The sequence below is a fragment of the Tenrec ecaudatus genome, chromosome 7, assembly GCF_050624435.1.
Source record: "Tenrec ecaudatus isolate mTenEca1 chromosome 7, mTenEca1.hap1, whole genome shotgun sequence".
In the NCBI taxonomy this organism is placed as follows: domain Eukaryota; kingdom Metazoa; phylum Chordata; class Mammalia; order Afrosoricida; family Tenrecidae; genus Tenrec; species Tenrec ecaudatus.
The window spans coordinates 160,805,712-160,938,501 of NC_134536.1; the positions used below are offsets into that span (position 1 = coordinate 160,805,712).

The window sequence follows — 132,790 nt, forward strand, 5'->3', positions numbered from 1 at the left end:
CAGCTGAGCTGTAATGGAGAGCATCGGACAGTTGGGGGGGGCAGGTGGGGGAAGGCTTCCTGGAGGCGGTAGCATCTAAGTTGGGTTCTGAAGGCTGAGAAAGAGTCGGGCCGAGACTTGGGAAGGGAGAGTTAAGGCAGGAGGAGCAGAGGCAGGACCAGGACACAGCACGTAGAGCCGGGCACTGCATGTTCTTCATGTCTAAAATTTGGATTTGGAGGTGCAGTGGGAGAGAGAGGTCTTGTGAGGGCTTTGGAATCCACAAGTACCCCATCATTCCATTGTATTCCATGTAATTTGAGAAGTGCTCTTCCCCAGTGTTTGGGGGCTCCCTGGGGCCGGTGCTCACTCAGTTGCCTGCCAGATCTCTCGCCTGGTCACCATGGTGGGGGGCGGGGGTGGGTGGTGGAAACTTGTTGACCAGCCACCATCGTGGCAAGACTCAGCCTGGGCCTACAGTTAACTAACCGTGAGGAAGGAGGTAACTCTTATTGCTCAATCCCAGGCAAGCCCACTCATACACAGGCCTGGATCCCAGGCTGCGCCCGAGCCTCTGCCCCAGGAGCCCAGCTGGCAGGAGCCCACTCGGACTCCCTGGCCACTCTGCCCGGCCGTGCCTGCCTGGGGTAAGGCTCACACTGAGATTTCATGCGCCCCCTGGTCAGTGTACACAACTAGGGATGAGGAGTTGGGTCTGGGGTGGCTACATTGTTACCCGAGGCCAGGTCCCCTCCAAACCTTCCTTCCCACAGCTCTCATCCAGAGCTGCTCCCACTATTTGTCACGGTCTCTGCTCAAAACTTTGTCGAAGCTGAACTGCCCCCTCACCCACAGTCGGGCCACCTCCTTGTCACGTGTCCGGTGGGGCACCCTGCTCATAGCTACAACTTCCAGACGTGGTGGGGCCCAGGGCGCTTTGGAAGGGATGCGTCCTGCCTCCACCTAACACTATGCCTGAGGCTAAAGACTGGACTTCCCTGTGACCTTGGGGCTCGAAAAACAGTCCTGCGTGGGATGGGGAAGGGGCAGAAGGCGTGGGACTGTAGAGAAGGGTGGCGGAAAGGTGTTGACCAGCCGCCATCGTGGCCAGACACCTGGGTCTGAGGCTAACCACGAGGGAGCACTGAGCCAAGGCACTGCCCTGTGCCCCGGGGATCTTCAGCCTCCATGTCAGACAGCCTCTCCCCCTGCTCTTCAATGGCGTATGCAGTTCTTGCTTCGGACGCAAGCCACCTCCAGAGGGTCTCTCTTGCTGGCAACTGAAGAGAGGTGGTCCTAACAGTTCAGGGTCCAGACTGCAGCCAGACTGCCAACGCCAGCTGCTGGCCCGGCCACGCTGACGCGGCATGCTTGTGGGCAAGACTCTCAGGACAGTCCTGAGCCCAGAGTGTCACTGCGGAGCAGCAGAGAACGAGCAGAGCGTCACACAAGCAGAGAATGACCTCTGGGATGGGGTACGTGCTCCATAACGGAGCCCATCCAGGTTCTCAATCCCCCCCTCCCCCCCGGACTCAGCAGAGAGCGGAAGGGGAGCTGTTATAGAATTACACCAGATGTGTGTGTGTGTGGGGGGGGTTCCCAAACAAATCAGCGTGCATGGCTGCCCTATTTGTTTTTTAAACACACACACACACACACACACACAGTTGTCTCACTGCAATCCTGAAGGGCCTGTCAGAAAGGCCAACGGTCTCTGAGTCCTGAAGGGCCTGTCAGAAAGGCCAACGGTCTCTGAGGCAGATTTCGGAACCGTAAGCGGGTCCAAGGTTGGTCCTGGGAGGACATGGCCCAGGCCGGAGGTGGGCCGCGTTGATCTTTGCGGTTGATGTAGAGCCAGCAAGTTAATATTCCTGGTGCAGGGCCAAGGTCAGGATTGACTTCTCTCTTCCTTCTTTCTGATGAGGGTGACATCTTTGAAATAGGACTCCCCAAGGCCAATGGGAATGGGTGTCATTTTAGGACGGTGTCACTCAGAGGTCCCTATATAGCAGGCTGACCCGCAGGGGCCCCAGAGCTGAGAGAGGCTGCCCTCGGGCCTCCAGCCATGCTGTTCTTCGGGCTGCTGCTGCTGCTGCTGGCCCTGCTGGCCGCTGCCCACCTGCTGTGGCGCCTGTGGGCCCTCCGGACTCTCCACCTCCCGCCTCTGGTTCCGGGCTTCCTGCACCTCCTGAAGCCCAACCTCCCCATCTACCTTTTTGGCCTGTCTCAGAAACTAGGGCCTGTCTACAGGCTCCGCCTGGGGCTACAAGGTCAGTACCCCCTCTTGCCCATGGTTTGAGCCGCTGAGGTCCTCTAGACCTCGTTGACCCCTTGCTCTGACTCTTCTCCAGAGGTGGTGGTACTGAACTCCAAGAGGGCCATCGAGGAGGCCATGGTCAAGAAGTGGGTGGACTTTGCCGGCAGACCTCAGACCATGTCCTGTAAGGGGCACTGCTTGACAGAAGGGATGGGGCTGGAGGAGGCTAAGCTGGAGGGTGAGGCCAGCCCCCTGGCTTCCTTGGTCAGTAGTTCCCTCTTCCCCACCCCCCACAGTTAAGCTGGTGTCCCTTGACAACCAGGACCTGTCCGTAGGGGACTACTCCCCACTCTGGAAGGCCCACAAGAAGCTCGCCCGCTCAGCCCTACTGCTGGGTATCCGAAGCTCCATGGAGGGGCTTGTGCAGGAGGTCACCCAGGAGTTCTGTGACGTGAGTCTGGCCTCTCGCAGCGCCCCCTCCAGCCCAAGTCAGCCTCACCAACCCCAACCCCTGCCCTCCTAGCAGCCGCTCAGCTCCTGTACTTTCTCCATAGCGCATGAGAGCCCAGGCTGGCGTCCCCGTGGCTGTCCATAAGGAATTCTCCCTGCTCACCTGCACCATCATCTGCCATCTCACCTTTGGTGACAAGGTCCAGGCACACCTCCAGCCCTTCCCTGCCTGCCCTCCCCCAACTCCCACCCCCACGGTTCCTCCCTGGGCTGGATCCCCGAGAGGTCTCCCCTCTCTTCTGGCAGGAGGACTCCCTGGTGCGTGCCTTTCATGACTGCATCCAGGACTTGCTAAGCGCCTGGGACCACTGGTCCATTCACATCTTGGACGTTGTTCCCTTTCTCAGGGTGAGCAGGGGCCCCAGATCCTGGTGTGGGGCTGACGTGCTGGGAGGCAAGGAGGGAGGGTGGCGAGGGAGCAGGCTTCCTTCCTAGGAGCCGCCGATTTGCTCCTCCCCCAGTTCTTTCCCAACCCGGTGCTGCGGAGGCTGAAGCGGGCCTTGGAGAGGAGGGACAGGATGGTGAGAGAGCAACTGAGACGACACAAGGTGGGCATTCACGCTGGGCCCTCTTGGGGGGGGGGGCTCTGCCCAGGGCTAGAGGGCAGTCCTGGGTCTGCTGCCGCTGTCAGCCCCTCCATGGGCTTTGGGCACCCAACCCCACTACCCGTCTCTCCCCAGGACAGCCTGGAGGCCAGCCAGTGCAGGGACATGACAGACTACATGCTACAAGGAATGAGGCGGCAGGTCTCAGGGGAGGGCAGCGAGGGGCAGCTCCTCGAAGGCCACGTGCACATGGCCATGGTGGACCTGTTCATCGGGGGCACGGAGACCACAGCGACCTCTCTCTCCTGGGCAGTGGTGTATTTGCTTCACCACCCTGAGGTGCGCCCTGGACCCAGCCCCAAGGCCCCAGACGGCCTGGCTCCGAGCAGTGTGCGCCCTCTGCTAGCCTCGAGGGGCCAGAGCTGGTGGCTTCTCCCCACCAGCATGTGGGCTCAGCTGGGGGTGCGGGTGCATGCCCAGGGCTTCCAGCAGGATTCGGACACCAGATGCCCTGCTCCGCTCACATTCCAGATGCAACAGCGACTGCAGGAGGAGCTGGATCGAGAGCTGGGCTCCAGCGCCTCCAACTCCCGAATGCAGTACAAGGACCGTGCACGGCTGCCCTTGCTCAACGCCACCATCGCCGAGGTGCTGCGCCTGCGCTGCTCGGTGCCCCTGGCCTTGCCCCACCGCACCACACGGCGCAGCAGGTGGTACCGAGGGGCGTGGCTCTGCGGGGAAGGCCCAGTGCCCCGCTCTGCACGGCCTCTAACTCCGCGTTTTCCCCAGCATCTTGGGCTATGACATCCCCAAGGACATGGTCGTCATCCCGAACCTCCTGGGAGCCCACCTCGACGAGACCGTCTGGGCGCGGCCGCAAGACTTCTGGCCCGGTGGGTAGCGGAGGCCCCGTGGGTGGCAGTGGGCTGGGCGACCCTGACACTCCCCACCCACCCACCCACCCACCCTGCTTGTCACCTGCCCGGCAGAACGCTTCCTGGAGCCGGGCGCGTGCCCCAGAGAGCTGGCCTTTGGCTGCGGCGCGCGCGTGTGTTTGGGGGAGCCCCTGGCGCGCCTCGAACTCTTCGTGGTGCTGACGCAGCTGCTCCGCGCCTTCACGCTGCTGCCGGCCCCGGGCGCCCTGCCCTCGCTGCAGCCCTGGCCCCCCGGCGGCGTCACCCTCGGGGTGCCGCCCTTCCACGTGCGGCTGCTGCGCAGGCGCCCAGCGCCCGAAGTGAGCCCGTGACCACCAGACTCGAGGCTCCGTTTCCCTTTTTATTGCTCCCGCACCCCGTCTCCCCTGCCCCCCACCCCCCTGTAAACAGTGCTGTGAGATCGCTGGCGGAGAAGGCGTCCTGGGGGAGTGGGCGCAGCTCCTCTCTCGGGGCGACCCCTCCGTGCTCGGCAGTCGTGCTGGGGCCGAGGTGGACGGGGGCTCAGCCGCCCCGCGTGGGGCGCTGGTAGCTTCTGGGTCGCAGCTTCATTTCCGTGAAGGGCACGGAGAAGTCGAAGCCCTTCCAGTGGTACCAGCTCATTCCCTGAGAAAGGGGTCATGGGGGAGGGTCCAAGTTTGGTCTCTCATTTGGTGGGGGGAGGGGGTGTCTGTCTGATCAAGTAACCAAGCACCCACTCCCCCAACGTCCCCCTTCATCCAACCCAGCCCGGCGGGCAATAAACCTCCTCCCTCGGATCGCCCAAGCTGTGATTCTCTGGCCTCCAGCCCCACACCTGGTGGTCCACCGTGCTGCCGTAGAGCCCGTTGAGGTTGGCGTAATGGCAATTCCTGTACCACCATGCCCCGCGGTAGGAGACGGCACAGGAGATGAGCAGGTTGTTGGGGTCTCGGTCTCGTGCCGAGAAGACACTGCCACTGTGGTAGCTCATGGAGTCCCCTGGGCAGGGATGGGAGGGCACATCAGTGAGGGCCTCCCCTCGCGGACCACCCCGCCCCCATCCCGGCCCTGGCCCTCGGAGGTGACCCCCACCTGCGGTGCCGTGGTAGCCGTCCAGGTGCAGGCGGTAGTGCTGAGCCGCGGAGTCCACGCGGAAGGAGTCGTACTGGGCGAACACGGCCTCGTCCCCGGCCCTCAGGTCCACGCGCAAGGAGTAGTCCCCGGCCTGGGTCAGGCTGTGTAACGCCTCATTGCCTAGGGCGGGAGCGGGCGGGTCTCATCAGGGTCTGGGTGCCCACAGGGTCCCCACTCTCGCCCAGGTTCTTCAGTCTCTGCCAGGTGCTCACCCAGCCAGAACTCCCCAGAGATGTTCCCAAAGCCGTGGGCATAGTCCTCCCAGTCCCTCCAGAAGTCAGTCTGTCCGTCCACACGCCTCTGGAACACCTGGAGGAAGGCGGGTGGGGTGGGGATGGGAGCACCATCAGCCTCCGTCTCCTCAGACAGCAGTCCCTGTCCTGGGTGGGAACCCCTCCCCCCAGGCTTGCCCCTAACACCCACCAGCCAGCCGCCCCCCTCGGTCTCCATGTCGCAAAACACATCCAGGGGCCGCTCGCGGTTGCCATTGAGGAAGATGGTGGTGGCCCTCGAAGTGCTGATCCCGTTCTTCATCTCCTCCCCGCAGTCCCGGGGGAAGGGGATCTTCAGCCCCCCTGGGGGAGGAGAGAGAGGAATTGGCCCTCTTTCCAAGCTCCCCTGCTAGCCCCCGCCCCCCACTCCCACCCCACCCCGTACCAGTGGTGAAGGTGGTGGACACGGGCGGCGAGAAGCTCCGGTCCCACACGGCCCGGAGCCGGGCGCTGTAGGGGGTGGAGGGGAAGAGGCCTCGTAGCTGGTGAGATGTGACACTACCAGGGAGCGGTATCTCCTGTGGGCAATGAGGGCAAGTCAGGGAGGGAGGCTCCCCTCCCGGGAGAGGCGGGGGCAGGGCAAGGAGGCAGCACCTCCTGGACTGGAGGCTCGGAGTCTGAGGGGCAGAGCAGGGCAGGGGCGGGCCACCTGAGTCTGTCCACCGGGGGTGTCAAAGCTGAGAAGGTAGCCTGTGGGCAGGTCCCGGGGCTCAGTCCAAGTGAGCAGGGCTGTCCGGGGGGTCACCTTCTTGGCTTCCAAGACCTGGGGGGCCTCCAGCCCTGAGCAGGGAAGAAGGGAAGAGAAGATGGGGAACGGGCCCATCCTACTACCCTCACACCCCTCTCTCCAGCCCTGCCTGCCCCTGGGCCGTACCCGTGGTGAAGGTGATGTTGGCTGGGGAGGTGAAGTTGGGGCCCCGCACCCCGCGCACGATAGCCGTGTAGTTGGTGTGGAGCTTAAGGTCCTGCAGCGGGTAGTCCTCAGCGCTGCCGGGCGCAGAGCCCTGTAGAGACGGGGCTGGGAGGAGGTAGGTGTCAGCAGTTGGTGGCTCTCCAGGCCTTGCCTGCCCAGCCTGCTGCCCTCACCCAGAAAGAGCCCTCAGCCATCGCTTACCCCCTGGGGCGGTGACCTTGACCTCATATTCGTTCACTGGTTTCTGGGGGGGCGTCCAGTGCAGCAGCGCGGATGTCTCCGTCAAGTTCAGGGCATGAAGATCGGTGGGGCCGTCAGGAACTAGCAGAAGGGGCGGGACCTCAGCTGTGCCCATGGGCTCCCACTCGGCTGGGCCGCTTACACACAGACGGAGCTTCCAGTGCCTCCTAACCGCCCCCCTACCCCCCCCCCCGTGCGTGTTCACCACCCCCGGCCCTCCGTTTCGCGGCCTCCGCCCCGGCCACATCCCTGTCCCCCTCACCCGTGGTCAAGAAGCCGGTGAGGGGCTCGCTTTCCTCAAATCCTCGGACGGAAACCACCGTGACCTCGTAGCGGGTGCTAGGGGTCAGCCCCCGCAGGGTCTGAGTCTGGGTCCGGCCATCCACCTGTACGCTCTGAGGCTCCCCTGCAAGCATACTGTGGGTCAGAGGCTGCCCTGGCCACCCGAGGGGAGCGCAGGGCAGGGTCACGAGAAAGGGATGGGCAAAAGGCTTGTCACCTCCATCCGCCAGCTGGTAGGAGACTTTGAAACTGTCCACCCTGGATGGCGGGGGCAGCCAGCTGACCTTGGCTGAAGTCTCCTCAATGTCACTGAATTGGAGGTCACGGGGGCTCTCCAGCACTGGGGGTGGGGTAGGAAGATGATGGTGAATGCACAGAGCAGGGGAGTCCTGGATTCTCTTTCTAATTTTCCTCCTGGACACACCTACCTCCCCCGCCCAAATGCACTGCCATTGGTGTAGACACAACCCCCCCACCCCCACCCCACCCCACACACACGTGGGCTTCAGAGACTAACTGGAGGAAACCCAGTCTTTCTCCCTCAGAGAAGCTTCCGGTTTCTAACTATGGAGCTTGTGGCTCCCAGCCCAACACATACCCAAGACCCCCCCCCCCAGGGCTCCTCCTAGCTCATAGGTTCTCAGAATCGTTTGATCTAGCACCCCTTTTTCTGGGAAAGAAAAAAATTACTCGGCCCACCCCTGGCAATTAGAAATTTTTGCGCTACAGCCCATAATCCAGAATAAAGTGTAGGTATCTGCTTGTAACTCCCCCAGGAAGGGAACACCCACCTAGACTCTAGAAATGTAAGGTGCTGCTTATCTTTCCAAAGGCCCCCAGTTCCCACCCACCACCCCTGGGCTGAGGCACCAGGTTCCACTTCCCACTGAGGGACCTGAGTGTGCAGAACAGACCCCCGGACCTGCCTTACAGCCTTTCTGTAGGCTGCTGGCCCGCTTCCAGAGTCCAGTGCTTAACCAGTGCGCCAGTGAGGCTGGCCACTGAGTCAGTTCTGACCGACAGTGACCCCACAGGGCAGGGGAGAGCTGCCCCTGGGGGCTTCTGGGACTGCGACTCCTATGGGAGCAGCCTCCTTGTTTTCTCCTGGAGCAGTTGGTGGTTTTGAACTGCCGTCAGCGCTCCAGGTCCCACCACCCACTTCAGGAGGAGTATGTGTGGCTGACAGGGGGCCTTGCCTGGGTTCAGGGTGCGGGCGGTGCCCTGGGCACTGTCGGCCTTGTGGGGCCCACGCAGCCCGTACAGCGTGAGGCTGTACAGAGTCCCGGGCTGCAGGTCCCGGAGAACGGCAGAGCGCAGTGTGCCTGGCACCGTCAGCTCCCGCTGCAGCAGAGGGAGTGGGTGCAGCTCCAAGGTGCTGGGGGGTGGAACCCCAAAGCGGAGCAGGAAGGAGTCAAAGCCCCCCGTGGGGGCCTCCCAATTCAGCCGCAGGGAACTGGTGGTCACATCCGTCACTGACAGCTGGGACAAGCGGGGGCTGGGCTCCCCTGGGGGCTGGGCGGGAGGAGCCTGCCCTACAGAGAGGGAGGAAAAAAGAATCTAGGGTCACCCCCCCAACTCCCTCTGACCCAGCCCTTACCCCTAGCTCCTCATCTGCCAATCAGACCCCTGGAGGGGCTCCTCCCATTGGAAGGGCAGCCCACCCTTCCACCCTCCTGGGTGCCTTCTTTCCTACCGTCACCCACCACTTCCGGGCTCCCCTCATCCTTACCAGGCTCCGCAGTACCTGTGGTGCCCTCCACTGAGACGGGCCCCAGGCGGGTCCCTTCACGGAGGCCGTAGAGGAAGAACCTGTAGGAGGTGCCGGGCTGCAGGCCCGAGACCAGGACCTGGTACTGGTTGTTGCCCACGAGCAAGGCCTGGGGCTGCCCGTCTGTGTCCTGATACTGGATCACGAAGGAGTCAAAGGGGCCCCGGGCCACCGTCCATGAGAGGCTCAGGGAGTCTGGGGTCACGTCGGACACCTCCAGGGTCCCCAGGCGGGGCTCTTCAGGAGGCTGGGGGGCCTCTGTGGTCCGGTGCAAGGGGGCTGGCGTCGCCTCTTCTGGGGCTAAAGGGGAGAAGCAGCTGAGTAAGGTCCCATGGGGTCCCCTTCTCTCCATCTCTTCCCCCAAAGAGGGGGGTGGGTGCAGGGTAGGACTTTACAAATCCTGGTCCTGCCGGATCGAGGGAGGGGAGGGAAGAGACTCAGGCTCTTCCAGGACCTTTCTTCTCTTGAGCGCCCAGACCCCTGCTTGGACACGGACTCCTGACACCTCTAGGGCCTCCTGCAGCCCCAAGGTCACACACAACTGGGCTCCTGTCCTGGAGGCTGTGGTGGCTCCTTGGTGGGATTTCTTCACAGCATCTGCTGTCCCAATGTCCTATCAGCTCAACCGGTTGATGTTTGCACAGTCCCCACCACCCCCACCCCCAATTTCCAGGCTCATCATTCAGACCGGGGATGGCGGCCACGCTCTGCGCTCAGGTCCTGTGCACCTGAATGGGCCCACAAGGAACCTGCCCCCATAAATACAGTCGTAGCTGTAGATTCCCATTATCCCTACCCCTCCTCTCTGCTACAGGGTCACGGGCTCCCTCACAAGCTGTGTGTGTGTGTGTTTCCATTGGACAAAATGCTCTGGACATGTCCAGGGGGAGGGATGCCCTGGACATATCCAGGGAGAGGGATTTGCTGGTCTCTGGACAAGGCTTCTCTACTACCACCGGGTAACAGCCACCCCCACCTAGGAGTGGGAGCAGCAGCCTGCAGAGGGATGGCCACCCACTCACCAGTCACTCCCAAGGCCGAGATGGGGCCCAGGCGTCTCCCTCCGAGGTGCCCATAGAGCAGGAACTTGTACTTGCTGCCGGGCTGCAGACCCTCCACGGTGACCTCACGCTGGTCTCCGGCCACGGTCACCCCCTGGGGCTGCCCGTCTGTGTCCCTGTACTGGACCACAAAGGAGTCGAAGGGGCCCTGGGCCACCGTCCACAACAGACGCAGCGAGTCTGGGGTCGCATCGGTCACTGTCAGCTCCTTGAGGCGTGGTGGGGGCTGCTTCTCCTGTAAGGGAGCTGCAAGGAGGCCAGGAGGGGAGGTTCTCTTAGTCAAGGACACCCCCAGGCCCCATGTCACCCTTCAGGTCTGAAACAGAAATCACTCCGCAGAAGAATCAACCATTTCAGACCCGAAGGGCAGCCTTCCCAAGGACGCAGCTTGGAGAGCCGGGAAGGAGAAGCGGGACCCGGGAACCAGGGAGGAGGGGTAGACAGCAAGACCTCGGCTGTCCAGCTCAGCTCCTCCCAAAGTCCTGTCGACTCCGACGAGGTCCAGAACTGAGCATCGTTTTCCCAGAATAAATCATGGAAAACCAAATAGCTGGTTCTGAGGGCCCCAACTGACCACCAACTCATTTTGCCAGGACTTGAACACACAGTTAATGGCCATTGATTATGGAAGTAAGCCCCCAAACCCAACAGAGGCAGCGCATTCAATGTCAAAGCCCAATACCGTACACAAAACGAAGTAAGCTGAGGCTACTTTATGCAAACACAGAGTAACAAAGTCCAGCACACGGTTTCCAACCCACAGGCGTTTTCAAGCTAGATTTTCGGTTCCCTATTGAACCAAGTGACAAGCAGATTGCTTTTGGACTTGGCTGTTGGAGTGGTGGGAAGCTGGAGCTCGGAGCCATGGACAGCTGAGGTACCTCTGTAAATGACAATGGCCCATTGAGGAACTGCAGTGAATGAGCTGAAAGGTGAGTGTGAAGTGTTGGGTGTTAGACCGATGATCCTCTGCTCTGTAAACCTGCCCCTCGTTCACAGTCCAGAGTTTATTTACAAAGCACAGATCCAGCTTCTCCTGCCCTGGGAGGCCTGAGGGTCTGGGGAGAGGTTCCAGAAGCAAGTTGGGATTCTGAAGGCTGCACATACTCCCACATAGACCATCCCATGAGGAGGGGCTACCCTTACCCCAGAGCTCAGCTAGAGCAGAGGAAGCCTCTAGAGGGTATGTGGGTCCTGCGGAAGCAGCCCCGACAGTAAGGCAGCCGTTCTGGTCCACAAGCTCCCTCCCCAGGGACTGGCCTCCCTTTCCATGGACTCCCCAGCCCTGCATGACTGAGCAGAGAAGTCAGGGCAGAGACTTCCCACAGGGGGTGTGTGCTGACTGACAGGGGCCCCGAACATGAAACCCTCTCACTGCCATCCACTCAATTCTGACTCAGAGCCAGAAGGGTAGCAAGGCCCCTGCGGGTTTCCAAGCCGGAAACTCTTTAAGGGAATAGAAAGTCTCCTCTCTCTCCTGAGCAGCAGCTGCTGGTTTTGAACTGCTGCCTGTGACCACTACACCACCAGGGCCCCATTCTGGGGAGGATACCCTGATGTCCAAGGACCACGAGCTCCATCGCTGTCTGGCCAGTGTTAATTCATGGTGCCCCGAGCGGGGTAAAGGTCAGGGCCCGGGAGGGGTGGGGTGCTGAGTCATGGCCCATCAACACTGGACTTTTCCATGGCATTTCCCGCAGCCAAGCCCGCCCTGCCTCGGAGCTGGGGGTGGGCTGGAGGTGGAGGCTGAGGTGTGGTCTGTCTGTGGACACATAGCTGGCAAGCATTGGAACTACATTTGAACACGGGTCTGCTTGGCACCCAAGCCTGTACCTGTTGGGTGTAGGAAACAATGCACATCACATGCTCAGGTGGGGCCCAGCACCCAGTGACCAGAGGAATCCGAATAAACCCAAATGGGTTGCCACTGAGGGTGACCCTGGCCATCCCGTGCCACAGGTTCCCAATGGCCATGACCTCCCAGAACTCAAGTGTCAGGCCTTTCTTTCCAATGCCTCTGGGTGGATTCAAACCACGTAACTTTTAGGGAATAGTCAAGCGACTGAGCTTTGCAGTCCCCAGACAGGGCCTCAGGGAAGGTTTGTCTTTGTGGCACGCGGTTTATATGCCAAGGTACATCACTTCAGATGGGAGAGCCCCGGCCCGCTCTGGGGTGCAGGGCTGAGCTGGGTTTGGGAAGGCTGGAGGCAGGGGGGTGCTCACCAGTGGTGCCCTCAGCAGACACAGGCCCCAGCCGCTTCCTGCCTGCCAGCCCATAGAGCAGGAACTTGTATTTCCGGTTGGGGTGCAGCCCGGGGATGGTGACCTCTCTCTGATCTGAAGCCGCAGACACTGCCTGGGGTTGCCCGTCCTTGTCCTTGTACTGCACCACGAAGGAGTCGAACACGCCCTCGGGGACCGTCCACGAGAGGCCCACGGAGTCAGGAGTGGCCTCCGTCACGGTGAGCTCCCCCAGGCGGGGCTGGGGTTTCGTGTCTGAGACTGGGAAAAGAGCAGAGGTCAGGCGAGCTGCAGAAAAGGTGGGGGGCAACCATCTGACCTCCGAGCTCCCCCTGGGTTCTGGGGCCCCGGGGGTCAGGAACGGGGGTTCCTGAGAGCTAGGAGGAACCGGGGCATCAGAGGCAAAGGGTAAAAGAGGAATCCGGATCAAGCAAGTGGCCAAGGGCACTTACAAGACTGGGGAAATAAACCACCACCGGGGTCCTGGGGTTGGCTGCTGGGGGCACAGGAACACGAAATGCCACCTGCCGCCACAAGGGGGCGGAGGACGGCCGCCACGCCCCCGCGAAGGCAGCCTCCAGCCCTGACTGCCCCACTCACGGGTCTTGGCCTCCACGGAGACGGGACCCCGACGCTTCCCGTCCTGGAGTCCAAAGAGGAGAAACTTGTACTTTCGGGCCGGTTCCAGGTCTGAGACGGTGACCTCTCGGAGCTCCGCGCCTGCGGGCAAAGTCTGGAGCTGCCCCTGCACGTCCCGGTACTGGACCAGGAAGGAGTCGAAGGAACCCTGGTCCACCGTCCACACGAGGCTCGCTGTGTTCAAGGTCACGGCTGACACCACCAGCTGCCCCAGGCGGGGCTCCACGGGGGGCTCGGTGGGCAGCGGGGCTGCAAGAAAAGAAAGAGGCTAAGAGGTTGACAGACAAGCCCTGCCCAGGCTGAGACCCCATCGACAGCGCAGAGGTGTGGGCAGCGGCTTTGGGAGTCACCCACCATCTGCCAGACTGGGAGGCCGGTGGGGGCGGAGACACCCACCAGCAGGTCTGCAGGAGGCTTCAGACCCAGGCCCTTGACGCCAGAGCCAGGCACTTCCTGTTTTTAAATCATAGGACTGGGCTGGGGGCCTTACACATATTATCACAACCCATCATTCAGTGGTACGAAGCACACTAGTACATATGTTGCCGTCAACTTTTCCAAAAAATTTCTTTCTACTTGAGCCCTGGGTATCAGCTCCTCTTCCCCCACCCTCCACCACCCTGCCACCCTCATGAATCCCTGATCAATTACATATGATTGATATTGCACATCTTACACTGTCCATTGTCTTGCTTCACCCACATTTCTGTTATTCATCCCCGGGGGGGCTGTATATTCAACCTTATGATGGGCTCCCCCTTTGGCCCCCAGCCCCCTACCCTCACGATATCGCTACTCCCACTACTGTTTCTGAGGGGTTTATCTGTCCGGAATCCCATGTGTCAAGCGCTCTTATCTGTACCAATGTCTGTCCTCCGGTCTAGCCGGATTTGTAAGGTAGAACTGGGTCAGGGTAGTGGGAGGAGGAAGCATTCAGGAACTAGAGGAATGATGTGTGTGTTTTATCATGCTAAACTGCACCCTGGTCAGAGCCATGTTCTGAGGCACGGCATGACCCGGTCTTTCTGAGGCACATGTCCACCATGGAGGCCTCAGGTGGCAAGCAAAGAATGAACAGGTACTCAACAAGACATCCGTGTCTCTGAATCGTCACTCCATCCCGGGAGGGCGAACACCATTTGGAAAATGGTGGAAAACCCAAGTCGACTGGAGACCAGGGCACACGTGGGAAAGGAACAGAGACAGACAAGAAGACCTAGAGAAAGAAGGAGGGAAGCTGGCCCTGGCCACTCACCGGTCAGCCCCAGCGCAGACACGGGGCCCACGCGCCGGCCCTGGTGGAGCCCGTACAGGTGCATCTTGTACTTGCGTCCTGGCTCCAGGCCCTGCACCGTCACCTCTCGCTCCTCGCCCCCGACACGCACTGCCTGGGGCCGCCCGTCCCTGTCCTTGTACTGCACGGTGAAGGAGTCAAAGTGGCCCTGGGGCACCGTCCAGGACAGGCCCAGCGAGTCCGAGGTCGAGCCTGTCACCGTCAGCTCCCCCAGGAGAGGCTCCTCGGGGGTCTCTGGGGCCTCCGTGGTGGGCTCCGTGGGGGCGGGGGTCTCTTCCTCTGGAGCTGAGCAGGGAGACACAGAGGGGAGGGGGCCCTGTGACGTGTGCTCAGGGCCTCAGAGGGAAGCACAGAGAAGCTAGCCAGGGCCATGACTGGGTCCCGAGGTTGTTTCAGACAAGCCTGCTCTTGGGCTGGGTGGCCCTGCTGGGTTAACCCCTTACCACCATGCCCCGAGTCCCAGGTCAGGTGGGAGGAGGTGGCAGCCACCAGCCCTGCTGCTCACAGCTGCCTTTCCCTGCCCAGAAGGACCAGTCAGGCCCCAGGGAGCAGCAGGAACAAGGCACACAGACACCACAGCCAGCATCACCTAGGAAGGTGGCCTCCCGCCCAGGGCCTGCACCCCACTCACCAGTCACCCCGATGGCCGAGACGGGGCCCACACGCTGGCCATCCTGGAAGCCGTACAGGTTCATCTTGTACTTGTGGTCCGGCTCCAGGCCCGAGATGGTCACCTGGTCTTCGTGCCCCGGCACCCGCACCACCTTGGGCTGCCCATCCCCGTTCCTGTACTGCACCAGGAAGTGGTCAAAGCGGCCCTCGGGGACCGTCCAGGACAGGCTCAGGGAGTCGGGGGTGGCGTCAGTCACAGTCAGCTCCCCCAGGCGTGGCTTGAAGGGAGGCTCCGGGGTGACCATGGGTGGGGCTGAGGTCACGCTCACTTCTTCCTCTGGAGATGACAGAGACGGGGGACCAGTGAGGCCACCTCATCCCTGGTCTCAGCACGTGGAGAGGGAAGGACAGAGGAAACACAGCAGGAAAGATGCTTTCCCCGTCGGTGGGACCCATTTACTCCCTTGTGGAACCTTCCCTGCAGTGAGCTCTCCCCTGGCCCTCAGGCCTCCGTGCTGCCCCACTGTCCACTGACATCCTGGTAGACCTCTCCTCCATCCCCCACTGACCTCTCTTCTGATCAGCCCTGGTGGCCGCTGTACTTGAGGTTTTCCTTCACTGCGGTCTGGTTTGGTTGGCACCTCGTTACCCATTTCCTTTTTTTTTTGCACCCCCGTCTAAGCCCCCTCATCCAGCCAGAAACCAGGCATGTCCCACTCCCCGCCCCCACCCCACCCCTGGCCAGTTCCCATGGGTCAGCGGGCGACCTGTTTCCATCCTTGGTTTCTGCGAGGTCTGCCCCCTGCCTCCCACCTCTCTCTCCCACTTTCTTGTCTCGCCCTCTCAATCCTGGGTGACATTTTTCTCCAGGGGTCTCCCTATGCCCAGCCTGTCCCATTTCCACCCATTCTCACCAAACAGCCGATTGAGGTGGTGGTGTCTGTCTTCAGCTGGGGTTAGTGCAGCCACCCCCACCCCAATTCCTGAAAGGAATCCCTCATTCAATGAGTGCCCCCTACCTCTGCACATTGGAGGCCCGAGTACCAGGCCTTTGCTCCGGCGATAGCAGGAGCTAACACCTCTCCCTCCTTCACTAAGGCTGTCTGTCGTCAAGCTGTCTCTGATATTCAGTGGGTACATGGAAAGCCTTCGGGACCCTGCCTTACTCTGCCCAGGCCTCCGGGGGTCCCCATAACAGGCTCCTCCATGCTTGGTCACGGCCTGCCCCCCACTGTGTGCCCGTGGGTCTGCTGTGTCATCCGCTGCCTGAGGACCTCCTACAGGGGCAGGGCTCACCCACAGAATCCGCACATGGGTGCAAAGGGCAGCAGACCGCTGAGCAGGGGCCATGTCCGGGCTCCAAACAGCCTGGCCCATCAGAGGACAGTCAGGCATGGGTTAAATCATCTCCCACAATCCCGGGATTGCCTCTGCCTCCCATTGTGGTGGGAAATTTGTGCCCCAAGGAAATTTGTGAGCAGAAAATCAGCAACCTGGGGAACTGCATGGGGCTCTGCCTCCAGCAAGACACCAGGGGCTGTGCTTGCCAGTGAGATCAGAAGGGAAGCTTCCATGAAGAACAAGAGCTGGCTGCTGCTTTGAGGGGCGCTCTCCCAGGCCCGTGCTCCACACCCTGACCCGGGTCTGGTCCCACTCACCGGTCAGCCCCAGCACAGACACAGGGCCCACGCGCCGGCCCTGGTGGAGCCCGTACAGATGCATCTTGTACTTGCGCCCTGGCTCCAGGCCCTGCACCGTCACCTCTCGCTCCTCGCCCCCGACACGCACTGCCTGGGGCTGCCCGTCCCTGTCCTTGTACTGCACGGTGAAGGAGTCAAAGTGGCCCTGTGGCACCGTCCAGGACAGGTCCAGTGAGTCGGAGGTCGAACCTGTCACCGTCAGCTCGCCCAGGAGAGGCTCCTCGGGGGTCTCCGGAACCTCCGTGGTGGGCTCCGTGGGGGCGAGGGTCTCCTCCTCTGGAGCTGAGCAGGGAGACACAGAGGGGAGGGGGCCCTGTGACATGTGCTCAGGGCCTCAGGGGGAAGCACAGAGAAGCCAGCCAGGGTCACAACTGGGTCCCAAGGTTGCTTCAGACAAGCCTGCTCTTGGGCTGGGCGATCCTGCTTGGTCAGCCCCTCACCACCATGCCCCGAGTCCCAGGTCAGGTGGGGGAAGGTGGCAGCCACCAGCCCTGCTGCTCACAGCTGCCCTTCCCAGCCCAGAAGGACCAGTCAGGCCCCAGGGAGCAGCAGGGACAAGGCACACAGACACCACAGCCAGCGTCACCAGGGAAGATGGCCTTCAGCCCAGGGCCTGCACCCCACTCACCAGTCACCCCGACGGCTGAAATGGGGCCCACACGCTGGCCATCCTGGAAGCCGTACAGGTTCATCTTATACTTGTGGTCCGGCTCCAGGCCTGAGATGGTCACCTGGTCTTCGTGCCCCGACACTCGCACGGCCTTGGGTTGCCCGTCCCCGTTCCTGTACTGCACCAGGAAGTGGTCAAAGTGGCCCTCGGGGACCGTCCAGGACAGGCTCAGGGAGTCGGGGGTGGCGTCGGTCACAGTCAGCTCCCCCAGGCGAGGCTTGAAGGGAGGCTCTGGGGCAGCCGTGGGTGGGGCTGAGGTCACCCTCACTTCTTCCTCTGGAGATGACAGAGACGGGGGACCAGTAAGGCCACCTCATCCCTGGTCTCAGCACGTGGAGAGGGAGGGACAGAGGAAGCACAGGAGGAGCAATCTCTGATCTCTGATTCTCCCCTTGGCTGTATAATTGGGGTGGCAACTTCAAAGCTTCCCCCCAGAGAAGGAAGGGAGAAGCTTGGCATTTGAGAGCCCCTTGGTGCCCTATGCTTGGCCTGGGGCTGCTGGGAGCCTGGCGGGCACCAGGCGGTCTAGTAGACCCCAACCACTTCTGGGCATGTCAACATCAGAGCAGGCCGCCTGTGACCATGGCCAGTTGGGGCTGTACTCAGTCTGAGAACAGGCACAGCTTGACCTGGCACAGCCACGCAATGTGCCGGTGTGTCCTCCTCCTGGCTGAGGGGAGTGACCACTGCTCCCGTATCAGCTCAGCTGGAGAGCGGCAGAGCTCAAGAGGGGGCGTGGGTGGAGGTGAAGTAAATGTCAACAAATGCTGAGACACCACCACCCCTTCATTGGAGCCTAGAACTCTGCACCCTGGAGGTTCCTGCTGGCAAGACATCCTGAGACTCAGCTCAGACCCAAGGAATCAGGTTTGCCTTCTAATGAGTTGCCAGGATATTTGGCTGTGCACAGAAGTCTGAAAGGAGGCCCCGTGACCGAAGCATTTCTGTGTCCAGGAAGCTGGGAGAAAAGGGGCGCTCTCCCAGGCCCGTGCTCCACACCCTGACCAGGGTCTGGTCCCACTCACCGGTCAGCCCCAGCGCAGACACGGGGCCCACGCGCCGGCCCTGGTGGAGCCCGTACAGGTGCATCTTGTACTTGCGCCCCGGCTCCAGGCCCTGCACCGTCACCTCTCGCTCCTCGCCCCCAACACGCACTGCCTGGGGCCGTCCGTCCCTGTCCTTGTACTGCACGGTGAAGGAGTCAAAGTGGCCCTGGGGCACCGTCCAGGACAGGTCCAGCGAGTCCGAGGTCGAGCCTGTCACCGTCAACTCCCCCAGGAGAGGCTCCTCGGGGGTCTCTGGGGCCTCCGTGGTGGGCTCCGTGGGGGCGGGGGTCTCCTCTATGACCTCCTGAGGGCCTAAGAGGTGAGAGATGAAGAAACCAGACTTACTGGACCATTCTCTCTACTGGTGACGTCAATCAAACACACCCCACAGATTTCCTTCAAGCAGGGGTGCAGAAGGTGCTGGGCCCCTTGGTAAGCCATCAGGGTTGACCCAGAGTCCATGCCAGGCCTCATTGGTCACACACTGCTGGCGAACCCGCCCTGCTCCAAACCTACAGTGAGTCATGTGGCTGCCCGGGTCAGAAGCCAAAAGCACACTCCTCTTTTGACCCCATCACCCTATTCCTGGGCAGCTCTCCGAAAAACCATTATTAATAAGAAGGAAAAAGTTAGAGCATGGAAGAATTCATGAAGGGATTACTCAGAGAAGTACAATGTGTCAAGGCCCCCAAGGGCCCGTGGAAGATGATTAATGCGGGCCAAGCACATTGAAGCATGAGTGATCTGGAGGCCAGTGACTGATGCAGGCTGCCGGTCCCTGGGGCCATGCTCAGGATGTAATGTGTGCCCACGGCAGGATCGCCCACGAGCTCCTGGACATGCTGGAAGGCAACTCCGGCACGGGGAAAGGCAGGGATGTGAATTCTGCATGTCCTCATGGACAGTGAACCCCTGGACGGGGCATCAGGGTTGCTCTCAACTACTAGCCTCAAGCTGGGCGGGTTGGACCCACCGGGAGGTGCCACGGAAGAAAGACATGCCAACCTGCTTCAATAAAGACTGAGCCCCCAGAGCCAAACCCCCTGCCTTCCTGTCGATTTGGACTCTGGGCGGCCGACAAGACAGGGTAGAAGTACCTTCCTCCCCCAGCGCCCCATTCCCTTTCAGAGACTGTAACTCTTCCCCGCTACTCTAACTCCGCCGCAGAGCAGAGGGAAGGAGTTGAGCATTTCCCAGTTTTGTCAGTTTCCATAATGTTGCTAGTTCTGGTTACAAGTAGCCAGCTGTGGGTTTGATCTTTGAAATCCTGAAGAGGAAATAACATGGGAGCCGTAGGGCAGGGAGTGGGGGGCTTGGGGACGGCGCTGGGCTGGGACCACTGGTCAGTGATTCTGCTCCGTATTCTGAATGACCGCCCCTCTGGGCAGCGGACAGTTCACACCGGACTCCGGACCTCAAGGGGGCCAGCTGGAACCTGGAACACACCAAGAGGCCAGCTGCCCCCACAGCCACCGCGCTGCCTTTGCTTCCACACAACTGAGGACAAGCCCCGGTGCCCGGGCGCTGCTCCATAGGGCTTCCTGGGCTGTGCTCTACGGAGGAGGCCTGGGGAGGGGGTCGGGGGTGGGGGTCAGGGGGTTCTGGATTAGCACTGCTAACCGCAAGATCTGCAGTTTGAGGCACCAGCTGCCCTAAGAGAGAAACGCTCGCAGGGGCAGTTCCCCCTGCCCTGCAGGGCCCTAATGGGCCGGCATGGACGCCTTGGTAGCGACCTGTTTCCTGGCCACTCTGCATGGAAGCCGACCGTTGGCCTGTCTTTCCTGGCACCGCGAGTTCAAACTGCTCATCTTCAGGTTGGTCGTGAAGGGCAAACCCGTTGCTCTGCCAGGGGCCTCCGTGAGGATTATGGCGAGGAACCGCCCAATACAGCACGGTCGTACTGGGTGCCCGTGGCGTCTAGGGCGCCGTGGGTTTGGAATCGATTCGGTGTTTGTAAAAAGCTGCTGCTTCCTTTACCAGGCAAAATATGAGCGGGATGGTGGAGAATAAACAGGCTATTCCCGGCTGTGCTTTTGGTTCTTAACGCCCATTTGCTAATGACCTCCCCCTCTGCCCCGTGTCCTCCACACAGAGTCCTGTCTGGACACACACGGAGAAGTGAAGCTTCCTGGAGCCGTCGGGGCCACGGAGTGTGTGTCAGCGTGGGGCCCGGACCCCTGATGGCTCCCCGTGGCTGACACTCACTCACACTCAGCGCTGCTGGGTGGACGGACGTGAACTGCCAACCTGGAAGCCGGGGGTCAAGAGAAAATCACTGGCCCCACCCACGGACCCTCTGTTGGTATCTCAGGGGCAACTACTTGTCCTCTGAAGTATCGGTTGTGGGAGGGAATGGGTTAACTGACACCCACAGAAACGCACACAAGGTGCCCCAAACAAGCAGGCTGAGCGTGGCCAGGGAAGGCAGGCTTGACTTGACCGTGCTGTTGGCCTCTGAATTGCTTTCTTTCTTATGGACTAGAAACCTGAACTTGATTCCCATCTGAGAATAATGAACTGTAGGGGTGGCAAGAAGCAGGGGGCAGGGGCGACGTGAGAGCAAGCATTGATTTGCCATCTCCCCGGTTAAAAAAGCAACGCTTGCCTTTTCAAGAAAGTCGGGGCAACACAGACAGGACACAATGGGAAATACAATGTGCTGGAATGTCCCTTTGTGTCCCACTAACCACATCTCCCCAGGACTGTTTCCTTCCCGCCTTCTGGCCAGCCCTGCGGTGCTTCCCCCAGATGCACCATTGTCAAGGGCGGCCTGGGCCTGGCACCTTCCACCCCTGTGGGTGGCCAGCGGCTGACCACCAGAGAGCAGTCACCAGGAGGGATGACCAGGCTGCAGAGAACAAAGGCCAGAGCTCCCCGAATGAGCAGAGAGGCCCCAGAGCAGGGCGAGAGGGGAGCCTGGGGCCGCATCCTCAGGCCAAGGAGCAAGATGCTCAGGCTGTTATCCACCAGGACAAAGTTCTGCACAGACCCAGCCCGGCCCCACTCACCCGTCAGCCCCAGCGCAGACACGGGGCCCACGCGCCGGCCCTGATGGAGCCCGTACAGGTGCATCTTGTACTTGCGCCCCGGCTCCAGGCCCTGCACCGTCACCTCTCGCTCCTTGCCCCCAACACGCACCACCTGGGGCCCCCCGTCCCTGTCCTTGTACTGCACGGTGAAGGAGTCAAAGTGGCCCTGGGGCACCGTCCAGGACAGGTCCAGCGAGTCCGAGGTCGAGCCTGTCACCGTCAACTCCCCCAGGAGAGGCTCCTCGGGGGTCTCCGGGGCCTCCGTGGTGGGCTCCGTGGGGGCGAGGGTCTCCTCCTCTGGAGCTGAGCAGGGAGACACAGAGGGGAGGGGGCCCTGTAACATGTGCTCAGGGCCTCAGGGGGAAGCACAGAGAAGCCAGCCAGGGCCATGACTGGGTCCCGAGGTTGCTTCAGAGAAGCCTGCTCTTGGGCTGGGCAACCCTCCTGGGGCAACCCCTCACCACCATGCCCCGAGTCCCAGGTCAGGTGGGGGGAGGTGGCAGCCACCAGCCCTGCTGCTCACAGGTGCCCTTCCCTGCCCAGAAGGACCAGTCAGGCCCCAGGGAGCAGCAGGGACAAGGCACACAGACACCACAGCCAGCATCACCTAGGAAGGTGGCCTCCCGCCCAGGGCCTACACCCCACTCACCAGTCACCCCGACGGCTGAGACGGGACCCACACGCTGGCCATCCTGGAAGCCGTACAGGTTCATCTTGTACTTGTGGTCCGGCTCCAAGCCCGAGATGGTCACCTGGTCTTCGTGCCCCGGCACCCGCACGGCCTTGGGCTGCCCGTCCCCGTTCCTGTACTGCACCAGGAAGTGGTCAAACCGGCCCTCGGGGACCGTCCAGGACAGGCTCAGGGAGTCGGGGGTGGCGTCAGTCACAGTCAGCAACCCCAGGCGAGGCTTCAAAGGAGGCTCAGGGTGCTCGGTGGAAGGGACCGTTGGTGCCAGGGTAACTGCTTCTTCTTGTTGTGGGGCTGGATGGTGGGGCACAGAGAAGAAACAGCTGTGCTCAGGGGGGGACCTCTGGCCAGGGGCCCTGGTACTTCTCCCAGACACCCCGTGACCCTAGATGTCATGCCTCAGAATGAAGCATCATTCCCCAGTTTGAGTGTGCAGAGCAGACACCTGTGGGGGTGTCAAAACCGGCAGGGCCAGGACCCCATGACACCGGGACAGTCAACTCCCGGAGAACCATTCAGTGGGTCCGATGGCCTATGATCACAGCACCACACACAGCAGGCAGATTCAGCCAGGAGACTCACCCACCTGGCGGGTCGGGAGCTGTGCAGGCCTAGTGGTGACGTGGCTGTGATCTGCGTGGCCGGCAGCTCTACTCCCCTCCACAGTTACAGTCTCAGCAACCCATAGGGGGGAAGCCACGAGGCTGCACTGTCTCGGCTGCGAGGGGTGGGGGTTGGGGGGTCAAGAAGCGCACCCCACAGCTTTTCCTTTAGCAGCAGTTTGGTTTCTAAACTTGTAGGGCTTGAATTGTACCCCCTCACCCCAAATATGTTTTAAGTCTTAATCTCAGTGCCTGAAGCTAGAAGCCCTGGTGGGGTAGTGGTTATGTGCCGGACGCCTCTCATAAGGATCTCCCGTCTTGGAAACCCACAGGGGCAGGATTACCCCGTCCTATGGGGTCACTCTGAGTTGGAATCCACTGGATGGCGATGGGTTTGGAATGATTTGGGTGGACCGTGGTCCACTGTCATCTCCCTGGTGGGTCGGGAGTCCTTGGGTCTGTTAGTGAGACCGTCACAGCGTGTGTTATGTCTTGTGCCAGTGGCCTAGGAGGCATAAAAGAGCAGACTCCAAGATCAAAGTCACTGCCATCGAGTCAATGCCGACTCAGAGAGACCGTGTAGGACAGGGTCAGAACTACCCCCTGGGAGTTTCTGAGACTGCCCGTCTTGATGAGCAGACCAGGCACCAACAAAGGAGACGGGGGGATGACCCACGCTCTCTGAAAATGACAGGGATAGACCGGTCCACCGGCCCAAGTAGGAGATGAGACTCGGATTACCCACCACCCTGCCCCCTTCCCAGAGATAGCAGAGTGAGAGCCGGGCCCTGAATTCTGACTTCTGAGCTGTGAGGAAAGATGCTTCTATAATTGAAAGCCACCGATAGGATTTGCTAGGCGTGCAGAAAACTAGGTAAAAGATGACTTCTCAGGGCATTTACAGAAATTAGTTTGGCTCGCACATCCGAGGGCAGAGACAGGAACTGGCGAGAAGGCCACCTTAGTGGCTGGTCTGTCCAGCCTTGTACTTCTTTCTCTTGCTGGGAGCAGAGTGGTCCTGCCCTGGCGCCCCAGACCCCTATGCCCCCAACCCCGAGTCCTGCCCTGTGGGGGATCATCTGCTCTGTTGGCATGGGCTCTTCTTGTCCTCCCTTCTGGGCAGGGTTTGCCAGCCAAATAGCTGAGTGGCCCAACCATCAAGTTTCAGACATCTATTTTAGCTGGTTCATAAGCATTGGGGGGGGGGCGGGGGGATAGCTAGAGGAGAGCTTAGAGACAGAGGAAAATGGTGTGTTAATTAACGGGAAGCAATGAGTGTGGATAACTGGTGCTGACCCATGCAGGGAGTTGCGGTGTGCGCCCTAACGGCATCCGATGCTGTTTTTACATAAATAGGTATCCATTTGGGGGCTCTCGGGACAGACGCAATTTTCTGCACTGAAATCAGAGATTATAAGAGTTGGCCCTGGGAGGTCTTCCGGGGTGGACGACCTCCCTCCCAAGACTGGCTGGTAAAATGTGCGTTGGGTCGATAAAAACTGGGCCGGCAGTTCAAAACCACCAGCCGCTCGGTGGGAGCAAGATGAGGCTTCTGTTCATTTCAAGAGTCACCGCCTGAGAAACACACGAGAATAGTTCTACTCTGTCCAGTACGGTCTCTAGGAACCCGAATTGGCTTGATGGCAGTGAGTGTTTGTTGCTTTGGGTTTTTAAATGAGCTCCCTCCGGAGGGGAAGTCGGCTGTCACCACTGACTGTGCGTGAGCTGAGCAGACCTGTAAGGCGGGTGGGACCATCTATCTTCACCGACGAAGAGAAAAGGCAAGCCCAGAGAGGCTGAATGACTGCTGAGCTCACACAGCCAGAACAGGTTGCGGGTAGATCTGCCTGCGCCTCTTATTTCCCCATCTTGGAGGAAGCGAAGCCGCCTGGAGGCCTCTGTCCCCAACGTCCTTCCCCAGGAGGGCTTGGGGCTTCTCCACGATTCTTTCTCCCCACGCCCTTGCCCGTGCCTGACTGAGGCTTGGCAGCCCTGCCTCTTCATAGAACCCACAAGCTTCTGCATGGAAGATGACGGGTCGGGGTGACACCGATGGTGTGGAGAGGAGACTGGAGCAGACGCACTCCCGGGAGTTCTGGAGTTCTGGAGGCTGAGTCTCAGAGCCCATGACACCCCCACTGACAGTAGGGGCCCCAGTGCAGTTCCAGGAGGCCAGCGCCCTACTTCACACTCACCAGTCACCCCGACGGCCGAGACGGGGCCCACACGCTGGCCATCCTGGAAGCCGTACAGGTTCATCTTATACTTGTGGTCCGGCTCCAGGCCCGAGATGGTCACCTGGTCTTCATGTCCCGGCACCCGCACCACCTTGGGCTGCCCATCCCCGTTCCTGTACTGCACCAGGAAGTGGTCAAAGCGGCCCTCGGGGACCGTCCAGGACAGGCTCAGGGAGTCGGGGGTGGCGTCCGTCACAGTCAGCTCCCCCAGGCGTGGCTTTTGAAGGTCGTGGACAGTGGTGGGAGATGGGGCTGCAGGAACCGGGGGTTCCTCTTCGGGGGCTGGAGAGAGATGCAAACAGAACCCATCCCTTTGTTGGAAGAGCCAGCTTTCCTTAAGGCCTATCCTGACCATAAAGCCTATCCTGCCAAGTCTCGCTGTGGCAACCACACAGATCTCCTTGCCACCTCTCCGATGTCCAAAGAAGCCTCCTACCCCAGGGCCTTGGCACGGACCATTCCCACCGAACCTGCATGATCTCTCCCAGGCACTCCTAGCTCCTGCTCACACATCCTTTCAGTCTCTGCCCGAAGGTCACCCCCGATGCTGTCCTTACTTAAACGCCCACCTCCCCGACTTCCCAGGCCTCCTCCTTAGCTGAACCTGATTCCATCCATAAACTGCCAATCAACCATGATGAGACCGTGCCTAGCCACTGGCTGCTCTCGGGAATGAGGGTTCATTTGTACAGGTAATTGTACCGGGGTTATTCCCAAAGTCGAGCCCCCCTCGGGTTTCCCTTTTTCTGATGGACACACAGGGCGTGGGGATTCGCTTTTAACTATACCAGTGGTAGAGCCATACAATGGAGCATGACGTGGCCATACAAAGGGGCCAAACGCTGATCAATGCTACAACCTGGGCAGACCTCAGGCACATGCTCTGCGAAAGAAAATCCGAGCCAGAGACCGCCCACCCCGTGACTCCACCAATACCACGGGCTGCCATGTCCAGCACAGGCTGAGCCACAGAGGCAGGAAGTACATCCATGGTTGCCTCGGGCTCAGGGGAAGGTCTGATGGTGCCAATACCTAGGTGGAGCACTGGACTGTGAACCATAAGGTGGTCGGTTCAAATCTATCAGCTGCTCCTCAGAAGGGAGATTATAGACTTCCTGCTTCTGTGAAGATGTACAACCAAGAAGTCCTAACTAGACTGCCCTATGACAGTCGAAGGGGGCCTGGGTGTGTAGGGAGGCCGCTCATCTAACAAAAGCCAGGATTCACATGAAGTGATGCTCTTTGGGAGAAAGAGGGGGCTGCCTGCTCCCAGGACAATTCAGCCTTAGAGACTCACCCTACAGATTAACAGCCTTAGAAGCCCACAGGGGCGGCGGCTCTGCTCTGTCCTTAGGTCCCCAGTGAGTAAGAACTGACTCAGGACAGCGGAGTTTGATTAGCGAGCTGGAGGAGACTCGGGGCAGGGGTGTAGTCGGAGGGTTGTGTGGGAGTGGGATGGACACAGGGGTTCTTTCTGAAGTGGATCATTCTAAAACTGGTGCGTGGTGATGGGCACACATTTCTATAAACACCACAACGCAGTGGAGTGCATCCTTAACAGTGGACGCTGATACCTCAGCCTGCTGTCCACCAGACAGTGTAACCTGGTGCGGAGGGTGAGCAGTGGGTGGGGGACAGAGTAGCCACAGGGGCCAGATGTTGGCAAGGGGTCCAAGCGGGATGGGATCCCCATGGGCTTCCCTCCACCTTGCGCCTCTGTTTATAGTTGACATTTTCTGGACAGCATGGGGAAGGAGCTCATGTTCCTGGGATAGGTCCCAACAGCTCTAAAGGAGGTCCTGAAATTCCCAGGTGGACATAAGAGCCACGGACAAGTCTGTGAATGACTGCGTGAGGGGCCTCTCCCAGCAGGGTCTGGGTTTCTCAAGCCTTCCATACAGACTCAAAACTGCCCTGCAGTGGGAGTGGATGCGGGGAGGGAGGGGCAGGTTGTAAAGGCTTCAGAGTCCCAAGTCCCCATGAAAGAGTGTGGAGGGCCCGAGAGAGAGGCTTTCCAGAGACCCTATACACCAGGGGCCCTGTGCACCTGACTCACCGGTCAGTCCCAGCGCAGACACGGGGCCCACGCGCCGGCCCTGGTGGAGCCCGTACAGGTGCATCTTGTACTTGCGCCCCGGCTCCAGGCCCTGCACCGTCACCTCTCGCTCCTCGCCCCCGACACGCACTGCCTGGGGCCGTCCGTCCCTGTCCTTGTACTGCACGGTGAAGGAGTCAAAGTGGCCCTGGGACACAGTCCAGGACAGGTCCAGCGAGTCCGAGGTCGAGCCTGTCACCGTCAGCTCCCCCAGGAGAGGCTCCTCAGGGGTCTCCGAGGCCTCTGTGGTGGGCTCCGTGGGGGCGAGGGTCTCCTCCTCTGGAGCTGAGCAGGGAGACACAGAGGGGAAGGGACCCTGTAACATGTGCTCAGGGCCTCAGGGGGAAGCACAGAGAAGCTAGCCAGGGCCAGGACTGCATCCCAAGGTTGCTTCAGACAAGCCTGCTCTTGGGCTGAGTGACCCTGCTGGGTCAACCCCTCACCACCATGCCCCGAGTCCCAGGTCAGGTGGGAGGAGGTGGCAGCCACCAGCCCTGCTGCTCACAGCTGCCTTTCCCTGCCCAGGAGGACCAGTCAGGCCCCAGGGAGCAGCAGGGACAAGGCACACAGACCCCACAGCCAGCATCATCTAGGAAGGTGGCCTCCCGCCCAGGGCCTGCACCCCACTCACCAGTCTCCCCAATGGCCGAAATGGGGCCCACACGCTGGCCATCCTGGAAGCCATACAGGTTCATCTTGTACTTGTGGTCCGGCTCCAGGCCCGAGATGGTCACCTGGTCTTCGTGCCCCGGCACCCGCACGGCCTTGGGCTGCCCGTCCCCGTTCCTGTACTGCACCAGGAAGTGGTCAAAGCGGCCCTCGGGGACCGTCCAGGACAGGCTCAGGGAGTCGGGGGTGGCGTCGGTCACAGTCAGCTCCCCCAGGCGAGGCTTCAAAGGAGGCTCTGGAGCATCTGTGGGTGGGGTTGAGGTCACCCTCACTTCTTCCTCTAGAGATGACAGAGACAGGGGTCCAGTGAGGTCACCTCATCCTTGGTCTCAGCATGTGGAGAAGGAGGGACAGAGGAAGCACAGCAGGAAGATGCCTTCCACGTCGGTGGGACCCCTTCCCTCCCCTGTGGAACCTTCCCTGCAGTGAGCTCTCCCCTGGCCCTCAGGCCCCCATGCCTTCATCAACGTCCGGTCACTTCCTGCGACCTTGCCTGTGGCCTCACTTCCACACAGCCACTGGCCATGGGTCCCCTGCCAGTGGACTCTGTCTGGTGTCTGTTTTCCATTTGATCAAGCCTTTGCTGGAAAACATGCTCCTTTGCTGGACCCGTGCCTTGCAGAAAACCCTGAGCACCTACTGGTCAACCAGCAGCCTGCCTCTGTCGTGCCCTCCTCCCTGGCCCACAGCTGCCAGAGGGACAGAGTGTGCCAGCCTCCTGCCTAAGTGCCTCCTGAGGCCTTCCATCCCCCACCTCCACCCCGCTCCTCTGGTGAGGAACCCTTTCTGCCCACTGCAGGCTTCCCCCCTCCTCCCCACCCACCCATTCTTCACCAAACAGCCAGAATGCGTGTTTAACACCTCAGAACAGAAGATGAATTGGGTCTTCAGGGAGAAGCACACAGCCAGCCTCCTTGTCCTGGAAGGAGTTCCTTACGCCAGGAGCAGGTGTCCCCTTCCCTCCTTGCCTGCAGCCCCTCCCCGCCCCTGCGACCCCCCCTCCGAAGCCACACACCCCTCACATCTCAACATTATCTCCCCACCTCCAAAGCTCTCAGGGACATCTCAGCAAGCCCCAGACCCATGCTGGCCCCTGCCTGGGGGCCTCTCCATCTGCAGGGTGAATGATCCAACCCTCTTCCTTCCTTCAACACTGGTACCTACATCTAGGGGGAGTCTTCAAGGGCAGGTGGGGGTGGGGGGCAGGAGGCAGGCCTGCCTTTCCCTGGGAGCCCTTGCTAGAGAGCCTAGCAATCTCTGTGCTCTGATTCTCCCCTTGACTGTATAATTTGGGTGGCAACCTCAAAGCTTCCCCCCAGAGAAGGACGGGAGAAGCTTGGCATTTGAGAGCCCCTTGGTGCCCTCTGCTTGGCCTAGGGCTGCTGGGAGCCTGGCGGGCACCGGGTGGTCTAGTGGACCCCAACCACTTCTGGGCATGTCAACATCAGAGCACGCCGCCTGTGACCATGGCCAGTTGGGGCTGTACTCAGTCTGAGAACAGGCACAACTTGACCTGGCACTGTCATGCAATGTGCCAGTGTGTCCTTCTCCTGGCTGAGGGGAGTGACCGCTGTTCCCGTATCAGCTCAGCTGGAGAGCGGCAGAGCTCAAGAGGGGGCATGGGTGGAGGTGAAGTAAATGTCAACAAATGCTGAGACACCACCACCCCTTCATTGGAGCCTAGAACTCTGCACCCTGGAGGTTCCTGCTGGCAAGACATCCTGAGACCCAGCTCAGACCCAAGGAATCAGGTTTGCCTTCTAATGAGTTGCCAGGATATTTGGCTGTGCACAGAAGTCTGAAAGGAGGCCCCATGACCGAAGCATTTCTGTGCCCAGGAAGCTGGGAGAAAAGGGGCGCTCTCCCAGGCCCGTGCTCCACACCCTGACCAGGGTCTGGTCCCACTCACCAGTCAGCCCCAGTGCAGAAACGGGGCCCACGCGCCGGCCCTGGTGGAGCCCGTACAGGTGCATCTTGTACTTGCGCCCCGGCTCCAGGCCCTGCACCGTCACCTCTCGCTCCTTGCCCCCGACACGCACTGCCTGGGGCCGTCCGTCCCTGTCCTTGTACTGCACGGTGAAGGAGTCAAAGTGGCCCTGGGACACAGTCCAGGACAGGTCCAGCGAGTCCGAGGTCGAGCCTGTCACCGTCAGCTCCCCCAGGAGAGGCTCCTCAGGGGTCTCCGAGGCCTCTGTGGTGGGCTCCGTGGGGGCGAGGGTCTCCTCCTCTGGAGCTGAGCAGGGAGACACAGAGGGGAGGGGGCCCTGTGACATGTGCTCAGGGCCTCAGGGGGAAGCACAGAGAAGCCAGCCAGGGCCACGACTGCATCCCAAGGTTGCTTCAGACAAGCCTGCTCTTGGGCTGAGTGACCCTGCTGGGTCAACCCCTCACCACCATGCCCCGAGTCCCAGGTCAGGTGGGAGGAGGTGGCAGCCACCAGCCCTGCTGCTCACAGCTGCCTTTCCCTGCCCAGAAGGACCAGTCAGGCCCCAGGGAGCAGCAGGAACAAGGCACACAGACACCACAGCCAGCATCACCAGGGAAGGTGGCTTCCCGCCCAGGGCTGCACCCCACTCACCAGTCTCCCCGACGGCTGAAATGGGGCCCACACGCTGGCCATCCTGGAAGCCGTACAGGTTCATCTTATACTTGTGGTCCGGCTCCAGGCCCGAGATGGTCACCTGGTCTTCGTGCCCCGGCACCCGCACGGCCTTGGGCTGCCCGTCCCCGTTCCTGTACTGCACCAGGAAGTGGTCAAAGCGGCCCTCGGGGACCGTCCAGGACAGGCTCAGGGAGTCGGGGGTGGCGTCGGTCACAGTCAGCTCCCCCAGGCGAGACTTGAAGGGAGGCTCCGGGGCTGCCGTGGGTGGGGCTAAGGTCACCTTCACTTCTTCCTCTGGAGATGACAGAGACAGGGGACCAGTGAGGCCACCTCATCCCGGGTCTCAGCACATGGAGAGAGAGGGACAGAGGAAACACAGCAGGAAAGATGCTTTCCCCGTCGGTGGGACCCCTTTCCTCCCTTGTGGAACCTTCCCTGCAGTGAGCTCTCCCCTGGCCCTCAGGCCACTGTGCTGTCCCACTGTCCACTGACATCCCATGAGACCTCTCCTCAACCCCCACTGACCTCTCTTGGGTCCAGATCTGCCTAAGGCACATCCCTTCCCTACGATTTCACTGAGGATTTCAGGATGTCATTTTCCCCAAAGAGGCGCAGAACACTTAGTGCCCAACCAGAACTTGGGGAGTGTGCCCTGACTCCTCCCTCTCCCCACCTGGGATGGAACCCCAAAGGACACTGTGTCATTCCTATTTCCTCTAGGACCACTTCCCTCCTCCCCACTTCACTCCATTCTCCTGGTTGGGCTGCCATCTCCTCCCCCACAGTTACAACCTCTCTCCTCATCTCCCTACTCCTATTTGCTCTTTCACCAGCCCCCCACCCCCAGCCATTCCATCGATTTCCCCCCCAAGGAACTGAGTTTTTATCAAGGACAACATGTGTGGAGGTCATCCTGCTTGAGACAAGTCACTCCCAAAGGGGAAACATTGTTGAGACCGGTGTTACAGAAAGCAGATACATGGGCAGCACTCCCAAAGGGGAAACATTGTAGACACCGGTGTTACAGAAAACAGATACATCGGCAGCTAGGTGGGCTAACTAGTGCGGGAGGTCCTACTGGCCTATATCCAGGTGACCCTGTGGGCACAGCTGCCTGCATACATATTGGTTACATTCTGCATGTACGTTCATATCTGTACTGCAGCGCACGGCTATGGAAACTTCTTCCATGTAGCCAAAACCGCACACGACTGAGCCATTGACTTTGACGGCCAGGGGCTTCCGTCTCGGTGTAACACAGCACATGGGAACCATGTTTTACAACCTCCTTTGGTGAGTGGTGACTGGGCATGTGGACGTTTGCAAGTGTCATCTGAGGTGCCCTTGTAGAATGGAGACAAGCAAAGACTCCAGGAGAGAGCGATGATCGCGTCTCAGCCCTTTGCGTAAGATCGAGTAAAGAATGCAAAGAGGCCCGGAGTCAGAGGTCCACAGGAACCACAGTGTCCTCCCACCTGAGGCCCAGAAGAGCCTGCCTGAGGGCACAGCAGGAGGCCCCAGTGAGAATGTGAGAAAAACATCCCACCAAGTTCAAGTTCACATGGAAGACCAGACCTGCTGGTCTAACGTAGCCCCGAGGAGCCTCCGGGTCCGGTCCTAAGTCACCCTTCGAAGTGGAACTGAATCTGTTCTTGAAGGGCCACCTCTCAACCCAGCAACAGACGGGCCTTTAAAGCCAACAGTCACGCTCACAAGCAACGTGGCCTCCGGCGGGCGCACCTGCGCAATACCGCATGATGTGATTCAACTCCGGGACCCTGTGATAGCTGCATTAGCTCCCAAGAAAGTGGTTTGGGGGAGACAGAAAAGAATGAAGGAAATGTTCTGAAATAGCTTGTGGTGATGATTACACAATTCTTCTTGATGGGAACTGAACTGTGTCACACTTAGATTATGTCCCAATAAAACGGAGATAACAAACAGACCACCCAATCCATTCTAAGTATCTTTTTAAAACGACTCTGGGGGGGGGGGGCGGGAATATCAATTGTGAAGGACCAGAAATGTAACCCACCCTAACCACCGCAACGCCATGAAGCTGACGCTGACCCCATGTGACTCCACAGGGTTTCTGAGGTGGTGAGTCTTCACGGGGACATGATAAGTGTTATGTTTCCCCCTCGGAGCAGCTCGTGGCCTTGAACCACTGACCTTGCGGTGAGCAGCCCAAGACCTAATCGGCAGCACCTCCGGGGCTCCTTAAAGGACAGCATTTGCCCAGACACAAAGATGAGAAGGCAGGAAGGGGCAGGGAACCCAGACAAACGGACGGGAGGAGCCCCGAGTGCACACAGGGAGCAGGCTGACGCACTGTGGGGAGGACAAGCAACGCCGCGGACCCACCCGGGTCCGAACTCCTGACTGGGAAACTAACGTGTGTCACCCAAGCAGAGTCAACTCTTACCAAGAATGACCAATGAGACAGGTCAGGCTGCCGCGGAACACTGTACAGCCACCTCCTGTCCTCTGGAAGGAATCCCACGCTCCATGGCTGCCCCCTCCCCTCTGGGAGCCCATCAAGGCGACCGCCTCACCTCAAAGGATACCCGGACAAAATCCCCCCAGCCCTTGCTGTGCCAGGCTGCTTCCTGCCTCTGGGCCTCTGCTCTACACGGACCTGAAGATCTTGGAACCTGCAGATCTTAGCGCTTAGGGGGTCCCCATGGCAGGCAAAGAGCTCCAAGGACCTTGACCAGTGCTAGCCTGGGCCTGGAGACCCTGCCCCCCTGATTCTCCAATGCAGTTGTGCTTGTGGCTTCAGCACCTGTGCCCAGGACTGTGTGCCCAGAAATGTGGGTGTCTGTGGTACCCCAGGACCTCCCACAGTGCCCCGCTCCGGCCCACCCATTGAATTAATATGCAAACCAGAAGGCTCTGGGTGATACTATCAGGTCACACTGCCACCGGGGCTCTGTCATTGCCCACCCTCGACAGCGAGCGCACCCGGGCCTTGGGGAGGAGGCTCTGATGGAGGGTGAGGTGCGGGCCCAGGGTTCCTGCTCAGAGTCAGGCCCCCGGACCCGCAGCGTGAGCGTCATGAGGATCTGTGTGACATGCAGCACACTGGGCCGCCATCCACACGTGCTGTTGAAGGCGCCTCCGCGTTGCAGTATGCATTCAAGTCTCCCTGCTATGGAGACCATTCCTGCGCCCAGGAAGCTGGGAGAAAAGGGGCGCTCTCCCAGGCCCGTGCTCCACACCCTGACCCAGCCCAGCCCCACTCACCGGTCAGTCCCAGCGCAGACACGGGGCCCACGCGCTGGCCCTGGTGGAGCCCGTACAGGTGCATCTTGTACTTGCGCCCCGGCTCCAGGCCCTGCACGGTCACCTCTCGCTCCTCGCCCCCCACACGCACTGCCTGGGGCCGCCCGTCCCTGTCCTTGTACTGCACAGTGAAGGAGTCAAAGTGGCCCTGGGGCACCGTCCAGGACAGGTCCAGCGAGTCCGAGGTCGAGCCTGTCACCGTCAGCTGGCCCAGGAGAGGCTCCTCGGGGGTCTCTAGGGCCTCCGTGGTGGGCTCTGTGGGGGCGAGGGTCTCCTCCTCTGGAGCTGAGCAGGGAAACAGAGAAGAGGGGGCCCTGTGACATGTGCTCAGGGCCTCAGGGGGAAGCACAGAGAAGCCAGCCAGGGCCATGACTGCATCCCAAGGTTGCTTCAGACAAGCCTGCTCTTGGGCTGGGCAGCCCTCCTGGGTCAACCCCTCACCACCATGCCCCGAGTCCCAGGTCAGGTGGGAGGAGGTGGCAGCCACCAGCCCTGCTGCTCACAGCTGCCCTTCCCTGCCAAGGAGGACCAGTCAGGCCCCAGGGAGCAGCAGGGACAAGGCACACAGACACCACAGCCAGCATCACCAGGGAAGGTGGCTTCCCGCCCAGGGCCTGCACCCCACTCACCAGTCACTCCAACGGCTGAAATGGGGCCCACACGCTGGCCATCCTGGAAGCCGTACAGGTTCATCTTATACTTGTGGTCCGGCTCCAGGCCCGAGATGGTCACCTGGTCTTCGTGCCCCTGCACCCGCACGGCCTTGGGCTGCCCGTCCCCGTTCCTGTACTGCACCAGGAAGTGGTCAAAGCGGCCCTCGGGGACCGTCCAGGACAGGCTCAGGGAGTCGGGGGTGGTGTCAGTCACAGTCAGCTCCCCCAGGCGAGGCTTGGAGGGAGGCTCCGGGGTGACCGTGGGTGGTTCCGAAGGTTCCTCCTCTTCTGCTGGATGGAGACACAGAGAGGGTGTGCATGGGCTCTGCCCTTCTCTGTGCCCAGCTGTGGAGGGAGGTCGTGGACTGCCACGGCGGGGGGTGGTGTGGGGGCGGGGGGCGGCCAGGGCTCTACCCACTCACCAGTCAGGGCCTCGATACGGGCAGGACCCACCCGCCGTCCACCGTGGAAACCATACAGGTCCACCAGGTATCTGTGATAGGATCTCAGGCCAGAGATGGTGACGTCGTGGCGGTCACCCTCCAAGCTGACCATCCGGAGTCGTCCGTGGTCGTCTGTGTACTGCACCAGGAAGGAGTCAAACTGGCCCTCCTCCACCACCCAGGACAGATGCAGGCTGTCCGTGGTTGACTTCTCCACGGTGAGCGGCCCCAGGCGGGGCTCGGGCTCTGATGGGGCCGGGGCCTCAGTCGCGTCTCCGCCTTCTTCCTTGGCGGCTGGATCAGGGACAGAAGACATGGGTGAGGGTCTGTCGCTGCACCGAAAGCCTCTCGGGGAGATGGAGGCGGGAAGGGGGTGGGGGTCAGTAATCCACGTGGATGGGCTTCCCGAGCCGGATGCAAAGTGCAAGAAAACTCAAAGCCGGGGTCCTGGGGGAGCCCAACTCTGGCGACGGCGGGTTCTGGGGCAGAACTAGCTGCATGGCATGTGCTCAGCTGTCGCCTCTACAGAGGGGCTCGGCCCAGTGTGCCCTCCGCCGTGCTGTCACGGAGTTTGAGCTACCAGCCTTTGGGCACAAGCCGTGCGCACCGCCAGAGCAAAGTCACTGGCACCGGGTCAAGGCCAGCACCGACGCACAGCGACCCTGCAGCACAGGGTAGAACTGCCCCTGCGGGTTCCAAGACTAACTCTTCACACAGTGGACAGCATCAGCTTTCTCCCTCCAAGCGGCTAGTGGTTTCAAACCGCTGACCTGGCAGTCAGCTGGCCCAGCGCCTAACCATGCGCCAAATGCAAAACGCCTGATGCAAAAGCCTCCATCTCATAGGCTTCGACAGCTGGCAGTCTTAGAAAGGCCGTCGAGCGTGGCAGAAAGCGGGTGGGTGGTTGCCAGAGCTCGAGGCTACAGGGATGGGCGGGGAAAAGGATCAGTGGCCATGTCTCCCGTCTCAATTGTGGCAGCGGCTGCATCTGCCCAAAGCTCGAGCAACTCCCGACTCGTCCCACTGTGTGTAAAGGGTCCCCAAGTCAGAGGCGCACGGCGTGTGTGCTGCCCGTGATGCACAATCTGACAGTGGAGATGCATGGTGGTTATAATGTGCGCCACTGAATCACGCACGACCGGGAAGAGCGTGGAGGGCGCCCCCGACCCCATTCTCACGGACACGCGAGTCCCGGGAACCGAAAGGCAGAGCGGTCTAAACGGGCATCAGGAGCTGCCTAGGGAAGCACAGGGAGGCCCTGATGGATGCCACCACACGATGAAATAAATGCCACCACCCCCGGGCCGGGCAAAGTCGGTCCGATGCGAGAGGCCAACCCCTGCCTCGGCTCACTTTATGAAATAAGCAAAGACGGATGCCAGGGACCACCAGCAGCTATGAGGGACCGGAGGGGGTGAGGGAGAAGGAGGGAGTTTGGGTTCAAGGGACAGTGAGCTTATGGTAGGAGGAGCCTGGTGCTGCAGAGGGTAAACAGCAGCACCTCCGAGGGTGAAAGACGGACAATCTCACAACCCCCCGGGGGTGATGGGTCAGCGCTGACTCGATGACAGTGAATGTGGGGCTTTTCGGAGTTTAAGGCACCAGTGGTGGGGTCATTTGGGAAAGGCCCAAAAGCTCAGGGCTGGGCTTGAGGAATGCCACGGTGGCCCTGGCTGAAGGGCCCGCGCAGGCACTGCGGGTGGGCAGTGTTTGGGTGCACTGTCCCACAACCCTCTTTGAACGTGGAAATGGTCAATGGGCTGTGTTGTACACTTCAACCATGATCAAAACATAAAAGTCTATTGGATCCCTTTCCCGGGAGAAGGGAGAGGGGTGGGGTAGCTCAGCAGGAGCAGGGGAGGGGCGTGGCTGTCCTGGCTGGCCCACTCACCAGTCACTGCGATGACGGAGAGGGGTCCGACTCGCCGGTCACCGTGCAGCCCGTACAGCAGCAGCTTGTACCTGCGGGCGGGGTCCAGGCCCTGCACGGTGACCTCTCTGAGGCTGCCCTCCACAGGCACCACCTGGGGCTGCCCATCCCTGTCCTTGTACTGCACCACGAAGGAGTCGAACTCGCCCTCGGGGACTGTCCACGAGAGGCCCACGGAGTCTGGGGTCACGCCGGTCACCTGCAGCTCCTCCCCCAGGCGGGGCTTGGCAGGACGCTGGGTCCCAGGCTTGCCCGCTACTCTCTGGGGCTCTGCAGTACAGACACAGGGAGGGGCGGGCTGGGTGAACTCCCAGGCCAGAATGCAGGGCTCTGCTGGCCGGCTCAGCTCCCAAAGGGCTGGTGCAAGGACCGGGAGGGGGCTGGGTCTGAGCCAGGGAAACTGGCATCCTAGGGCCAGTGGCCTGGCAGGGGCTTGCAGGGGACCCCTGCTCACCAGTCACTCCATCGGCAGAGAGGGGCCCGTGCCGCCGCTTGTCCAGGAGGCCGTAGAGGAGGAATCGGTACTTCCGGCCAGGCTCCAGAGGGGTGATGGTGACGGAGCGTTCAGGGCCCTCCACAGACACCACCCTGGGCCCATCCTTGTCCTTGAACTGGACCGCAAATGAGTCAAAGTGGCCCTCGGGGACTGTCCAGGAGAGGCGCAGCGAGTCCGGGGTGGGGTCCGTCACCCACAGCTCCCCGAGGCGGGGTGGAGCTCCTGAGCTGTCAGCACCTTGGGGAGCTGACAGAGACAAAAGGTCCATGTGCTTATTTTTTCCAAAATGACTCCCTCTGCCTCCCACTGGGGTCAGAAAACCCAGCACTGCCCCAATGGTCAGTACCTCCCATGTTTCCTTCGCCTCCTGTGCCTGCCACCAGCCCTCGCTGGCCCAGGCCTCTCTCTACTTGACCAGTGTGGGGAGAGGTCTTTGTCCTGGAAAACTCTGGGAAAAGCTCCTCCCTCTCTGTGCGGTCGCTTCCTGCCTGCTGGGGACCCTTTGTCCATCACAGAACCTGGTCTCTTTCTTTGTACCCAGACGGCTACCCTTCTGGACTTGCCTGGCCCTCGGGTCTCTGATAGGGACAGACCCTGGGGGTGGGGCGTGGGAGGGCAGGCATTCCAATGGAGGAGGTCTCTTTTTCCATGAGGCACCAGTGAAACCTGGAGAATTGAAACTCCCCCGGTCTGGGCAGGGCTTGAGGGGAGGGGGCAGCAAGAGAAGTGGGGGCTTCATGAAAAAGGATCTGGTGTCTGCCCAAGGAGCCGTCCAGGGCCTGGGAACAAGCCGGCCCGCTGCCTTCCTGGACGGCGAAGAGTCTGACGGCATTGTTTTTGTGAGAGTTTCTGGCTCAGGGGAGCCCCCAGGGGCCAGGGCGGGCCTGGCCCGAACCCCAGGAAGGGGCATAGCTAGGTTGGGCCAGGCAGGCCGGGGTGAGCAGCCAGTCCAGAGCTCCTCTAGTTCTAGTTTCTGAGACTGATGGGAAGGGGGCTTTGAGGAGGCAGATACGAGACTGGAAGGGACCAAGCCAGGAGGGGAAGCAGTAAAACCTTTAGAAGCAACAGCAACACAGGGCTGCGACCCTGGGAGAACCCTGGGAGCAAGGAGGGGCTCCTGTCCCCGGGTTTCCAAAGCTGAAGATCCTGACAGGTGCAGACAGCCTCATCTTCCCCCCATGGAAGTAGCTGGTGGGTTTGAACCACCAACCTTGCAATTAGCAGTCGAACACCTAACCCACAGCACCACCAAGGGCTCCTTCGGCCCAGACAGACTAAAGCTAAACTCACTGAGGTGATGACCCTCGAAGGCAGTGTGTAGAACATCCCTGTGAGTGCCCAGTCGAACTGCTGGCCTTGTAGTTCTCAGCCCAACGTGTAACCACTGAGCCATCAGGCCCCTTCAGCTCTCTATGGAAAGCAGTATCTAGACACGTCATTTGTGACCTCTCAGAGCTGGGGATCAGCCTAGAGAACCTGTCCTCAGTGGCCGCCTCAGGTGGCCTCCAGGCACCAGCTGCACCTAAATATGGCTCTTCCCCGGCCTTCCCTTTCCACCCTCCAGGAGGGAGGCTGAAGGGCTTCCCCGCCCAGCAGAGGTAGACATTATGAGGCAAGCGGAAAAGTCGCAGGATGGAGCCCCTCGCCCAGGCAGGAGCTGGCCTTGTCTGCCGGGGACCAGGGCAGGCAGTGCGGCTGTCCAAGTAGAAGAGGGAGTCGGCAGTGTGGAGAAGGGCGAGGAGAGCACCTGGGGGCTCTTACCCGTCTTGGCCTCCGCGGAGAGTGGGCCTCGTCGCTTCCCGTCCTGGATCCCAAAGAGCAGGAACTTGTACTTTCGAGAGGGCTCCAGGCCCTGGACGGTGGTCTCCCGCCGGTGCGCAGTCACAGGCTCCACCTGGGGCTTCCCGTCCCTGTCCTTGTACTGCACCACGAAGGAGTCGAACTCGCCCTCAGGGACCGTCCACGAGAGGGCCACCGAACTGGGGGTCACGTGGGTCACAACCAGCTCCCCCAGGTGAGGCTCCTGGGCGCGTTCAGGAGCCTCTGTGGCAGGGGCTGGTGGGAGGGGAGCTGGAATCAGGAAGGACAAACGAAGAAGGCGCTGAGATTTCTGATGGAAGAGCTCCCGCCCCAGGGCCCCGGGCTCCCTGGACCTGCGGGGCACACGGGCCGAGACCAGGAAGCAGTTCTGTCTTGATTCTTATGAGCCACTACGCGAAACGCAAAGAGCCCTGGCGGTGTAGTGGTGACATGTCAGGCTGCGATCTGCAAGGTCAGCAGTTCAAAACCATCAGCGGCTCCTGGGGTAAGACGGGACTTTCTACAGGATGAGTTCTTCCCCGTCCTATAGGCTTTCTATGGGTCAACATCGGTGTGATGGCAGTGAGTTTTCGTGCGGCTGAGACTTAGGGAGTTCTGGGGGGTGGGTAGTGGGTTATGAACTGAGCTGCTAATCAGAAGGTCAGCAGTTCGAACACACCACTGCCTCCTCTGGAGAGACACGAGGCTGGTCTTACCACACCCATGCAGACTGCAGCTAGAAACTCAGAAACCCGCCGCGGGGCGCTTGTGCTCTGTCACGAAGGGTCGCTCTGAGTAGGGACCACTCGGTGGCGCCGTGTTTGCTTTTTGTTTAGTGAAACGCACCACTTCCTTGCACAGGATCGGAAGAAGCCAGCCAGGCGTCTAACAGTGCCTGCGCCTCTGTCGCCGGAAGACATCGCAGGTGCCACAACACCATCTCAGAGTAACTGCAGCGACTTCGAGGTATCAATGACACGGGTCGCTACGTTTAAAGGAGACCCGCTCGTTACATGCACTGCTCAGTCGTGCTATGCAGGGACTCACAAAACCTCAAACCCAAACCCACGGCCGCCCGAGTGTTCAAGCAGAACTGCCCCCCGAGTTCTCTTGGCTTTGAGCTTTATGGAAGCCGATCGCCAGGCCTCACTTCTGCAGTGCGGCTGGCGAGCCTAGAACCGTCAACCTTGTGGTTGGTAGTTGGGAGCCAACGGCGTGCACTGCCAGGAACCACCGAGTCACCCACCGGAGGCTTACAAAGCGTGCTGGTCATAGCGTGTCCATTTTCCCTGGTTGGCTTGGTCACTGATTTACAATCACTGTCCTGAGATGCGGGAGCCCTGGCGGGGTAGTGGGTGATGGCGTTGGGACTGCTAGCTACAAGGTCAGCAGTCGGAAACCACCTGCCGCTCCAAGTGAGACAGACGAGGCTGTCTGCTCCCGTGGAGAGTGACCGACTTGGAGACCCACAGAGGCAGCTCTGTCTGCCCTGTCCCACTGGGTGGCAGTGGGGTTTGCGTTCGAGACGGGTCTGTGGCCATCAGATGGCCTGTGCCAGGGAGCAGGAGAAGCAGGAAGGAGGATGGGGTGTGGGCATCCCCAGGGGGCTGCAGGCTTTGGCACTGAGGAGAGAAAGGGAATGGAGACCAGGCAACTGAAGACCACCGAGAAAAGTCGCTGAGCTGCATGGGGTTAAACTTCTGTTTAAAAAAGGCAGCTGGGCGAGGTGGCAGGCCACCTCTGGGTTGTGAAGAAAAGGGGAGGAAACAGCTGTAAACAATCAGAGAGTCTGCAGGCTGCATGTGGGTCAGACTGAAGGGAGGCATTCCACCCAAGGAGGAGGTGGCAGGGGGCGGGGGCAGCTGGAGGGCAGGATGGTTCCCGCCTGGAGGAGAAGTCAAGGGGCTGAGGACACCGACTAAGGTGTCTGGGATCCCATAAGGGATCTGTGGGACCAGAATCCCTTTTCAAAGGCCCCACTTGGAATACGCCGCCATCAGATTCCCTTGGCTTAGACCACTGACCAGGGATGCGAGCAGCCTTGCCCGAGTACAGGAGGGAGTGGGGTACAGGAGGGAGTGGGGTACTAAACACACGAAGGACCTGTGGGGGCCCAGCCCCTCTGTGAGGGGACTCAGGGGTCCCGGGCTGGCACAGCCTCACCCCCTCACTCACCGGTCATGGCCACCACAGAGAGGGGGCCCGTGCGCTTCCCATCCTGTATCCCGTAGAGGTGGAACTTGTACTTGTGGGAGGGCTCCAGGCTGGGGACGGTGGTCTCACGCTGGTCTGAGGCCACAGGCACCACTTGGGGCTGCCCGTCCCTGTCCTTGTACTGGACCATGAAGGAGTCGAACTCGCCCTCGGGGACTGTCCAGGAGAGGCCCACGGAGTTGGGGGTCACCTCTGTCACAGTCAGCTCCCCCAGGCGCGGCTCCTGAGGGGGCTCGTTGGTGGTAGGAGCCTCTTCTTCCTGTTGTGGGGCTGCGACAGCCATGGGGAGGTCTTAGTAAAGACCCTCTTTTCCCTTGGCAGTAAGTAGGCAGTTGTGGTGGTTCTGCCCACCCGGTGACGGTGATGTGATAAAATACAGGGATGGGCTCATCTGGCTGAGCAAGAGCCCCTCCCCCAGCAGCTGGGGCTGTGCTGGGTAGGGTGTTAGATGTCACAGACACCCTGGGAAAGTGGCTGACACTCCAGCCCTATGCGGATCTTCCAAATTCATGTCCCTCGGGCAGACCTCTTGCTGGGCACCCACTGGGCACCCCGACTCCAGAGGTGCATCCAAGCCAGCTTTGGCAGGCACGAGCCGTCGGCATCCCCCTGGCCAGCTCTGAGAATTCATTCCACAATTCCACATGAGTGGCCTGGCCTTACCAGGACATTCACACGGCTCAAACTTGGCCAAGTGCCAAACGGCCTCCCGAGCTCCCTGACTTGCTCCCTGAAGCCTGCCCACCGCAGTCAGGCAACACTCCATCTGCCAGCATGCCCGCTCTCTCCAGCCCTGACCCCTTCTCCAGCCACCCCTGTTTCTTAATGGGTGACCCCCAGTGTGCAGTCTTCTCCTCCGAAACGCCCCCCCCCCACCGCCCCGCCGCCACAACCCACAGTGTCCAACAGGTCTGAACTGGTTCCATCTCCCTCGGGGTAAACGCCTTGTGTGGACAAGGCCCTGTGAGGTCCCACACGTCAGCCCGCGTCCTCTCCGCCCTCTCTGTTGTGCAGCAGACACCCACCGGCCACCCTCCCTCTGCATCTGCTCTGTCTGCTGCCTGTCTCCCAGGGACCTGCCTGGGGGCTGTCCTCAGCCCACTCGCCCGCTTGATGGCCCACTATGGCAGCACCTACTGGGTGCTGTTTGCCCCCACAGCACTCCCAGCTGTCACCCAACACCCTGTGGGCACAGGGACGGGAGCGCCAGGCAAAGGTTCCCTCTCCAGTGTGTGAACCTAGCGAGCTGTCTTAGGGGCCAGCTAAGGGGCCTGAAGGAGGGGAGGTGCTCGTTGGCAAAGGCGGGGAATGGGGGTGTGGGGGTTTCAGCACATGGAAAGCATGTACATGTACACGCAGGAGGTGCTGAATGGGCGTGCATTCTGCCGTCTATATTCTCCATAACAGCAACCAATACAAGGTCACGTTGGTTTAGAAATTCGCGAGCTAGCGAAAGGCAGGTTGGGGCTGGGGAAAAACGGTCTGTCATTGACAAGCCTCCCTGTGAGTGGCGAGCCAGCTTCCCCATCTGATCCCCTGGCGGCAGCTCACCAGGTGCCAGGCAGGACCCTCGGTCGGCTCCACAGATTCAGGGAGTGAACGTGGAAGCTGAGTCTTTCCTAACAGCCCCTCCCTAACTTACACTCGCCCCAGGACGCCCCACACAGGTGCCTTAAATCCAGCCTTCTCCCCCGCGATTTCCCCAGGGGCTGCGTGGAGCCCAAATGAAAATGAACTCACTGGACACATGGCATCGCCACTCCTAACCTTCACAGGGGGGCGCTGGTCTGCTTTAGCCTGAAGACAAGGAAATGGAGATTCCCAGGGGTGGGATGGGGGGGGGGTACTTTTCACAATTAAGAGCAACTCAGACTGCCAACCTCACAACTCAATGGTCCTCGGCTACACGGTCTCAGTCAGACTTGTCTTGGCCTCAGGGGCCAGGGTCTCACAGAGCCCAGTGTGGCCGCCTGGACAGAGAGGGGAGCCAAGGGCCGCCCAGGAGAAACCATGCAGCACGTCCTGAGCCTGGCACGGGCATCCACTCTGCTACCTCAAGCCCTGAGGACAGTACCCCTGCGTGGCTTTCCCCTTTCTCTCCTCTCAGGGTTGGCTGAGGCAAAAAAAAAAAAAAGAAATTGGGGGTGGGGGTTGGAGGCGGGGTGGAAGGTTCTGGAAACTCTGCCAAGCAACTCACTCTGAGGCTGGAGTTGAGGAAGAACAAGACCTGTACTCTGGAAACTTATCAATGTCTCCGGTTTTGATCTTGCTTCTTATAGGAAGAATGGAAGTCCCAACCTTCTCAAGGTCACACAGCTGCTGGGACCCCAGTGACTGGCTCTTTCCATCTTCCCCAAGCCTTTGAAGCCCCCTGGTTCCAGGAGAGCGGGGGACTAGCCATTGGCCATCCCCTGAACCCCGGGAGCCATGGAGAGGGGGAGACGCACTGAACCAGGGCCAGGCACCTCTTCACTCACCTGTGGTGCCCAGCGCAGACTCGGGGCCCACGCGCTGGCCCTGGTGGAGCCCGTACAGGTGCATCTTGTACTTGCGCCCCGGCTCCAGGCCCTTCACGGTCACCTCTCGCTCCTCGCCCCCGACACGCACCGCCTGGGGCCGTCCGTCCCTGTCCTTGTACTGCACAGTGAAGGAGTCAAAGTGGCCCTGGGGCACCGTCCAGGACAGGCTCAGCGAGTCCGAGGTGGAGCCTGTCACCGTCAGCTCGCCCAGGAGAGGCTCCTCGGGGGTCTCCGGGGCCTCCGTGGTGGGCTCCGTGGGGACGGGGGTCTCCTCCATCTCGGAAGGGGTGGGAGTCTCTTCAACTGCATCTGACAAGGGAGCTGAGATGGGAAGAGAAAAAAAACATGTGAAGAAATCTTCTACACTGTGTTCATGGTGAGGAGCACCAATGGGGTACTGGATCAAGTGCTGGGGCCCGTGGTTCAAACCCACCAGTCACTGCTCAGGAGGAAAACGAGGCTGGCTGCTCCTGTGCAGACTTTAAATCTCTGAAACCCTAGCGGGCAATTCTCTTGTCTTCGAGGGTTGCTATGCGTTAGGATTGTCTCGATGGCAGTGGGTTTGGATCTAATTTGGGGTGCTCACAGCCAGTAGAGGTGAAGGGTACGAGGCGGGGTGAGAAGGCAGAGTTGGCTTCCCCACCCTATGCTCCTCCCTTTCCCAGGGCTTTCAGCAGCTACCCCTACCAGGTCAAGAGAGCGGAATGTCTTCCCGCTAAGGCCTTCCCCTGTGGATCAAGTGTTAGCCCTAAGGAGTGAAGGGCAAAGAACAGGGCTTCCGGGAGGATTTAGGGGGAGGTGGGGGCTGAGTCTTGCTCTTCCTCATGGGACCCTCCCCCATCCCCTACCATGGGTTGCTGGGGAAACTATGGTGTAAGAGAGAGAGCCTGCACCTGACTCCGCAGAGGAGGGGGATGGAGGCAGGGCGGGGAGGGCACTGGGAAGGGGTTGGGTTGGTCAGGGCCCCGGAGCGGCGCACACTCAGAGCAGTTTCTGTGGGCCTGGCGCTCTTCACCGATCAGCCCATTTTACTCTGAGGGACTTTCTCACTGATCACCGCTGTCCCCATTTGACAGGTGAGGACGTGGAGCCTCAGCGCGCCAGAGAACCTGCATGAGGTCCCGTAGCCGCCCAGGGGCACACCTGGGGTTAAACTCCAGGCTGCTAACTCCAGACAGTCCTCAACCACAGCACTGCCCACGCCGCCAGAAGGCACAGACCCCGAGGGCCCCGGACACGGCACAGGGAACGAGATGGAGACTGGGAGAGGTGGGGACACGGAAGCATGGGCCAGGTGCTCGGCTGGAAGTGAGTGGGCAGTCAGGGGCTGGCAGGCCCTTTGGCAGGCTCCATGCAAGCTGAGAGGAAGGCAGCAGGGCAGAGGAGGAGCCTGGTGAGCCCGGAGGGAGGTGGAGGGAACAGGTCTCTCGTGTGAACAGAGCAGCGATGGAGACAAGGTGTAAGGAACAGGTCGGGGCTTCCCGTGGGGGCGGTGGGGGGGAAGGAGCCATGGGGAAAGAAGACAGCTGCTGAGTCCTGAGGACGTCTGGGGGGAGGACAGAACGCCTGCTGTGGAGGGAGGACTCACTGAGAGTCGGGAGCAGGCCCGGGAAGGGAATTAGGAGACTGGAGCTGACTGGAGGTGGGCCCAGGAGGCGTTATGCGGAAAGCAACAGTGCAGCGGAGTGGAGCGGAGCCTGCGGGAGCCCAGGTCTGAGCCAGGCAGCCTGTGGACCAGCAGAGGAGGCCCCAGCGGCTCTCACTCACCTGTTGTGGCCACCACGGACACAGGTCCCACACGCTGTCTGCCTCGCAGCCCGTACAGGTTCATCTTATACTTCCGCTCAGACTGCAGGCCAGAGACAGTGACCTCGTTCTCGTCCCCCCCGACGGGTACCGCCTGGGGCTGCCCCTGTGCGTCCTTGTACTGGACCACAAAGGAGTCAAAGGGGCCCTGCGCCACCGTCCAGGACAGCCGCAGAGAGTCCGGGGTCATGCCAGTCACCGTCAGCTCTCCCAGGAGGGGCTGTTTGGGGGGCTCTGGGCGGGGGGGCTCCTCTTTCTTTTCTGGAGCTGTAAAAAGAGGATCCAGCCTGGGCTGAAGTGGCCTGGAGGGCAGCTAGGGCTTCGGACTCTATGGCACGCACCCCTCAGGCCCGTCTGCCTGCTATGAGTGCTACGCCCCTGGGCATTCTGGGTGGGCAAGAGTGTGAGCTGCCTTCTGGGCCTGGGGAGCAACTGGAGGGCATGGAAGGGGCCAGCAGGTGGGGAGCCTGGCAGCCACTCCATGGGAGTAGGGCCAGGACACCAGAGTCAGCAGTCTCTCTGGGAGGCCCCGCTGGTTCCTGGCTGAGGGCCAGGAGGGGGACACACGGCGCCTGGGTCGCTGCCACTCACTTGTGGTGCCATCAGCCACGAGGGGACCGTGGCGCTTCTTGTTGGCAACTCCAAACAGAGTGAATCTGTACTTGTGGTCAGGGGCCAGGGCGGAGACCACCACTGAGCGGTCAGGCCCTTCCACGGGTACCACCCGGGGTCGGCCGTCCCTGTCCCTGTACTGGACCACGAAGGAGTCGAATTGGCCTGTGGGGACAGTCCAGGAGAGGCGCAGCGAATCTGGAGTGGGGTCTGTCACCCACAGCTCTCCCAGGCGGGGCGGGGACCCTGGGCTGGGGTCACTCCAGGGCACTAGGAGGAGAGGTAAAGAGAAGGGAGAGACACAGGTCATAGGAGGGAGAAAGCACCTGCCCTTCAGGGACGCTGGGCGAGGTATGCTGAATGTTCACTGCACAAAGGTGTGTGGCCTGGTAAACGCTGGACTGCAGTCACCGTTCACTGAGAGGAGGTGCCTTCTCCAAATGGGCCACAAACACTGTATGGACCAGTGCAGACGTAACTATGCACGGCCCGGGGAGGGAGGGAGGCAGGGAGGGAGGGAGAGAAGGAGGGAGGGAGGGAAGGAAGGAGACCAGGCTGGTCTTCCCACGTCTTCCCAGCCCTGGAAACCTTCCCGTCCAACTACTAGCTGGTTTCTCCTCCAAGAAACAGAAGCATGCTCCTTGGTAGTCTTCCACACCTGGGCCTTCCTCCTCCTCCTCCTCTCATGGTACATCTATGCATGGTGCCCACGGTCATGGCCAGCCCTCCAAGATCTCCCTCTGTACCAGCCCCAAGTCCGAGTCTCTTTGCTCTCTGTCCTCAGCCTGGATTCCAGAGAAATGCGTACTCCGCTTGTAACCATGGCCTCCTCCCAGTCCCTCCACGGAGACTGGCCCACAAGGGGCCCACAGTGACCTGGCCACGGCCAAGTCCTCTGGACACTCTGGAGGCCCTGAATCACCCTGATGGAATCTGACATGTCTGACTGCGCCCTCTGTCTTGGCATCCAGGACACCACTCCCCTTGGCTCTGCCCCTCCCCAGGCCACCCCCAGCCTGCCCGACAGCCTCTCTTCTCTGCTGTTTCCCTGGGTTTGGGTGGACCCCGGGCTCCATGGGCCCTGCCTCTTCTCCTCTCGACGCCTTCACCCTGGACCCCATCTCCACATGAGTCCATCCATCCACACCGATGACAGACACATCGGGCTTCGGACATCCTCCCCCCCCACGGGGTGCCATTATAACTCCATGGCCTCCTACGTTCTTTGCCCCTGTCCTCTGCCCCAAAGTTCTTCATCTGTGAAACAAGAGAGCCTCGCAGGGCTGCTGTCAGAATGAAATGTGCCTTTGACACTCAGCACACAGAAGATGCCTGTGTCCCCCAGGCCCCTCAACCTGCCCCGGGGGTCAGGACCGCCCAAACCAGGAACCTGGGTGTGACCTGGGCCTCCTTGCTCACTCTCCTTCACTGCCTGTCTCCAGCGCCCCTGCCACCCCCATCCACCCAACCAGGCCGCCCCCATTTCTCTCCTGTAGCCAACTCAGCAGCCGCTGCAATGCTGTCCACAAAATCACCTAACGTGTCACTCTCCTACGTGGAACCCTCCAGAGACCCCCCGAAGGCCCTTGCTGAGACCGGCCAGGGGCCCTTAGTGGCATTCCACCCCCTTAGCACCGTGAGGTCTGTACAGAAGCCGAAGACCCTGCTCTTGTCCATCTGGCTCCTCACGGTGGCCTTGTCCACTGCCCTCCTCAGCCTCTCTGACTGCTACACCACTCTTTTCCTTCATGCACCACCTCCCCCAGGAAGCCTTCCTGGGGTTCCCCAAGCAGGTTCCCAGCGAGCGCACTGGCAGGGCCTCCTTTGGGGCAGTGCATAGGGCAGGGCCACTCACCAGTCTTGGCCTCGGTGACAATCGGGCCATGCCGCTTCTTGCCGACGAGACCATACAGGACAAATTTGTACTTGCGGCCTGGCTCCAGGGAGGTGATGGGGAGGGCCCGCTGCGGCCCCTCCACGGGCACCACCCGCGGCTTGTCCTTGTCCTTATATTGAATCACAAAGGACTCAAATTCACCCTCGGGGACCGTCCAGTGCAGGAGCAGAGAGTGTGGGGTCACATCTGTCACCGTTAGTGCACCCAGTCTTGGCGGGACCCCGGGCGAAGCAGGCTGCTCTCCATCCCTGTCTGCATGTTGAAGGAAGAGTAGACACAGAACACATTCCTTCCTGCTCCACCCTGGACAGCTCCCTCCCTGGCAGCCTGCACTTCCCCCAGCCTGGCTCTCTGTATGGACTGAAGTGGGCATCTCCCCCCACTCACCCTACCCCCAAGCTTTTTTACTTATGGGCGTGCTTTGGTCCCTATCTCTCTCTCTCTCTCTCTCACACACACACACACACACACACACACACACGAACTTCACTCTGAAGGCCTACAGCCCTCCCGGGCTTCCCTCCCCCTGCTGCCCTGAACCCCACAAGGGCCAGGCACCTCAAGCTCTATCCTTCAGTGACCGCCCCCACCCCAAACCTCATCTATCTCTGAAGTCCTGACACCTTTGGAGCCCCTACCCTCAGAGGTCCCTGTCCCCTAGAGACTGGCTGATGGGACTATGGTACTATCCACTGAGGGCCTAGCGCCTGGACTCAGGGGACAGACCACTGTCCTAGCCTGTCCACTGTGAGTGGCAGGGCCTGGGGAGAAGATGAGGGCTGAGGGTCAGTGTCCTGAGGGCCTGAGCCTTCCCAGTCCCACCTGACACTGACCGATCTACTGGCACAGGTAGGGCGGGGTGGAGGAGACCCCAAAGTGGGGGCAGGACTCAGGGCCAAGACAGCCCATGGGTCTCCTTGAATCGGCGCTGCCCCATTCTGACATTCATCCTCCCCATCTCCCCTCCCCATCCTCTGTGCTTCAGGCCCCCTGCCCCTCTCCTCGAAAGCTTCAACCCCTTCACTATTTTCTCCACTCCCAGCCAACCCCAGGCCCTCCCCAACCTCAGTCTGCCCTAGTCTGAGCAGAGTCCAAGATATACCCAGAATGCCTTGGTAGGTGAGGGGGGTAGAAGCCTGGCCTCCGGGGTAGATCCCATGAAGCAACAGCTCGTAGGGGGCTCCAGGAGGGGGTGGGGGCACCAGGGCCTGGCGGGTGTCCCCCGGCAGCAGCTCTTCATGATCCCCCAATCCTTGGGGCACCAGCAGACGCAGCTGGAAGTGGGCAAAGGTGTCGGGTTGGGCAGTCCAGGCCACGCGGAGGCGCCCTGTCTCATCTCGTCCCAGCACCCTCAACTCTGCCAGTTCCTGGGGACGCTGCTGCAGAATGGGGGCCCGGGCCCCTTCGGTCGTGGAGGGGCCAGAGGGAGGAGGCTCATCGGTGGGCCCCAAGAGGTCGGAGGGGGCGGACCCTGGGAAGGGGCAGGGTGAGAAAAACAGGAAAGTGGAAATATGAGCACCAGCAAGGAATTCTCAGCCTCCAGCTTCTGCTCTGGAGACCCTCATGGGCCCACCACCTGGTCACCTCAGCCTCCCCAAGGTGTGTGGGTCGTCTAGACACCCCATCCACCACAGTCCTGAGCTGACAGGCCTGTTTGTGTTTAAGCCGTGTGATGAAGGTTTTCTCTCCCCCCACAGGCTCCTGGGACCTCAGAGACCCCCAGGACCCTCCCCACATACATCCCCCTCCCACTGCGTGCGGTCCTGGTGTCCATTAGTGCTGCAGTGAGAAGCCTGGAAGGAAGGAGGAGACAGTGGTGTTAAGAGGGGGTGGGGGACGCAGAAGCAAGAGAAGAGTGGGCAGTGAGGAAAGAGACGGCGGTGGGGCTGACATCCAGCTCAGGTGACATCTGGGCCCTATAGAGGAAGAAGCCCACAACGCTCCCTTCCCTAGCAGCCAGAGCAGCTGGCCCAGCCCCACAGCACAGCCAGAGACCATTCCTGTGGGAGAGACCCTGTGAAGGAAGTAAGCCAGGGCATCTAGAGAGGAGGAGGGGTTTCATCACCCCACAGACACACACTGCCTGGTGGTTTCCAGGCCACCCCCAAGCAATTCTCACTGAATCCCTTTGAGGTCACGGCCAAATGGTGGAAAAGGGTAACCACTGACCACGGCCTTCAGCGGCTCTCACCACAGTGAGGCAAGTAGGGAACCACTGGTTTGGCACCCCACCCGACCCCAGCTGCTTCAGACAGTCATTACAGTACTCCCCCGTCCTCCAGCCTTAAACGAGCAATCCAGGCAGGAGTGCTCTGGGAGCATCAGCCAGTACCAGTGGGTCTCTTGGGCCTCAGGTATTCAGAGGCTGCTGCTAGGACAGTGGGGGTTAGGAGGCGGCGCTTGAGTGGGGCTTCTCAGGAGGCAGGGGAGAGTGCCGCTGTTGCCAGGTCCCCCTGGAGCCTGGGCCAGGGGGAAGCTGAGGTCGGGCAGGGGTGGGGTGAAGTGGGGTGCCAGTCTGTGCAGCGAGGTAGTGCGAGGGCCTCAAGGCTGCGGACGGGGCCCGGCAGGGAGTGGGTGGTCCCGGGCCCCCATCACACGCTACCTGTGGTGGTGATGAAGGCGTACGACTTGGAGGTCTGCCCCGCCCGCACCCCGTGGACCTCCACGTGGTAGGTGGTGCCCGGCCGGAGGTCAGGGAGGCTGACCGTGCGCACGCTGCCCGGCACGGCCAGCTCCCCACCGGGGCCCTCGGCAGGGGGCTGGGGCCGCCAGCGCAGCACCACGCGCTCGAACTGGCCGCGGAGACCGTCGAGGGACACGAGCAGCGAGCCGTCGGCGGAGCTGCCCAGCACCTCGGGCTTGGGGTGTCGGGGCGTGGCGGCCGCGCCAACGCCGGCGAAGCTGCTGCGGTTGGAGTCCCGCTTCCAAGTGCCCTGCTCGGGGCTGGCGGTGGGCGCGGGGCGGCGGGGCCGGGCGGCGGGGGCGCCGGCGGGGGCCGCCAGGTGCCGCTGCAGGTACGCGAAGATGTAGCGGGCCACCGACGGGTACGTCTGGTTGGCTCGCAGCGGGTAGCGGTGCGCCCGCAGGTAGCGCTCCACGTCCTCCACCGAGCCGCCGTGGCGGCCCAGCTCCGCCGCCGTCACGTTGGCCCACGTCCGCCGCGGCGGGGGCGCCTCCTCCCTCCCCTCCTTCGGGGCCGGCCGCGGGGGCCCAGGGGTGGGCCGGGGGCGGGGCCGGGGGGGCAGGGCTGGTGGGCGCACCTCCCAGTACTCGTGGTGGCCGGGCGCTGAGGGGAGGGGGCGGAGACAGGGGTAGGGGAGGAGAGAGAGCAGGTCAGTGGCAGCTCGCTGGGGTGGGGGGGGACTCCCACGGCAGCCCTTCCTCCATCCCTCCCCTTGGAGCCAAAGGCCTCTTCCCGCTGCCCGGGCCACCTGCGGAGAGAACCCAGAAGGAGTCGTCGTGCTCTGGGGCCGCCCTCACCCCCCCCCCCGCCCCCAGCCCGCCATTCTTGGCGCCCTAGAAAGAAGAGAGAGACCAACGGGTGTCAAGTCTGAAGGAGAGAAAGGGGAGTGGGGGGCGTCCCCCTGTCATGGAAAGGGGCCGTAATGGAGATCCGGTATCTGTTAAAAAACCTTGAGGGTTAGGTGGAGAAGGATTGGGCAAATTCGGCCCCTACAGGATGTGAGCCCACCCTTGTACCAATGTGTGGATGAGAACCTTTCCCCTCAGGGTGGGTCAGGTGCATCTGACTTGGGTGCCCACTCCTGTTGGCTCTTTGAGGCAGTTCTTCCGATTGTCTAACCCACAGCCTTCCTGTAGGATTTCAAGTGCCAGAGGGCTCTGCCTCCCCAGTGCCCTCTGTACCCGAGTAAGGCCCTCACGGCGTGATGGCAAACTTCCCCATACCGTTGTCTGTGAGCCCTAGACCTAACGTCCCAAAGAGGGGACTCCTACTCTCTGAAATGGGGGTCCTTTGCTACTCCGGGGCCGGTTGTACCTGTGTTGGCTCTCACGGAGGACGGGTAGCTGACTGCTCGGCCCCGCTCTGCAGTGACAGTCACGACGTATTCCACGCCTGGCATCAGGTCCGTCAGCATTGTCCCGTCTGCCTTGGGAGGCACTTCCAGCCTCACCCTCTGGTTGCCCGCACTAACGTAGGACACCACGAAGCGGTCCACCTCGGCCAGAGGGCGCAGCCAGCTGAGCTGTAGTGTCGTTGGCGTCACGGCCACCACTCGGAGGTCCTGGGGGCCGTCGATCACTAGACGAGTTGGAGAGAGTAGGGCTCAGGCAGGAGTCCGACTCTGTAGTCATCGGTCAACTGCCACTGTCAGTTCCGGATCCCCATCTAGGACCCTGCCCCGCAGCCCCAGCTCTCACTGGTGGTAATGGTCTTGGAGGTAGGAGGGCCCCAGCTGGTCCCTCTTAGGGCACGGACAGTGACCTGGTACTCCTGGCCTGGAGCCAGCCCTCTCTGGTCATAGGCCGAGGCAGAGCTGGGCACCCGAGCTGTGAACGGCGGACTGGTCCCCTCTGTCTGCAAGAGAAAGAGCCCGGGGAAGATCAGGAGTTGGCACTCTCACCCTGGTCCCAGCTGCCCAGTCCCCCTATCTCTGTGGTCTTCACTCCAACCAGAGCCGCTGGGACCGCAGAGAACGTGGCCCTGTGCAAGGTGCAGGGCACTTCTGGTGGCAGCCCACGCGTCTAGAGCGCTTCTTCCATACCAGAGCCTGTTGCAGGCAGCTGACTCGCACCAGCCCCCTTCATCAGTCCCGTCTCATCGCTGAGGAAACGGAGGCACAGAAGGATGAGTTCCTAGCACAAGGTCATCAGCACCAAGAAATTAGCAGAATTTTAAACCCAGGCAACGTTACCCAAGGTGCCTAGGTGGAACAAAGGTTTGGCATTCGGACTTTGAAACGGCACACGCCATGGAAGAAAAGGCCCGGTGACCTGCTCCCATTACATCGGATTACAGCCAAGGAAACCTTACAGAGGAGACCACCCGACACACCTGGGACTCTCCTTCCTTGCCCTTGGCAAGGCCGACTACCTGGGCACCAGGAGGCTTCTCTTTGCCCTGTTCCTGTCATAAGAGACGAAGTAGATCAGAGATGTCCCTTCAAGACTCCCTTCCTCAGTCGGGTATCTGCCCCAGGCTGATCCGTGACTCTGGTGTAACTGGCACCATGCTTCCCTTCAGGGATTTCTCTGTAGGCCCCTCAAAAGTAAGGCCCACCTGCTCAAAATGCCACAGGTATGGTGCCCAGTTGCTGATTGTATACTTGGCCTTCTGCTGGGCACTGATAATACAGACATAAAAGAAATGGCTCCTAGTGAAATGGTATTTGGTTACAGGTATATTTAACACACACACAAACAGCTTTAAAAAAAAAAAAGAGATGGTCTCTGTCCTCGGGTGGTGTATATTCCAGCAACTAAAGGCCTTCCATTCTATTCGATCCTGACACAAATTTCACAGAGGTTTTATGGGCACGGTGAGGAACAGACTAGGCCAGGGGTCGGCAACCCTTGGCTCACACGCTGCATGCGACTCTTTCAGTAGCTAAGACGAGGTTCTCAAGGAAAATTGAAAACGTTTAAAGGCTATTATTCAGCTAATGGTGATTTCATTTGTTTAGAAAACGATATTTATGGCTCTCGAATAATTCTGGCATTCTTGCGAGGGACAGGATTGGCTCTTTCATCTCAAAAGTTTGCCGAGCCCTGGACTAGACAATGTGTTCTCCTAAAGACGTTGTTTGTTCTGTGCCATGGAATTCATTCTGACTCACTGCGACCTTCGACCTTCGTGGCAGAGTAGAATGGCCCCACCGGGTTTCCAAAACCCTGTAATCATGACAAAAGCCAACTGGGACAACTTTCTCCCAAGGTGGGGCCGGTACTTTCCAACTACTGGCCTTTAGGTTGGCAAGTGAGGCTTTAAGTCAGTGCTTCATGAGGCTCCCCGAGATTGCAGGCGCAGGAAGCACTGTGGAACAACTGTGTCTTTCACGTCAGGTTGCCGGGCGTTAAAATTGCCTGACAGCACACAATGCCACCACAAATCTGTATGTGCGGGAAAACGCCTGTAGGCAAACAACCCGCCCCCAGGTGAGTACTTAAGTGGGGTGGTGATGCGTGGTGACTGACCCAGCAGGACATCTGACCTCCCAAAGTGCGCATCTCTAGGGAAATCAGAGGACCTGGACATCTGGCCCTCTAAACAGCCACACATTTAGCTGGGCTGTCCAGCTCGGAGAACTGTTAAGGACGCTCTGTTCCGCCGAGCTATGTTGGCCGTGATGGGGGCACCTCCATTCAGCCAAGTAGGGTTGGAAATTTCAAAAGGCTACTCTCCTGAACCAAGAGGATGGAGGGAAAAATCGGCATCGCGAGTCCCAAAGCATAAAACCAGATGCGGAAGCCACATCGAGATGAATGGGTTGCCAGAGTTTTCTTGGCTGCAAACATTCCTGGGGCATATCACGCCTCTGCCTCTTTCCTATGCTCCTTGCCCTAGAGCATCCCAGCCGAGGGAAGGCCGGGACTGAGTTCAAGCCAAGACCTCTGAAACCAGCATCCTTCCTAGAGGATGCTTGGTCTTCCTTGTCGGTCTGTCTTTCTCTCCTTATTCCCTTGACACATACACACACACACACACACACACACACACACACACACACACACTCTCATACACACACCTTGGGAATTCCCTGATAAGGCCTGGACCTACCAGGGAGATAAGTCCATCCCCAAAGTTCTCCTTTTTCTTCTGGGTAACCTACCAGAACCCTTTAGTCATCTCTTGGTGCCTCCAGAAATCTACGTGGGGACAGTCCCTGAAAGTCCCATTGTCAGTGTAACACCTGTCCCCGAAGCACCAGCACTGTCTTGACCGGTCTGAAGTGGTCTGCTCTAGTCAGATGCTGCAGCTGGCCCTGGCCCTGTGTAAAGCTTGGCTGCTCCCACTGTGGATCCTGGCGAATCTCTAACCTTATTCTCAGGATCAGACTCGGGGTCTCACATGCAGGATTCCACCTGGGGCTTACGTCACCTTCTCCCTTTTCAGACCAGACCCAAACAAAACCTTTGCTGAGGCTGCAAGGTTCCAGGTTGCGAGACACACCCAGATGGGGGAATGCCTGATCCTCTTCCTGGTTGTGGGACTTGCCTCCATCAGTTTTCCCCACATTTTCTCCAACATTCACGGAAAACCCACTACTGGGAAGTTGATGCCAGCCCCTGGCGACCCCATTGGGCTTTCCAAGACTGTCCATCCTTATGGCAGCAGAGCACCTTGGTTTCCCCCCATGGAGCAGCGAGTGTCAATGGCTGACCTTGCGGGTGCAGGCAGACACAGCACTGCTAGGGCTCCCAAGCTCATAGAGGGGCCAACCTTTGGCCCAAGAGCTCCAAGTGTAAGGGAGTGGTCCTTACACTTGAGTTCTTTCTGATCACCCGGAGGACTTCTTAGAACACACGTTTTCCCTGGCGCTTCGAGTTCAGCAGATCTGGGGGACGAGCCTGAAAATTCGCATTTCTAACAAGCTCCCGGGTGATGCTGCTGGTCCAGGGAATGCACTTTGAACGGCACTGAGCTGGGGCCACAGTGCCATGTCTGCAGAGAGAGGAGAAATGCTCCTCTTCTGCATTCTGAAAACAAACAAACTATCCCAGTCCCTACATGTATCCCTTGCCAGGAAGAGGAGACTTTGGGCTCTGAGAGCAGGGACATGCTTCTAGGAAGGTGGCAGTGGCCAGAGGAGAACCAGCCACTACACATGCTCCATGCCAACAGAAGTGGACAGAGCGCGCTGGTCCAGGCAAGAGGTACACTTCCCGAGGACTCGCCATAGCATGTGCTGACGCGGAGTCCAGGAGACGTTGGGGACCAATTTTACAACACCTGCCACACCCGGCCTCAGAGGGGACCCAGAACGTGACAGAGGCCCGTATCCGGAGCAGAGCAGATGAGCTGAGAGCATGGCCAATTCTACTACATGGTGGTTCACTGCCCTTGACCCTGTCACTTGGGGGAAGCCCAGGGCACTGCCCTGGGAAGCTGCTCCCCCCCCCCGACTTGAGAAAAACCCAATACAAAAACAAAGCAGTAGATAACACCGACCTACTGGCTTCCTCCACTCCTACATGTTTGTTTGAGTTCTTCTTTCCCTGCTGCTGCTGTTTCTGGGGAAAGTTCCGTTTAAGAGTCCCACTCTTTCCGGATGAGAACCGGGTGTGTGTCTGTGTAAATAACACACACACACACAGAAGGAGAGGGTGGGGGAGACACTTTCAAATGCGCACAGCGAGTGTGAAAGAAGTCAAGAACTATTTGTTGTTCTTTTCGCCGGTTGCCAAATTCTTGTCTCATGATTACGTTATTTTTATAACCAGAAAAGGAGAGAGAGAGAACACAAACACATTAATTTTTAAGCAGAAGAAAAAGAGTCAAGCCATCTTGTTTGGCCCACAAAGTAAAGGCCTCAACCTCTGCTAAAAGGGAGAGGAGAGGAGAAAGCGGGGTGTGGTAGGGGTCTGGCCTGGGGTACACTTAGCAGATTCCGGATGACCAGGCAGGGTGGAGTAGGGATGACAGCCAGCACCGCTGAGCTGTCCCTTCTCAGGCTCTGGGCCCAGAAAGTGATTTACTTTTCCAGAGTTCTCCTCTAGAGGTGAGGACGATGTGGCCCATCCCCCTAGCACTTGAGTCTGGAAAACATGAGCCGTACGGTGGAAAGGTCAGATGACTGGGAGTGGAGAGCAGCCACATCACCATGAGAGGCAAGGCTTGGCCAGTAGAGCACCCCTAAAGGTTTCCTGAGCGATTTGGAGGGAAGCCAAGAGAGGATGCTTTTCAGTGCACTGACAACCTGGCGGCAGAGCCCCAGCGCCCAGACGCCAAACGATTGCGACAGGGAAGCAGGGGTCTAAATCGAAGAAGGTAACACTGAACAGAGCTAAATGCCAAGGCCTGTACTAAAAAGTGTGCACACCCTTGAAAGTTGTCAGCTTTCGTCTTTTTGTTTCCCCTGTCCCTGCTTAGCTACAGTGTTTAAACTGTCTAGTTGATTTTTATAATAAAGAGTTAACTCAAAAACCAGTAAGAATGAAAATAGCTGACAACTTGTGTGACACCCCCCTTCCGCCCCCAAGTCAAAACACATCAATCAACTTCAGGGGTAAGTACCACCTCATCCAGACGTAGTCAGGTGATGGGCTGAGCAGTTTTCTGCCCCCCATGTGTGGAGGCATGTGGAACCCAGGGAGGTGGAAGATGCAGGAACGGTCTTAGGAGAAAGGGGTGAAGAAACCAGTGGGGTCTCCTGGAGAGAGATGGCAGAAGTCTCCTGATGCTGGACGGCCTGCTGTGTGGACGGGAAGGCAGGCAGTCCGGCTGTTGGTGAAGGTCCAGTTCCGCCAGGGGAGGGATGCTAAAACAAGGCAGATGTGGGGTCCACAGCAGTAAAAAACTGTCTCACAGTGGTGCCCAACAGTGAACCAGACAGCCTCAGGAAGTACTGAGCGTAGCCTCACAGATGCATCCCAGCAGCACTGGGCCAGCACTTGGGGAATCCAGCCATCTGATGACCTGCAACTTCCTGCACTGAGGGACCTCTGCCTGTGCACCCCCAAGTCCTTCCACTCAGCCTCTCCAGGCGCTTGGCGTCTCACTCACCGTGGGGTTGAACTGAATTTCATAGGCATCCACGGGACCAGGGGCCCGCGTCCACTCTGTGCGAACAGTAGTTTCCTCCAGGAGGTGCATCCTCATGCCCTCAATGGCCGGGACCTCTGCCAGGGGAGGGGGTGGGGGGAGATGAAGCTGGTTCCCTGCAGGCAGCAACTCCCCCACCCACCTTTCAGCCCGCCCTCCCCAGAGCCACATCAAGAAGCCCACCAGGACTCCCACCCCACTCCGGCAGTGGGGCTTTCTTCATGATGAGCAGTTTCCCACCGGGCAAGTGAAGGGGACAAGGCCTGGGCAGGCAGATCTGGCTCTATTGCCCCTGCCGTGCTGTCCTGGATCCTTCGCTGCCTCGTCCACCCAAGCCAGGCCCCCAGCATATGACATCCGCGCTTCGCCCTTAGCGCTCCACCGCTCCTGTCCCTGGACGGCTGCCCACTCACCTTCCCCGCAGTCCTCGCCGGCGTAGCCCTCCTGGCACACGCACCTGCCCTGCAGGCACTCTCCCCGGCCGCGGCAGTCCCCCGGGCACATCTGGATGGCACAGTCTGGGCCTTGGAAGCCCTCCACGCACACGCACTGCCCCCCGCGGCACAGCGCCCGAGGCCCGCAGCCCCCAGGGCAGCCGCTGGAGGGGGGCTCCTCCTGGCCACAGTCCTCGCCGCTGTAGCCCGCGCGGCACACGCACACGCCCTGCACACAGCGCCCGCGGCCCCGGCAGTCGGCGGGGCAGGTGCGGGTGGCGCAGGTGGGCCCCGTGTAGCCCGCGTCGCACACGCAGCGGCCGTCCTCGCAGCGGCCGCGCCCGTGGCAGTTGGCCGTGCAGGTGCGGAGGCTGCAGTCGTCGCCCGCGTAGCCGTCCCAGCAGAGGCACACGCCGTCCTGGCACGCGCCGCGCTGGCTGCAGTCGCGCGGGCACCGCCTCACGCCGCAGTCCTCTCCCGCGTAGCCCGCGTCGCACACGCAGCGCCCGTCCTGGCACCGGCCGCGCCCGCGGCAGCCCCCGGGGCAGCTGAGCGCGCCGCAGTCGTCGCCCTCGTAGCCCGCGCTGCACACGCACACGCCGTCCTCGCAGCGCCCGCGCCCGCGGCAGTCCCCGGGGCACCGCCGGCTGCCGCAGTCCTCGCCCGCGAAGCCGGGGTCGCACACGCAGCGGCCGTCCACGCAGCGCCCGCGCCCGCGACAGTCGCCGGGGCAGGCGCGCACGCCGCAGTCGCGGCCCGTGTAGCCGGGCCAGCACACGCAGCGGCCGCTCTCGCAGCGCCCGCGCCCGCGACAGTCGCCCGGGCAGGCGCGCGCGCCGCAGTCCTCGCCCTGGTAGCCCGCGTGGCACACGCACACGCCGTCCTCGCAGCGCCCGCGGCCCCGGCAGTCGCGCGGGCAGGCGCGCGCGCCGCAGTCGGGCCCCGAGTAGCCGGGCCAGCACACGCAGCGGCCGTCCACGCAGTGGCCGCGTTGGTGGCAGTCGCCGGGGCAGGCGCGCACGCCGCAGTCGTCCCCGCTGTAGCCCGGGTCGCACAGGCACTCGCCGTCCTCGCAGCGCCCGCGCCCGTGGCAGTCGCGCGGGCAGGTCCGCGTGCCGCAGGTGTCGCCCGCGTAGCCGGGCCAGCACACGCAGCGGCCGTCCACGCAGCGCCCGCCATCGCCGCAGTCCCCGGGGCAGCTGCGCTGACCGCAGTCGTCGCCCGCGTAGCCGGGGTCGCACACGCAGCGCCCGTTGTCACAGCGGCCCCGCTGGCTGCAGCCCCGAGGGCAGCTCCGGGCCGCGCAGTCGTCGCCCGCGTAGCCGGGGTCGCACACGCAGCGCCCGTCCTCGCAGCGGCCTCGCTGGCTGCAGCCCCGGGGGCAGGTTCGCTGGCCGCAGTCGTCGCCCGAGAAGCCGGCGCGACACACGCACACGCCTTGCACACAGCGCCCGTGGCCTTGGCAGTCGCCCGGACAGGAGGGCCAGCCGCAGCTGGGGCCCGCGTAGCCCGGGAAGCACACGCAGCGGCCGCGGACGCAGCGGCCCTGGTCGTTGCAGTCGTCCGGGCAGGACGCGGGGGCGGAGGGCGGCGAGGCGGAGGAAGGCTCCGCGGCGGGGGCGTCTGTGCGGTCCGAGCAGGTGGGCCCACTCCAGCCTGCCTCGCAGGAACAGGCGCACCGGCTCAGGTCAAACACGCCGTGGAGACTGCAGAGGCTGCGCACATCGGTTTGGCCTGGGGTGAGAGGGTGGGAGGGTGTCAGGCTTTCTGAGGGGTGCTGCTCGAGAGGGGGCAGGGAGGGGGTCCTAGTTTCATAACGCCCTCTTAGCTCCAGGCTCTGGAACTGGGTGACCTCCCAGAGCTCCGGCGTGTGCTTGGGTGTAAGGGACCTCATATCACATGGTTCCCGAGGTGTGTGTCAGAACCAGCGCTAGCTCCAAAGCAAGAAGAAAACAAAAAGGAAGTAACTCTCACTGCCATCAAACTGAACTGCCCCTGTGGGTTTCTGAAATGAACTCTTTAAAGGAGAAGAAAGCCTTGTCTTTCTCCTGTCAGTGGTTGGTGGTTTTGAACTGCTGACCTTGAGGTTAAAAGCCCAACGCTTAACCACGATGGCACTAGGGCTTCTCTAGAGCAAGGAAGGTTTCCCCGCCCCCCTCCCTTTACTAAGTTAGAGCCAGGCCCCTACCACCTAGTGGTGGCCAGTGCACCCTCACCTCCCTCGCTGCCCTGCCCCCCTCTCTGTTCACAGCTCACCTGTGCCAGCCTGGGCTGCGGCAGGGCAGCATCCCCCGGTACACTGTTCCTTGAGCCCCTTCACCAGCTCCTCCAAGATCTCCAGCCGGATCCTCAGGGCCTGCACCTCCGAAGCAGGGACGGGGGGCTCGGTGCCTGGGGGGCAGCCGCAGCCAGCTGACGGGGGCAGGTTAATTCGATGGGTGAACACCACTTGTTTCTCCCCTCCCTCCACAGTGTGCTCATAAAGCTGAGAGGAAGGGCGGCCCCTTCCTGTGGGACCCCCAGGCTGAGGAGGGGGTTTGGGAGGCGGCAGAGTCACGTTGGACCTCGGCGAGAAGGGGCCAGCTCTGGCTATGCTCAGCAGCAGCAGCAGGAGGCTCAGGCTGGCGGTCAGGGGGCATGGGGCTGGCATCGTTCAGGAGGCTTAGAGAGAGAGAGAAGGCGGGTGTGAGAGCAGCTTGGAGAAGAAGGAAGGTGCGCGCCACCCCCACCCACCCACCCACCCACCCCAGTCCCACCACACACACAGTAACACAGATACATACACAGAAGTCCCTGTTCAACCTCCCTGGTCCCCCTCTCTCCTGGGGTCACGTGTGCCCTGCTATGGTCCATTGATGCTCCTTCCATGTGACTCTCGGCAGCCCACCAGGGCAGAGTAGAACTGCTTTATAGGACTTTCACGGCGGTGACCCTTCCAGAGACACAGTGCCAGGTGCCCGCCTCTGGGTGGATCTGAACTGCCAACTTGGGGCCTGTAGTTGCTCCTTTAACCATTCGTGCCAGCCCCTTTCATCCACCCCCGCTTTTAGAAGGCAGCTGTGTTCACCCCATACCACCAATGCTGCCCTCCATCCCCCTCTTCAACTGAGCTCCAGTCACCAAACCAAATTCACTGCCACCGAGTCCTGGCCGAGTCATAGGACAGGGCAGAGCTGCCCCCTGTGAGTTTCTAAGACTGTAACTGTTGACTGGAGTAGACCGCCCTGTCTTTCTCCCAAGGAGCAGCTGGTGGTTTCAAACTGCTGGCCTTGCGGTTTGCAGCCCGACTCGTAATCACTGGGCCACCAGGGCTCCTGCTCCAGCCACACTGGCCTTTTGTCCGTCTCACGAACACGACAAGCTTGCTCGAGCCTCGGGCCCTTTGTGTGTGATGTCCCCTCCACCTGAGACCCTCAAAGGCTGGCTCCTCCTCGTTTAAATCTTAAATCTGAGATTGACCCACAGTCAGATGCAGTCTTCCACCACCCTCCACCACCGTAGCCTGCTTCTGCTCCTCCAGGCAGGTGCCGTTTGTCCTCCTGTGGCAGCTTTCCCCTTCACACGCGCATGAGTGCTCTATGCACGCCGTGACCCCTGTCCTTCCTGCCATCTCTGTGTTCCCGTGTCTGGCTCAGCAGGCATCCAGCAAGTTCATATTGAATGCATTAGCCGATGAGTATCTAAGCCAGCCCTCCTGCCAGCATCCAAATCCCAGCTCCCATTCTGTTCTCAGAATTTTCTAAAGTACATGATGCCTCTCTTTTTCAACCCTTCACTCTCAACTGGATCCTTCCCATCCACTGCCCTGTGTGTATATGTGTGTGTGGGGGGGGGCAGGGAAGCGGGGGCGGTTCCGTGAAAGTTTACAAAGCAGGTCAGTTTCACATTTCCATCATTCACTTCCTCCCTGGGTTTCCCATCTCTGGCTGAGTTAAAAAAGACGTCTCCCAAACATACGATCAACAAAGGCAGGCGACACAATCTTTGAAACTGGACGACAACTGAAACAGATACTTCACAACAGGAGCTGTTTACGGGGCCAGCCCACCCCCCAACTGTCAGTCTGTGGCAGTGATGGGCTCATCATCGTGGGTCGCTATAATGCTAGAAGTTATGTCGTCACTGGTCTGATGGAAGCAATGCCATCAAGCTCGCTCAGGATGGACAAGCTTCTGCAGAACTTCCAGACTAGAACAGAGGGCCGACAATCGACGTCAGAATGTTATCCAGTTAAAGCCCTACGGGGGAAGATAGGATGCTGGAAGGTGAGCCCCTGGGGTTAAGTGGCACCCAAATGCACAGTGCCAACAATAGACTCGAGGTTCTCAAAATCACGGGGATGGCGAAGGACCAGGCCATTTGGTGGTACACGGCGCCAACTTGGTGGCAACTAACAACAACAATATAGGGACAATAAAAATATGCAAAGGTGAGCCAGTCGGGGTGCGATGTAGCAATGATGAAACATACAACTTTCCTCTAGTTCCTAAATGCTTGCTCCCCCACCCCCACCCCCACCACTGTCATGATTCCAATTCTACCTTGCAAGTCTGGCTAGACCAGAGGATGCACACTGGTGCAGATAGGAACCGGAAACACAGGGAATCCAGGGCGGATGATCCCTTCAGGACCAGTGGTTTGAGTGGCGATAACGGGAGGGTGGAGGGAGAGTGGGATGAAAAGGGGGAACCGATTACAAAGATCTACATACAACCTCCTCCCTCGGGGTCGGACAACAGAAAAGTGGGTAAAGGGAGATGCCGGACAGTGCAATATATATGACAAGATAATAATTTATAAATACTCAAGGGTTCATGAGGGAGGGGGGAGAGGGGAGGGAGGGGGAAAAGTGAGGAGCTGATGTCAGGGGCTTAAGTGGAGAGCAAATGTTTGGAGAATGATGAGGGCAATGAATGTGCAAAGGTGCTTTACACAATGGATGGATGGATGGACTGTGATAAGTGTTGTATGAGCCCCTAATAAAACGACTTTTAAAAGTATGCAAAGGTGCAATATACCACTATTCATATGGGAAGTCTAAATTGAGCCCGCACTGGTTACAAAGAAAAAGACTGTCGTTGCCTGACAGGGACAAGAGCCCCTCTCCATGGTGACAGGAGGGAGGGTTGGGGCGCAAACATTCAGAACCCCGTTTGGTGGAACGCACTCAAGCAGGTAGCCCATCACTCAGCAATTCCCCGCCTTGGCAAATAGCCAACAGAAGTGACTGCAAAGATCCTTCAAAAGACACGTCCAAACATAAGCATGCATTCAAACTGGCCCCAAACTGGAAACGACTCGTGTCCATCAATAGCAACTGAGTTCAATTGTGGTGTGTCTGAACTAGAGGACGAGTCTGCAATGGAGAAGAGCCCTCTATTCACTACATGCAACTAGATGGAGGAACGTCAAACACACATTGATGGACCAAACACAAAACCAGACACAAAAAGAAACCGTCTGGTCATGAACCTGCTTATATGCACGCAGACCCCGGCAGAACTCATCCGGGTCCTCAGACGACTGAATGCAATTAATGTCAGGGATTGTATCAACCAGAAAGAGATTTCTGGAAATAGTTTGTTTTTCCCTGCATGGTGCTTAAACAGATTCTAACTATTTAAAAATGTGTTAAACGGCACGCTTAAGACTGGTGCATTTTACTTTGTGAAATGATCCCTTTTAATGAAAACAGCTCATACCCTCCAGTGACCATATAGTTCTACTTCACATCACTGTTGTGCTATCAGAAGGTTTGTTTTTTATTGCTCCTATTTTCCCACCCCCACGAATGTCTCCCACCTGGCCTCCCCGCTCCTCCTCAACCCAGTAAGCAGCTCTCCTAAGGCCCACCAGTGGTCCCTGAGTCGCAAAACCTGGGCCCCAGGTGGCTTCATCTTATGTGACCTCGCTCAAATTCACAGGACACGGTTGACCACATTTTAACCTATCTGGTTATAGGCATAGCACCCAAATCCAAACTCACTGCCTTGAAAACTAGAAATGTTTTCTAGTCGCAGAGCGACTGAGGATTTGGTAGTTTCCCGCCCCCCCCCCCATTCCCCAGGTGATTGCAATGTGCAGCAGCCTGAGTTACGTACGATGTTGTCGTCCAGTTGCCTACAGGCGTCACTTCATTTGGACCCCGTTCTGCTAAGTGCCAAACGTCACGCCAATTTACCAGACCAGCCCGGTCATCTGCCTTTCACTCCAGAGCAATGGGAGGAGCGTGCCCAACTTGGCATCTTCCCTTGGGCTCCCCAAGTTCAGCAGACCTGACCTTGAACTCACGATTGTCCCTCCTACCCCTAATCCTCTCACCATGTCCCCGTTACAATGCAGGGTCCTACAGCTTTACAAGCCGGAAACGGGCTGGTGTGTCTCCAGTGCCCTCCGCGTCACCGTCACCGTGTGGCCCCAGGATGTCCTCCGTCCTCCACACCTGCCCAAGACATTTGCTTCTCCCTCCCGCTGTTGTCACCGTCTCCACTGCCATCCGCCTCTTGCCTGGCACGTGCATTACCTCCACGTTGGCCCCTGTTTTCCACTCTTGGCTCGCTCATCTGACATCAGACAGCGTGTTCTTGCCCAAAGGCAGTCTCGCCTCTTTAAAATCCCTGTGCCTTTCTGCCGAGTTCTCGCGCGGACACCAAGAAACAGCCCTGCTTTGTTTGGCCCCTTCATACCCCATCTTCCTCTTCTCACCCCTTCCCCCCACTCCCACACGCTGGCCTTCGCTTCGTTTTTCTCATACCGCTTTAAACAAACAAACACGTTTGGTTGTGCTTCAGGCGAATGTTTACACAGCAAATTAGAATCGCAGGCAACAATTCACCCAGGAGCCGCTCTGTGCCCTGCGTTACAATCTCCGCAGCGCGTGGGCATCCTCAGCTTGTTCACCCTGCCTGCCCGCCCCGCCTTCCCAGCTTCCTGCGCCTCCCTGCCGTCTCTTCCATGCTTTTCGGTAACCACCTGGTCTCATCTCGTGCATCGTTGTGAGGAGCATATTCCTCGTGGGGGTGTGTGTGTGTGTCACTGTTTCTTATATAGGCCAATCTCTTATTTAGTTAAAAGGTAAACTCAGGGAGTGGCTTCAATTTAAGCTTGGAAGGCTGTCTTGGCGTGATCGACTCAGAGGTTCCTCTAGCCTCTGTTAGTCCAGGGAGGCTGGTCTTCGTGCATGAACTTGAGTTCTGGTCGACATTTTCCTCCCATGCAAACCAGGACCTCCTCTGGTGTCCCTGGATGAATGGTCAGTAGTGGTAGCCAGATCCCATCTAGTTCTGGCCTCGGGCTAGAAGAGGCTGTATTTCGCTTGGCTCATTAGCCTCATGGATTAATGACTTCCTTATGTCTCTCACTCCCTTCACTCTGCTTTGTTCCACATGGGAAGCGTTGTGTCCTAGATGGCCACTTACAAGCGTTTAGGACACCCCACCCCCACCCCACAGATGCTACCGACCAAGTTCATTACCTTTTTGAGCTAAGTTATGCCAACTCACCAAGTTGTCCCACAAGGCTATGGCCCTGGGCCTTCCATGTCAGTCAATCAAAGGAGCTCCTTATGTGCTGTGCTGTCTATATGAAGACATAGGATCAGCATATTCGAACACATATGTACATCTTCCTCTCCTGACCAAGTAAGGTCTCCCATCACATGCATAACTCTCATGTGCAGTATTAATAACAAGTTCTAATCATCTCTTAATTTATGGGATATTTTACTACTTTCTGACCTCCCTTCCATCTTCCACTAGACTCGATGGCCCGTGGGGCAGGCATGGCACCGGACTATTGTATCCTTGTTTCGGGCACATAGTGGGTGCTTGATAGATAGTGATTAACTTTGGAATGAATGAAAAGTTCAGTTTGGGTCCAGGATCTGCACCAGATCTGAAACCAAGGACAGGACCAAGGTCAGGGCTAGGACCACGGACAGTGTCTGCGGCCTGCCGTTGGTTAGAACCTGCAGCAGGGGCAAAAACCACGCCAGAAGAGAGGTCAGGGGCGGACCCTGGCAGGACCAGGTCCAGGCACGGTGGAAACTTGCTGGAAAAATCTAATCAGTCTATTAAAGTTGAACATGTGCAAACCCTATGGCCAGGGAATTCCACTCTGAGGGCGATACTTGACGCAGCAGAACACGCGTCTAAGCCCCCACACCTCACATCAATAGGATGATACGTAGTGGCATCTTCACACCGTGGACCCAAATACAGCAACGAGGACCAAAGACATGTCTCCGCAATAACATGGACAGGGCTTCCTGCTGTGAGGTCCAGCAAAAGAAACCCGGCACTAAAGGGTACATACATGCTGTATAATTCTGATTACATTAACTCCAAGGAGCGATAACACTAATCAGTAAGTCGTGCTCCAGGACAGGGGTGGTTACTTTTCAGGGGCAGGGACCAGAGGGGCCACTGGAGAGTTTGGGAGGGAGATGCTGAGAACATCCTGCTTCTTACTCCGGGGACTGGTTGCCCAACTGTGCTCATCTGTGGCATTCATGCGGAAGGGTTAGGGAGAGAGGGGAGAGAGAAAAGGCAGTGGGCACCCAGGATGAGCAAGAGAGGGGGCTGCAGATCAGGCAAGCAGGTGAGGCGACAAGGGCAGGTGTCCAGCTCTTTGAGACCCGAGAGGCTGGGGAGAAGGGAGGCTGAGGGGACCGGTGAGGAGAGAGAGAACTGTGACCAACACACACACACACACACACACACATACACACACACCCCACAGTTCCTGGCTTCCTACTCTTCAGCTTGTCTGAGTCAGAGAAAAGGGCGTTTCCAGGGCTGCCAGACACGGAAAGACAGAAGGAGCTGGGCATCGGCATGGAGAGTTTCCACAGAGAGGCAGCCCAACCTGAGAAAGTGCCCAGGTACTCGGAGAGCCATGGCCCCAGGAGACCTGTCCTTTTCCTGTGGTCTCCCTCCTTTCTCTCGGCTTGGGGGGTAAGACCCAATCCAAACTCACTGCTCTCCACTCAATCCCAACTCCGAGCAATTTAATAGAACAGCGCAGCACCGGCTCAGAGGCTTGCTTACAGAGGGGCGGGCAGGTCCCGTCCCAACCACTGCCCTTGGGAGCAGCAGCTGAGAGCTTGAATCACAGCACCCTCACTAAGGTGCAACGGTCCTTCACATCCTGTCTACGGCGATGCAAATTGTCCCCATGCCAACTGTGGGCACATGTGCACACGCAAATGCAGGCATGTATACACGCTTCCAGGTTGGTCATTCGAACGCACCTAGCAGTACCAGGCAAGGAAGAACTGGAGACCCGCTTCCTGAAAGATGACGGCACCACGTGGTGCCGGTCTCCGGAAGACATGGCCGTCACCGCGGGTTGGGACAAGGATGGTCCTTTGGGGTCTTGACGCTCTCAGTTACAGGTGTAGTCCCCCCAATACACAGACACATGCCAGCAGAAGCCTGCATTCTCACGGGTGCACCCACCCACCCACCCACCCTCCCCTTCACATGTTCCGCTGCACCAGGATGATGCCTCGGGGGCTCAGGTGGAGTCCAAGAACATGGCTGATGGGATGAGGATTAAAAATGAGGCCCTCCAAGATATGACAAAATAACAATCTATAAATTATCAAGGGCTCATGAGGGAGGGGGGAGCGGGGAGGGAGGGTAAAAAAAGAGGACCTGATGTCAAGGGCTTAAATAGAGAGCAAATGCTTTGAAAATCATTAGGGCAAAGAATGTATGGATGTGCTTTATACAATTGATGTATGTATATGTATGGATTGTGATAAGAGTTGTATGAGCCCCTAATAAAATGTAAAAAAAATTTTTTTTAATGAGGCCCTCTTCCAAGTGGGGAGTGGATGCAAGATGCTGCCCCCCCCCTTCCCCTGGAGGTCTTTGAGAGAACCCAGTCCCCCACCCACCCCTATGTCCCTCTCCCATTGTAAATGCCTGTGTGTGTGTGTGTGTGTGTGTGTGGAGGTGGGGGTGGGGGAGCTGTCTTCAGGAGAGAAGGGAGTCCTAACAGGTCTCTCCAAGAAGAGAAGCCAGAAGCTGGACTGAGAAGAGAGGCATGTCCCCAGCTTCCTCAATCCTCCCTCATCCAATACTCCCTGCCCCCAACTCTTACAGGCTACTCTTTAAAGAACACCACTCATCTATCAGCCCTGGGTAAGCAAAAAGTTCTAGTATTTTGCATCTCCCTCTGGCCCCTCACTGCACCCCTAATACTGTTTCCGGGAAGCTCCTCTGCAGGAAGAGGGACGGGGCTCCCCCACACTGGCACCCACCTCGCAGTTGGAGGGCTGGTAGGAGGGCATCTTCCCAAACTGTGACTCAGCGCCCGGGTTTTCAACTCTGTGGCCAACTTTGACGCTTTGCTCATCAGGGGACGGTCGGTCCCCAGGGGTGGGGAGAAGGGGCTGGCTTTCAGGAGGAACGGTCTAGAAAAGGGGTCTAGCCCCACCCCCATGCCTTCCTCTACCAGTCTTGCCACACACCAGCTAAATCTTGAACCTGGGGCAGAGTGTAGACGCATCCAGGAGTAGAACAGAGGGTTCTCAAGTGGGGTGGTCCCAGAGAAGCGGAGGGAGCCAGGTGCGAAGGGGTGCGAATTGGGGAACCTTTACTGGGGGAGCTAATGGTGCGGGGGGGTGGGGGGAAGAAATGGAGAGACACTGCGTCTTAGGCGGCAGTGAGAGTCCAGAAGGCAGTTTGGGAAGTGGAGGTCCAGGGTCTCTGGGGATTTGGGGCGGGGCCAGGGCGGGGGCGGGTCCGGGGTCCGGGAAGTGGGGGCGGGACTGGGAAGCGGCCGGCCGGCAGCTGTGGCGTTTCCGAGTTGCTTCCCAGTAGTTCCCCTCAGTTCTGATTCCAGCTGCTTCCAAGCCATTAAATTCTTTCCAGGCGAGATAAGGGGCCCGCCCGCCCCACCCGGGGTGTGTCACGTGTAATTGGAGGGGGGGGAACCGGGGTGTTTAGACGGGCCGAAGCAGGGGAGCCTGGCAGGAGGCCGGAGGGAAGGAAGCCCCTGGGGAACCCCCTGTGTGCGCGTGGGGGTGGGGGCATCTCTCAGCCCCCCCAGCCCCGCTGAACCGTGCCCCAGGGATGCAGGTTCTCAACCAAAAACAAGGGTCCGGATCCTGGCTGCAGGCTCTGTGCCCTCCCTGCCCCTGGGCGCCCAGACGCACCCCACTTCCACATTTCTCAAAAGTACAAGCGCCCAAGCCTCCCTCTGCAGCCCTTGCCGTGCCACCTGGGAAGTCCCCAGTTGGACGTGCAGAGAAGCCTCCTTGGCCCCTCCTGGAGCCCCCCAACCCCACCCCACGTTCCTTCAGCGTGCCAGAACTTCTGCCCCCAGCCCCAGCCCCCCCAGGGACCCAGCGGTCTCACCGATGGAGACCGCCTCCCCCGGCGGCCACCACCTGGCCCACGAGTACCTGGGCTGGTCTCCGGCGCCCTCAAGTACCTGTGTCCGGTCTAAACGCCCCCAGGGAGCACAGCCTGCACACGCACTGACCTTGGCAGGGGCTCCCGTCCCGGCGCCCGGTCCCTCCCGCTGACCGACAGCCTTGCCCTGGGAGGTGCCCCGGAGCTCTGTCCTTCACCTGGGGGCGAGGGGCGGATGGACTCCCCTGCCCGTCGGTCCGGACGGTCCGCGAGCGCTGTTCCTCACCTGGGTGCTGGGGCAGCGGTGGCGCCTGTGCACCTGCGCTGTCCCTAAGCGGACGAGGTGGTCGCCACAGGGCAGGGCAGGGTGGGCTCCCCTTGGCGGTCCCGGGCTCTCAGAGGGCCCTCGCTTGTCCCGGCAGCAGGGGCGCCCGGAGCTGCAGCTGTCGAGCTCTACCGCGACAGCGAGAAGGAGGGCGCCTGCAGGGAGCAGGGGGAGGAGAAAGGGAGGACCGACCGACGCCGTGAGGTCAGGGAGGGGAGCGCAGATAGGACAGGTCCTCCCACCGCTCCTGCCTGCCAGGCCTCCGCGTCACTTAATGCCACCCCCCCACCCCCCGCCCCGAGCTGTTACCCTGGCCCCTTCCCAGTCTGGGCTCAGGACTCCACCCTACCTGCCTCACCTCGCCCTGTACTCCTAGTCATACCTCCAGGGCCCTTCAGACACCCCATTTGTACTCCTCACTCGAATTAATTTGTGCCTAACACCCCTCCAGCTTCTTCCCCCCACCTGTTGCATCTTCCCCTCCACCCAGTCTCTTCTCCCTACCCACTCTTCCCGCAAACAGTCCTCTCCCTGCCCCCTGCTGCCCAACTCTGACCTCCCCAGATGTCTCCCTCTCCATACCCCAACCCTCCCCTAGCAGCCCTGGGGACCAGCGCAGAGGGAGAGCTGCTGGAGGGGGGGCAGGAAGAGACCTCCCACTCAAGTCTAGAACTGGGAACCTTCTCAGGGGCTCCGTGTCCCTCTCTCCGCTGAGGTCCAGCCCCTGGCTCCTTCCACCTGTTCCATCTCCCGCTCCCATTTCCTGAGCAGCACCATCCCATGCCCTCTGTCCGTCCAGTCCACCTCCTAATCTCAACTCCAATCACTGCCTTCTCTCTGTTCCCCCACTTCAGCATGTGCCCTAAAGCAATGGCCGGCGAGCTGTGGGCACTGGCTGGGCAAAGGCTTGGCTGAGCCCAGGGGCAGATCACATATGAGCAGAAAGGAGGTAGGGATAGGGCACCTGAGCAGTAGAAGGACTTGCAGGGCGAAGAACTAGAGGTGGGGGACAAATCGGGGGAGGGGGCGTGCCTGTGCCTGAAGAGAAGGGCTGAGCTGTGAGAAGCAGAAAGGGGGTTACAGTTGCGGGGCAGGACGCAGGGGTGGGAGACTCAAGGCTGGAGGCTAAGGCTACCGTTGGTTTCAGGCAGGGCAGGAAGACTGGCATCTGGGGCAGGGCGGATGGAGAGGCAGGCACACCCGCATTTGTCTCCTGGGCGTTTCTCTGGCTTCTTTCCCAGGTACTGCCCAGAGGGGCAGAGAAGCCTGTGTTTGTCACAGAGGTGAAATGCCCCTGGCCCCTGGGCTTCCTCCTGAGGGGAGTGGTCTCTCTATCCTCCAGTAAATCTCAGGTTGGGGGGATGTAGCTTGACCAGCTAACCAACCGCCATGGGTGAAAGGGGCCTGCAGTGCCTGGTTCTGCCACATGGCACATGGGCACAGGTGCTTATGGCCAGGTGGGGGCCCGGAGGGCTGCCAGTGTGCCAGTGTTCCTGGGTCACTACACGCACATGGGCACAGTATGTGGCTAAGGGCAGGTGCCGATTGCTCCCTGTGGCTGAGGACAAAACACTCATCGCGCTTGCGTGGGTGTCCCTGTGTGTGTCTGTGTGTCTGGGTGTGTGTGTGTGGCTGTTTTTTCCTGGCTTTGATAGGAGGATGAAGTCAGTGTCTTGGACAGAGCTAGGCTCTGCTTCCTTCCTCTGCCTTGGCGTGAAGCCCCATAACCTAGGGTCAGTAGCAGCTCCCCCAGGAGCAGGGGCAGGGAGAGGAAAGAGTAGATGAAGTGATGGTGAAGGAGGGTCTTCAACATGGTGACGGGGTGGGCAGATTGTGGACTTTCTTTGATCCCAGTAATTCCGTGTAGTTCTCTGCCCTGTGTCCTGGCTTTATTAGTGAGTCTGTGCACCCTAAGTTGTCTTGGCTCAGAGAGGGGCCAGGAGACCTTGGTGAAGAGCCAGAGCTGGAAAGATGGCCCTGGGTGTCTTGGAAACTGCCTGTTGGGCACTGGGTGCCGGAGTCTCAGAGGGAGTGCATGATTCCAGATGTTTAGAGTTTACAGGGTGTTTGGGCCGCCGCTGGCTGCCAGGCAGTCAGAACCACAGGTTGAGGCAAACATTGTGTAGAGCTGGATTGCACGCTTCTGCAGAGCTCGGTTCGTGTCCGTTTGTCTCGAGGAAACAGCAGGGCAGCTGCTGGGTAGGTGCACCCATTGATACCGAACCATGCAAGGGTTGGGGGAGGGGGCCGGGTGAGAAGCCAGAAGCCTAAAGGCAAGGAGGCCATGTGGGGGGACGGGAAGGTTGGGTGGGAAGCAGGGGTGTTATTGAGAACGGTCTGTGCACGCTGGCTCTTCTCTGAAGCCGCTGTCCAGGTGGCCTCAGCACCCAGCCGCTGTCCTTGAACGACCCTCCAGATTTCTATCCTGACCTGCAAAGCGGGTGGGGGGGGGGGAGGCAGACAGGGGCGAGGAGGGCCATTCAGGCAAAGGGCTCCGAGGACACAGCGAGGGGCAGAGCCAAGGAGTCAGCCCTGGGGAGAGCAGGAGAGAAAACATTTGTACTGGGCTTGCGCTGACGTTCTTGCCTTGGGGTACAGCTTTTTATGAGCCTCCACTCTGCGTGGCGGAGGAAACAGACCTATGGACCTTAAGTGACTTGCCCCGGGGACTTAGCTAGTGGCACTGAAGGGGCACGCCACCCATGGTTTCTGGTTCCAAGGGCTGTACTCTCCCCCCTCGCCCGGCCAGGAAGACATGGACAGAAGAAATGAAGTGGCTTCCTGCCGGGCCTGTCTGAGGGACAAGGGTGGAGGCCGGACTTCTCAACCCTCTGCATCCAGTCATGACTTAGATCCACTTGTTGGGAGTCTCCAGGGATAAGCCAGGGGGGTCGGCTGAGAATTGGGGAGGGGGGCCAGGAAGGGGCACGTGGAGAGAACGGGCTGAGTGTTAGATCAAAGATGGGTGAAAAGGAAGAGGCCAGGGCTGAAAGGGGGCAAGAGAACCCCAGAAAGGAGGAGTTAGACCCTGAAAGTTTCCTTTGCCTGGAGACATGGGTGTGGGGAAAGGGGAGGAGGGAGGACATTTCTATCTCGTGACAAAAGAAAGTCACACAATTGTTTTGTTCTCCGCTCTGGGGCGGGTGGGCGCTTGTATTTACCAGAGGGACCAAGGTCGCTGTGGTAACCACACATCTGGGTCCCGGAATCCAGATGTGCTGTATTCAGAAGCCATAGCAGAACGATGAGGCAAACATTAGGCTCCCCAGTCCCGGCCCCCACAGCTGGGAAGAGGACAGAGGATGGGGGTGGGGGGTGGGCATGAAGAGGGAGGCGGAAGCCAGGGTCAGCAGAGGAGAGGAGACCAGGGAAATGGAACGGGAAGCCACAGGGAGGAAGACGAGGGAAACACTACCAGAGAAAGGCCTGACACCAAACACATGGCTCTCAATACTGGAGCATGACCGCTTTGGCCACACCCGCTAGACCTGCCCCCCGGAACTCCCAAGGCTGTTAATCAGGGGTCCTCAATCTACGGCCCAAGGACCACATGCGGCCCACCAGGTGTTTTTTACTTCAAAATAAAGGTATGTGCAGTGTGCATAGGATTTTGTTCATAGTTTTTTTTTAACTATAGTCCGGCCCTCTAATGGGTCTGAGGGACAGTGAACTGGCCCCCTGTTTAAAAAGTTTGAGGACCCCTGCTATAAATCCTTAAGGAAGTGGTCTGCCACATTCTCCTCCCTAGGAGCGGCTGCTGGGTTTGAACCACTGAACTTTAGGTTGGCAGATGAGTTTTAACCAGGGTTTCACCAGCTCTTCTAGAATAAAGGGCCCCAAAAAAGAAAGGCGGCAGCTGGTGGTGGGAGTGAAGGACAGAGAGGCAGGAAAGAAGTCTACAGGGGGAGAAGAGGGAGGGTGGTACCAGGGGGTCGGGGCGATAGAGGTCAGAAAGCAAGAGGTGCTGACATGACAAAACAGAACCGGAGACTGAGGAGGCACCGGGCAGGGCTCCGGCCATGTGGGAGCGGGCCCGGATGCGGGGGGTGTAGTCTGAGGAATGGCGGTTCACACAGGTCTGCAGCCCGCCTGCTCACCATACCTCCTTCCCACCACCCCACTCCCTCAGCCAAGGGCGTCCCTTTCACACCAAAGGGCCAGCTGCTCCTTCTACACAGCCAGGAGTAGCCTGTGGCCAAGCCCCAGATTGAGCTGCCAGCCCTGTCCCCAGTGAGGAGACAAGGGGAAGGAGCCACAGGACCAAGAAAGGATCCGAGGAGGGGGGAAGAAGACTGGACGCTGTTGGAAAACATGCTTTGATGACAGGCGGACACTGTACTTGTCATGTTCACACCAACTAGATCCACGGATCTCGCTGCACAGATGAGGAGACCAAGGCCTGTAGGACACCCGCCAATCAGTGGCAAGCCTCCCCTTGCATTACAACCACTGCGTGGGGGAGGCTGCCACACCTAGGAGGCGCTGGGCTGCCCTCTGGAGGGAGGCGAGGCCTAGTTCCTGGGAGCCCCAGGTCCAGGTTGCCATAGTGACTCTCTGTTTTCACCCCAAACACAGTAATGGGCTGGGGGAGAGCCTGGCTGGACACGTGAGGGCCTCCCCTCCTCCTCCAGGCTGGGCTTGTGGCCCAGCAGCCCCTGTCCAGTCATCTGGGCGCTGTGCCCAGGCCCAGCCAACACCCTCCAGCTGACCCAGGACAGTCCTGCGGGGTCAGGTCTGAGGCGCTGCTGGCCAGGCATCTCTGCAGGTTGGGGCTGAGACCTGGCCCCTCACTCTTCCCTCGCCCCCTCCCCATTTAGAATGCACAGCCTGCTCTGCCACACCTGCCCTGTCACCTGGATTCTCAAGTGTCCCCTCTAGCTCCATGCTCAGCAGGTACCCCCTCCCTCAAGGTCCCTCCCCCCTCCCAGAGACCACCCTTCTCCACAGTGGCCCACCTTCCCTGGCTCAGGGCTCGTCTGGCTCAGGCTCCTGTAGTGCCTTAGCTGTTTGCCTGAGACAGCCATGGAGGGAGGGAGGTGGAGCTGCTGTCCGCCCTGAGGGCGTGCCCCCCACCCCACCCCTGTGCAGTCTTTCCTGTTTACTCAGACACATTCCAGAGATCACCATGAGACAGCCCCCTGGGTATCCCCCACTCCCCAACACCTCCGCAGCCGCTAGACAGACAGACTCCCAGTACAGGTGTGGGGGCAGGGGATGACATGAGGCCTGCGGTCCTGTCCCCCTCACACCCGCCCCAGCCAGCTGTGTCCTCAGGACTTGGCTCTTTGAAGCTGGTCCCTATAAAGTCACTTTAGGACAAGTTCCTGGACCCGAATCAGGAAGGCAGCCACCATTCCTTCGAATCCCTCCGAGGTGTTTATTTAATAAAAAAAAAAAAAGAACACAAGCACACGTATCAACCTGATCTCCCCGCCAACCCTCCTGGTCCCAATCCCTAGCTCTGTAACACACACTCTGTCAGACTTCCCTCGTCCTTCCTTGGACCCAGAGGGTACAAGAGCCCACCTCAACCCTCCGCTCACTTAATGCCCTCAAAGGAGGAAGCAGGGGCTGGGGGGCATAGAAGGAAAAGGAGCCGTAGCTGCTGAAGAAGGGGTGAGAGGGGAACCCCCCCACCTCCAAATAAGTGCTTGACCCCCCCAGACCCTGTCTATCCTTGACTGATTGCCCCAAGCCCGGAGAGTGGGGGAACGAACAATATTCCCGCTGGGTCGCCCCTACCTCCCACTCCCCAATGTGAAGTCAGTGTGAGTTGTTGAGGTCAGGGGTGATTGAGGTAGAGGGGCTGGTGGGAGGCCTGGTGGGCTGCAGGAGCTGGTAAGGGCCCCCCGGTGGCGTTGCCCGGGGCTGGCGCGGGCTGCTTTCGGAGCGAGGGGGGCACCGTGGAGGTCTTGATGTGGATCACCCTGGTGTCCATAACCTCGCACTCGATCTGCATCATCTCCTCGTAGTCCCCCGAGGGCCCCCGGCCGGAAAGGGTCTCTGTGAGATGGGGAGGGGGGCGCACAGAAGGGCCAGAGGGCAGGCAGGAGGAGGCCGTTCCAGAGGAGTCGAAGGGGACAGCGGCAGCGAGGAGATGGGAAAGAAGAGAGATGGCATCAGTGAGTCAGGTCATGCAGGTGAGGAAGTCAAAGGGGAAAAACAGGAAGTGAGGCCTGGCGGTTCCCAACCAACCACCCAAGCACCCTGCCCACAGGCAGGCCAGTTTGCCCGTCGCCCCCATCCAAGTCGCCTGGCGTTTGCTCTCCTCTCCAGCCATCCCCTGCTGCTTCTAACCTGTGAGCCCCATCCTTCTCTGGGATGCTCCACCCCTCTCCCGACCCCCTCCTCTGGCTCCCTCCCACACCCTGCAGGGACTGAGTTACCATTGGGGGCCATGGCCGGCATCACCAAGGACATCTTAGGCCGGGAGGTCTTATTGTGGCTGATGGCTGGGAGCAGCAAGTGGTCCTGAGGAGGAGGAGGGAAAGATGCCACCAGGTTCTCTGGCCCTGCTCTCCACCCTCCCTTTGAAGAGCTTGCTGGGTAAGCCAGAGTGATGGGGATGGGGCGGGAAGACGCACCCTCCGGAAGGAGACAACATAAAACGTGTCTTCCCGCCGGTCGATGGCATCCAGGAACTCAGGCTGGGACCGGTCCGGGTGGCGGTACAGCTGCAGCTGGCCCACAGAGCCCCTAGGTAGGTGGGAAACAGGAAGCGGGTGGGCCTAAGGGCAGGGCAGAGCCCACCATGGCAGGGGGGTGGGGAGGGGGGCTACCACAAGGACAAGAGAAAGATTGGCGGGAGGCCCCAGAGGACTCAGGCAGAACAACGGGAGTACCGACAGCTGGGGGGCAGTGTGTTTCAGGCTGAGAGTGAATCTCCCTCCATTAAGAAGCACCCCCTTCCTCACCTTTCTGGGGGGCCCGGGGGTCGGGTGGGGGCGGGCTTAACAGGAAGCAACTTCTTCCGCAGCTGAGACTTCTGGAAGGAGAGTTATCTAAGGATGTGGGGGGGAGGGGGGCAAAGGGCAAGACAGAGACAGAGACAGCCCCTGGAAACCGACGCCACCTCACTCTCACCTCTCCACTTCCCCCCAACGACCCCCCGCTGAAAATCCCCAGGACTTGGCCCTTGCCTGTTCCAGCCCCCTACCTGTCGCTCCTGGGCCTTTGGGGGAGTCCTCCGCCGCCCTCTCTGGTGGCGCTGCACCCAGCCACTCAACTCATCTGCAAGCCTGGGGAGGCAGGAGGGTGAAGCACCCAGGCGAGGCCAAGACCCCCACTCTCCTTGCCCGAGCATGGGAAGGAGGCTGGGGCTTGCACCCACGGAGGCCAGCCAGGCCAGCTAGGAGGGGTCTTGGGAAGGGAGGGTGGGCAGTGGGAAGCTCTGAGCCCATGCCCACCTCAGGGACTCCGTTCGGTTAAAGTGGCGGCAGTCGGAGGAAAGGAAGAGCTGGTCCAGGTCTCTCAGGAGCAGCTCCTTGGCGCCCCCTGGGAAGCTTGTCAGGTTCCTGGTGTGCGACCAGGAGAAGGCGATCAGGGGTCGTCAGCATCCCCCTCACCCACCCCCGGACAGATAGCAGGGAGGGAAGACAACAGCCCTCCCCGCCAGAAAGGAAAGGGAGCTTGGGGGAGGCAAAGGCTCCCTGGGGAGTGGGGGGTCCTCTCTTTCTCTTCTCACCTGAAGCTGGGTCGGCCAGCAGGGCCAGGCTGGGGGCCCTCAGGTCCCTGGGGGGAGCCCCGGGTGCGGGGTGCAGCCCCATGGACTGGCTCTTGCTCTGAGAACGCCAGCAGGTGCCTCCGGGGCCGAGCCTCCTCCCCACTCCCTGGCGCAGAGACTGGAGCCGAGGGGGGCTCGCTGATGCTGTGGGCGAGGAAGCACAGTGCGTGAGGGGAGGTCTGAGTTTAAGAGCGCACAGCCTGAGCCCTCCTGGCCTGTGGCAATGAGAACGGTGCGCGGCGCAGAGGGCCAGGAAAAGGGAGAAACGGAGACATGACGCGACAGCCTGGAACCCAGAACTTCACAGCCACCATGGTTAGCAGCAGCAGCAGCAGCAGCCCTCTGGGCCAGGAGGAAACACAAATGCATGCCCCGTGGAGCCGCAGCCCCGGGGCCACGGGTACCACCACCACCTGTGTGCGAGGGCAGGGAGGCCTGGAGGGGAAGGAGGCTCTCTCACCTGACAGGCCCAAAGTTGAAGGCAATGAAGAGGAGGAAGACCATGATGCAGACCACCTTCCTGTTCCCAGAGCCCAGCCTGAGCTCGCTGTTCTAGGAGCAGAAGAGACGGCGAGGAGGGTGAGGCAGCCGTGTCTCGGCAGGGCCCCGCCCAACCAGGGACAGGCCAGCCTACCTTGGTCAGCAGGGCCTCCAGCTGCCGGCGGAGGGCGGCATTCTCCCGGCGGAGCTGCTGGTTGTCGGTCAGCACGGCCTGCAGCCTGGCCTCCAGCCCCTGCAGGTACTCTTTCTTCTTCCTGCGGGACTGGCAGGCTGACTCCCGGTTCTTAATCATCCGCTGCTGCCGCTTCAGCAGCTTCGCCTAAGCACCGGAGGGTCCCCAAGAGAATGGAGGTGGGTGAGGGAGGGGCCCAGGCCTTCAGTGCCAGAGAATGACCAACCCACGCTAACACAGGTGCTCCCACTGCCTTACCAACCCTACCCACACAGCCCAGAGGGGTCTCCCTTCAGAAGGGGGACTGCTGTCAGCCACTCTCTACTCTTGTTCCTCCAAGCTGGGGAGGTTAGACTGCAGGAGGAACTGGCTCCATCTGGCTAGAACCTCAGTTCCTCTCCTTGGCTGATTGTCCTTTGCCACAGACCTGCTTTCGAAGGCCCAAAGCTTAGAACACCTTACTTGGCTTTCCCCTAGGAAGCAGCTCCCCCCCGCCCCCCACCAACTCCCTCAGCCGTAACACAGTGTGAGGTCCCTGCCTTTGCTTTACTGAAGGCCACCCCACTGCTCCATCCGGAGCAACGGGGTTAAAATTCACAGAGCCGGGTCCCCTTGGAACCCCAGGCTCCTCTTCCCTTGCTGCTCCTAGGTCCCTGGTCCTTTCTTAGCGCTCCCTCCGGAACGGACTGTCCTCCTCGTGTCTGTTACTAACGGCGCTCTTCTCCCCAGTCATTACATCCACTTCCGGAGGGCAGGCGCTCCCAGGCATGGGCGCTGGGACGATGCTCTTCCTCTCGGGCCGTGGGGCAGCGGGGCTGGAGCCCTCCGGCTGGACTCGAAGAGCACCCTGAATAAGCACAACTGGGGGCACTGGGGCAACACAACAGGGGGTAGGGGGCAGAGAGCCCCGAGTCAGGCAGGGCTCCCATACACCTCCCCCCCACGCCCAAGGGCTGGGAGCTTCAGAGCCGTGAGCTCCCGAAGGAGGCCCATTCACCTGCCGGTCCCCCCTCTTCAGTACCTGGAGGGGGCTGCACGAGGCGCTGCAGGAGGACGGTGGTGCTGGGGGGCACAGCTGTGGGGGGCAGCGGGACAGTGGTCAGCATCACAGGCTTGGGCTGCAGTGGAGGCTTCCGGGGAGGCAGGATTTTGCCTACAGGCAAAGTGAGAGGGAGGAAGGGAGGAAGGACGGTCAGGCCCACAGGCCTCTGGCCAGGGACCCCAGAGGTAGGGAGGCTGCCCCATTACCTGAGGAGCCCTCAGGGGCAGGGCCCATGCTCATCTGGACAGCTCCAAATGGGGGGGTCGGGACATCCCGAAGGAGGCACCCTGGAGGGCCTGGGGATTCTGTCTTCACTTCCAGGACCTCCTCTCCTACGAGGGCCTATTTGGGGCATTCAGGGGAGAGGTTGGTCAGGAGTGCCCGCAGCCGCCAGAGGCGGCCCTGGAGAGGCAGGGGAAGGCCGGGCCGCGGCAGCTCACCTGGCTGGGGGACTCGGCTGAGAGCAGGGAAGCCTCCGAGTGCACGGAAGAGGACGGAGAGAGAGGCTCAATCTTGGTCTGTACATCTGCGTGGGGAGACAGCAGGAGACAAGCCACGGGCTATCAGGCCACCAGGGAAGGGGAGAGGAAAGGTGGGACACAGGCACTGCTCCTTAGGGACTCTTCCCCACGCTCACCCTGCTCTCCTCCTCCCCAGTACTTGCACCCAATCCCTCCTGGGAAAACTCATCAGGCACCAGGCGGGAGACCCAGGAGCAGGAGACCTGGCGCCCCCTCCTCTGCAGTGCTGCCTCCCTCTCTCCTCCCGGCGACAGTTCAGTCCCCCTCAGGCTGCCTGGGCCTCAGCTTGCTGCGCTCTTCCTCAGAGATCTAGTCCAATCACACAGAGGGGGTCTTTCCGGCATTCAGATGGGCCCCGATTCCTATTTTGCTGAGTTGCGGCCTCATCTCATCTCTAGGGACTGACTTACAGGCCCACTCAAAAGCCATGCTGGCGTCCAGCTCCTTGGACTTGTGACCTGTGACTTTGCTGGAGGAAACAGGGTGGTCTCTGTTAGGCCCGGGTGAGTAGGGTGGGCCTTACCCCACTCCCTCGTGAGGGGGTCATATAGAAAGAGAATGACAGCTGAGAGAGTACAGACGCCACTGGGACGGAGGCAGCTGCAGCTGTGATCAGGAAACCAACGAAGGATGGCCACAGCCCCCAGAAACTACGAGAACCCCCCGGGCGGGCGTCCACACGGCCAAGAGCCGGGTTTGAGCCTGTGAAAGTCTGTCTCTGTCCTCGGAAGCCACCCACTCTTGGTCTTTGCGATGGCCGTCCTAGGGCACGATGACCCTGTCCCAGAGCTGCCGTCACCCTCCCCACCCTTGACTGCTCACTTGCCACCACTGACGCCACTCCAACTAGCCGCACACTCCGCACAAGTTCCCTGCCAGTTGACATCAGCCCCCCAGGCCCCAAATCTCAGCGCCCCAGTCACCTCTGTGCCTAAGTGGTCCTTCTGGCTTGCTACCCCCTGGAGAGCAGCGGCAAGGTCCACATGGGGCAGCAAAGCCTCTGTGAGCGCCAGATCCGCCCAGGAGTCCCCACCGACCCTGCATTCTCATACTCCATGACCGGGCCAACTCATAGGGCTACATCATCATTTCAATTCCCTTTCTATCTCTGACCGGGCAATGTTCCCCGGATATAAAATCCCCAAGGTGCACAAAGGAATTTCACGGGAAGGGGATCTCCTCTTCCCTGGCCCCCATGCCCCTCCCCGGAGGGGACTACTATTAGTACAGCTGAACCCTCCCACGACTCTCCACGGGCCAGCACCGGTTCTCTGCTTCGTGTTGAGCAAGGTGACGCGTACAGACCTCGAAACGCAGCCTCGAGGGGGAAGTGCTGGGGTTGGTAGCTGCTGTCAACTTGGCTATGATTCACAGCGACCCCGTGTGACGGCGTACAAGAGCTCTGGCGGGCTTTCTTGATTTCATGAAAGCGGATCACCCGGCCTGCTCTTTGGCAGTACCAAAGGGTATCTTTGAACCACCAACCTCACGCAACTACACAGCAGCAGTGACTCGCCACCCTTGACAAAAGTCACCATGGACCTTTTGACTGCTAAGGGCTTGTCCGCTCTTGTTTGTTCTCTTCAAAAAGCAATAATGTTCTGGATGACACCTGTCTCCTCCCCCACTAGCCTGACCCTACTCTGGGGCCCAGCTTCTGGCTGGAGCTCAGTGCCGCAGAGGGAGGCGGTGCCAGGAGACCCAGAGGGCACGGGGCAGGAGTGAGGTCCACTCCAGTTCCCAATATGAGTGTGCCACCTCTTTCCTGCCACGACCCCAACTGATACAAATAACCCCAAACTGCAATTTAACACTCTCTTAGGAGGCACCAAACTCATTCTGTCTCTACACATGTACACACATAAATACAGTCACACACATACATAAACACACACACACACGGCTTCAAAGTTTGTGGAAAATGCAATTAAAAGATCATGGAGTTTTCCCATCTACCCTCTGAATTAGACACATTATCATCCTCATTTTGATGGACGAAAGGGGTTAAGTAACCTGCCCAAACCACACGGCTCCTAAGTGATGAAGTCAACATTTGGTCCTTGGCCTCCTGGATCTAGTCCACAATCTCTCAGCCTGGCAGGGTTACGCACTGGGTAACCGCGAGGTAAACAGTGTGAACCCACCAGCTGCTCTGTGGGAACAAGATGAGGCTTTCTGCTCATCTGTGGGGTGACAGCTTGGGATCCCCACAGGGGACAGACAGTTCTACTCTCCGAGAGGGCCACTGAGTCACAATGGACTCAGCAGCAGTGAGTTTTGTTTCCTCCCTTTTTTTTTACTTAGCCTGCTTTTGCCACATGACACCTGAGGTTGACCGTAGTTCTCTGCCTACTACCCCACCTCCAAGATGGCCTATGTCCTCATCTCGACACTGCTCTAGCTCCTTGGTTTCCGGCTGCGTGGACTCCCTTCGAGCCCCAGCAGCTGCAGCAGCATGGCTTCAGCCCCCGCCCTGTCTTAAACTCGCTCTGGGAGCTTACATCTTCCTGGGTCTCAGCCAGAAGCCCCGGAGGCGGAGTGGTTCTGTGCTGGGTGGAAATGGCTGGCTGCTCCGAGAGAGGAAGACCGGGCTTTCTACTCCCGTCAAGAGTTACAGCCATGCAATCTCCCAGGACCATCTGTCCCATAGGGTCACGCTGGGGGTGAGTTTTGACTTCAGCCATCTCCTTGCTTTCCTATGTCAAGGACTTCCGAATCTTCCCCCTGGAAACCACTTCTGGGTTCCGAGGGTCCTGGTGGCACGGTAGTGAGCATGCTCAGCTGCTAAGCAAAAGGTTGGTTCAAATCTACAGCTGCTACAGTGGTCTGCTTTCAAAAAACTGGGAGCCTTCACTTTTATGGAAGCTTAATGCTTACTCCCTGTGGGGAACTCAATTCTGCCCTAGCAGGTCACTGCAGTCCAAATCAGGATGCTCCACTGTCACTTTGAAAGTGGCAGTCCACAACTCCCAGCTGGAATGCCATCATCCTGCCCAACCAGGGGGCTCCTGCTCCTGCAGTTGATCCCGCATCCTTTGATGCCCACCTGTCTCCAACACCCCAGGGATCCCTCCCTACTCCAATGACCGTGATTCATTCCTTTGACCGTCTCCTCAGCATCCCAGTATCTTTCCCCATTTACTGCGCGAGCTTCTCCTCTGGTCTTCCTGCTTCCCCGCTTCCTTTCTGCGACCCATTCTCTACTCTGCCACCTGCGGTATTCCTGAAAGGCTTTCAACTGCCCACACAAGGAAAGCTGAGCACCTTGGATTAGCAAGGAAGGCGCCTCCCCCTGCCTGCAGCCTCTCCAGCTCCTCCCTAACTCCTACACTCCCATCTCCGCTCTGAGAGCATGTGCACACCAGAGTCAGGGTGCGCACCTCCCCCCCCCCCACCCCCGGGAACATGTTGCTGATCCCGTCCCAACCCAGTACTGAATTATGTCCTCCCTAACAATGTGTTAGAATCCTAGCTCCCACACATGTGGATGTAATCCTATTTGTTATGTTAGTGAGACGCGTGGGTGGATAATAAATCTTAAACCTAATCCCTTGAGCCCTCACAAGCAGGCACAAGCCTGGGAAGAGCGACGGGCGGCCGCGCCACGTGAGGACCATGAGGGAAATGAGGAACAACGGACTGGACAAGGCTCCTCCCCCAGAGTTGGTGCCCTGAAGGCAGACTTGGCGCCTCCTGAGCTGCGAGGAAACAGAAGCCACCCACTTACAGTGTTTCTGACACAGTAAGACTGGGCAAGGAAGAGTTTCCCCTTCCACAAACTTTCATGGCACCCACTGAGGAGCTCGCTCCGACACTGCAGGATTCTCAAATGACCTTGCCTGGTGCCTGGTTAGGAGTAGGTGCTCAATCTGCACTTTCAGGCACAAGAGGAAACACACAGAGAGCTTTTTAAAAACAGTACAAGCAGCACAATAACGGGTCAGGAGCTTCTCTCCGGTGCAGGGGGTCCTCCTGCACCCCTGAGGCCAGAGGCTCACTCCAGCACTCTCGTTCCACAGTACAACCCAGGCATTCCGCCTTCTCTCCACCTCTCTCCTCTTCCAAGGAGGATGAGGTTGCTTGCAGATCTGGGCTGGGCATGACAAACTGCCCGAATGGTGACTGAACCCCGCTCCACTGGCCCCGTGATGAAATGGATCCACTTCTGATGGTTATGGTGGACGTGATGTGGGTATACGGTTAACGTCTCTCTTCAAAGGCAGTCATACCACTTTGGCATCAAAAATGATGTGTGAATTTGAGAAAAACGAAACAACATCAATCACGGTCATTGTTGAATCTACAGACAGGGCAGATGGTATTTGGACTTTTCTGTAAGCCTGGAAATTTTTATAATTCAATGATGGGATGGGGGAAGGAACATATATGACAGATGCTCTAAACTGTCGGTACGTTTTAAGAAAAGGGATAATCTCGGGGAGTAAGGCATACCTACAAAGAAAGAAAATCGCCTTCAACTCAATACTGCTGTGGCTTCCTAAATTTCTCCCGCCCTCCTGGCTTCCTCCTTGGCTCTCTGCCACTTTTCCTCTGCCCCGATTTCACCCTCACGCATGTGCGCGCACACACACACACACACACACACACACACAGTCTCTCTCTCTCTCCACCATGGCCAAGCCTGAGGATCCGGGAAAGCTGTTATTACCTGAGGGACCATCACAGCTGGGGTCAACATGGATCTGGACGGTTTCAAATGGGGACATTGGACCATCCCCCAGGAGGCATAACGGGGGTGCTAAGGACTCTGTCTTCACATCCAGCACCTCATCTATACCAGGAGCCTGGGAGAGAGTGGGGGCAGAAGCAGAAGGAGAGGGAGAAATCAAAACACAGGAGAGGTGGTGAGCAGACGCAAGAAGGAAAGCTTTAGAACTCACAAGCCACCAATTCTTTGCCATTCTGGTTTCAGTGGAACTGAGTGTCTTCCTAAGACACCTGGGGCGCCTCAGTTTCACTTCTCTATTTGTGGGAGAGCTGAAGTCTCAAGATTAGAATGAGGGTCTTAGAGTAGACACCCTAGTAAGAAGTACTTACAGAATTCCCTGCAGTTAACCACTCTCCTCTTCCCGGCTACCCTGACTTATGGACAGTAATAGGGCCCGGTCTTCACTTTTAGACAGAGCTATGAACTTGAGGGCATCCCCCAAATGGCAAAGGCAGGGAAGAAGGGTGACCCCCCCCACCCCCGTCCAATCAAAGCTCAGCACACATAAGCCATTTCACCAGTATCTATGGATGAAGGGAATGGAGCAGAGTGCCTTGCCACTGAGAAGGGGTGGCTGAGGAAGCTGGCTGGCTCACCTGGCTGAAGGGCTCTGTAGAGAGATGGGATGATTCAGAACTCAGGGAGGAGGAGGAGCAGGGTGAGGAGGGCTCAGACTTCACCTGAAGATCTGGAAGAGAAGGGGTTAGAAAATCACCAGGAAGCAGCGCCTGCGAAGAATCCAAAAAGTGTCCAGGGACATAAGGGTGGGGATTCCCCTTACTAGGGGAAACAATGGGGGAGGGACGAATACTCAAGGGATTATGTAGAAGTGGGGTGAGAATGCAGGGAATTCCAGACTTCCTAGCTCCTGGGAAACTGAGAGGATGAGAGAGAGTTTCTGGGAGAACGAGGAGAGCAAAAAGGCTGTGTTACCTGGGAAGATAGGCAGGGAGTCCCATGGGGGCTCAGTGGGGCTGGCATCCATCCCCACGTCCAGGGACCGGCCATCAAACTGCAGGTGGGAAGCAATCATCAGGCAGGAAGGTGAGCCTGGAGGCTCGGTTGGGGGGGGGGGGCGGGTTGGGCTCTGGCCCGGGGAGGTGTCCTAGGTCTGGGGCGACTCCCACCCACCGCGGATTAGGGACAGGGTGCGGGAGTAATACCGGGACATCCTGCTCGGGGCAGCGGAACAGCTGCGTCTGCTCCTCCGCCACTTCATCCAGGCCAGTATACAGGGCACAGTCTGCAAAGGGTGAGGAGCGTGAGGGGTGCAGGTGGAGGGGGTGGTCCGGTGGCCTAGCCTACGGATCGGCACACCAGCCCCTGCCCCGTCGGATCGATCGCTGACTTGAAAAGGGATCCAGCCACAGAACCTCTGCCTCGCCTCCACTGACTCCGGAGCCACCCAAAGCTCCCGAAGTGAGTGGAGCTCTTCCCCAACTCCCAGGGTACCCCCACCCCTCCAAATGCACAGCGGGGGGCCCCTGCTCCGCCCTTCGGAGGGTGGATTCCGGATCTGCCCAGCCTTCCTCGTTTGGACTTCCGATTCCGTCCCACGTGCCTCAGGGCCACAGTCTGCCGCCGCCCCCTCCCCTCCCCGCGGCCCCACCACGCTGACCCCAATCCTCTGGGCTCAGCAGGTTGTCGGTGAAGAAACGGGTCGGGTCGGCAATCTCGCTGAGGAGCATCAGCTCCGCCATCTTTGCCCCCCACCCCCCAGCATGAGACGCTCCCGAGGCCCGCCTTTCCCCATCGTCGACGAATCGGTGGACTGTTGAGGGAACAGGGGGGCGTTCCGGAAGCTTTCCCGACCAATAAGAGACCGGGGTGGGGAACACGTGGGTCAATAGAAGCGGTGACAGCGCAGCTCAGGCCAATCGGAGCACGAGCGAAGGCGGCCGCGGCCTCACCGCGCCGGCTAAGGTCTGCGCATGCGCCGAGTAGGGCTGTGTGGTGCAAAGCATCTTGGGAGATGTAGTTTAGATTTTTAAACCTCGCCCCGCCCCCAGCCCCGCCTATCTACATTCAGGCGCCGGGAAAAGCGAGTAGTTCCTCCCACAAACAGAAGACAGTAAGAATGTTTTTAAAGCAAAGGAGGTCGACGAGGGCACTGCGACTACGTCCTTTGCGTAGGCAAACGCCGAAAATAGGATACGGAGTGAAAGTCCCCCCTCCCACCTCTAGGATCCCCGCAAGTTTCACAGCACAGACCACAAGTCACAGGTTTCTGTCTCTTTCAAGGGTGAATTTTTAATCAGCCAAACATCTTGCGTAGACCCTGAGCCAACGCGGCGTCCTGTTTCCTCCCCTGAAGGACCACCTTCCCCAGCTCCTCCTGAGCGGCCCTGTTCCTTGGATCGATGGCCAGCACCTTCCTGAGGTCATCGGTGGCTTTCCCCAGGTTCCCAAGGGCGGCCTGGGCAACCCCTCTCCGGTACAAAGCCTTCACGTGCCCAGGCTCTCGCTCCAGTGCCTTGTCACAGCTCTGGGCGGCCAACTGGGGCTGCCCCAGCAACAGCTGGCAGGCGGCTAGGTTGGCATGGAGCGCGGCTCGTTCTGGAGGGCCAGGTGGCGGTAAAGACAGCAGCAGCCGAAGAGCCCGGCCGTAGCATCGGGCAGCCCCTTCAGGATTCCCGGCTCGAAATAATTCTGTACCCTGAGCACGTTCTTCCCGGGCCAGGGCTTCCTTCTCACTGGCCTCCAGCTCCCAGGAGTCCCGGCCCTGGGTGAAGGCGGCCAGTGTGAGCCTGCCGGGGGCTCCGGAGTGCCCAGGGAGGTGAAGCTCCGCCTGCTCTCCCTGACACATGGACTCCAAACATTTCTCCACCAGCTCTCTCCAAGGGTTTTCCCTCCCGGGCCCGACTCCCAAAGTGAGCTCTGTCCAGCCTTCTGGCAGTCCTGCGCCTAAAGGAAACCCCGAGACCAGTACCCGACAGCAGGAGCCCAGCTTGGGTTTATCCAAGCCTTGGCCACGGGTTACGATCTTCTTAACAAAACTCCCATCAGGACAGTACCAGAGATGGGAAGCCTGAAGGGGCTCTCGGAGCTCACTGGACGATCCAAGAGACTTGGCATCTTCTTCAAGTTCAGTGGCCACTTCTTGAGGATGCTCTAGAATTTGGCTGATGGGACCTGGCTTTCCACCCAGCTCAGGGATTTCAGTGGGATCGCCTCTGGGCTGATGCCTAAAGTGAGGAGCGGAGCCCTGTGGGTGCCGTTGGGAGGTGTCCTTCTCTCCCTCCGCACTGCCTGGGGGCATCTCCATTTGGCTAGCTGGTCCCTTCCACCATGGGCCGGTTGTGTTGCTCAGCGAGGGATGGGCCTGATTCAGGCCAGCAGCTGAAACGAAAATCAAAACGGTGCTAGACGCAGAGTTCTTACTTTGATTCCGCTCTCATCCGTTCCGCAAAGCAAGACCTGGTGCTGAAAGTCCCCAATTCCCACCACCTCCGTGGCCCGACAACTCAGCCTATTCCAGCCTCCGTAGTACACCTGACCCCCGAAACCGAACGTAAAACTACATGTTCCACAATTCCTTGCGGTTTCAAACAGCCGCCCTACTACGGATAGCCAATAGAACCAAAAGGACCCGAGAGGCCGAAAGCGCGTCAAAGATTGGTGGCAATTCCCGGACCATTCAAATTACCTCGCTTTCCCAGGTTCACCGAGTATGGCCCTCTGAATCTTTCCCAAAGAGGAGGCGACGGGCTGGGATACCGCGGACGAGCAGGGGACAGCCACTGCCAGCAAATCCTGGGGCGCCCCCAAGCATGGCGAATCGAGTCAAATTCCGGGCAGCCAATCGGGAAGGAGGAAGCGTCCTGTTACCCCGCCCACGGGGCGTGACATCCTTTCCCTCGGAACCAGGAAGCTGCAGCCCTTAGCAACCGACGCAGACCGTGGGCCCGGGGTCTGGCTGGCAGGTTGTCGAGTCTTAAATCTAAGCAGATCCTGGAATGAGAACACCTTGGAGCCGAGAATGGCGGGGCAGGGGGACCTGGAGCCGGGAATGGCGGGAGCAGGGGGAAGGGAGCGATGGACTGATCGTGGTGGCCGACCTCAAGCCCACTGTACTATATGTTGGGCGCTCCCAGCCTTAGTCGTTCCCTGCCCCACAGCCTGCTCACTCCCTGGATGCTCCAGGATAAACCCGCTGCCCTCTTTCTCCTCAACGGCCCCACGTGCTCTTGGAGAATCACCGGAGACCTCCTTACTCTTCATATCCAGTGCGATTGCTCAAAGTCATCGCCGTGGAGAAATCGTTGACAAACGTCCACCGGCATGCACATCATCTGCGAAATGTGTTGAACTCGCTGAACTCGGAGACTCTGGGGTGGAGCTTGTGGTTCTGCGGGGCTGACAAGCTCCAAACGACACGACACCAGTGCTGCTGGGCCACGGATCATACTTCGAATAATGTCATTCTAGACCAACTTCAGGCGCTTGGTGGCATAGGGCCGTGAACTGCAGGGTTGGCAGTTCAAAACCACTAGCCACGCCTCAGAAGACCCGCGAGGCTTTCTCCTCCCTCAAAAAACTACAGGCCCAGATACCCACAGGGCAGTTGCGCTTTATCCTATAGACTATAGTATAGAGTCACAATGAGCATCAACTCAATGGTGGTGAGCTTGGTTTTGTATTGTTTTTTTAAATCATTGGAGGCTTGTTCAACTCTTATCACAATCCATCCATCCATCCATGTGTCAAGCACATTTATCCATTTGTTGCCATCATCCTTCTCAAAACATTTGCTTTCTGCTTGAGCCCTTGGTATCAGCTCCTCTTTTTTTCTCCTCCCTCCCTGCACCCCCCCTTCCTCACAAACCCTTGATAATTTATAAATTATTGTTTTGTCATTCTTACACTGTCCGACCTCTCCCTTCACCCACTTTTCTGTGAGCTTGGTTTTTATTTTGGGATTTAAACCATCTTCATTCCTTGCACAAGGGGCCCCTTCAGATTGTCTGACATCCTGTGTGTATGATAGATACAACCTGCTCGACCTGTGGGGCAACCGAAAACGGGTTTTCTTTCTTTGATGATTCAGCCCTGCCTCCCCAGCTTCCTAGACAAGTTGCTACAATGCTTCTTGGACTTCCTGGGCTCCCGTTGAAAACTAATCCACCCCGTTTTCCTGTCCCACCTCTACCCTCCTGCACCTCCCCACCCCTGGCTCCAGGCCTCCTGCTGAAAACTGATCTCTTCCTCCTGCACCCTCCGCCTTTCCATTTCTTTTTTTTTTTTTCTTTTTGTTTTTTTTCCCGCCTTTCCATTTCAGGGAAAGCCTGCCAGTCTTGAAGTCACTGAAGATTTGATTCCACCCTAATCCCAGGACAAAGATTGTGAGTGTGTATTGTATGTGTCTTAACTGACAGGGTCATTTCAATGGCCTTTTAATAATCAATGCCTTGCACTGAAAGGAAATGTACCTTTACAAATGGATTGCTTTCTAATGTTTGCTGGTTGTTTGGTGCGTATCCTTTTCCATTCCAGCCACTCTACAGGGCAAGGAACTTGCCTCATTTCTTTTGTATTTCACTTCCTCCCCCATTCTTTCATTCAACAAGTGTTGATTGAGTTTGCTCCTTTGTTTGTTTCAGCACCTGCTATGTGCCAGGCAGAGGAGTCCTGGTTGGCTGCTAGCCTTAAGATTGGGAGTTGGAAACCACCAGCAGCAACAAGGGAGACGGATGGACCTTCTACTCCTGCAAACAGCTACAGTCTTGAAAGCCACAGGGTGGCCACTATGAGTCAGCATTGACTTGATGGCCCCTGAGGAGGTGCCAGGCAGAATTCTAGGAACTGGGAATACCTAGGCGAAGAAGACAGACTCTGTTCTTCCCCTCGTGTCGTTGATAGTCTGGCCCATTAAGTAACTGCAGTGACATGCAGAAGCAGTGGGTATCATGAACGTGAGTAGCAGGCAACAAGGGACCACTCTGAGGAGGCATTTTTGCGGCCCCCAGGTGAATTGCATGGCATGTGCATAAAGTGCTGATAAAACTGTTTAAAGAAGAAAAAGACAACCCTGCCAAGACCCTGAATGGACATTTCACGGAGGAAGATACACAAATCGCCGACAAACACATGAAAAAAAAAAAGTGCAGCGTCGATTGCATCCCAATGGTCAACGGGAAAGAACAAAATCTCACCTCCCTTCTACGAGGACCACCATGAGTGGGGGTGGGGGGGTAGGGGGCGGAAGCAAAAGTAAAGCAGCAGGTCTCGGTGAAAATGTGGAGACGTCAGAGGTCTCATCCATAGCCAGCGGGATTGTAGAACGACGCAGTGACTGAGAAACAGCAGGTTCCCCCAAAAGCGCAACACAACTCCCGAGCAATCCGCTGCTGTCACTCCTGGGCGTAGACCTGAAGGAACTGACAGCAGGAACACAAACACAACTGGACTCCAGTGGTCATCGCAGTGCTGTTCACAGTGGGCCAAACGTGGGGGCAACTGACATGTCCACCAGCAGATGAATGGCTAAAGAAAATACGGGTCATAAATACAATATGACTTGGTCATAAAGACCAATGAAGTCTTGCTATATGCCATGACATGAGCGAACCTTGAACACATTATGCTGAGTGAAGTATGACAGTCACAAAGGACACATACTGCATGCCCTCACCTAAGTGTAGTATCGAGTGGAGACAAATGTCTAGAGACCAGAATTTGTGAGTGGTCCCCAGGGGCGTGTGGGAGGACGGAGAATGAGTCCATGCAGAGGATGGTACTGAGTTTCTGTCCAGGGTAATGGGACTATTTGGAAATGGTTGCACAAGATGAATGTAATTAAGTCACTGAATTATATATGTAAGAAATATTGAAATGATTAATGTGACACGGACGCATATTTTACCACTCTAAGAAAGTTCAGGACTGCATCTATTTCTCTTGCAAATAATTAAATGGGCATGGAAGAAAGAAAAAAAAAGTTCAGAATGATATAGAGAGCTTTTTAAGGACATACACTACACTTCTTATATGTTTATATATATGTTATATATTTAAATCTAAGCTGAGGGTGGAACTTAGGGAGAATACAAAGAAGTTGAGAGCTACTAGGTAATTTGTAAAGTGGCGGTTAGTGGTGTCCCTGAACCCACAGGGCATATGACACCTTTCCTCTAAAAGAGTGGCAGAGGAGTGGTCCCCCAGCTGTCAATAATTCGTCCCTAGTACCTGTCATTAGGAGCCATCAAGTCATGTGGTTCTGACTCATGCTGACCCTCCGACAACAGAAGGAAGGGAACATTGCCCAGGGCGGTGCATTACCATCCCAACAATTGTTGCAGCCACTCTTAACCCTGTATCATCCCATCTCATCAGGGACCTGCTTCTTTTTGGCTGCCCCTCCACTTTGCCAGCATGCTGTCCTTCTCCCAGGCCTGGTCTCTCCTGACAACATGCCCAAAGTACGTGGGGCAAATTTTCGCCATCCTTGCCCGTAAGGAGCATTCTGGTTGTACTTCTTCCAAGACAGATCTGTTTGTTCTTTTTTTAAAAAAATCACTTTATTGGGGGCTCATACAACTCTTACCACAATCCATCCATCCATCTGCTGTGTCAAGCACATGTATACATTTGTTGCCCTCATCCTTCTCAAAACATTTGCTTTCAATTTGAGCCCTTGGTATCAGCTCCTCATTTTTCCCCCTCCCTCCCCACGACCCTCCTTCAGGAACCCTTGATAATTTATAAATGATTATTATTTTGTCACATCTTACACTATCCGACATCTCCCTTCACCCACTGTTCTGTTGTCCGTCCCGCAGGGAGAGGGGGGATGTGTGGATCCTTGTGGTCGGTTGCCCTGATCTGGTTGTTCTTTTGGAAATCAGTAGTACTTTCAGTCTTCTTCGCCAGCAGCACAGTTCAAATGCATCGATTTTTCTTCAGTCTTATTCAAGGTCCAACTTCCACATGCATGTGAGGCAATCGTGGTATAGTGTGCACATGTTGGCCTATGATCGGCATGGTAAGCAGTCACCAGCAGCTCTGCGAGAGAGAGACTGGGCTTTCTACTCCCATAAACAGTTACAGTCTCAGTCAGCGTTGTGTCGATGGCAGTGAGTTTATGAGGTGGGTTAGTCCGGGTAGACGAGAGAAACATTCATAAACACGCATATGTCTATAAGGGAGGGAGAGGTTTACATACCAGAGCAATTGAACATGGAGAAAACAACCCGGTCCAGATCAAGTCCAGAAGTCCGATATTAGCCCATATGTCCGATACCAATCTATAAAGTCCTCTTCAGACTCACACATCACATGCAATGATGCCAAATGTAGAAGGTCACAGACCAGAGAGTAGAAAGTCCTTGGATCCAGTGGCATTGGAAACATCTCAGCGCTGGCAGGGTCTCCGCATCAGGGTGGGTCCATGTGTCTTGTCAGCTGCTGTCTCCCAGAGAGGGTCAGAGAGAGAAGTGTCTCCAGCCTCCAAGGAAGTACCAGATTTCCCAGCATTCTCAGGAGAAGGCCATGCTCACACAGAGGCCTCATTTGCTATGATCGGATTGACAGACTAGATTGCACCCCTTCACTTTTAATCCTCATTTTGACAAACGATTATATATCTACCACATGAGGTGATTGAAAATATCATGGCTTGAGTCAGGCGTATCTTAGTCCTCAGAATAACATCCTTGCTGTGGTGGTTACATAAGCTCATGTCAACTTGAGGGTATTAAGAGCGAAGGGGTGGAGTCTAGCCTGTCAATCAGGTCATAGCCAATGATGCCTCTGTGTGGGCATGGCCTTCTCCTGAGGATTCTGGGAAGGTCCTCTCCCCCCCCCACCCCTGGGAGGTGGACCATACCCTCTCTCTGCTACACATTCCTGTTGACAAGCCACATGGAGCCACGCTGATGGCAGCCAGGGCCCTGGAGACGTATCCACTGCCACTGGAACCACAGGACTTTCCGCTCACCGGCCTGTGATCTTCCTGTATTCGGCATCATTACATGTGCTGCATGAGTCTAAAGAGGAATTTATGTGCTACTACTGGACATGTGGGCTAATACTGAAGTTGTGGACTTGATCTGGACTGAGCTGGGGTGTTTATTGATGCATAGTTACTTCTTGCTATGAAATTCTCTCTTGCACAATGCGAGTGTCCATGAATTTGTTTCTCTGGTCAACCTGGAGCCACACACTTGCCTCTCAGCACTTTCAAGTGGTCTTATGCACCAGGTTTACCTAGTTCTCCCCCTTCCTCATGCCAGGACCCTTTCATACCCTTCCTCATGCGGCGGTGACTCCCCAGCCATAAAACGATTTCCCTTGCTACGTCATCACTGCAATTTTGCTACTGTTAGGAATCGCGTGACCCCCTGTGAAAGGGTCATCTCGACCCATAGGTTGAGAACCCCTGACCGAATGCAGTGAATCCTTTGCTCTCTTGACTGGATGCCTGGAACTCAGCAGTGGAATACAGCAGGCTCCTCATCAGCACAGGGCTGAGAATGGTCAGAGTTGTATAATGAGCTAGGTACAAGGGCAAAAGGGGCGGGGGGGGGGTCTTTATTGCAAGAAGTGGGGTGGGGAGGATGTCTGAAAACTTGTGGACGAGTTCAGACAGTTGAGCTCCAAAGGCTGGGCCTGATTTTGACATGCAGAGATGGAGGGGCGGGGGGGTGTTTTCCCCTGCCGGGCCCGCCTCTCCCCATCAGGCCCTGTAGCCAGCATGAGGCAGGAGAGACAAAGCAAAGCCATTTTGCACACTGGATGATTCATCTCCAGCGTGTCAATCTCAGCTTTCTCAGAATACTCATTTGTTCCCCAGGCATCCAGCCGGTTGGAAGTTTTCACACTCTCACATTCCCAGGCATTCTGGGCTCGGCACGGCACGTGGAACCCGTGTGCCGCATGGAGTCTCTGCCATTTATCTCCGCAGGAGACAGAAACACTAGCCTTGCAAAGGCTAAATAAAGTCCCCCTTCTGTTTAGCTTTGGTGGTTTCTGTGGTTTTTCATTCTGCTGGGCTTCGTGTCAGTTGTTGGCTTCCCTCCACACATACACACACACACACACACACGCGCGTGCGCGCGCGCACACACACGTGCTTCCCTTACAGGCAGGGCTTGCCGAGGCAGGGCAAAGCAGGCTTTGCCAACGTGAAGTGTTTCATGGGCAGAGCTGCCTGGTGGCGAGCACTCGCCAGGCGTTGGGCTCAGTGTCGCAGATCTCTCCGCTCTTCATTTGCTCACACAACTCCGTGAGCGGCAAGCTCCCCGAGTGCAGCGGAGTAGGTCATCCTGGTGTCCCCGAGGCCCCTTGCCCGTGCGTCGACACGTCCCTATTACAAAGACTGATCATGGAGAGGGCATCTTGAAGCCGAAGAAAGAAAAGATTTCTTAATAAAATAAAAGACGAAATAAGAAGAGAGAAAGAAAATCTCTCTCTGATTGGGAGAGGAACTACCAGTGCAGTATGTTTGAAATCTGTCTGGAGTGGAGGAGGCTGAGATCAGAGGCACCAGAGGCTGAGGCAAGGAGACCAGGAGACAGAGCGGAAGAGCAGTGGGGAGACTGTGAGACTGGAGGCCGTCTGGCTCAGAGTGGCTTCCTGGCTCTCCAGAGGCAGAGGGACCACTTGGCTGAGACGCTGAGGGCCGGGCCGACCCTTGGCTGCTGGTCGAGGAGACGTGTTGCTGTGGACCCATGACTGCATCTTTAATTTTTTTTCTGATCTGATTTTGACTTGTGATGGCCTATGGACTTCCCTCCTAAGCCCTCCCCCACCCGCCCCCAAAATAGTGAGAAATAAATCGATAACCCAGTAAATGTGCACTATCATTTGAAAAAGAAAATATTCCCAGGATCATTGAAGTGTCCCATGTGTTCCTCCCGAGTTTCTCTCTCACTGAGCAGCGCCCACCGTTCCAAATGTGATACTTTCAATAAACAGTCAAGCAGCAAAAGAGGTTTCCTCCCTGCCCCCTCCCCTCAAGATGAGGCAGAGTACAGCAGGTTTACATGATCGCGGGAAGGATTTCAGTGAAGAGAAGAAAACGGATCATGCTGGAGAAGGGAAAAAGAAATTCAAAAACCATGTCTTAGCAGGTGAGAAAGGACAGGGTCCCAGTGTAGGCAGAGACTTGAGGGGGACGAGTGGGAGCAGACCTGGGTCCCTTTCTTTGTGACAGTAGGGGGAGGCAGTGAACAGGGTAGAGCTACGGTAGGCCGGCGGACCAGGAGGATGTTCCCTTTATGAAAGCTTCCATTTTCTCACTGAAAGGGGAAGAAACAGTGTAATCTAGGGGAACAGTGCCCTCTGTTTGGGGGGATGTGAGCCAGCTAGGGAAACGTGGTCTTGCATGCCTGCTGGAAGTGAGACCAGGCAGCATGATTGTGTGTTTTCCCTTAAGCACATTCTGCTGTTGGAGCAGGCAGCATTGGATTTGACCAGAGTTTAAGTGTACTGGGGCATTTGGGCCCAACGCAGCTAGCTGAAAGATTGACAGTTCAAAGCTACCCAGGGGTGACTCATAAGACAGCGGCACTGATCTGCTTCTGAAAGGTCACGACCTTGAAAAACCCTAAGGGCCTAGTCTACCCTGTACAGGGGGTGGGGGGGCGCCCGACTTCTGAACCAGCTTGATGGCAAGTAACAACAAAGTGTGTCAGAGGGGGGAGTGTCAAGATAGTCTAGGCTGAAGACTGCTGGGGGATGAGCGGTGGGATCGAAATCAGAGGGTGAGCGATTGAGACAAACGGAGGCCATCAAGCAGTGACTGATGACAGAGTCAACAGAGGAGAGAGCAGAGTGCGGTTGAAGACCTTCTGGAAGTGGGGTGCCATGAGAAGTTGAGATTTGAAAGGTGCGGCCGTTAGCGGAGGTAACGAAGTGGAAGGTATGGCAGAGGGAGAGTGGCTGGGGAGGGAGGGTGACAGGTCTGCGGAGCTGAGGAAGACAAGGAATTACCTCCTTGGCTCTTGAAGTCATCAACAAGGATGAGACAGTCTGGTGGGATCCTCCGTGACCCTTAGGGACCCTTCAAGTCTGGAATTGAACTCACTCTGGAGGCTCAACTCTCAGCAGAACAATCAACCCAAGGCAAAGAAACACTGCCTTCCAGTTGATTTAGATTTATAGGGAGCCCATTACCTAGAGTACAGCCACCCCTGTTAGATTTGCAAACAACACCAGGGAGGTACACACCCCTTTGAGACATCAACTGCAGAGGAGATAAAAGACAGCATTTACCCAGAGATAAGATTCAGGAGTCAGGAAGAGCTAGGACAGAGAGAAGTGGAAATGGGAAACCTAGGGAGGGATGAGATGCTTGCTGTTGCATGATGGGAAGAGCACTCAAGGTCATGAAACAGAATGGGCGTGAGTTGTTTAATGGAAAGCGAACTTGTTTTGTAAACTGTCACCCAAATCACAGTGTCAATCTTTTTAAAATCCGAGGACGGAGGTGCTAGTCTAGAGGGTAGAATGACTGTGAGCCAAGTGCGGAATCTTCCAGGAGTGGAATCTTCCAAGTGGGGAGTGCTGACTCAGGATGGAATTCTGGAAGATCGTGGAACCTCTCATTAAAGGAGACGACAGCCTCTTTTGGCAGATGGAGTCTAAGTTAATAAGGGATGCAAATCCAAGGACATCAAGTCCAGAAGGGGCTGGGCTAACGTGGGAGGAGAATCAGATGGGAATTCCGTGTTTCCCCGTGAGGAAGGCGGCTGGGTGAGGTGCGGAGCGACCATCCTGGAGTTGACTGACTCTTGGAGACCCTGTGTCAGAGTAGAAGTGTGCCCCCTGGGCGGGATTTTCAGAGGTAGATATTTCCAAAGTAGATCTCCAAGCCTTTCTTTGGAGATGCCTCTGGGTGGCCTCAAGCCTCCAACCAAGTGTACTAACCATTTGCACCACCCAGGAACTCCCGGGTAGATCAAAGTCCCTTTCATTCACTCCGTTCTTTGACCAATTCCTTTCCATTCAGTGGACTTCCAAGATTGATTGTTCAGCTTTAATCCCACGAGGAGCCATAACACCATAGATAAACCACATTTGATGAGCGACTTTGCAGCCGTGGACAATATGAAAGACAGACAGACAGTGGGGCACAGGGGCTCCTCGTCCCATGTCAGGTCTGAGAGTGAAAGTAGTTTCCAGTGGGTGTATATGATGGGGCTTAGGAACATACTGCATAGTCAATGGGTAATATCATACGCGGGTATCATAATACACAAGCAAGGAGGTGAATCATCATCATGACCTAGACCTAGTGCTCATTGACCTTGACCCCCACCCAAGGCCTCCCCAGGGGGAGTTATCTCAGTATCAGCAGGAGATGCCAAAACAGAGTTTGCTATGTTCGAAAGGTGGGTTCGGCTACAGAACCTGATTGCTTTTATCTACTCATAACTGACCTCCAGGCATAGTGAAGTAGCCAGACACCAGGGTGGTTTGTCCTTTGAGACTGCGCCTTAACGGAGGGAGATTGAAGGGGGGCGGGGCACATTATTCGGCCTGGAGAACATGTGTTTGAAAACATTTCTATCTCGGCACAACAGAGCTCTTTCTCCAAATAGGGCTAGTTCACCATGCCCGTGGTTTCGAGTGTAGAAATACAGATACTTTCTCCCAAGCTCTCAGTTTACCACACGTCATATATATCTGTCATGATGGGAGGTGTTCAGCCTGGATGCTGTGAGCCTTCGTGCAGTTGTCGTTACATGTCGGGCTGCTAACTGCCAAGGTGATCAGTTTGAAACTGTAAGGTCTCTCTCTCCGGGACTAGATTTCAGCCTCGGTCCTTGGCTCCGCGCGAGAAAGATTTCATGCCGAAGCCGGGCTCGTGATCCAAGTGAATTTAATGAAAGTTCAAAGAAGCATCAGGTTTTACGCGGCACCCATTGGATTCCTTTGACCATACGGCTTGGCAGAGACTGCTCCGGGACACGCAAGGATCTCTCCCTTCCCACGAAGACGACCAGACTGCACAAGCAAGACCCTCTCCCTCCCAGTTCCTGCCTTCTTAAGGGTTCCGGGGGAGGCGTGGTGAACGACCCCAGGTCGATCCCATTGGCTGAATTGCAGTCACCTGGCCCATGTTGGCTGCTCCAGGTGTAACCCCCATCTCTACCCACTGGTGGGAAAATCCAGCTTCTGTCCTTTGCTGGCTCTCCTGGGCATGCGTAAATGGACTTCCCAATTCCCTAGGCTAAGCTACCTAACAAAACCACCAGCCACCCCAAGGGAGAAAGAAGAGGCTTCCTACTCTCCTCTCGTTCAGGAGTTGCAGTCTATTCCAAAGTTCATCGTGGAAAATGTGATTGTGACAGACATCTAACTTCCTTCTTCAGTTGCTCAGATATAGTTTGGCTGCCTGTGCTCTTGTTACACATCCAAATTTGCCACTCGGAATCAGAAAACCTGTTTGGCTTGGCTAGATAAGCGAAGATTGCCCAAGATAGGTGGATGCATACTGCAGAATTAGCTAGAAATAGTTTGGGGATTCACGGAGGGGTTGCCAAACATTAAAGGCATACTGCATCATCATGGTGGGTTTTCATTCGTTCTGAAACTGAGCCCACTGATGAAACAACTGGTCAGAAGAGAAAAGGACTCTTCCCCCCTCCTCCCCCCCCAGCCCACTGAGCAAACAGAAAGAAAACTTTCTCCCAGAGCTGGTGCTCTGGATTCAGACTTCTAGTCTTCTCAACTCTGGGGTGGGGTGTTAATTTCTGTTCCTTAGAGTTATCCATTCACTGTATTTCTGTTGTAACAGCAGGAAATAATTATGACCTAGCTAACTCTCTCTGTCTCTCTTTTCCCTTTGGCTGGGCCAGAGGATCCTTGGGTGATGCAAATAGTTCATGAACTTGACTGCTAATTAAAAGGTCAGAGATTCAAGTCCACTCAGAGGTGCTTTGGAGGAAAGGCCCGAGAGCTACTTCCAAGAAAAAAGAAAAATCAGTCATTGAAAACGCCGTGGAGCACAAGTTCTGCCCTACACACAGGGCAGAGATGAGCTGGAGTCAACGACATGACAACTCTTTCTTTTAGCGTTGCGAAAATACACAGCAAACATACACCGTCCAACAGATTCCTCATTACCATTGAGTAACATTGGTGACATTCCATGGGTTAGGTAACCATTCTTACCCTCCTTTTTCTGAAGTATTTTTCCCCATTAACATAAATTCACTCTCCCCTCCAGCTAATCTTTCAACGTGTTATTGGCAATTTGATCCCACAAGGCAGATCTTACAGGAGCTTGATGCTTAAGCGGATATTTTTTACTAATTAAGCTAAGATATTGTTTGATTTTAAGAAGATTTTAAGAGGTATTTGGGTTTAAAGATTCTCTTGGGACAATAGTTTCGGGGGTTCCTCCAACCTTCATGGTTCGAGGAAGTCTAGAGAGCCTGAGGATGTGAACTTCTGTTCTGTATTTTCCTCCTTTTGACCAGGATTCTTCTATGGAATCTTTGATCAGACTGTTGGGTCCTACTCACCAGACACCATCCCTTCTCCTGGTGTCTTGGCAAAGGATACGGTTGTTCATGGAGGAAATTAGCCACCCCGGACAGGTTCTTCTTCCTCTGTGGTTCCAGGTGAATAGGCCAAGAGCTGTGCCTTGGCTGGTCACCTGGACAAGTTCCACTCCCCACCCCCACCCCCTTCCTAGGGGTCCCTGAAGGGACCTCAAGAAATCTGATTCCCATCTTTGCCGTCCTTAGGAATCATCTGGGAATCTTTAAAAAAAAAAATACAGATCCCAGTGAGTTCCACCCCCAGAGAGTCTGATTTAATTGGTCTCGGATGTTACCTGGGCTTTGGGGCTTTAAATAGCTCCCCGATGGTTCTAATAGGTAATCAGGGTTGAGCACCGTTGCTCCAGGGAGTGCCTGGCGTTCTGTTTAGAAACCCACTCCTTGGTTGAACTTTGGGACTAGAGGGATTTCTTCCTGCTAGGGTGAGGAGACCTTAAAGGAGAGCTACAATTTGGCCCAGATGAGGACAATATGATGAGCGAAGACTGAGGGGAAGGAGAGTCTGGGGTGCCAGAGAATCAGTAAACAATGTGGGCAACTACAGTAGAGGGGAAGCGACTTCAGATTTGGGAACAGTTTGGGCAGCTCTGCCATGGAGTCCGTGCTGACTCATGGTGCCTTTCTGAGATTGTGACATCTGGGACTGACCGCCCAGTCTTTCTCCTGAGGAGCTGCCAGTGGTGGTTTCGAACTGCCTGTTTGAATCGCAGCCCACTGCGTAACCACTCCACCACCAGGTCTCCTGGAGGGGCTAACTCAGTTCAACAACGAGGTTGAAGAAAGACAACGGGGTGACTTTACATCATAGGAAGGGTTAAAGGTCGGATTGGATTGTACATACTCTCACAAGTAATGGGTCTTTAAGGACTTTTGCAGTGGAGTGCTATTCAAAGTGTGTTGAGGGTGACTCGGAGCGAGAAGAGCTTAGAAGTGAGACCTGCTAGCAAGCTGTTGCAATAATCCCAGCCGAGGTCATTTTTCTGGCAAGGACCGCAGAGTGGATAGAAAGTTGAGACTGCGGATTGAAAAGATCTTTTTGGCAGTCGAGTGGACTGTGTTTTAACAATACAGCTCATTAGAAAGTAGGGCAGGAAGGCGAGATAGTCGCGTTGAGCTTTCAGATAAGAGAAACTAGGGAAATGAGGCCACTCGTGGAGACCGGGAAGGGGGTTTGTGGTAGCATCTCATCAGTTTGGTTTGCAGCATGTGGAGTGTGGAGGATGCAGGCTGGTCCATGTGGCAGTGTGTTCCGCAGACACTGCCAGAATGTCTGCATAGAAATATATAAGCTGGAGCAGCATTTGGTCAGACATGAGGGGTGGGTTAAAACGATAGCTGAGTTCAGAGTTTTTCAAAGCTAAAAAGAAACTTAAGTCCAGAGATACACTTAGGAAAGGAAGGAGGAACAAAAGTTAAGGGGAAGGAGGGAAGATTGGAAATTTGTGTGGAGGCGAGTTTATATGGAGAGGGGGTGGGATTGCCAGTGGTCGGCAAGTGTGGTAATTATATAATTATCTGTCAATTCGAGAGGAAGAAGAGTGAAGGGTGGAGTCTAGCTTGTCAATCACGTGATAGCCAATGAGGCCTCTGTGTGGGCATGGCCTTCTCTTGAGGATTCTGGGAACTCCAGTTTTCCTCCTTGGAGGCGGGAGACACTCTCTGGGCTCACTCCCTGCAAGACATCCCTGTGGAGAAGACACATGGAGAGAGGCTGATGGAGCCAGACCTCCAGACCCAGAGAGGCCACCTGGAGACTCCTGTCAGCACTGAGATGCTTACAATGCCACTGGATCCATAAGACTTCCCACCCACTGGCCTGTGATCTGCCTGCATCATTGCATGTGTTGCCCGAGACTGAAGAGGACTATAGATTGGTATCAGACATATGGGCTAATATCAGACTTATGGACTTGAACTGGGCTGGGATGTTTTCTCAATGTTCAATTGCTCTTGTGTATAAAGTTCTTTCTTGTACACATATGAATGTCTATGAATTTATTTCTCTAGCCTACCCAGACTGAGACAGCATGCTAGGCTGATAGCCACCAGAGTGGAGGAGGCCTGATTCTACCCAGAGACACCTTGGAAGAGAGGCCTGCCAAATCTACAAAAATAAGCCCTCCAAAATCAGTCATCAAGCTCACTTCAACTCATAGCGACCCGATCGGACCGAGTCGAGCCGCCCCTGTGGGTTTCTGAGACGGTGACTCTTTACAGGAGTAGACAGCCTCATCTTTCTCCTGCAGAGCAGCTAGGGGGTTTGAACTGTTAACATTGTGATGAGAAGCCCAAGGCATAACGCACTCTGTCACTATGGCGGCTTTGGCAACCAAAGGGGTTGCTGTGACTTGGAATGGACTTGATTCGATGCTGATCTGGTGGAGATGACCTGTTCCCGAACCCCCGGGGGTGAGGGATCAGGGTCAAAGGACCAGCAGGGAGGCAGAGTCCTGTGACAAAGTAGTACTTGCATGAACAGCTTTGGTCAAGTAGGGCAGGGCGTGGGAACCGCTTTGGAGGGGTGAAGAAATAGGGGATATGAAAGAAAAGGCTGGACAGACACATCTCTGGTAATAATGCTCCCTTCTTTAAGGGAAGGAAGGGGAGGAACAGAGTAGGTGGTAAGGAAGTGAAAGCAAGTGGCCAATGTGTGAATTCCATTTGTCCCAAGGCAAACTTGTGACTTCCACACCCCACCCCAGCCCCCTCTCCTCCTGTGTTTCCCAATTGAGCGCATGACTTCTCTTAGAGGCGGTAAGCTGCATGAGGCCCAGGGTCACATCTGCTGTCTGAGCGGTGACTCAACAGCACCTTCCCCTTGGGGCGAGCATGTTCTGCAAATGCCCACTCAGCGCCAGCTGTTTGGGACAGGCCTCCACAGGTGCACAACCTCAGCCCACAGCTTTTGTCCAGGTCTAGGGGTCACTCAATGGATCCCCTTCCCACCAAGTCCGACTTGTACTCCAGGCTCAGTCACCTCTCCTCTAAGCCCACCCACTGTGACTTCCCTATTTTGCCTCCACACCTCATGGGTCTCTAGCAAGACAACAGCTGTTGGGAGCTGCAATTCTCCCAGCCACCTCCCCACCCCTCACTCCTAACCAACTCCCTGACTGGGCTGCCCTTTGACTCCTCCTGTCTGGGCACGGGTCTTCTTGCAAACCCCCCCACCTTCTCCAAAGGCCTGGCAGGATGTGGGAAGAGGGAATGGATCCCAAGGTCTTGCCAGGTGCGTTCCTACTGCCCCCCTCTTAGCTTCTGTCTCTCTGGAAGCCTATGGATGGGTTTCCTGACGCTAGTCTTTGTCCCTTTTCGTTTTTTCATTCTGGAAAGAGAGAGGAGCCATGGAAGGAGGAGCCAAGACAAGGGACAGGGCTGTGCAGGCGGCAATCGATGGGATTGCAGGAGGTAAACCCACGTGGTCTCTTTAATAATGTCTTTCAGAAGTGGACACACAGGCACACACAGACCAGAACAAGGCGGGGGGCCACCAGGGAGCTCAGGGAGTGGGGGAATAGGCCAGTTTGCAGCCGGGGTTGGGAGGTCCATAGCCCGGGATCCCTTCTGCGGGGTGGGGGGTGGGGGGCTGGGATGGGTAAAAGAGAGTATTTACAGAGAACCAGAAAGTCTTTTTCATCCAGGAGGAAGGGTCTTAAATTGGAAACACGTCCCAAAAGTCATTCCTGAAACAACAAAAATTGGGAGACTCTGGGATTAGCAAGAAAATAGGTGGGCACAGGGAGTGGAGAGATTGTATTAGCAAAAGAGGGTGCGCTCTGGGGATAGCTACCCCAAGATCTTCCTCTAAGCGCTGGGCGAAGGAACGAATCCGTCGATCTACAGGGATGGGCCTAGGTCCCACAAATCCAATCCAATCACCGGACTGAATCACCTCGCGGGAAGAAAAGAAGGCGGAGCCTGCCGACCTGGAGGCGGGGCTTTGTCAGAGCTGGGGCGGAGCCTACAAAGGGATCGGGGCCGTGGGGACCAGTCTGCAGGCTGCGGGGCAGAGGCACGGGGAGCTGGGCTGGGGGCGCTGCACTTGGAGGGTCTGGGGGTCCCGTGAAGCGGCGCCGCGGAGCGTGCTCGCCAGGCCAGGGGTTCCGTGGAGGCGGCGATTCGGATCTATCCCCGTCGGCGGCTCCGGAGGCGGGTGTGCAGGGAGCCCCGGGACTCCGCGGCGGGACTGCCGAAGGCCCTAGCAAGGGCGCGGGGCGCGGCGCGGGGCGGGGCCGGGGGGCCTCCCTAGGGATCCCAGTAGTTCTCGTGATGCTGCGCAGCGATGATGATGACGACGGTGAGGATGGTACACAGCACCATGGCCGCGATGCCCACGGCCAAGGAGATGAAGGAGAAGTTGCGGGCCTCGCGCGAGGCGATCTCGGCCGACACCATGTCTCCGCGCGCCAAGGCCGTGCGCACCTGCGGAAGGATGCAACAGCGAGGCTGAGGGCCCGCGTCTCAGCCTCCTTCTAAGACACCCCGCACTCCCAGGAATTGAGTAGCAAAGGCCCCCCGGGGGGCTCCCCTGCCCCCCACACCCACCTGCACTGCCTTGAAGATGGCGATGATGCCGGTAGGCCAGAAGCAGCAGATGGTGGTCAGCACGGCGATGGGCATGTAGTCGTGCGGCGGGCGCCTTGGCTCCAGCAGGGCCAGCCCTGGACCCTGGGGCGGCGGGGGAAGCGTGGAGGTCACCCCCGCTCCCCCCGGGGCCCCGCCCGCATAGGGCTGTGGAAGGAAGATTGGGGGAAGGGGGTGTCACTCCAACCCTCTCCATCCCACTAACAACGCTCGCTCGTGGCTGGCAGTTTTTAAAGCCTTTGTTGCTGGGAGCTCAAGGAACTAGTTCGCTGGTGACCGGGAGAGGACACTCAGAAAGCCCGCCTAGATTTCTTCCTTTGGTGGCCTTATTAAACTCCAAAATAGTTTCTGGTTTCCACACCCCTCTGTCCCCAGGCAGGACCCCTTTAACTGTACCCCTGCCTATGTAGTTTCTGCCAAGTTACAGCCCTTTCTCTTAGCCATCACTTCCATCAACCCAGTTTCTCGTCCCCCCTCCCCAATCCCCACTTGCCCTGGTATTCCGAGGTCCTCAGCTTCCATTTCACCCTCCTCCCGAAGAGGATATCCTTTATCCAGACCAATTCTGGACCTCCAGACTTGGCTCAGCCAGGCCCTGACCATTCAGCCCAACCAATCCCTAGGCTCAAAACCAAACCAGACCAAACCAAATCAATCCTTCACACACACCTCACTATCATTAGGTAGATTCGGACGCATAGTGAGTGACCCTGTTGAACAGGGTAGAACTGTCCTGTAACTCTTCACGGTAGTAGACTGCTTCATCTTCCTTCTTTAGAGCGGCTGGTGGTTTCGAACTGCTGACCTTGTGGTTAGCAGCTCAACACACAGCCACGAGGCCACTTCTTAAGGATTTCTCCTCAGGCTGTGATCTTTCTCCCAAGCCCAGAGTCCTGACTCCAAGTGGCTCCCAAGTTCCATCCCCAGCAGCCCCCTTACCAGGCCTGGTCTAGTCTTCCCAGCAGTCTGGCTCTGCGTTCTCTAGGCCTTGATCCCAGGACCCCCCTCCCCCGCCCCCGCCCAGCCCCAGTAAACCCCCAGCTCCAGGTCCCCCTCCATCCTGCCCTCCTCCCAGGCCCCTGCCTGCCCAGCACTCACCGTGCCCACAGGGTAGACCGGTACGTAGGCAGTGCAGGGCTGCAGCTGCAGGGGGTAGCCTGGGGCCACGTAGCCCCCCAGCGGCAGCGTGCCCACCGTCCCCGCGTGCGTGGGCACCACGAAGCCCGGGGCCTGGGCAGTCTGCGAGGGCGCTGGCGGGGGCGGAGCGGCCGCGGCGGGCGGCGGGGGCAGTGGGCCCTCGAAGCGCGTCTCCTGTAGGTAAGGGTCGGGTGGCATGCGGGGCAAGGTAGCACATCCGGGCGGGGGTGCCCCGGCGCCGGGTCCGGGCGGGGCGTGGTGCGGGGGCCGTGGCAGCGTGGCAGAAGACGAGGGGCCACGCTGAGCGCTGGCCAAGGAAGAGGCCAGGCCGCCGGCTCCTAAGCGCGGGAGGGTGGCGGTGCCGGATTGGTGGTAGTGGTGGTGGTGGTGGTGGTGAGAGGAGGGGGCGGTCTGCGGCGGCGGCGCTGGAGGTTCGGCAGGGGGCTGAGGGGCATTGTACGGGGGAGGGGAGGTGTGAGGGACCGAGTCCGGTAGGCCTGGGCCGGTGAATTGGGGAGAGGGTACACGCAAAGATAAGACAGACAGGTGAGATAAGGGGGGCCAGGGAGAAAACACGGACGGCCAGAGATGGAGAAAGCAAATGTAAGAGACAGAGAGACCTGTGAGACCCAATCTCTCATTTGGGGAGGGCAGGCTTTGGGGTTATATCTAGGCCACCTGCCCTCCCTTCCTTCTTTTAAAATAGTTTTGAGGTCACACTCTGCTCCTCTACCCTCTCCTTCGGCAACTTGTGTGCCCGCAGCTCTCGGGGGCAACCTCCGTGCCCGGCCTCTCACAGAGCTAGTCTTGCTTGCGCATATGCGTTTGTGTGGATCTGCCATACGGGGTTCGCCTGCGTTCAATTCAACAGTTGTTTAAATACATGTGGGATGGCATGTTCTGCTCCCCTGCTCCTTCAGGGGAGAAGGGGGACCCTGGCTTCTTGGGGAATCTCAGGACCTCTTGAAAGACAGATAAAGCAGAGTCCTAAGGATTTCACTTCCCAGCCAATCCCCCCCCCCCCACCGGATCCTGTCTCCATCTTGCCCCACTGGGCGTCTCTAGGCAAGGTGGGGGAATGCCCATCTGTCACTTCCAAGGAAGCAGTTCCTGCGGTACCTGGGCTCAGCTAAGCCACTCTGGCAACTCCCTCACCCCTCCACCTGTCCCCTTCCCACGTCGCTGGCAGGGGGCAGAGACAGATGAGAGGGAGGAAAGGAAGTGGGGGGTGGGGAATAGAGAGGGTGACTGGGGAGTTGGGGGCTGGAGAGGAGGGTGAAAGAGCACTGCCCTCGGGGTGGGTTGTGGGGGAAGGGGCTAGGGTCAAGGTTGGGAGGAGAAGGGAGACAGTGGAGGGAGAGGGAGGTGGTTGCTATTTATGATCCTAAGGAGGCTTTTTACCTGACTTTTCGGATGCCATGCCTGTGTTCTGTCCGGGACAAGGTCTCTGCAGCGGGATCCGAGTCCCTCACCAGTGGCGAGTCAGAGTGCGTGGATGGCGCAGCCGGCCAGCAGCGCAGAGATGGAGAGGAGACTGGAGGGGGGGGAGGCGGAGGGAGGGGGGAGCGCGTTGGGGGGGGACTTAAAGGGACCGAGACTAGGAAGGGGGGAGCGCTTCAGACGTCTTCCCACTCAGTCTCTCTCGGCTCCTAGACCACCTCTCTCCTCCTCTCACCCCAGCATTCAAGCCCCCAGTTTGGGATTCCTTGGGGTTGTCATGGAAACAGGGAGGCCAGACTCAGAGGCGGGTGAGACTAAGCAATGGAAACAGGGAACGAGAACTCTCTAGAGTCTCCCCGTTGCAAGACCCTCTGCAGGGATTACACTATCAGGAAGCAAGCGAGCTGGTGCTCTAAGATTTGGATAGGATATCCCCATTCCTTCCCAACCGGACTCACCCCAGACAGATGCCCAATCCTCAGTATTCCTCAAGGAGCCCAGAAAAACCCTTGGAAAAAATTCCCCCCAAATCGTTACCTTAGTTTGCCCCCCTCAAGACAGATAATCTAGTGACTGTGTACACACTCGAGGGGACCTGTGACGGTCTGAAAGTTTCCCAGGATCAGGGCCTTTGCCTGTCGCCTGGGCCTGGGTTGAATCTGGAGGCACAGCTTAGGGGGGGTGGGGGGTGGGATGGGGGGGTGGAGGGTGGAGGAAGGGAAAGGTTTACTCCCTGCCACCTACACTATAGGACTCAGAATCGCCCCCTGTGGACTTCCAAGACTAACCCTTTACTGGCAATAGAAAATCTCATCTTTCTCGCCCGTGGGGTGGGTGGCTGCTGGCTTCGAACTAGTGATCTTGAGGTTAGCCGCCCAACTCATAACCTATTATGCCCCGGGGACTCCCTGAGGACTGTCTTGGGGGATAGACGATGGCTTCTTTCTTTGAGGATAAGGAATAGATGAATTAACTCTTCATTCCCCGTGGCTCCGTTGGGGATGTGTGAGCCTCCCCTTCACTTCCAGAGCTGTTGAGAGTTCTGAGCAGGTCGGTTTTCAGATCCAACCCCTTAGGCTTTACCACCACTACCAGCCCCCTCTCCCTCCCCCGTGCAGCGCCACCTCCGACTAGACCTGGGGTTCAGCGTGATTGCAGTCTTTGTATTTGCTTATTGCAACTTGGGAGCGCGTGGGTGGCCTGCAGACACTTACACAAGTTGGGCTTTTTGCGAAAACACAGCCAGAGATTCGTTATTCTCCACCCTCGCACTCCTATGTAGATGAGTACTTCCCAGCCCCCGCCCTTCTGCGTCTTTCTTCGTCTGTGTCCAAAGGGAGGCTGCCGAACGGTTCCGAGGCCCTGGTAAGAGTCAATATCAGACCCAAGATCGAAATCTCTGCTTCTTACAGGTCGTTCTTGTTCAGATGTTCGCCGGAAGCTTTATTCCCGATCGCCGTCCTGTCTTAAATTGCGTAATTCGGGACAAACATTGGTTTTATTGAGAGTTAACTTTACATCGCCCTGAGATCTTGGGAATGGGGCGGTTGGACTCCGACAAAATGTGAAAGGATTGATGTCTGTGCGCCTCCACCCCAGAAAGGACGTGTCTGGTTTTTCAAGGCCAAGTAAAAGCCCAGGTGCCCAGGGATGCCAGGAGCCCTGAAGTCTGGGCTGGGTGCCGCGCACAGGGAGTTCGCCAGGCCGGGTGTGTGAGGGTTGAAAGAGTAGTAGAAGCTGCTTGGGTGTGACTCAGTATGGCCCAGGGGCCCTCCACCCCTCGAGGGTGGGGGGGTCTATGGCGGAGGAGCCTGGAATTGGACTGGAGAAACGAGACCGGGGCCCCCACTTAACTCAAGGGGCCTCGAGCACACTTCGCCTCTCTGTAGACAAGGGCCTTACAGGCACTCCAGAATGAGTTGTGACATGGGGACCGGTGACCTCGGGAGGCCGGGCAGTCGGCCAGGGGCTAGGGCCCGCCCGGGATGGCTTCAGCAATCCGGGCCACCGCGCCACCCGCCCAGATAAAGCCTACATGCTGACACTCGCCAGTCCAGCTGCTACACACTGCCGCCACCACCCTCCCCCTGTCCCCACCCCCTCCTCCCCTCCCCCTGCCCCCCTTGGGAGAACTTTTCTTCCGCGGAGGGGCCGGCCGCCCGAGATGAGAAGTAGGGAAGAATTGGAGCAACCAAGCGGGACCCTGGGGTCGCTGGAGAGACCGCCTCTCGGTTCCCAGCCAAGGTTGTCGCGCTCTCCCCACTGGCCTAAATGGATCACTCCACCCATCTCCTCCCCCTCTCCTTGGGCGCAATCGAACGTTCCACTGCCCCTCCGGTCCGGGCCCGTGTTGCTGGGGACGCTTGCACGGTTGCCAGGGAAAGCCCCGGACGTGACGGCGGCGCGCGACCCCGGGCAGCCACTCACCCCCCCGCGCCTCCCTCCCATCCGTCATTCCCTGCGCGTTCCCTCCTCCCTCTCGTCCCCTCCCCCTGGGGTGCCTGCCCCGGGAGAAGTCAGCAGCAGGCGGAGCGAGGCCCGTGGAGCCTGGCCAGGTGGGAGTCTGTATGGTCCTGGGGCGGGGGGTGGGGGCTCGGCGACTGCTCAGGGGTCTCGGGGACCCTCGGCTGTCCCGCTCGGTGCATTGGGAAGCTCCCGGGCCTAGGCAGGCTGCGCGCACAGCGTCCGCGCTGGAGGCGGGGCTGCGGGAGCGCAGGGTGCGCGTACGTGGTAGGGGTGTGTGTGTGGGAAGGGGAGGGACGCGAGGCCCTGGGGGGTGAAAAGTAGGTTATTTTGTAGCAAGGTCCACGGCGGGGGCGCGGGGGCTTGATTGCCAGGCGTGTGTTTCAGAGGAAGGCGGCACTGTCACCCCCCCCCACCCCAAGCTGTCACCGGCCTTTTCGCAGGCATGCTGGGGCTCCGGGGGCTGCGGCTCCCCGCCACCGGGATCCTGTGCCGATTGCCGCTGCTGCTGCTGCCGCTGCTGCTGCTGCTGCCGCTGCCCACCTGCCCGGCGACCCCGGCGCCCCGCCGCGCCCCCTACAAGCCGGTCATCGTGGTGCACGGGCTCTTCGACAGCTCGTACAGCTTCCGCCACCTGCTGGAATACATCAACCAGGTATGGCGGGGACCTTGGAGGGCAGGGGGCTGGACGTGGCCAGGAACCCTCGGGGAGCTGGTGCTGGCAAGGGGGAGAGCTCAGGCACAGAATCCTGGGTTCTAGGAGGGCATAGACGCCAGGACGCTGATGCCAGCGTGGGAGGGCCTTCTTCCGAGTCCCGAGTCCCTTCCCAGTGGCTGCCTGGCTCCCCCCCCCCCACCCGCCGACCCTCCCCACCACAGACACACCCCGGGACCGCGGTGACAGTGCTTGATCTCTTCGATGGGAGAGAGAGCCTGCGGCCCCTATGGGAACAAGTGCAAGGATTCCGAGAGGCTGTGGCGCCCATCATGGCGAAGGCCCCCGAGGGAGTCCATCTCATCTGCTACTCTCAGGGTAGGTGATCTGGCCCCCTGCTGCCCTGAACCACCCCCCCACCCCCGCTGAGGGTCACTTCCAGTGCCCCTTTCTCTGAACCACCATGACTCTATCCAGAGCCTTGGCACCTAAGCCCTTCTGTCCTGACTCCCTCGCAGCACACCTGGGTGGGTCTTTTCTGGGTCCTCAATGGGGAGGAGGCTGACTGAGTTGCTGTGCACTTCTTCCCCCAATTCCTGGGGTTGACCCTCTTTCTCTGACAGAAGTGATGGCCCACCAGCGAGTTAAAGAGTCAGGAGGCCCGGCATGGAATTCTGCAGCTGCCAATCCTGGGCCTGCTCGCATAAGCCAGACCTCCCTTCTCTGAGTTTCCTTTATGCAGCAGTGTGGTGTGTGGTGAGGGCACCCTGGGAGCTCTTGGCCCCCCGACTCTCCCTAAGGCCCTGCCCACTGTGGTGCTCTGCCTACAGGGGGTCTCGTGTGCCGGGCGCTGCTCTCTGTCATGGATGATCACAATGTGGATTCATTCATCTCCCTCTCCTCTCCACAGATGGGACAGTATGGAGGTGAGTGGGCACTGGGGAGATCCATGGAGGCCTCTGAGTTTGGGGGGACGGATTGGGAGCCACTTAGCGCTGCATTTCTCTTGCCAGACACCGACTATTTAAAATGGTTGTTCCCTACCTCCATGCGATCTAACCTTTACCGGATCTGCTATAGCCCGTGGGGCCAGGAATTCTCCATCTGCAACTACTGGCATGGTGAGTGGGGACTGGGGTCTCCGTGAAGGAAGGCAGCGTGCTGGCTGCTCCCCTCTCTAGCATTACCAGTGGCAATGAGGCTAACCTGAGTTTCTGGGAGCGCTTCCTTATTGAACACAAAGAACAGTGAGAATACTTTCTCTGTATTACTTTATTATCTCAGAGAGTATGGTCTAGTGCAGGGCTCAGCTAAACTTTTCGATAAAGGGGCCAATCTAAAACCGCACCCAGCACCTATCAGTTAACCCTGAAAGGGTCAGCTAGCAAATATTTTTGTCTTTCCAGGTCACACGTCTCTTTCACAAGTACTCCAATCTGTGGGGCGGCACACAAGCAACTTTAGACAATATGCCCTGTATCAGACTTTATTTACAAAAATCAAATGATAGGCTGGATTTGTCCCATGGGACATTTTGTTTGTCAACTCCTTAGTGTTTGAGACCCTCAAGGCCAGGGCCGGGCTCCTTGGCTTTGAATCCTGACTATTGGATGACCTTGGGGGAAGTGCCTTTATCTCTGTGACTTTTCCTTATCTGTCATGGGATGCCTTATAGCACCTGGTTCACAGGTAGTCATATATATAAAGAATGAATACAGTGGACTTTGAACAGTGCCTGGCACATAGTAGGTCCTAGATAAACATTCGCTATTCTTTTTTACTGTGACAAGTGCCACTATTTAATAACTGCCCCTTGCAAGTTCTGGCAGCCTCTGGATGGATTGGTCGTTCGGCCTCCTGTCTTTAATGGTCTTTCTCCTGGATCTTTGGACCTAGATCCTCACCATGATGACTTGTACCTCAATGCCAGCAGCTTCCTGGCCCTGATCAATGGGGAGAGAAACCATCCCAATGCTACTGGTGAGACCCCACTTCCCACCCTAGCTCTCCTTTTCTGCTTCTTTGGCCCCCTAGGTGCCCCCACTTCAACCCGGCCTAACCCCTGGGCGTTAACCAGCCTCTCTTGTTACCACCCTGCAGCCTGGCGGAAGAACTTTCTCCGTGTGGGTCACCTGGTGCTGATTGGGGGCCCTGATGATGGCGTTATTACTCCTTGGCAGTCCAGGTAATGAAAAGCTGTGTGTAATTAATTTTGACACCCCCCCACCCTCACCAAATTTTTTGTCTCGTTTTTCAGCTTCGAATGTTTTTTATCTAAATGTGTCTTCTACATCTTTGTTCAGAGGCAACTTCCAACTCATGCTTACAATAGGCCTGCTTCTCCCTTTTTTCAGTTAATAATAGCCTTTGATCACCTGGCCCTTTGAGTCTGGCTATGTTACTAAGCCCTACTTCCTAAATCTTAGTGACTCGGTGACTCGACATTCACAGGACTTCACAGGACGCTTCAAAGGCAGTACAGAGAGGGCCCCTGTGTCTTTCACCCATTTTCCCTGTGATGGCACTCTCCTGTGGGAACCCCCGAGGGCATGTGGCTACACGGTGGGCTGTGATCCTGGCAGTTGGCATTTGCAAGCCACCAGCGGCTCCGTGGGAGAAAGACTGGGCTTATCCACGCCTGTAAACATTTATAGTTTCAGAAACTTGCAGGGGTAGCCATGAGTCAGCCAGCCCCGAGAGGGAGAGAGATTAAAATGGCAGCGAGACACAGGACAAGATCAAAACCAGGGAAGTGACATTGCTTTAATGTGTGTCATTTCATCACATTCTCTTCCACCCCTTTGACTGACAAGCGCCGGAGCACAGTGATTACCAGTTAGATTGCCCGCAACGAGGGCAGCAGCCTGAACCCATCAGCTACGCCTCGGGAGAAAGATGAAGCTGTCTGTTCCCAGAATGACTTCCAGCCTTGGGAACCCACAGGATGGTGACTCTGTCCCAGAGAGCCACTCTGGGTCTCAGTGGACTCAATGGCAGGGATGTGGGGGGTTAGCTCTTTCACTTGCCTGGACCATAGTAACAGCCTCAAAGTGGCTTCCTGCCTCTAAACCACTCCTCAAGAAAAATGCATGGTTCCCGGGGCCGTCATGAGGGCTCACCCATTGGGCTGCTAACCGCAAGGTCAGCAGTTCACAACCACCAGCTGCTCTTCGGGAGAAAGACCAGGCTCTCTCCTCCTATAAAGAGTCCCAGTCTCGGAAACCACAGGGGCAGGTCTACCCTGCCCTATAGGGTCGCCATGAGTCCAGATCGACTCAGTAGCAGCGCGTTTGAGGGCCATCCTAAATGATCTGCTATGCCTGAATTTGGTCATTCCATAAACATTTATTGAGCACTACTCTTTGCCCTCCCTGGGCGGTGCCAATCATTTGTACTGGACCGCTAAGCTACAGGTCAGTGGTGTCAACTCACCCAGCAGTTCTACGGAAGAAAGGCTTCTCTACTGAGGGCAGCCAGGGAAAAAGCCTGTGGTGCATCTTCTCTGTAACACACGCGGCCACCATGAGTCAGAATTGGCCCAGTGGGTCTGATCTGCGCGTAGATACAGGCACTGTGCTGGGCCCTGCAGGTACAGCCAGTGCATCCCAAAGGAGTCCCCGCTGCCATCCAGTGTACATTTCCAATGTAGGAGTCAGATGAACCAAACACCAAACCCACGCCACTGAGACGATTCTGCCGCTGGGCAACCCTGTAGAACAGAGTAGAAGCAGCCGGCACACAGGGTTCCCCAGGCCTCTGGATCTTTACAGAAGCAGGCTGCCTTGTCTCCCTCCTGCAGAGCATCTGGGTTGGGGTGGGTGGGACTGCCAACGTTTGGATTGGCAGCCTGATGCATAACCCACTGCAACACCTGGGCTCCTTGGGACGACAGATAACAAGGGTAGATATATGTGTGTCAGGTTAGCAATACAATAAGGCAGAGGGAGGGGTAAAAGGATGACTAGATCATGCCAAAGAACACCTCCTGGGTGCCCTCTAAGCAGGAACTCGAGGGAGGAAGGGAGTGTTGCCTCTCTGGGGAAAGAGGGACCCACCCTGGGGGCGCAGTAACGGCAGCCCCTGTGAAGGTCCTGGGGAAGGACCAAGGAGGATGTGGTACAGCCAGCGCACTGGGAGCAGGGAGTGATGGGAGAGAGGTGGGATGAGGCCAGTTATCTGAAATAAGAGGAGCCCCGGTGATGCAGTGTTTATGCGTTGGGCTGCATCCACATGGCGGGTGGTTCGAAACCACCAGCAGCTCCGAGGGAGAAAGCCTGGGCTTTCCACTCCGGTGGTCCATGACCCAGAGGGTCGCTCTGAGTCAGTACGGGCTCCGATGACACAGAGTTTTTGTGGTTTGTCTGAAGTAAGGACCTTGATTTTTTTATCCTGAGGGAGACGGAAGCCATTGAAAGGGGTCAGGTGAAGATATTTATGACAGCAAGGGTAGAGTTTGATTTCCATGATCTTTCAAATTTTATCAACTCTATTAGTGAAAGCAATGTGAGGAGACATCAGAAATTTGTAGAAAAACAAAAACCTTTCAACAAACAAACAACCTAAAACCTTTCCACGAACTTTTTTGGTCTCATAGTTCATTGGGTAATTTTTTTTTAATGAATCATTTTTTTTTTTTTTAAACATTTTATTAGGGGCTCATACAACACTTATCACAATCCATACATAGACATACATCAATTGTATAAAGCACATCTGTACATATTTTGCCCTAATCATTTTCTTTTTTTTTTTTTCTTTTACATTTTATTAGGGACTAATGAATCATTTTATTGGGGCGGGGCTCTTACAAATCTTAGGGCAATTTATTATTCAATTGTATTAAACACACTTGTATATATGCTGCCATCAACGTTTCTAAAGCAAGTTCTTCTTGAGTCCTTAGTAGCAGCTCCTCTTTTTGCCCCTCCCTTTCCCACCCTTCCACCCTGGTGAATTCTTGATCAATTACATGTTATCGTTATTACGCACTGTCTGTTGTCTCCCTTCATCCACATTTCTGTTATTTGTCCCCCTCCAGGGGGGTGCTATATATCTAACCTTGTGATGGGTTCCCCCTCTCCCCCCCTCAGCCCCTGCCACCACCATCTCCCTCCCCTCATGATATCGCTACTCCCACTACTGTTCCTGAGGGGTTATCTGTCCTGAATTCCATGCGTCCAGAACTCTTATCAGTACCAATGTGTGTCCTCAGGTCTAGCTGGGTTTGTACGGTGGAACTGGGTCATGGTAGTGGGGGGAGGAAGCATTCAGGAGCTAGTGGAATGATGTGTGTTTCGCTGGTGCTATATTGCACCCTGGTTGAATTGTCCCTTCCTTGTCACCCTTCTGTTGGTTTTTCATAGTTAAAATTTCCTCATAGTAGCCAGTTTTGAGTACTTTACATCTCTTTGTTTGTTTAATCCTCTCAGCAACCCTCGAGGCTATTATTATTCATTCCCATGTGACCTTAGGAGACTGGGGTGCAGAAAGATTGACTAACTGGTTTATGTTCCAGTTGGTAAGTGACCCAGTCAGGCTGTCTGACTCAGAACCACCGAGTCTTATTGGGCTTGGGAGGCAGGTGTTCTTAGGGAGAACTAGGAGGTTGGTAAGTCTCACACACAGTAGGGAGAGCTCGTGGCAGAGCTGGGATGCCAATCCAGGTCCCTGTGGCCTGACTGCTTTCTTTGGTTGGCTGCAATTCATGGTGATTCTAGGCCTTTGTGATCCACAGTTTCGTTTTGCCCTCTCGGTTTAAGAGACTAGAAGTCCAGATTGAGAGTGTTGAGGGTAGAAGTCCAGATTCAGAGTGACACGTGAGGGGGGAAGTTTTTCTCTTAGCCTCTGAGGGGAGGCCCTTCTTGCAGATCTCAGGGGAGGGGGCGTGGCTTGGCATCGGTCTCCCCTTGTTCAAGAACCTTCACCGTGCAGAGACCCCAGGGCTGAAGGACATGCTTCATTCCCAGCTCTTCTTTCTTGGTGATAATTGGTCCCTCCAACCCGTAGATATTCATTGGCCGATTTCCAGAAGTAGAGTTCCTAGCCCTTATGAAATCTAGTTCCTCAATGTGGCCCCCAGGCCCACAAGGCCCTCTTGTACCCCGCTGTTCCTCACCTCGGTGCCCCCACCCTCACTGTTCCCGCAGGCCTGAGACAACCTTCCCCAGGCTTGTGGCTGGGAAGATTTTAATAATGGTCTAAGGCCATTATTAAAGTAGGGGTTTCACCTCCCTGCCTCCTTAGTCCCCTGGGTTTACTTCCATTAATATTTGTCTATTGTTCAGAGCCGGCATCTGCTCAGTGCCCATGCCTGTTAAATAGTCTTGATTTTAGCGTATTTTTAATCCTTTTTATTTCGAAGTTCATATTTAAGTTACCAAAATAATCCAATTCCTGCATAACCCTTTACTTAACGTTTCCAGAATGCCAGCACTTTACCACATTGGTGTTAGTATTCTTTCTTTCCCTATTCATCTGTCCGTCTGTCTGTCCATCCATCGGTGCCCCACACGGGTGTCAGCTGTTGAGCGCATGTCAACACAGGGCGCCCCGTGTGCAGCTTACAGCTCTGCTCCATCGGGTGTTCAATGCGAACCTTTTCAAACTCGGTCCCCAGGCCTCTTTCCCAAGGCATCCCTGGGGGGACTCAGGCCAGCAACCTTTCTCGTAGTCCAATATGCGAACCGTTTGCACGACCAAGGGGCTCCACACAGCCACCCCCCAGAAGTAAAATGACAGCGGCCGCCTGGATGCCATGTTCAAGTTGACCCCCATTGCTCCCGTGGCACAGCGGGCTCCACGCCGGGCTGCTGGCACTTCAAACCCACCGGCTGCTCCATGGGGGAGACTAGACTTTCCATTACTGGCCACGCGACCTGGTCTTGTAGGGTTCCTGGGAGTCCCATTCGACTCAATGGCAGCAAGTTTGTTTTTTAAATGGGGCGGGGGATCTAGTGCAGGTACAACCCAGGATCACGCGTTGCATTTAATTGCTCCTTTTCAACCCACTGCTGTCAAGTTGATCCCAACTCTCGGTGCCCCGGCACATCTTCACGGCCGGTGAGGAGGAAGCGCCCACCTTTTGGTTCACAATCCAGTGCTTACCCACTCGCAATGCCAGGGCTTCTTGCCGGGTCTTCTAGAATCTGGCTCAGTGCCTCAGTCTTTGTCTTTTATGGCATGGCCTTTTTGGAAGCATCTAGGCCTGCTCTTCTGCAGCCTTGCCCTCTCTTTGGGTGTGCAGGTTGTTTCCTCTGGATCAGATTCAGGTGAGACACATTTTGCTGGGAATCCTGCATTTTCAGTACATCAGCTTGTGAGCGGCCCAGAGAGAGAGCGCGAGCAAGCAGGTGAACTATCTTGAGGGCCTTCCCTGGTGCCTGTCTCCAGCAGGCTGGGAATTCCTGAAGGACACTAGCCCCCCTGCATTTCCTCCCACTCTCCTGATAACCTCCCTGCCAATCTCTTTGTAGCTTCTTTGGTTTCTATGATGCAAATGAGACGGTCTTAGAGATGGAAGAACAACCGGTGAGCCTCCTGGGATCATGCCCCCCCTCCCTCCCCCCTCCAGCCTTCACTGCCCTGCCTCCTTCTGGAACCTTCCCTGGCATTGCCCCCTGATCTGAAGGGTTCCCTCTGTGGGTAGTGGGGGGGCTGTTAAAGCAGCTGTCACTCACTGGGTCATTCTGTATGTCTTTCCTTCCATGCTTCCATGCCTGTTCGCCCACCTCGAAGGTCTATCTGAGGGACTCTTTTGGGCTGAAGACTCTCGTGGCCCGGGGGGCCATAGTGAGGTGCCCGATGGCTGGGATCCCCCACACAGCCTGGCATTCCAACCTCACACTTTATGAGACCTGCATTGAACCCTGGCTCTCCTGAGGACGTCTGCAGGGGTCCCCTGGGAGCCCCCCCACCCAGCTCAGAGACTCCGTGACGGCCTTGGAAAGCGGATGTCAAGCTCTGGTGTGCCGACCATCTCATTGCTCCCACACTGCCCCCCCAAACCAGGACTCCCAGAAACCCTGCTCTTCAGTGAATGACATGGCCTGGTCTCCCCTGCCTTGTGGCTTCTCTTGGGAGGGGCAGCTCCATGCTCTTCCTTCCCACAGGTTGAGCCGGGGCGTGGGAAACCAGAGCTGCTGCCGCTGCTGCTCTGTATTGACTGTGCAGGAGGGGAACCCAGCCCTGCCCACCCCACGGGTCTCCTTCAGGCCACTCAGGACATTTTTAGCTTCTCCCCATGTCCCCCTTTCCTCTGAATGCCGGGACTGTTAGCCCTCCCCATCCCACCCCCACCCCTGCCCCTGAGAGTGGGGTTCTGAGGCTCCCCTATGGGGACAGTTCCGTTCTCAAAGTGTCAGTGTTGGGGAATATCTGTGGCCTGCAAGGCCCATCTCAGGTTTGGGATCCCCCAGTCCCTATGTTCAGTGTTGGGGTACCCCCCTGGGAGCCAAATTTGAGGCCCCAGCCCCTCTTAGCTCCCCTTGAATATGGGGTCTTTCACCTGTATTTATGGAAATAAAATTCCTTTCCTCAGCGTGGCTTGGCTCATTTCCAGGTGAGGGGGACCTGGCTCTCCAAGGAGGGTGGAGATGGAGAGCCTGAGGCCTGGGTGCCCGGATGCCTGGGCTGGGGTGGGGACCCCCTTGGTGTTTCCGTTCCCTCAATGCCCATTCTGTGTGGGTTCCTGATTCTCTGCGGGTTCTTTCCTGCTGAGGACAATTCTTTTCCTGTCCCTACCTAAGACTGGGGGGCTGAGCCAGGGGCTCTAGTGGTCTGGGCCCCAGTCCCAGAGGGTGGAATGTGCCTGCCACCCCCAGGCTAGACGAGGGGCCGTGGGTTAGGGTGGGCATTCGTCGCGCCCCTTCTCGACCTTTGTGGGCCAGCGCTGGACAAGGGGGTCGGACAATGAGCCTCCTCTTCCCTGAAAGAAGGAATCTCGGCTGGGACAATAGGGCCCTGTCTGCTCGGGTACGGGGGAGCGGTGGCTGACTCAACCATGTGCCCCCCACCCCAGCCCTAACAAATGTCAGCAAGTGATGGGGGCAATTTTCCCCACGGAGCCTTGGGCTGCCCCCTACCCCCCCAGCTGCCCCTTTGTGACGACTTGCCCTTTTCTTTTCCTCGGCAGCTCTTGCCCCTTCTCCCATGACCCAAGCCCACATTTTTCCCTCAGCTCTATTCCCCCACCCCCACCCTTGAAGCTCTTGAGCCCAAGCCTGGCTTGGGGTGATGGTGGGAGTGGGGGGAAGGACACTGGTAATAGTAGTCTGCTGATTGGGGGTGTGGGGGTGGTCCAAAAACTGGGGTCCTCAGAGTATTGGGAAGAAACCCTGTGAGGGCCTTTTGCTGCAGAGAGCGGGACTTGAACTTCACTGAGCTGACCCTGCTGGAGCTGAGGAGGTGACTGGTGGGTGGAGGCGGCCGGCAGAGGTGGGAGGACTCTCCCTGGCTCAACCCCGCCTTCCCAGTCTGCCCACCAGTGTGAGCTACTGCTGCTGCTGGGCTGGTCAGCCTGTACTCTGGGGAGAGAGAAGCCAGGTGCGACTGGGGAGAGGGGAGGGGTGGGCAGGGGGGTGGGAGGGCTGCTCACTCAGGACCTTAGGGAGGGTGTGCAATGGGTGTAGTGCGTGAGATGTGTCCAGGGAGGGGAATGGGATGAGGTGGGGGTAAGGTGGGAGGAGGCCCAGAGCCTGGCGAAGGGGAAGCTGTATTTTGAGGGAGGGGGTTCAAGGTATGAAGATCAAGGGCAGGTTTGGCTAGGTTGGAGAGGTGTGTAGGGGATCAGCCTTTTGGAGGGTGCCCTGCTGAGAAGCAGACAGGAGGGGCGTGGCTGCAGGTGAAGACATCTCTGGAGGTTGACGCCACTGAGCTCCTTAGGAGGGACCAGCAGAAATCCTCTTGGTGGAACTGGCCTCCATTAACCTCTTCCTGCCGGCAGCCCACAGAGTCTGACGTCAAGGAGCATCATGGGTTCAGGGACTGAGCTGCGCAAGCTCTTACTCGGAGTCCCCTTGCTGCTGCTGTTGATGCCCGAAGAAAGGGCCAAGGGTGGCCCCCTCAAAGACAGGTGACAGCAGCGGGGGCAGGGCTGGGGGAGAGGTACTGATAAACCCTTGGTTGGTGCTGGAGCACAGGCTCCCCACGACCTTGGCTCACTCGGGGCCACCTGCCTCTGACCTGGGGACAGCCGTGGAGTTTGCTCCAAGCAGATGCTCGTGGTGCCGCTCCGCTACAACGAATCCTACAGCCAACCCGTGTACAAGCCCTACCTGACCCTGTGCTCCGGAAGGCGGGTCTGCAGCACCTACAGGTGAGGGGTGGCTGGCGGGCGCCCCAGGAGCCTGCCCGGGGAACTGCCACCAGTGTCTGAGCTGTGGCTGTGCCCTAGGACCACGTACCGAGTGGCATGGAGGGAGGTGAGGCGGGAGGTGCAGCAGGCCCACGCCATCTGCTGTCAGGGCTGGAAGAAGCGGCATCCTGGGGTGCTCACCTGTGAAGGTGAGGCTGGGTCTGCCCACGCCTGGGGGAGGCCCGCCCAATGGGGCCTGGAGCCTGTCATCCTAGACCCGCCCCTCTCCCCTCTCTCTCTGCAGCCGTGTGCACCAAGCCCTGCCAGCACGGAGGCACCTGTGTGCGGCCTGAGCAATGCCAGTGCGCCCCTGGCTGGGGAGGGAAGCACTGTCACGTGGGTGCGTCTGCTTGCCTCCCCCCTGCTGTGGTGGCCTGGGGTGCTCCCTTCTGCCCACCCAGGCCTGACCGCGCCCTCTCCTTCTCTGTGACTAGATGTGGATGAATGCAGGATCGGGGCTAATCTCTGCTCCCATGGCTGCCGCAACACGGCGGGCAGCTTCGCCTGCGGTTGCCCTCACAGGCTGGTGCTGGGCCCCGACGCGCGCACTTGCGTGGAAGATTCTCACGAGGCCCCCACCAGCGCCAGCATCCTCAGTGTGGCCGGTGAGCGATGGGTGAGGGGCCACGGGGCAGTGGTGGGGGGTGGGGGAAAGGAGGGGACCTGGGGTCGGCAGTGAGCCCAGAGCTGGTCACACACCCGGCCCTAGTTCGGGAGGCAGCGGAGCGTGAGGAGGGCGCCCTGAAGCGAGAGATCAGGGAGCTGCGAGGCCGCCTGGAGCTGCTGGAACAGGTGAGCAGGCAGATATCCCGTGCCAGGCCCGTGGGGCACGATGGGCCCTTACCCGACCTGCTGAGGCACCTTTTCCTTGTCAGTGGGCTGGCCAGGCCGGGGCCTGGGTCCGAGCTGTGCTGCCCATGCCACCTGAGGAGCTGCAGCCCCAACAGGTGGCTGAGCTATGGGGCCGGGGTGACAGGATCGACTCGCTCAGTGACCAGGTGCTGCTGCTGGAGGAGAAGCTAGGCGCCTGTGAGTCCTGCCCCCCAGGGACCCGGCCCCACCCCGGCTCTGAGACTCCTCCCTCCCTCCCTGCCTCCCCAATTCCTGTTTCCACTCTTCCCAGAACCCCTGCCCACACCTTCCTGGCAGTGCCCACTGAACCCCACCCCCCGCCTTTTCTTAGAGGCTGGCCTGAGGAGTACAGTGGTTCTGGGTACTTGTGGCATATGTCCCACCCTACTCCAGGTTGGAGACCCTCCCTCAACCCCCCGCCTCCAGGTTTCCATTTCCTTGTCATTAACCAGGTTCCTGTGAGGACAACAGCCTGGGCCCCGGCCTCAACCGCTGATCAGGAGCCTCTGCAGTGGCCCTGCCCCTAATTTATAGAAACTGGGCCCCCACCCCTCTGGGCTGGCTGGCTGGGGAGCTGCCAAGAAAGCTGCCGGGTCACCTAGGAGCACAGGAAACCGGAGGGCTGGGGGTGGGGTAGGGGTGAGGAACAGCAACCTGCCCTGGCCTCCCTGAGGCTTCTGGGTGGGGGTGGCCTGGGATGCCTGGTCTGACCGTTCCTTAGCCCCTAACAAACCCAGCCAGAAAGTGCCCAAATCTCTCTCTCTTTATTCTCCGTTTCTTGCTGTTATCCAGATAATAAAAACCAAACACACACAACTGTGTCCCACCCTCTCCTTTGGCTCCCAGCCCACCTCCCCAATCATGGGACCAGGTCTGGGGTGGGAGGCGGGGAGTGGCTAGCCACAGCGAGGAAATGAAAACCGGCTCGGAGAGGGGAAGCCTCAAAAGAAAGAGAAATAAATTAAAAGCCCTCCTCTCCCTTCCAGCCAGGGTTCAGTGCCTTCCCCGGCTGCCCAGGGGGCAGAAGTGAGCGGGTACAGCACCTGCTGGCTGTCTCCCCGCCGCCTCCCACCCCACGGGGCTGCAGGGGCCGGAACCCCTGAAGAACTGTACCAGGAAGGAGGGATGGAGGGAGGGGAAGCGGAGAGACGTGTGGAGACCAAACTGGCCGTCTGTGTCCAGGAGTGTGCACTGGGCGTGGGCGGGATGAGACCGCTGAGTTAGAAGAGTCCGGCCCCGCTGACGGGGCTCCACGGGCGGGAGTGAAGGTGCGGGGGGCTGTTGCGGGAGCTGCTGGAAGGGGCAGCTGCCAGCCCCGGCTGAGGAGTCCTGCTGGCCAACGGGCTGAGTCCCCGGCTCCCTGGCCTTGGGGGGAGGGCACTGTTCCACGGAGCGGGGTTCACTGGCCAATGTGGAGTGGAGAGGGAGAGGAGACCGTGGGGCAGGATGGAGTGTGGCCCACCCTTGGGTAGGCTGAGCCACTTGAGAACAGGGAGAGGCGGCTGTTCCACAAACAAGGTGGCAGGAGGGTGGGGGTGGGGGTCAGAGTGGAGACTCACTGAGGCAAGAGAGCCCGAGGGTGGGCTGGGAAGGGGCAGGGAGGGGCGCTGTACCCCATTCACTTCAGAAGTTGAAGACTCCAAAGAGATGAACAGGTGGGAAGAGGGGGCAGTAGGGAAGCGGGCTGAGAGGGTGGGTAGGGGTAGGAAGAAAGGGAGGGTAGGTGTCGGGGGGCTCACAGCCGGGCCTCAGCCAACCCCCCAGGCTTCTTCAGATAGTCGCCGCCACCCCGGCCATCAGTGGAGATTTCTCGGAAAACGGTGAGCATGGAGTGCCGGACCTTGTCGGCCAGCTCTGGGACGTCATCCGGTGTCAGCCCTTCTGTGGGCACTGGGGGCAGCACCCGTACCTGACATCGCCCTGGGAGCGGGGAGGAAAAGGGTTAGGGCTCGTCCACCCAGACCTCTGCCTCCAGCAGGGGCCCAGCTTTCAGCTCCTGGGGGAAATCCTGCAGCACCTCCTTCAGACTTGCAGTTCTGAGATAACCACCCCTCTGCTGGCCAGGAGCCACCCAATCAGAGCTCCTTCCGCACAGAGCCTTTCCAAGCCCAGACCTCTCCAGCCCCGGCAGTCTGGCTGCTGCATTCATCACTGCGGAGGGCTTCATTCGGACCCTCCAGCAGGTGGGATTAAGCGTCACCCATATAACCCACTGCCGCTGAGCCCTTCCACTCACAGCCACAGGCTTTCTGAGATGGCACGCAGTCTCATGTGCCTTCCTAGGAGCGGCTGCGGGGTTTGAACTGCTGCCCGGGCTTAACACCGCCTGTCCCGTGGGACGCATTTTACACACGGGACGGTGAACCAATGCTTGATGGGCATGCGGTCTGACTGGTGAATCCGAGGATTCCTGCCCCACTGCCGTTCCGCATGGACGGGCCCTCACACTTAGGGAGATGTTCCCCCCATCCCGGTCCCTGACCAGAGCCTCACCCGAGGTGAAGCGGCGCTCCTTCTTACAGTAGAAGTCTTGGTAGGAGGACATGACTATGGGGACGACAGGGACCTGGTGGAGGGGAGAGGGGGATCAGACTGAAGCGTCCTTCCGAGCCCCTTAGGGCAAGCGGCTGTGTTGAGAAGCTGCGGCGGGAAGTCGTAATCACCTGGGCCTGGACCGCCAGGTGGAAGGCGCCCCGTTTGAAGGGCAGCATGGAGCCATTGTGGTTTCTTGTTCCCTCGGGAAAGACCCAGACTCGCACCTGGGGGAGAGGGAAAGGGTCAAGGGGGACACGCACTGTGGGGGTGGCTGCCGCGAAACAGCGTAAAGCTTCGCAGGGACCCGTGAGGGCCCTCCCCTCCCCTCCCACAGAACAGCTGGAAGACAGCCGTTCGACTCCCAACTCCCCAGCGTGACTCACGTCCTGGGCGAGCAGGGTCTGAGCCACCTCAGACATGACGCTGATGGCATCCCCTGTGCGCTTCCGGTCAATGAAGATGACGCCCGCCAGCCAGCAGGCCAGGCCGGCCGAGCCAGCCCACAGCAGCTCGCGCTTGGCAATGGGCACGCAGCGGCCAGGCAGGACCTCCATCATCCCTTAGGCGGAGGGGGCAGGGGTGAGGATCAGGGTGGAGGCAGCGACCCCACCCAGGCCATGGCCCATATTCCTAGGGACTGGAAGCAATGGAAGGGAAGGTGGGGAGCACGGTGGGGTGCAGGTGAGTGGGGGGGGCTCCAGGTGGAGGGAAGAGTGCTAAAGTGATATGCACACCTTGCTTGGAAAAGCAGCACCACCGCCCTCCTGAAAGCCTTGGGGGAGGGGGAAGTGAGGGCTCCCAGGGGAGGGGTTTGGGGAAAGCGTGGGAAAGGACAGGCAGGCGGGTGTGCCCGGAGGAGAGGGTCTCACCGAGGAGGTCGAGGGAGCTCTGGTGATTGGAAACGACGACGTAGGGCTGTGAGGGGGGGAAGTGGTGGGCCCCTCGCACCTCCACCCGGATCCCGTACAGGTATTTGAGGTGGAGCAGCATCAGACGCAAGATCCTGGGAAGGCAGCACCAAGGGGTTCCGCTGGGATCCTTCCGGGTGGTACCTCCCCTCCCCCCTCCCCGCTCTTAGCCTTGTTCACATGCTCCAGCCCCACCCCCAGGTCGCCCCCCCCACCCCACCCCCGCGTCCCTCAGGGCCCCTCACTTCATGTTCTCCACGTTGCGTCCTCGCACGGCACACACAGGGATGGCAAGCACGGCCAGGAAGAGGATCCAGCCGTTGTAGAAGGCCATCTTGAAGAAGTACTTGGCACTGGGGCTGCAGACCCACAGGGTGGGCAGCAGGAAGAGCAGCAGCAGGAAGAGCAGCAGCAGCACCGTCCAGGCCCCTGGCCACAGCTCCATGCTGGCCACCTGCAGACGACAGGGCGAGCGTCAGGGCCTAGTTCCACTGCAGGAAAGGAGCGGGGGCCAAGGCACAGAAGGCAGACTTGGGGGACTCTGAGGACAAGGGTCGGGACTCTTACTGGACACAGTAACCTTCCCTCCCAGCCTCTAGGATGGGGACCTAAGGAGCACAGCTCACAGGCTCCCGATGGAGTCAGACGCGGACATCACGGCTCAGACACAGTAACAAGGGGCCGTGAGCGGCCCGGAAGGGCGGCAGTCTGGCACCACCAGCCGCTCTTAGGGAGAACAAGGGGCTCTCGACGCCTGTCAGCAGCGACCGTCTCAGAAGCCCACAGGAGCACTTCTCCCATCCCATCGGGTCACTATTAGTCAGCATGCACTCCGGGTCAGTGGAAAGGAAGGAAGCAAAAGGACGATCCGGCCAGGACTGCCAACACCGGTCACTGCTAAGAGCCCCTAACAGTCTGTACCTGTGCTGGCCAACAGGCGAGCCTGAGCACTTGGCATGTGGGCAAACTGGAAGGTGCCACACGTCGTATTTCAAAGACTTAGAACAAGAAACAGACTCGCCCCACTGGATAATTATTTCTCTTGGTCAAGTAAGGCACGCGACTAAAACAACTTTCGCTTTCTCTCATTTTAACCTTTTCAGTGTGGCTCCTAGAATTCTCCAGGGGCTCGAGGTAGACTTTTGTCGGAAGTCTCAACCGTGGGGTGTGGGGGGGAAGGCTTCAGAAAGTTGGTGGCAAAACAGAATGACCAGGTCAGAGGCTTTTCTCTGGAAACGGAAGCCTCTTCAGATTCATTCACCTTTTGTAGGCAGTAGGGCCGGGGAGATCAAATGACTTACCTACAGTCCTATGGCTCCTAAGAGGCAGAACCGACCGTAAACCCAAGCAGCTCGAGCTGTGTGTATGCACAGGACACACGTACAAACAGCTGACAGTAACAGTGACACCCACACACAGTCACCCAAGGGCTGACTGGCAAGAAAAACGGCTCATGTCACCAATGCAAACACAGACCCACACTATCACGGGCGGCACACATTCTCTCCGGCACCCATATTTATGCAGCCACCCAGCCAGAGCAAGGGTTGTCAAAGCATACCTAGAACCGCCCCCAGCAGCCTCCCTGGATCCCCAGATAAACCCAGAGAGCGGAGACACACAAGCCCCAAGCCCCTCTTCAGCGATATCCTGGAGGCAACTAGGTGGGGCAGGTACAGGGTGGAAGGCCTCACCAAGTGGCGAGAGGAAAGCATGAAAGGGGCACCACACGGCCAGGTCCCGTGGCGGGCCTGGCTCCGGAGAAAGAAGTGCAGGCACAAAGCGCGTGCCTTCTAGCTCTTCCTCCACTCTGGGGACAGAGTCATAACTCACCACGTGGACACGCCACTCTCCCAGGAAGGCCCCCGGGCATTCGCCCTGTGTCAAAGGGCGAGCGTCAAGGGGCACGAGCTTCGGATCCCCCCTGGACCCTGAGCTATCCGCAGTGGGCTCCTCACTCTTCTCCGAGCCTTCCGCATGGCAGCCACGGCTTTTTTCTGTATCTCAACTCTGGCCCTTTCCCTGTCTGGCCTAGAGGCCCCTTCGTGACCTGGCGACCTGCTGACCATATTCCTACACAGGGCCCTTTTGCTCCAGGGGCAGGACTTTCCTTCAGTTCCTTAGACGCACACGGGCCTTCCAGCTTCTGTGCCCCGGACATGCTATTCCCTCCGTTTGGCTGGGATGGGCTTCTGGAACCTCCTGGAGCCCTGTTTCCCTGACACTTGTATCCCGAGCAGTGGGTTGCCAGGTGTGGTCCCCCAAAAGCACCACGTACTGCTGGGAAGACGAATTCTGGGCCCTCACCCCACACCACCTGAATCAGAGGTTCTGGGCACAGAGCACAACAGCCTGTGTCTCGGCCAGCCCTCCAGGAGAGTCCGATGCGCACTGGGATTGGGGGGTGTGCGTCACTGCTCTTGACCCCAACAGCATGTCTAACCGTTCACTGGTGTTTTACATTTCCCTCTCTCAGTTGTAAGCTGCCTGAGAGCAGCGCCTGCCTTATCCCCAAGGCCCACAAACATTTGCTGAGTGGATCTGAAGGCTGTCTATCTGCCCAAATGCCCAAGAAGACAACACTGATCGTGATCGGCCACACCTCTTGAGAAAAGGCGCCAAGAAAACCATGAACATGCGGAGTCTAACTTGAACACACGCAAACCACTCAGGGGTCTGGGGCAGGCAGAGCGGATAGCCGTCATGAACACACACGAGGGAAACCGACAGAAGGGGGCCTCCGTGTCAGAGAGGAAGGAACCCACGGAATACATGCTACCGTGCAAAGAGGGGGTGCCTGATCCTCTCTGCAAAGCCAGGCAGGTGATGGCTCACTGACGAGTGTCCAGGCCACATTCACTGCCACCGTCAAGAGGTCCTCAAGAGGGTCCGGGAGGTCAGGCACCTGGGGCAGTTCTCCGGGAACTGGGAAGCTGCATTTCCATCCTGCATACCTCCTACTTAAAAACGTGCTGTGAAATACACGACCCTCCCAGGAGCGGACGCTCAAGGGCTTAAACACACACGGGAGTACGCCAAATGGGGTAATAAGCACACGGTTGTTCACAAGACACCTTGCCAATAAAGCGAGGCGGTAAGTCACATAGCTCCTATCAGGGCGTCCTGAGGAGCAGCACATGCGTGCAGTGTGACAACACGCAGCAAACAGGCCGATCCCATCCGTGTGCGAGTCAGCTAAACCAGAGGACCCCACAGAGGAGGAAGCTTTCAGGCATGGCATGGCATGGGCCAGGCACGGCACCCGTGCGTGAAACACGCTAAGGCAGGCATGCAAACACACAAAACATGTCAGTTACCGTGAATCCACACACAACCGATGCCATGCAGGAAGACAAGCAGAGAAGTGGTCCTAGACTGTCAAAACTGGGAGGCAGGGGACCCTGAAGAGGAGCATGGCCCTTCTCCAGAGCCCAGGGACAACACAGGGCCGACTGAGGCACACACAAGCCATGTGGAGCATGTCAAAGGTTACACAGGTTCAACGTAGAAAGCATGGGCCCACACCAGGCTATGTGTGTCAGTGAGCATCTAGTCTAACACATTTCGAAGCCAGAGGGCCTGTACGTGGGAGGAAACAGGTGTTTGAAGACATATTCGGCTGGAAGGAGGAGGGCAATAAACCGCCTTTTCCCCTCCCCTAACCCGCCCCCCCTCCCGCCGCAAGAAGTCATGTGGGGCCAAAGACCAGGAAGAAGAAATGAGGAAGGTGTGGAGAATTCCCCGCTCAGGATTCCCTGCCCACGCCCCCCAAGCCACCAATTCCCGGGGTCTCCATCTCTCCTCCCTCCCTGGGCTGCTCCAGCCGGAATTCCTCCCTCCCAGGCCCCTCTCCTTTCTCCAGCAAACCCTCTCCCAGTCGGCCCTCCCAGACCCCCTCTCTCCCCATCTCCTCAGCCACGGCCCTCTCGGCACCCTCCTCCCTCCGTCCCTTTCCCGCCCCCACCTCAGTGGGGTGGGGGGCCTGGGGGGCCGGCCCCCTCCCCAGCCAGGCTGCTGCAGCGGTGGTGGCGGCTGGCTGTGTCTCTGCCTCTGTCGGGGTGTCGGTGCCAAGGGGGCGACGGGATTGGGGGGGTGTCCTAGCCCCGGCCGGTGGAGGGGAGGTGGGAGCGGGAGGCTGGGCCCATAGCGGTAGGAATGATGGTGGGGGGGGGTGTCCCCCCAGCTCCCGCCCTCCCTTCCTGCTGTCTCTCTCAGAGGGCTGGGACTGCTGCTGCCGCTATCCACCCCCCCACCCCTCCCCAACGCCTGCTGGTTTCCGGGGCCGGCCAGGAAGTGGGGGGCGGTGATGGGCGGCCGGCGGTGCCAATCACCTTCCAGGGACCCCAGCGCTCCTCCGCTCGTCGTGCTGCTAACTCCGCCCCGCATGAGCTCAGCTGCGCGCGGCCGGCCCCGGCCCGGGCCCCGGCGGGCTTCCCCTGCATCTCCCATCGCTGCAGCCCCGCTCCGGGTCCCTTGGCGCCGGGATGCTCAACGCCTCCCTCCGGGTCCCTCCTGACCCGTCGGCGCTCTACTCACTGCCACTCATCTCGGTTTCTGTCTGGCTCCCTCCGTGCGCCTGAGCTCCTCTATCTGTTAAGCTTATTCTCGCCAGCTCCAAGACTCCTCCTGTTCCTAGCCTGGAGGCCGCTCCAGAGGTTAAGCACTTTAGTACTTACGGCCAGGTCGGCAGCTCTTTCCCCTCTCTCCAGGGCCCCCTGGTCTCTCGGTTCTTTGCCCTTTGCCCCCCACTATTCACTCCCAGCAGCCCAGCTCCCCCCGCCCCCACCCCTGTACTCTAGCCTAGCCTCAGGTAGGGAACGTAGCTTAGCCCTTTCATCTGCTTGCTCTTAATTAAGTGCACTTTCTCTCCTACTTCTTCCTCTCAAGCTAAGCCACCCCCACCCCCAGTATGGATTCTGGCTGCACAGTTGCTTCCACTGGGTGCCCTGAAGACGAAGAACCAGAACGGGGGGGGGGGGCGACGGGGAGTGGGTGAGAATGCAGATTCCTCTAGCTCCCTCGACGCCCTCCCCTGTATCCCTTTGCCAGGATCACTCCATCACGCCTCTTCCTGGGTCTTCCCTCCGCCCTCCCCCTTTCCTAAATGCCCTCAGGTCTCCCGCAACCTGCACCTCCCCTCTCCTCTCAGAGGCAATTGCCCAACTTCTCACCTCACCCCGCTCGAGTCACGTGGGGCCTGTATCAGGGCACGGCTGAACCACTTCCAGCCAGCGTCTGCCTCCCGCCCCCTGACACACCGTTCTCTGGCTGGAGTTTCACACGCCCTGGGGGAGAATGTCAAGTGCACTGGCTGTGGGAGGTCTGCTACCCAGTTCCGCTTCTTCAGCAGCGGACCGGGCCACGGACTGTAGGCTGGACCCAGGCTCGCAAGCAGAGCAGCTGGCCCAGTTCCGAGGGGTTCAAGCTAGAAGACCCCACTTCTGCAGGACTTCTCGCGGCAAGGAAGGGGCGGGCCTGACCCCATTCGGCCGCGGGTCGCCTAAAAAGGGGGTGGGCCTCTCACTCGCCGAGGGGCGCGGCGAGACCGTGCCTGCTTCGAGGTGGAAAGGAGCGACGCGGAGGTCGGCTCGCGTCTACCCCGTGTGTCACATTGAAACGGGCAATGGGCAGTTAGCTCGGTTCTGGCCCGTAAGTCACCTAAAGAGGGCCGGACCGAGCCGTCCAGCCTAGGGAGACGGGTTCACGCGAGCGCTGCGGGTCGGTCCTGCACCGTCCAAACGTCGGGCTAACCCCAGTTCCGCTCCCTGCTTCGCGGAGAGGGAGAGGCGGGCCCGCGTCCTGCTCTCTACGTCACCGAACGAGGCCGGAGCCATTTTGAACCCTGCGACCCTAGGGCTTGCCCTCCTCTCGGAACGCTTCGCCGCCTTTCGAGATCCTGGCCAATCAAGAACGAAAGAAACGGCCCTATCCGCCTAGAGGCCACCGCCGGAGGACCCGGATGGAGCCGATCGAGGCCTTTGAACCTCCAGCCCCGCCAATTGTAGAGCAGTCACCATGGAGACGAGCTTGCGGTGAAGGGGTGGGACCAGAGAAGGCGCGACCCTTTTAGGATCGGCCCGGCCCGGCCCGCCGCGTGGTCGCACATGCGCATATGATCTAACTCCCGTTTTTTTTTTTTCCGGTCGAGTTCTAACCAATCACTTGCGGTGGAGTCACTAGCTCCCAGGTCCAATAGGAACGCGGCTCTTCTCTGTAACAGGAAGCGCCGGAGAGAAAGGGGCTTGTAGTGGGCGGGGCCTATGTCGTCTCGAACCAATTGCTTCTCGCCTTTGGTCCTGGCGGACAGCTCGTCCGACCAATAAAAACTCTCGCTGGCCGCAACGGGGCTGTCGAGTTCTTACCAATCCCGTGGTCACTTGGGCTGACCCCCGAATGTATCAACCAATCGTCCCTGCGCAGAGGACGGGACCGCGCAAGTCTTTTCCCGCCCCCACCCATTCGACCAATCCTTTCGTTGGAGCCCTATATGATTGGCAGGCACTCCGCCCAATGGCGATGAGAATCTCGAAGGCTGTGCTACGCTAGCGGGCTGTAGGCGGTTTCTTGTTTGTTGGGGTGTGTGTCTGCGTGTTTGGGTGGTTTGAAGGGGTCCACGGGGGCGAAATAGAACCGGTCATGGCCGCTGCGGAGGAGGAGGACGGGGGCCCCGAAGGGCCAAATCGAGAGCGGGGCGGGGCGGGCGCGACCTTCGAATGCAATATATGTCTGGAGACCGCTCGGGAAGCTGTGGTCAGCGTGTGTGGCCACTTATACTGGTGAGACCCGGGGGCGGGGGCGGGAGGAAGGGCTCACCGCTACACCGAGGATGCCCGCGGTGGGGGACCAAGCAGTGACATTCAGACGGCTCACACCCAGAGGTGAAGCACGAGGAGAGGACGATTTCGGTGTCTTTAGATATATGTGGGTAGGAGGGCTACGAGACCCGTGCAATGTAGGGGCCGTGGGATTAGGAGCTGGGGATGGGGGACATAGCTGGGAGGAGGGGACATAGCACATAGATGTAAAGTGAGACCACCTCACCCCTGAGTGAGTGAGCTTCCCAGTACCCTCGGAAGAGATGAGGTCAAGGGGGACGTGCATTAGTTGGTGAGCATGGGTATCAATCACGTTCAGGTACAATCTGGTCGGGCTTGGCATGACAAGTACGGGCAGGTGGACAGGTGAAACTTAAAGGGTCATGGGAATAGGACTTTCATGGGCCTGAAACTGAGCGGAAATAGTTGCTAGCAAGATAACGTCGGTAAAGGACGTGTTGTGGCCGGGTTGAAGATTAGCAAGTAACTACGTTGGCATACAGATAGAGGAGGGTTGGGCATGTGTGTGTCCATGTTGGGGAAAGGTCGTTGAGTGTGCTGAGTTGAGTTGGAGGAGGAAGGTTGGTTGTCGCTTAGAAGTTGAGAATCTGAAAGTCAACAGCAAGGATCTCAGGGAAGAGGGGTGGGGGTGCGGTGGGTATTTCTAAGGTCTGTCTGTCTTTGTACAGCTAGTTTGACGTGTTTTGTTTTTCCTCCTCCCACCCAGTTGGCCCTGTCTTCATCAGGTGGGTACTCAGGAGATCACGAGGGACGTGGGAAGGCCTGAAGACTCCTGGAAACCCCTTCACTTTTTCTCTCCTCCCTAGTGGCTGGAGACACGTCCTGAACGGCAAGAGTGTCCAGTATGTAAAGCTGGGATCAGCAGAGAGAAGGTGGTCCCCCTTTATGGGCGAGGGAGCCAGAAGCCCCAGGATCCCAGGTGAGGGAGGAGGCGGTGCCACCCGCCGAGGGAAAGTGGAAGGCTTTCTGGCCTGGTAGACGTGGGGAGAGGAGCAGTTGGTGATGGTCTTCCTGTTCCTGGCCCCTCTCTCTTTCCTCAGATTGAAAACCCCGCCCCGCCCCCAGGGCCAGCGACCTGCTCCTGAGAGTAGAGGGGTGAGTCTTCTTGTCCCAGTGTGCCCCCTTCCTTATCCAAGATGGGACTCTTGTGTGCTGACTGTACCCCCCTCCTCCCTAGGGGTTCCAGCCATTTGGTGATGCTGGGGGTTTTCACTTCTCGTTCGGTGTTGGTGCTTTTCCGTTTGGCTTCTTCACCACCGTCTTCAATGCCCATGAGCCTTTCCGTCGGGGCACAGGTAAGAACCTTCCCTCGGCTCCCACCGGGGGGGTCCTCTGCATCCTCCCGCTCCTGAGCCC

The 132,790-nt window shown here is 58.4% G+C and overlaps 9 protein-coding genes across 16 annotated transcripts in view; 4 read left to right on the plus strand and 5 right to left on the minus strand.

Annotated features, from left to right (window-relative positions):
• Nucleotides 1–2,044: 2,044 nt before the first annotated feature.
• Nucleotides 2,045–4,537, plus strand: CYP21A2 (cytochrome P450 family 21 subfamily A member 2). Its single transcript, XM_075553833.1, has 10 exons — nucleotides 2,045–2,249; nucleotides 2,331–2,420; nucleotides 2,533–2,687; nucleotides 2,791–2,886; nucleotides 2,993–3,094; nucleotides 3,208–3,294; nucleotides 3,427–3,630; nucleotides 3,823–4,001; nucleotides 4,081–4,184; nucleotides 4,281–4,537. Exons 1-10 carry the CDS (start codon nucleotides 2,045–2,047, stop codon nucleotides 4,535–4,537), a joined length of 1,479 nt encoding a protein of 492 aa, XP_075409948.1.
• Nucleotides 4,538–4,623: 86 nt separating this feature from the next.
• On the minus strand, nucleotides 4,624–60,438 carry TNXB (tenascin XB). The gene is made up of 46 exons (XM_075555417.1): nucleotides 60,045–60,438; nucleotides 57,768–59,522; nucleotides 52,014–52,142; nucleotides 51,631–51,894; nucleotides 50,638–50,880; nucleotides 50,231–50,487; nucleotides 48,736–49,066; nucleotides 47,592–47,885; nucleotides 45,716–46,006; nucleotides 45,086–45,391; nucleotides 43,277–43,639; nucleotides 40,761–41,069; nucleotides 38,547–38,840; nucleotides 36,744–37,031; nucleotides 36,251–36,559; nucleotides 34,339–34,653; nucleotides 33,893–34,207; nucleotides 33,225–33,518; nucleotides 29,955–30,248; nucleotides 27,339–27,647; nucleotides 26,669–26,986; nucleotides 24,571–24,894; nucleotides 21,735–22,055; nucleotides 20,350–20,352; nucleotides 18,036–18,350; nucleotides 16,969–17,262; nucleotides 16,299–16,616; nucleotides 16,172–16,177; nucleotides 14,660–14,977; nucleotides 13,990–14,307; nucleotides 12,696–12,983; nucleotides 12,078–12,356; nucleotides 9,816–10,100; nucleotides 8,770–9,093; nucleotides 8,222–8,557; nucleotides 7,243–7,365; nucleotides 7,006–7,149; nucleotides 6,705–6,824; nucleotides 6,465–6,608; nucleotides 6,240–6,370; nucleotides 5,976–6,108; nucleotides 5,742–5,893; nucleotides 5,531–5,627; nucleotides 5,277–5,438; nucleotides 5,020–5,183; nucleotides 4,624–4,829 (listed from the first exon to the last, which is right to left on the minus strand). Exons 1-46 carry the CDS (start codon nucleotides 60,436–60,438, stop codon nucleotides 4,728–4,730), a joined length of 12,873 nt encoding a protein of 4,290 aa, XP_075411532.1. The 3' UTR covers nucleotides 4,624–4,727.
• Nucleotides 60,439–74,829: 14,391 nt separating this feature from the next.
• On the minus strand, nucleotides 74,830–85,903 carry ATF6B (activating transcription factor 6 beta). Of its 5 annotated transcripts, none has more exons than XM_075555422.1 (18): nucleotides 85,783–85,903; nucleotides 85,328–85,407; nucleotides 85,098–85,176; nucleotides 84,761–84,852; nucleotides 84,105–84,240; nucleotides 79,355–79,440; nucleotides 79,121–79,256; nucleotides 78,894–79,025; nucleotides 78,609–78,742; nucleotides 77,834–78,019; nucleotides 77,660–77,751; nucleotides 77,161–77,343; nucleotides 76,883–76,990; nucleotides 76,633–76,714; nucleotides 76,391–76,461; nucleotides 76,061–76,172; nucleotides 75,863–75,947; nucleotides 74,830–75,479 (listed from the first exon to the last, which is right to left on the minus strand). In XM_075555422.1, exons 1-18 carry the CDS (start codon nucleotides 85,862–85,864, stop codon nucleotides 75,259–75,261), a joined length of 2,097 nt encoding a protein of 698 aa, XP_075411537.1. In that variant the 5' UTR covers nucleotides 85,865–85,903; the 3' UTR covers nucleotides 74,830–75,258. The 5 variants fall into 5 exon arrangements, with proteins under 5 accessions (XP_075411537.1, XP_075411536.1, XP_075411535.1 ...); XM_075555421.1 differs by having other exon boundaries at nucleotides 78,585–78,742; XM_075555420.1 differs by having other exon boundaries at nucleotides 78,870–79,025.
• Nucleotides 85,904–86,400: 497 nt separating this feature from the next.
• On the minus strand, nucleotides 86,401–88,441 carry FKBPL (FKBP prolyl isomerase like). Its single transcript, XM_075555423.1, has 2 exons — nucleotides 87,811–88,441; nucleotides 86,401–87,503 (listed from the first exon to the last, which is right to left on the minus strand). The coding sequence occupies exon 2, from the start codon at nucleotides 87,427–87,429 to the stop codon at nucleotides 86,419–86,421; it is 1,011 nt and encodes a 336-aa protein (XP_075411538.1). The 5' UTR covers nucleotides 87,430–87,503; nucleotides 87,811–88,441; the 3' UTR covers nucleotides 86,401–86,418.
• Nucleotides 88,442–103,099: 14,658 nt separating this feature from the next.
• PRRT1 (proline rich transmembrane protein 1) lies at nucleotides 103,100–106,919 on the minus strand. Its single transcript, XM_075554164.1, has 4 exons — nucleotides 106,796–106,919; nucleotides 105,356–105,891; nucleotides 104,219–104,404; nucleotides 103,100–104,095 (listed from the first exon to the last, which is right to left on the minus strand). The coding sequence occupies exons 1-4, from the start codon at nucleotides 106,812–106,814 to the stop codon at nucleotides 103,919–103,921; spliced, it is 918 nt and encodes a 305-aa protein (XP_075410279.1). The 5' UTR covers nucleotides 106,815–106,919; the 3' UTR covers nucleotides 103,100–103,918.
• Nucleotides 106,920–108,079: 1,160 nt separating this feature from the next.
• On the plus strand, nucleotides 108,080–118,487 carry PPT2 (palmitoyl-protein thioesterase 2). 3 transcript variants are annotated; one of them, XM_075555425.1, is made up of 9 exons: nucleotides 108,080–108,199; nucleotides 109,741–109,952; nucleotides 110,177–110,330; nucleotides 110,783–110,878; nucleotides 110,966–111,073; nucleotides 111,849–111,932; nucleotides 112,053–112,137; nucleotides 117,425–117,479; nucleotides 117,687–118,487. In XM_075555425.1, exons 2-9 carry the CDS (start codon nucleotides 109,743–109,745, stop codon nucleotides 117,828–117,830), a joined length of 936 nt encoding a protein of 311 aa, XP_075411540.1. In that variant the 5' UTR covers nucleotides 108,080–108,199; nucleotides 109,741–109,742; the 3' UTR covers nucleotides 117,831–118,487. The 3 variants fall into 3 exon arrangements, with proteins under 3 accessions (XP_075411540.1, XP_075411541.1, XP_075411539.1); XM_075555424.1 differs by lacking the exon at nucleotides 108,080–108,199 and adding an exon at nucleotides 109,255–109,389; XM_075555426.1 differs by lacking the exons at nucleotides 108,080–108,199; nucleotides 117,425–117,479; nucleotides 117,687–118,487 and adding exons at nucleotides 109,254–109,389; nucleotides 112,766–117,417.
• Nucleotides 118,488–119,841: 1,354 nt separating this feature from the next.
• Nucleotides 119,842–121,763, plus strand: EGFL8 (EGF like domain multiple 8). Its single transcript, XM_075554165.1, has 8 exons — nucleotides 119,842–120,021; nucleotides 120,142–120,264; nucleotides 120,343–120,452; nucleotides 120,548–120,643; nucleotides 120,738–120,908; nucleotides 121,013–121,095; nucleotides 121,179–121,332; nucleotides 121,608–121,763. The coding sequence occupies exons 1-8, from the start codon at nucleotides 119,921–119,923 to the stop codon at nucleotides 121,649–121,651; spliced, it is 882 nt and encodes a 293-aa protein (XP_075410280.1). The 5' UTR covers nucleotides 119,842–119,920; the 3' UTR covers nucleotides 121,652–121,763.
• Nucleotides 121,764–121,900: 137 nt separating this feature from the next.
• Nucleotides 121,901–129,907, minus strand: AGPAT1 (1-acylglycerol-3-phosphate O-acyltransferase 1). Of its 2 annotated transcripts, none has more exons than XM_075555428.1 (7): nucleotides 129,770–129,907; nucleotides 124,844–125,052; nucleotides 124,560–124,693; nucleotides 124,074–124,249; nucleotides 123,819–123,914; nucleotides 123,649–123,721; nucleotides 121,901–123,075 (listed from the first exon to the last, which is right to left on the minus strand). In XM_075555428.1, the coding sequence occupies exons 2-7, from the start codon at nucleotides 125,041–125,043 to the stop codon at nucleotides 122,891–122,893; spliced, it is 864 nt and encodes a 287-aa protein (XP_075411543.1). In that variant the 5' UTR covers nucleotides 125,044–125,052; nucleotides 129,770–129,907; the 3' UTR covers nucleotides 121,901–122,890. The 2 variants fall into 2 exon arrangements, with proteins under 2 accessions (XP_075411543.1, XP_075411542.1); XM_075555427.1 differs by lacking the exon at nucleotides 129,770–129,907 and adding an exon at nucleotides 128,563–128,695.
• A 1,239-nt stretch (nucleotides 129,908–131,146) lies between these two features.
• RNF5 (ring finger protein 5) overlaps nucleotides 131,147–132,790 on the plus strand; it is a 2,263-nt gene continuing 619 nt past the window's right edge. The window contains exons 1-5 of the mRNA XM_075555430.1: nucleotides 131,147–131,374; nucleotides 132,141–132,159; nucleotides 132,241–132,353; nucleotides 132,475–132,529; nucleotides 132,612–132,729. Of these exons, the coding sequence (XP_075411545.1) occupies nucleotides 131,235–131,374; nucleotides 132,141–132,159; nucleotides 132,241–132,353; nucleotides 132,475–132,529; nucleotides 132,612–132,729 (445 nt within the window). The 5' untranslated portion in view covers nucleotides 131,147–131,234. The remainder of the gene's footprint in view (nucleotides 131,375–132,140; nucleotides 132,160–132,240; nucleotides 132,354–132,474; nucleotides 132,530–132,611; nucleotides 132,730–132,790) is intronic.

Excerpts from the sequence above, each read along its gene's own strand:
- CYP21A2 (XM_075553833.1), top strand. The coding sequence starts at position 2,045 with ATGCTGTTCTTCGGGCTGCTGCTGCTGCTGCTGGCCCTGCTGGCCGCT. Across the intron at positions 2,250-2,330 it reads GCTCCGCCTGGGGCTACAAG|AGGTGGTGGTACTGAACTCC; the intron begins GTCAGTACCCCC and ends ACTCTTCTCCAG. Across the intron at positions 3,631-3,822 it reads ATTTGCTTCACCACCCTGAG|ATGCAACAGCGACTGCAGGA; the intron begins GTGCGCCCTGGA and ends CTCACATTCCAG.
- TNXB (XM_075555417.1), bottom strand. The coding sequence starts at position 60,438 with ATGCCAGCCCCATGCCCCCTGACCGCCAGCCTGAGCCTCCTGCTGCTG. Across the intron at positions 43,640-45,085 it reads GTCCGTGGTGGCCACAACAG|CTCCCTTGTCAGATGCAGTT; the intron begins GTGAGTGAGAGC and ends TTCCCATCTCAG. Across the intron at positions 12,984-13,989 it reads GTCTGCGCTGGGGCTGACCG|CCCCGCTGCCCACCGAGCCC; the intron begins GTGAGTGGCCAG and ends CTTTTCTTGCAG.
- ATF6B (XM_075555418.1), bottom strand. The coding sequence starts at position 85,864 with ATGGCGGAGCTGATGCTCCTCAGCGAGATTGCCGACCCGACCCGTTTC. Across the intron at positions 77,344-77,659 it reads TTCAACTTTGGGCCTGTCAG|CATCAGCGAGCCCCCCTCGG; the intron begins GTGAGAGAGCCT and ends CCTCGCCCACAG. Across the intron at positions 76,715-76,882 it reads AACCGAACGGAGTCCCTGAG|GCTTGCAGATGAGTTGAGTG; the intron begins GTGGGCATGGGC and ends CTGCCTCCCCAG.
- FKBPL (XM_075555423.1), bottom strand. The coding sequence starts at position 87,429 with ATGGAGATGCCCCCAGGCAGTGCGGAGGGAGAGAAGGACACCTCCCAA.
- PRRT1 (XM_075554164.1), bottom strand. Across the intron at positions 104,405-105,355 it reads CGGTCTACCCTGTGGGCACG|CCCTATGCGGGCGGGGCCCC; the intron begins GTGAGTGCTGGG and ends TTCCTTCCACAG. Across the intron at positions 104,096-104,218 it reads CCATCTTCAAGGCAGTGCAG|GTGCGCACGGCCTTGGCGCG; the intron begins GTGGGTGTGGGG and ends ATCCTTCCGCAG.
- PPT2 (XM_075555425.1), top strand. The coding sequence starts at position 109,743 with ATGCTGGGGCTCCGGGGGCTGCGGCTCCCCGCCACCGGGATCCTGTGC. Across the intron at positions 110,331-110,782 it reads TCTCATCTGCTACTCTCAGG|GGGGTCTCGTGTGCCGGGCG; the intron begins GTAGGTGATCTG and ends CTCTGCCTACAG. Across the intron at positions 111,074-111,848 it reads CATCTGCAACTACTGGCATG|ATCCTCACCATGATGACTTG; the intron begins GTGAGTGGGGAC and ends CTTTGGACCTAG.
- EGFL8 (XM_075554165.1), top strand. The coding sequence starts at position 119,921 with ATGGGTTCAGGGACTGAGCTGCGCAAGCTCTTACTCGGAGTCCCCTTG. Across the intron at positions 120,022-120,141 it reads GGTGGCCCCCTCAAAGACAG|CCGTGGAGTTTGCTCCAAGC; the intron begins GTGACAGCAGCG and ends ACCTGGGGACAG. Across the intron at positions 120,909-121,012 it reads CAGCATCCTCAGTGTGGCCG|TTCGGGAGGCAGCGGAGCGT; the intron begins GTGAGCGATGGG and ends ACCCGGCCCTAG.
- AGPAT1 (XM_075555428.1), bottom strand. The coding sequence starts at position 125,043 with ATGGAGCTGTGGCCAGGGGCCTGGACGGTGCTGCTGCTGCTCTTCCTG. Across the intron at positions 123,722-123,818 it reads ACCTGGCGGTCCAGGCCCAG|GTCCCTGTCGTCCCCATAGT; the intron begins GTGATTACGACT and ends CCCCTCCACCAG. Across the intron at positions 123,076-123,648 it reads GGAGCGCCGCTTCACCTCGG|GGCGATGTCAGGTACGGGTG; the intron begins GTGAGGCTCTGG and ends CCCCGCTCCCAG.